Here is a 144,179-nt window from a genome sequence, read left to right on the forward strand (position 1 = left end):
GACTATCCCGCCGCACGTTCACTTGAAAATTTAATGAGCACTTGTTATTCTCTTTAGAAGGTTTGGATCCATAGGTCATTTGCATCTACAACATCTTTAAGGCATGCATATCCAAATTTAAAACATGTTAGGATCAATTATAAATCTTTTTCTTAAAAAATTCCAAGCTATTAGGGTTGAACTAGTGGAATTTCCCATACTTGGATAACAAAACTTTTTTGTTCATTTGTGTTGTGTGAACAAATTTTCTTTACTTACATTTGTTATTGTTTTTTATTTTTTTCAAACGTAAACTCTAAAATTTTCATTTTGTTGTGATCAATTTGCCTTATGTTTTTGGTTTACGATGTAAAGGGGAAGTGAAAACTCATGTTTTGATTTAAGAAAAAAGTACACATCATTAATGGAAATGTACAAATGGAGTGTGAGATAATTGCTTGTTTGACTTGGGTAAATATCCCGCCGCATGTTCACTTGAAAATTTAATGAGCACTTGTTATTCTCTTTAAAAGGTTTGGATCCGTAGGTCATTTGCATCTACATCATGTTTCAAGCACGCATAACCACATTTAAAACATGTTAGGATCAATTAGAAATCTATTTATCATAAAATTCCAAGCTATTAGGGTTGAACTATTGAAATTTCCTAAACTTGTAAAAAAAAAACTTTTGTGTTCATTTGTGGTATGTGAACAAATTTTCTTTACACACAGTTGTTATTGTTTTAAATTTTTTCCATACATAAACTCTAAAATTTTCATTTTATTGTGATCAATTTGCCTCATCTTTTTTGTTTACAATATAAAGGGAAAGTGAAAACTCAAGTTTTGGTTTAAGAAAAACTACACATCTAAAATAGAAATGCACAAAAGTAGAGAGAAATAATTCCAAAAAGTGTCTGTAATTTTTAGGGATTGGAAATTGTTTTTAGTTTTTATATATTATATTTTGCAATCGTCTGGTAAGGGGGGAGGCGTGGGATTTTTAGTCGAGTGTTGCATAAGTCATTTCTTAAAAAAACATTTAGCTTGTTACACATGATTGACCAATAAATCACTTTACAATCAAGCATGATTGTTAGGTCAACTTTTTCTAACTAGGGAAAATAATGGCTTGTTTTACTCGTGTAAATATCCTGCCACTCATTCACTTGAGAATTTAATAAGCACTTGTTATTCTCTTTAAAAGTGTGGATACATAGGTCATTTGAATCTTTAACATGTTTCAAGCATGGATATCCATATTTAAAACAAGTTAGGATCAATTAGAAATCTATTTGTTATAAAATTCCAAGCTATTAGGGTTGAACTAGTGGAATTTCCCAAACTTGGATAACAAAACCTCTGTGTTCATTTGCGGTGTGTGAAAATTTTTTCTTAACTTACATTCGTTATTTTTTTAAAAAATTTCCATATATAAACTCTAAAATTTTCATTTGTTGTGATCAATTTGCCTTTTCTTTTTAGTTTACGAGATAAAGGGAATGTGAAAACTCAAGTTTTTATTTAAGAAAAATGTATACATCTAAAATAGAAATGCTCAAATGTAGAGAGAGATAATTCCAAAAAGTCTCTGTAATTTTTAGGATTGTAAAATCTTTTTAAATTTTATATAATAGGTTTTGCAATCGTCGGGAAAGGGGGAGGCGGGGGATTTTTAACTGAGTGTTGGATAAGTCATTTCTTAAGAAGAAAATATAACCCGTTACACATGATTGACTGATAAATAACTTTACAATCAACTATTATTATTTGGTCAACTTTTTATAAAAGGACAAAGTAATGGCCCTATTGACTCGGGTTAATATCATGCCACACGTTCACTTGAGAATTTAACGAGCACTTGTTATTCTCTTTAAAAGGATTGGATCCATAGATCATTTGCATCTTCAACATGTTTCAAGCATGCATATCCATATTTAAAACATGTTAGGATAAATTAGAAATCTCTTTCTTATAAAATTCCAAGCTATAAGGGTTGAACTAGGGGAATTTCCCAAACTTGGATAACAAAACGTTTTTGTCAATTTGTGGTGTGGGAATAGATTTTCTTTACTTACATTTGCTATTGATTTTAATTTTTTCCATACATAAACTCTAAAATTTTCATTTTGTGTTGATCAATTTGCCTTATCTTTTTTGTTTACTAGATAAAGGGAAAGTGAAACCACAAGTTTTGATTTATGAAAAAAGTACACATCTAAAATGGAAATGCACATATGTAGAGAGAGATAGTTCTAAGAAGTCTATGTAATTTTTAGGAATTGTAAACTAGTTTTCGGTTTTATATATTAGGTTTTTTAATCGTCATGAAAAGGGGAGGTGGGGAATTTTTAACTGAGTGTTGCATAAGTCATTTCTTAAAAATAAAATGTTGCCAGTTACGCATGATAGACCGATAAATCAATTTACAATCATCTATGATTGGTAGGTCAGCTTTTTATAAATGGGTAAACTAATGGCTTGTTTGACTCAGGTAAATATACTAGTGCACGTTCACTTGAGTATTTAATGAGCACTTGTTATTCTCTTTAAAAAGTTTGGATCCATACATCATTTGCATCTTCAACAAGTATCAAGCATGCATCTCCATATTTAAAACATGTTAGGGTCACTTAGAAATCTCTTTCTTATAAAATTCCAAGTTATTAGGGTTGAACTAGTGGAATTTTACAAACTTGGCTCACAAAACTTTTGTGTTCATTTGTGGTGTGTGAAAAAAATTTCTCAACTTACATTTGTTACTATTTTTAATTTTTCCATACAAAAACTCTAAAATTTTCATTTTTTTGTGATCTATTTATCTTATCTTTTTTGTTTACGAGATAAAGTGAAAGTGAAATCACAAGTTTTGATTTTAAAAAAAAAGTACACATCTAAAATGGAAATGCACAAATGGAGAGAGAGATAATTCCAAAACGTCTGTGTAATTTTTAGGTTTTGTAAACTCTTTTTAGTTTTTATATATTAGGTTTTGCAATCGTCGGGAAAAGAGGGAGATGGGGATTTTTAACTGAGTGTTGCAAAAGTCATTTCTTACTAATAAAATGTTGCCCGTTACGCATGATTGACCCATAAATCACATTACAATCATCTATGATTTTTGGTATGCTTTTCATAAATGGGTAAAATAATAGCTTGTTTGACTCGAGTAAATATCCCGCTGCATATTCACTTGAGAATTTAATGAGCACTTGTTATTCTCTTTAAAAAGTTTGGTCCATCGGTGATTTGCATCTTTAACTTGTTTCTAGCATGCATATCCATATTTAAAACATGTTTGGATCAATTAGCAATCTATTTCTTATAAAATTCCTAGCTATTAGGGTTGAACTAGTGGAATTTCCCAAACTTGGATGACAAAACTTTTGTGTTCATTTGTGGTGTGTGAATTAATTTTCTTTACTTAAATTTGATATTGTTTTTAATTTTTTCCATACATAAAACTCTAAAATTTTCATTTTGTTGTGATCTATTTGATTTATCTTTTTTGTTTACGAGATAAAGGGAAAGTTAAAACACAAGTTTGGGTTGAAGAAAAAATTGCATATCTAAAATTGAGATTCACATATGTAGAGAGAGATAATTTCAAAAAGTGCTTGTAATTTTTAGGGATAGGAAATTCTTTTTTGTTTTTATATATTATGTTTTGTAATCGTCGGGAGAGGCGGGAGGCGTGGGATTTTTAACTTAGTGTTGCATAAGTCATTTCTTACAAAACATATTTAGCCCTTTGTGCATGATTGACCAATAAATCACTTTACAATCATCTATGATTGTTAGGTCAGCTTTTTTTAAAAGGGCAAAATAATTGCTTGTTTTAACCGGGTAAAGATCCCGCCGCATGTTCACTTGAGAATTTAATGAGCACTTATTATTCTCTTTAAAAGGATTGGATCCATAGGTCATTTGCATCTTTAACATGTTTCAAGAATGTATATCCATATTTAAAACATGTAAGGATCAATTAGAAATCTCTTTCTTATAAAATTCCAATCCATTAGGGTTGAACTAGTGGAATTTCCAAAACTTGGATAAAAAATTTTTTGTATTCGTTTGTGGTGTGTGAACAAATTTTCTATACTTACATTGGTTATAGTTTTAAATTTTTTTCATACATAAACTCTAAAATTTTTATTTGCTGTGATTAATTTTCCTTATCTTTTTAGTTTACGAGATAAAGGGAAAGTGAAAACTCAAGTTTTCATTTGAGAAAAAATACAAATCTAAAATGGAAACAAACAAATGTAGAGAGAGATCATTCTAAAAAGTCTGTAACTTTTAGAATTGTAAACTCTTTTCAGTTTTTATATATTAGGTTTTGCAATCGTCTGGAAAGGGGGGTGGCAGGGGATTTTTAACTCTGTGTTGCTTAAGTCATTTCTTACAAAGCAAATCTAACACCTTACGCATGATTGACCGATAAATAACCTTAAAATCATCTATGATTGTGAGGTCACCTTTTTCTAAATTGGTAAAATAATGGCTCTTTTGACTCGGGATAATATCATGTCACACGTTCACTTGCGAATTTAATGAGCACTTGTTATTCTCTTTAAAAGGTTTGGATCCATTGGTCATTTGCATCCTCAACATATTTCAAGCATGCATATCCTTATTTAAAACATGTTCGGATCAATTATAAATCCCTTTCTTATAAAATTCCAAGCTATTAGCGTTGAACTAGTGGAATTTTCAAAACTTGAATAACAAAACTTTTTTGTTCATTTGAGGTGTGTGAATAAATTGTTTTTACTTACATTTGTTTTTGTTCTTAATTTTTTCCATACATAAACTCTAAAATTTTTCTTTTTTTGTCATCTATTTGCCAAAACATTTTTTTATGAGATAAAGGGAAAGTGACAGTCGCGTTTTGATTTAAGAAAAAAGTACACATCTAAAAAGGAAATGGACAAATGTAGAGAGAGATAATTCAAAAATTTCTCTGCTATTTTTAGGGATTGTAAACTCTTTTTAGTTTTTATATATTAGGTTTTGCAATCGTCGGGGAAAGGGGGAGGCGAGGGGATTTTTAACTGAGTGTTGCATAAGTCAGTTCTTATGAAAAAAATGTTGCCCATTACGCATGATTGACCGATAAATCTCTTTACAATCATCTATGATTGTTAGGTCAGCTTTTTGTAAAAGGGCAAAATAATGGCTTGTTTGACTTGGGCAAATATACCGTCGCACGTTCACTTGATAATATAATGAGCACTTGTTATTCTCTTTAAAAGGTTTGGATCCATAGGTCATTAGCATCTACAACATGTTTCAAGCATGCATATCCATATTTAAAACATGTTAGGGTCCCTTGGAAAACTCTTTCTTATAAAATTCCAAGCTATTAGGGTTGAACTAGCGAAATTTCCCAAACTTGGATTACAAAACTTTTGTGTTCATTTGTAGTGTCTGAATAAATTTTCTTTACTTAAATATGTTAGTGTTTTTAATTTTTTCCATACATAAAACTCTAAAATTTTCATTTTGTCATAATCTATTTGACTTATCTTTTTTGTTTACGAGATAAAAGGAAAGTGAAAACACAAGTTTTGATTTAAGAAAAAAATTACACATCTAAAATAAAAATGCACTTATGTTGAGAGAGATAATTCCAAAAAGTATCTGTAATTTTTACGGAATGGAAATCCTTTTTAGTTTTTATATATTTTGTTTAGCAATCGTTGGGAAAGGGGGAGGCGTGGGATTTTTAACTGAGTGTTGCATAAGTCATTTCTTACAAAATAAATGTATCCCATTACGCATCATTGACTGATAAATCACTTTACAATCATCTGCACTTTACAATTATCTAAGATTGTTTGGTCAACTTTTTGTAAATGGGCAAAATAATGGTTTATTTAATTCGGGTAAATATCCTGCCGCACGTTCACTTGAGAATTTAATGAGCACTTGTTATTGTCTTTAAAAGGTTTGGATCCATAGGCCATTTGCTTCTACAACATGTTTAAAGTATGCATATCAAAATTTAAAACATGTTAGGATGAATTATAAATCTCTTTGTTATAAAATTTCAAGCTATTAGGGTTGAACTAATGGAATTTCCCAAACATGGATAACAAAATTTTTATGTTCATTTGTGGTGTGTGAACAAATTTTCTTCACTTAAATTTGTTATTTTTTTTAATTTTTTACAAACATAAACTCTAAAATTTTCATTTTTTTGTGATCAATTTGCCTTATCTTTTTGGTTTACGATATAAAGGGAAAGTGAGAACTCATGTTTTGATTTAAGAAAAAAGTACAAATCTATAATGGAAATGCACAAATTTAGGGAGTGATAATTCCTAAAATTCTCTATAATTTTTTAGGATTGTAAATTCTTTTTAGTTTTTATATACTAGATTTTTCTTTTGTCGGGAAAGTGGTGGGGGATTTTTAATTGAGTGTTGCATAAGTAATTTCTTTAAAAAAAAGTTGCCCATTACGCAACATTGACTGATAAATCATTTTACAATCATCCAAGATTGTTAGGCTAGCTTTTCGTAAATGGGCAAAATAATTGCTTATTTGACTCGGGTAAATATCCCGCCGCATGTTCACTTGAGAATTTAATGAGCACTTGTTATTCTCTTTAAAATGTTTGGATCCTTAGGTCATTTGCATCTACAACATGTTTCAAACATGCATATCCATATTTAAAACAAGTTAGGATCAATTAGAAATCTCTTTCTTATAAAATTATAAGCTATTAGTGTTGAACTATTGAAATTTCCCAAACCTATATAACAAAACTTTTGTGTTCATTTGTAGTGTCTGAAAATATTTTCTTTCCGTACATTTGTTATTTTTTTAAAAATTTTCAATACATAAACTCTAAAATTTTCACTTTATTGTGATTAATTCAGCTTATCTTTTTTGCTTACAATATAAAGGGAAAGTGAAAACCCAAGTTTTGGTTTAAGAAGAAACTAAACATCTAAAATGGAAATGCACAAATGTAGAGAAAGATAATTCCAAAATGTCTGTAATTTTTAGGGATTGGAAATTCCTTTTAGTTTTTATATATTATGTTTTGCAATCGTCGGCTAAGGGGGTAGACGTGGGATTTTTAATTGAGTGTTATATAAGTCATTTCTTACAAAAAAAAAAAAAATAGCCCGTTACGCTTGATTGATCGATAAATCACTTTAAAATCATCTATGATTGTTTGGTCAGCTTTTTGTAAATGGGCAAAATAAGGGCTTGTCTTACTCGGGTAAATATCCCACTGCACGTTCACTTAAGAATTTAATGAACTCTTTTTATTCTCTTTAAAAGGTTTGGATCCATTGGTCTTTGCATCTTTAACTTGTTTCAAGCATTCATATCCATATTTAAAACAAGTTTTGATCAATTAGAAATCTATTTCTTATAAAATTCCAAGCTATTAGGAACTAGTGGAATTTCCAAAACTTGGATAACAAAACTTTTGTGTTCATTTGTGGTGTGTGAACAAATTTACTTTACTTACATTTGTTATTATTTTTAATTTTTTCCATACATAAACTTTAAAATTTTCAATTGTTGTGATCAATTTGCCTTATCTTTTTTCCATACATAAACTCAAGTTTTCATTTAAGAAAAAAGTACACATCTAAAATATAAATGCTCAAATGTCAAGAGAGATAATTCCAAAAAATCTCTGTCATTTTTAGGATTTTAAACTCTTTCTAGTTTTTATATATTAGGTATTGCAATCGTAGGGAAAGAGGGGAGGTGGGGGATTTTTAACTGAGTGTTGCATAAGTCTTTTCTTACAAATAAAATGTAGCCCTTTACACATGATTGACTGATAAATAACTTTACAATCATCTACGGTTGTTAGGCCAACTTTTTTTAAATGGGAAAAATAATGGCTCTTTTGACAAGGTTAAATATCCCGTCACATGTTCATATGAGAATTTAATGAGCACTTGTTATTCTCTTTAAAATGTTTGGATCCATAGGTCATTTTCATCTTCAACATGTTTCAAGCAAGCTTATCCATATTTCAAACATGTTAGGATCAATTTGAAATCTCTTTCTTATAAAATTCCAATCTATAAGGGTTGAACTAGTGGAATTTCCCAAACTAGTATAACAAAACTTTTGTGTTCATTTGTGGTGTGTGAACAAATTTGCTTTACTTAATTTTTTTATTGTTTTTAATTTTTCCATACATAAACACTAAAATGCTCATTTTATTGTTATCTATTTATCTTATCTTTTTTTTTCACGATATAAAGGGGAAGTAAAAACTCAAGTTTAGTATTAAGAAAATAGTACACTTCGAAAATGGAAATGCACAAATGTAGAGGGAGATAATTTAAAAAATTCTCAGTAATTTTTAAGGATTGTAAACTCTTTTTTGTTTTTATATATTAGGTTTTGCTATCGTCGGGAAAGGGGGGAGGTGGGGGATTTTTAGCTGAGTGGTGCAAAAGTTATTTCGTACAAAACAATGTAGCCCATTATGCATCGTTGACCGATAAACCACTTTAATTTCATCTAAGATTATTAAGTCAGTTTTTAGTAAATGGGAAAAATAATTGCTTGTTTGACTCTTATAAAAATATCCCACCGCACTTTCACTTGAGAATTTAATGAGAAATTGTTATTCTCTTTAAAAGGTTTGGGTTCATATGTCATTTTCATCTTCAACATGTTTCAAGCATGCATATCCATATTTATAACATGTTAGTATCAATTAGAAATCTCTTTCTAATAAAATTCCAAGCTATTAGGGTTGAACTAGTGGAATTTCCCAAAGATGGATAACTAAAGTATTGTGTTCATTTGTGGTGTGTGAATAAATTTTCTTTACTTACATTTTTTATTGTTTTTAATTTTTTCCATACATAAACTCTAAATTTTTCATTTTGTTGTGATCTATTTGCCTTATCTTTTTTGTTTACGAGATAATGAAAAAGTGCAAACTCAGGTTTTGATTTAAGAAAAAAGTACACATCTAAAATGGAAATGCACAAATGTAGAGAGAGATAATTCCAAAAAGTCTGTGTAATTTTAAGGGATTGTAAACTCTTTTTAGTTTTTATATACTAGGTTTTTCAATCGTCAGGAAAAAAGGGAGGCGTGGGATTCTTAACTGAGTGTTGCATAAGTCATTTCTTACAAAAACAATTTAACACGTTACGCATGATTAATCGATAAATCACTTTATAATCATCTATGATGGTTAGGTCAGCTTTTTGTAAATGGGAAAAATAATGGCTTGTTTGACTCGGGTAAATCTTCCGCCACACGTTCACTTTAGAATTTAATGAGCACTAATTATTCTCTTTAAAACACTTGGATCCATAGGTCATTTGCATCTTTAACATGTTTCGAGCATGTATATCCATATTAAAAACATGTTAGGATCAATTAGGAAACTTTTTCATTTAAAATTCCATGCTATTAGGGTTGAACTAGTGGAATTTCCCAAACTTGGAAAGAAAAACTATTGTGTTCATTTGTGGTATGTGAATAAATTTTATTTACTTACATTTGTTATTGATTGTAATTTTTTCCATAGATAAACTCTAAAATTTTCATTTTTATGATGTATTTGCCATATCTTTTTTGTTTACAAGATAAAGGAAAGTGAAAACTCAAGTTTTGATTTAAGAAAAAAGTACACATCTAAAATGGAAAGGAACAAATGTAGAGAGAGATAATTCCAAAAATTCTCTATAATTTGTAGGGATTGTAAACTCTTTTAAGATGGCTGGGGGAGTTTTAACTGAGTGTTGCACAAGTCATTTCTTAAAAATAAAATGTAGCCCATTACGGATGATTGACTGATAAGTCACTTTACAAACATCCATGAGTACTAGGTCAGCTTTTTGTAAATGGAAAAAATAGGGGTTTTTTTTACTCAGGTAAATATCCCACCGCTCATTCACTTGAGAATTTAATGAGGACATGTCATTCTTTTTAAAAGGAATGGGTCCATAGCTCTTTTGCATCTTCAACATATTTCAAGCATGCATATCCTTATTTACCTTATTTAAACCATGTTAGGATCAATTAGAAATCTCTTTCTTATAAAATTCGAAGCTATTAGGGTTGAAATTGTGGAATTTCCTAAACTTGGATAACAAAACTTTTCTATTCATATGTGGTGTGTTAATAAATTTTCTTTACTTACATTTGTTATTTTTTTATTATTTCCATACATAAGCTCTAAAATTTTTATTTTGTTGTGATCTATTTACCTTATCATTTTTGTTTACGACATAAAGGGAAAGTGAAAACTCAAGTTTTTATTTAAGAAAAAATTACACATCTAAAATAGAAATGAACAAATGTAGAGAGAGATAATTCCTAAAAGTCTTAGTAATTTTCAGGGATTGTATACACTTTTTAATTTTTATACATTAGGTTTTGATATCGTCGGGAAAAGGGGAATTTTTAACTGAGTGTTGCATAAGTCATTTCTTAAAAAAAATGTAGCCCATTACGAATGTTTGATTGATAAATCACTTTACAATCATCTATGATTGTTAGGTCAGCTTTTTGTAAATGGGCAAAATAATGGCTTGTATGACTCAGGTGAATATCCCGCCGCACGTTCTCTTGAGAATTTAATTAGCACTTGGTATTCTCTTTAAACGGTTTGGGTCCATATTTCATTGGCATCTTCAACATGTTTCAAACATGCATATCCATATTTAAAACATGTTAGGATTAATTAGAAATTTCTTTTTTTATAAAATTCAAAGCTATTAGGGTTGAACTAGTGGAATTTCACAAACTTGGATAGAAAAACTTTTGTGTTCATTTGTGGTATGTGAATAAATTTTCTTTACTTATATTTGTTATTGTGTTTAATTTTTTCCATAGATAAACTCTAAAATTTTCATTTTTTCTGATCTATTTGCCTTATATTTTTTGTTAACAAGATGAAGGGAAAGTGAAAACTATGGTTTTTATTTAAGAATAAAGTACACATCTAAAATGGAAATGCACAAATGTTGAGAGTGATAATTCCAAAAAGTCTTTGTAATTTTCAAGGATTTTAAACTTTTTTTTGTTTTTATATATTAATTTTTGCAATCCTTGGGAAAAGGGGGAGGTGGGGGATTTTTAACTGAGTGTAGCATAATTCATTTCTTACAAAACAAAATTAGCCCATTTTGTATGATTGACCGATAAATCGCTTTACAATCATCTATGATTGTTAGGTCAACCTTTTTGTAAATGTGCAAAATAATGTCTTGTTTGACTCAGGTAAATATCCCACCGCACGTTCACTTGACAATTTAATGTGCATTTATTATTCTCTTTAAAAGGTTTGCATCCATAAGTCATTTGTATCTTAAACATGTTTGAAGCATGCAAATCCATATTTAAAACATGTTAGGATCAATAAGAAATCTCTTTCTTATAAAATTCAAAGCTATTATGGATGAACTAGTGGAATTTCCAAAACTAGGATAACAAAACCTTAGTTTTCATTTGTGGTGTGTGAATAAATTTTTTTACTTACATTTGTTATTGTTTTTTATTTTTTCCATACATAAACTCTAAAATTTTTATTTTGATGTTATCTATTTGCTTTATCTTTTTTGTTTACGAGATAAAGGGAAAGTAAAAGCTCAAGTTTTTATTTAAAAAAAATTTACACACCTAGAATAGAATTTCAAAAATGTAGAAAAAGATAATTCCAAAATATCTCTATAATTTTTAGGGATTCTGAACTCTTTTTAGTTTTTATATATTAGGTTTTGTAATCGTCGGTAAAAGGGGGAGGCAGGGGGAGTTTTCACTGAGTGTTGCATAAGACATTTCTTAGAAGTAAAATGTAGCGCAAATAATGGCTTGTTTTACTCTAGTAAATATCCCAGCGCACATTAACTTGAGAATTTAATGAGCACTTGTAATTTTCTTTAAAAGTTTGGCTCCATAGGTCATTTGCATCTTCATCATGTTTCAGGCATGTAAATCCATATTTAAAACAAGTTAGAATCAATTAGAAAAATCTTTCTTATAAAATTCCATGCTATTAGAGTTGAACTAGTGGAATTTCCCAAACTTGGATAACAAAACTTTTGTGTTGATTTGTGGTGTGCGAATAAATTTTATTTCCTTACTTTTTTATTGTTTTTAATTTTTTCCATACATAAACTCAAAAATTTTCTTTTTGCTGTGATTTTTTTGCCTTATCTTTTTTGTTTACAACATAAAGGGAAAGTGAAAACTCAAGTTTTTATTAAAGAAAAAAGTACACATCTATAATGGAAATACACAAAGGTATAAATAGATAATTCCAAAAAGTCTCTTTTTTTTTAGGGATTGTAAACTTCTTTTAGTTTTTATTTATTAGGTTTTGCAATTGTCGAGAAAAGGGGGAGGCAAGGGGATTTTTACTTGAGTGTTGCAGAAGTCATTTCTTAAAAAAAAAATTTAGCCCATTACACATCGTTTTCTGATAAATCACTATACAATCATCTAGGATTGTTAGGTCAGCTTTTTGTAAATGGCCAAAATAATGGCTTGTTCGACTCGGGTAAATATCCCGCCGCATGTTCACTTGAAAACTTAATGAGCACTTGTTATTCTATTTAAAAGGTTTGGGTCCATAGATTATTTGCAACTTCAATATGTTTCAAGCATGCATATCCGTATTTAAAACATGTTAGAATCAATTAGAAATCTCTTTCTTATAAAATTCTAAGCTATTAGGGTTGAACCAGTGGTATTTCCCAAACTTGGATGACAAAACTTTTATGTGAATTTTTAGTGTGTGAATAAACTTTATTTAGATACATTTGTTATTGTTTTTAATTTATTTCATACATAAATTCTAAAATTCTCATTTTGCTATGATCTTTTTGCCTTATCTTTTTTGTTTACGAGATAAAGGGAAAGTGAAAACTCAAGTATTGATTTAAGAAAAAAGTACACATCTAAAATAAAAATGCACAAATGTAGAGAGAGATAATTCCGAAAATACTATGTAATTTTTAGGGACTCTAAACTCTTTTTAGCTTTTATATATTAGGTTTTGCAATAATCAGGAAAAGGGGGGATTTTTATCTGAGTGTTGCATAAATCATTTCTTTGAAAAAAAATTTCCATTATGTTTGATTGACCGATAACTCACTTTACAATCATTTGAGATTGTTAGGTCAGCTTTTTTTAAATGGGCAAAATAATGGCTTGTTTGACACAGGTAAAGATCTCGCCACATGTTCACTTGAGAATTTAATGAGCACTAGTTATTCTCTTTAAAATGTTTGTATCCATAGGTCATTTGCATCTTCAACATGTTTCATGCATGCATATCTATGTTTAAAACATGTTCGTATCAATAAGAAATCTCTTTCTTATAAAATTCGAAGCTATTAGGGTTGAACTATTGGAGTTTCCCAAACTTGAATAACAAAACTTTTGTGTTCATTTCTGGTTTGTGAATAAATTTTCTTTACGTACATTTGTTAATTTTTTAAAATTTTGCCATACATAAATTCTAATTTTTTTATTTTGTTGTGATCTATTTTCCTTATCTTTTTTTTTACGAGATAAAGGGAAAGTGAAAAATCAAGTTTTGATTTAAGAAAAAAGTACACATCTAAAATGGAAATGAACAAATGTAGAGAGAGATAATTCCAAAAAATGTCGGTAATTTTTAGGGATTGTGAACTCTTTTTTTTTATATATTAGGTTTTGCAATCGTCAGGAAAAGGGGGAGGTGGGGGGATTTTTAACTAAGTGTTGCATAAGTCATTTCTTATAAAAAAAAATGTAGCCCATTATGCTTGATCGACTGATAAATCACTTTACTTTAGACTCTGATATATAGGTCTGCATTTTGTAAATGGGTAATATAATGGCTTATTAGACTCGAGTAAATATTCCGCCACACGTTCACTTTAGAATTTAATGAGCTCTTATTATTGTCTTAAAACATTTGGATCAATAGGTCATTTGCATCTTTAACATGTTTCAAGCATGCATATCCAGATTAAAAACATGTTAGGTTCAATTAGATATCTTTTTAGTATAAAATTCCAAGCTATTAAGGTTGAACTAGTGGAATTTCCCAAACTTGGATAACAAAACTATTATGTTCATTTGTGGTGTGTGAATTAATTTTATTTACTTACATTTGTTATTGTCTTTAATTTTTTCCACACATAAACTTTAAAATTTTCATTTTGTCGTGATCTATTTGCCTTATCTTTTTTTTTTACGAGATAAAGGAAAGTGAAAACTCAAGTTTTGATTTCTGAAAAAATTACACTTCTAAAATGGAAAGGCAGAAATCTAGAGAGATAATTCCAAAAAGTCTCTATAATTTTTAGGCATTATAAACTCTTTTTTGTTTTTATATATTAGGTTTTGTAATCTCGGGAAAAGGGAGAGGCGGGGAGTTTTAACTAAGTGTTGCAGAAGTCATTTCTTACAAATAAAATTTAGCCCGTTATGGATGATCGACCAATTAATCACTTTACAATCATGTATGATTGTTAGGTCAACTTTTTGTAAATGGATAACATAATGGCATTTTTTCTCGGGTAAATATCCCACCGAACGTTCACGTGAGAATTTAATGAGCACTGGTCATTTGCATCTTCAAAATGTTTCAAGCATGCATATCCATATTTAAAACATGTTATGATCAATTAGAAATCTCTTTCTTATAAAATTCAAAGCTATTAGGTTTGAACTAGTGAAATTTACCAAACATGGATAACAAAACTTTTGTATTCACATGTGGTGTGTGAATAAATTTTTTTTACTTACATTTGTTATTGTTTTTAATTTTTTCCATACATAAGCTCTGAAATTTTTATTTTTTTTGTGATCTATTTGCCTTATCTTTTTTGTTTACGACATCAAGGGAAAGTGAAAACTCAAGTTTTCATTTAAGAAAAAGTACACATCTAAAAACGAAATGCACAAATGTAGAAAGAGATAATTCCAAAAAGTCTCTATAATTTTTAGGGATTGTAAACTCTTTTTAGTTTTTATATATTAGGTTTTGCAATTGTCGGGAAAAGTGGGATTTTTAAATGAGTGTTGCCTAAGTCATTCTTACAAAAAAATGTAGCCCTTTACGTATGGTTTACCAATAAATCATTTTACAATCATCTATGATTTTTAGGTCAACTTTTGTAAAAGGGAAAAAAAATAGCTTGTTTGACTCGGGTAAATATCTCGCCGCACGTTCTTGTTCTTCTCTTTATAAGATTTTGGTGCGTACGTCATTTGCATCTTCAACATCTTTCAAGCATGCATATCCATATTTAAAACAAATTAGGATCAATTTGAAATCTCTTTCTAATAAAATTCAAAGCTATTAGGGTTGAACTTGTGGAATTTCCCAAACATGGATAACAAATCTTTTGTGTTCATTTGTGGTGTGTGAATAAATTTTCTATACTTAAATTTTTTATTGTTTTTAATTTTTTTTTATACATAAACTCTAACTTTTCATTTTGCTGTGATATATTTCCCTTCTATTTTTTGTTTACGTCATAAAGGGAAAGTGAAAACTATGGTTTGAATTTAATAAAAAAAATACACATCTAAATTGAAATGCACAAATGTCGAGAGTGATAATTCCAAAAAGACTCTGTAATTTTTAACAATTGTAAACTCTTTTTAGTTTTTATATATTAGGTTTTGCAATCGTTGGGAAAAGGGGTAGGCGAGGGATTTTTAACTGAGTGTAGCATAATTCATTTCTTACAAAATAAATTTAGCCAATTACCCTTGATTGTTAGGTCAACCTTTTTTAAATGTGGAAAATAATGGATTGTTTGACTCGGGTAAATATCCTACCACACGTTCGCCTGAGAATTTAATGAGCACTTATTATTCTCTATAAAAGGCTTGGATCCATAAGTCATTTGCATCTTAAACATGTTTCAAGCATGCAAATCCATATTTAAAACATATTAGGATCAATTAGAAATTTATTTCTTATAAAATTCAAATCTATTAGGGACAAACAAGTGGAATTTACCAAACTAGGATCAATAAACTTTAGTGTTCTTTGTGGTGTGTGAATAATCTTTTTTACTTACATTTGTTATTGTTTTAAAATTTTTCCTTACATAAACTCTAAAATTTTTATTTTTGTGGTTGTCTATTTGCTTTTTCTTTTTAGTCTACGAGTTAAAGGTAAAGTAAAAACTCAAGTTTTGATTTAAGAAAAAAGTACACTTCTAGAATGGAAATGCACAAATGTAGAGAGAGATAATTCCAAAAAGTCACTATAATTTTTAGGGATTGTAAACTTTTTTTAGTTTTTATATATTAGGTTTTGCAATCGTCGGGGAAAAGGGGGAGGTGGGGGGAATTTTAACTGAGTGTTTCATAAGTCGTTTCTTACGAATGTAGTGCGTTACTCATGATTGACCGATAAATCACCATATATGATTGTTTGGTCAGCTTTTTGTAAATGGAGAAAATAATGGCTTGTTTCCTTGGGTAAATATCCCGCCGCACGTTCACTTGAGAATTTAATGAGCACTTATCATACTCTTTAAAAGGTTTGGGTATATAGGTCATTTGCATCTTCAACATGTTTCAAGCATGCATATCCATATTTAAAACATGTTAGGATCAATTAGAAATCTCTTTCTTATAAAATTCCAAGCTATTAGGGTTGAACTAGTGGAATTTCCCATACTTGGATAAAAAAACATTTGTGTTCATATGTGGTGTGTGAATAAATTTTCTTTACTTACATTTGTTATTTTTTTAATTTTTTCCATACAAAAACTCTTAAATTTTCATTTTGCTGTGATCTATTTGCCTTATCTTTTTTGTTTACGACATAAAGGGAAAGTGAAAACTCAAGTTTTCATTAAATAAAAAGTACACTCCTAAATTGGAAATGCACAAATGTAGAGAGAGAAAATTCCAAAAAGTCTTTTTAACTTTTAGGGATTGTAAACTCTTTTTAGTTTTTATATATTAGGTTTTGCAATCATCGGGAAAAGGGGAATTTTTAACTGAGTGTTGCATAAGTCATTTCTTACAAAAAAAAATGTAGCCCGTTATGTATGAATGACTGAGAAAACACTTTACAATCATATATGATTGTTAGGTCAGCTTTTTGTAATTGGGCAAAAAAATGGCTTGTTTGACTTGGGTAAATATCCTGCCACACGTTCGCTTGAGAATTTAATTAGCACTTGTTATTCTCTTTAAAAAAAATAGGATCCATAGGTCATTTGCATCTTCAACATGTTTCAAGCATGCATATCCATATTTAAAACATGTTAGGATCAATTAGAAATCTCTTTCTTATCAAATACCAAGCAATTAGGGATGAACTATTGGAATTTCCCAACCATGGATAACAAAACTTTTGTGTTCATTTGTTGTGTGTGAATGAAGTTTCTTTACTTACATTTGTTATTGTTTTTAGACTTTTCCTTACATAAAGTCTAATTTTTTTATTTTATTTTTATCTATTTGCCTTATCTTTTTTGTTTAAGAGATATAGGAAAAGTGAAAACTCAAGTTTTTACTACATATAGGAAAAGTGAAAACTCAAGTTTTGATATAAGAAAAAAGTAAACATCGAAAATGGAAATTCACAAATGTAGAGAGAGATAATTTCAAAAAATCTCTATAATTTTTAGGGATTGTATACTCTTTTTTGTTTTTATAAATTAGGTTTTACAATCGTCGGGAAAAGGGGGAGGCGGGAGGATTTTTAACTATGTGTTGCCTAAGTAATTTCTGACAAAAAAATGTAGCCTGTTATGCATGATTGACCGATAAATCACATTACGATCATCTATGATTGTTAGGTGATCTTTTTGTAAATAGGCAAAATAATGGCTTGTTTGACTCGGGTAAATATCCCACCACACATTCAATTGAGAATTTAATGAGCAATTGTTATTCTCTTTAAAAGGTTTGGATCCATAGGTCATTTGCATCTTCAACATGTTTCAAGGATGCATATGCATATTTAAAACATGTTAGGATCAATTAGAAATCTATTTCTTATTAAATTCTAAGCTATTAGAGTTGAACTAGTGGAATTTTCAATACTTAGATAACAAAACTTTTGTGGTCATTTGTGGTGTGTGAATAAATTTTCATTACTTACATTTTTTATTGTTTTTATTTTTTTCCATAGATAAAATCTAAAATTTTCATTTTTTGTGATCTATTTGCCTTATCTTTTTTGTTTACAAGTTAAAGGAAAACTGAAAACTGAAAATTTTTATTTAAAAAAATAGTACACATAAAAAATTGAAATGCACAAATGTAGAGAGTTATAATTCCAAAAAGTCTTTGTAATTTTAAGGTATTGTAAACTCTTTTTAGTTTTTATATGTTAGCTTTTGCAATCGTCGGGAAATGGGGAAGGTGGGGAGATTTTTAACTGAGTGTTGAACAAGTCATTTATTTCCAAAAAAAAATATAGCCCATTACGCATGATTGACCGATCAATCACATTACAATCTTCTATGATTTTTCGGTCAGCTTTTTGTAAATAGGCAAAATAATGGCTTGTTTGTTTCGGGAATATGTCCCGCCGCACATTCACTTGATAATTTAATGAGCACTTGTTATTCTTTTTAAAAAGTTTGGTTCCATAGGTCATTTTCATCTTCAACATATTTCTAGCATGCATATGCATATTAAAAACATGTTAGGATCAATTACAAATCTCTATCTTATAAAATTCCTCGCTATTAGGGTTGAACTAGTCGAATTTCCAAAATTTGGATAAGTAAACTTTTTAATTCATTTGTGGTGTGTGAATAAAATTACTTACTTACTTACATTTGTTATTGTTTTTTATTTTTTCCATACTTAAACTCTAAAATTTTCTTTTTGTTGTGATCTATTTCCCTTATTTTTTCTTTATGAGATAAAGGAAGAGTGAAAACTCAAGTTTTGATTTAAGAAAAAGTACACATCTAAAATGGAAATGCACAAATGTAGAGAGAGATAATTCCAAAAAGTCTCTGTAATTTTTAGAAATTGTAAACTTTTTTACTTTTTTATATATCAAGTTTTGCAATCGTAAGGAACAGGGGGAGGCGGGGGGATTTTTAACTGAGTGTTGCATAATTCATTTCATATAAAAAAAGTAGCTCGTTACTCATGATTGACCGATAAATCACTTCACAATCATTTATGATTGTTAGGTCAACTATTGAAAATGGGCAAAATAATGGCCTGTTTGACTCAGGTAAATATCCCGCCGCACTTTCACTTGAGAATTTAATGAGCACTTCTTTTTCTCTTTAAAAGGTTTGGATCCATTTGCATTTTCAACATGTTTTAAGCATGCATAACCATATTTAAAACATGTTAGGATCAGTTAGAAATATTTTTCTTATAAAATTTCAAGCTATTAGGGTTGAACTAGTGGAATTTCTAGAACTTGGATAACAAAACTTTTGTGTTCATTTGTGGTGTGTGAAAAAATTTTATGTACTTACATTTTTTATTGTTTTTTGATTTTTTCCACACATAAACTCTAAAATTTTCATATTTTTTTATCTATTTACCTTATCTCTTTTTTTTACGAGATAAAGGGAAACTTAAAACTCAAGTTTTGATTTAAGAAAATAGTACACATCTAAAATGGAAATGAACAAATGTAGGGAGTGATAATTCCAAAAAATCTCTATAATTTTAAGGAATTGTAAACTCTTTTCAGTTTTTATATATTAGGTTTTGCAATCATTGGGAAAAGGGGGAGGCAAAGGGATTTTTAACTGAGTGTTGCAGAGTCATTTCTTACAAAAACAAATGTAGCCCTTTACGCATGAAAGACCGATAATTCGCCTGAAAATCTTCTATGATTGTTAGGTCAGCTTTTTGTAAATGGGCAAAATAATGGCTTGTTTGACTTGGGTAAATATCCCGCCGCACGTTCCCTAGTGATTTTAATAAGCACTTGTGATTCTCTTTAAAAGGTTTGGATCCATTGGTCATTTAAATCTTCAACATGATTCTAGCAAGCATATCCATATGTAGAACATGTTAGGATCAATTAGAAATGTCTATCTTATAAAATTTCAAGCTATTAGGGTTGAACTACTGGAATTTCCCAAACTTGGATAACAAAACTTTTGTGTTCAATTGTGGAGTGTAAATTAATTTTATTTACTAACATTTTTTATTATTTTAAATTTTTTCCATACATAAACTCTAAAATTTTCTTTGTATTGTGATCTAGTTGCCTTATCTTTTATGTATACGAGATAAAGGGAAAGGTTAAACTTAAGTTTTGATTTAAGAAAAAATTAATCGTCGAAAATGGAAATGAAAAAATGTAGAGAGAGATAATTCCAAAATGTCTCTATGATTTTTAGAGATTGTAAATTCTTTTTATTTTTATATATTTTGTTTTGCAATCGTCGGGAAGAGGGGGAGGCGGGGGTATTTTTAACTGAGTGTTTCATAACTCATTTCATACAAAAAATGTTGTTTGTTACACATGATTGACCGATAAATCACTTTACAATCTTCGATGATTGTTAGGTCATCATTTTGTAAATGACAAAATAACGGCTTGTTTGTCTTGGATAAACATTTACTTTAGAATTTAATGAGCACTTGTTAATTTCTTTAAAGGGTTTGGATCCATAGGTCATTTTAATCTTCAACATGTTTCAAGCATGCATATCCATATTTAAAACATGTTAGGATCAATTAGAAATATCTTTCTTAAAAAATTCCAAGCTATTGGGGTTGAACAAGTGGAATTTCTCAAACTAGGATAACAAAACTTTTCTGTTATTTTTTGGTGTGTGAAAAAAATTTCTTTACTTACATTATTTATTGTTTTTAATTTTATCCAAACATAAACTTTAAAACTTTCATTTTCTTGTGATCTTTTTGCCTTATCTTTTTTGTTTACTAGATAAAGAGAAAGTGAAAACTCAAGTTTTGATTTAAGAAAAAAAAACACAACTAAAATGAAAATGCACAAATGTATAGAGGGATATTTCACAAAAGTCTCTGTCATTTTTATAGATTGTAAACTCATTTTAGTTTTGATATCATAGGTTTTGCAATTTTTGTGAAAAGGGAGAAGCGGGAGAATTTTTAACTGAGTGGTGCATAAGTCATTTCTCACAAAACAATGTTGCCTATTACACAGATTAGCCGATAAATCACATTACAATTTTTTTATGAATTTTAGGTCATCTTTTTGGAAATGGTTAAAATAACCGACTTGTTTGACTCGGATAAATATGCCACCGCAAGTTCACCTTTGAATTTAATGAGCACTTGTTAATCTCTTTAAAAGGTTTGGATCCATAGGACATTTGCATCTTCAACATGTTTCAAGCATGCATATCCATATTTAAAACATGTTAGGATGAATGAGGAATCTCTTTCTTATAAAATTCCAAACTATTAGTGTTGAGCTTGTGGAATTTCCAAAAATTGTATAAAAACTTTAGTGTTCATTTGTGGTGCATGAATAAATTTTCTTTACTTACATTTGTTATTGTTTTTAATTTTTTCCATACATAAAGTCTAAAATTGTCATTTTGTTGTAATCTATTTGCCTTATCTTTTTGTTTACGAGATAAAGGGAAAGTGAAAACTCCAGTTTTGATTTATGAAAAAAATACACATCTAAAACTGAATTGAACAAATGTGGAGAGAGATAATTCAAAAAAGTCTTTGGAAGTTTTAGGGATTGTAAACTCTGTTTAGTTTTTATATATTAGGTTTTGCAATCGTAAGGAAAACAGGAAGGTGGGGGGATTTTTAATTCAGTGTTGGATAAGTCTTTTCATCAAAAAAAATGTAGCCCGTTATGCATGATTGATCGATAAATCACTCTACAATCATCTATGATAGTTAGGACAACTTTTTGTAAATGGGCAAAAAAATGACTTGTTTGACTAGGGTAATTATCCCTCCTCACGTTCACTTGCGATTTTAATAAGCACTTGTTATTCTCTTTAAAAGGTTTGGATCCATAGGTCATTTGCATCTTCAACATGTTTCAAGCATGCATATCAATATTTAAAATTGGTTAAGATCAATTAGTAATCTCTTTCATATAAAATTCCAAGCTACTGGGGTTGAACAACTGGAATTTCCCAAACTCGGATAACAAAACTTGTGTGTTCATTTGTGTTGTGTGAATAAATTTTCTTTGCTTACATTTTTTATGGTTTTTAAATTTTTTCCATACATAAACTCTAAAATTTTCATTTTGTTGGGATTTATTTGCCTTATCTTTTTTGTTTATGAGATAAAGGAAAAATGAAAACTCAAGTTTTGATTTAAAAAAAAAATGAACACATCTAAAATTGAAATGCACAAATGTAGAGAGATAATTCCAAAAAGTCTCTATAATTTTTAGGGATTGTAAAATCTTTTTAGTTTTTATATATTTTGTTTTGCAATCGTGGGGAAAACGGGGAGGTAGGGGGATTTTTAACTGAGTGTTGCATAACTCATTTCGTACGAAAAATTTTGTTTGTTACACATGATTGACCGATAAATCACTTTACAATCTTCGATGATTGTTAGGTCTTCTTTTATTAAATGGCAAAAAAACTGCTTGTTTGTCTTGGGTAAATATCCCATCGCACATTTACTTTAGAATTTAATGAGCACTTGTTAATTTCTTTAAAGGGTTTGGATCCATAGGTCATTTGAATCTTTGACATGTTTCAAGCTTGCATATCCATATTTAAAACATGTTAGGATTAATTAGAAATATCTTTCTTAAAAAATTCCAAGCTATTGGGGTTGAACTAGTGGAATTTCTCAAACTAGGATAACAAAACTTTTCTGTTATTTTGTGGTGTCTGAATAAATTTTCTTTACTCACATTTTTTATTTTTTTTAATTTTATCCATACATAAACTTTAAAATTTTCATTTTCTTGTGATCGTTTTGCCTTATCTTTTTTGTTTACGAGATAAAGGGAAAGTGAAAACTCAAGTTTTGATTGAAGAAAAAAAGATCACATCTAAATTGGAAATGCACAAATGTATAGAGGGATATTTCACAAAAGTCTCTTTCATTTTTATAGATTGTAAACTCATTTTAATTTTGATATCTTAGGTTTTGCAATTGTCGTGAAAAGGGAGAGGCGGGAGAATTTTTAACTGAGTGTTGCATAAGTCATTTCTCACAAAACAATGTTGCCTATTACACATGATTGGCCGATAAATCACATTAATATTTTCTTATAAATTTTAGGTCATCTTTTTGTAAATGGTCAAAAAAATCGGCTTATTTGACTCAGATAATTATGCAACCGCAAGTTCTCCTTAGAATTTGATGAGCACTTGTTAATCTCTTTAAAAGGTTTGGATCCATAGGACATTTGCATCTTCAACATGTTTCAAGCATGCATATCCATATTTAAAACATGTTAGGATGAATGAGGAATCTCTTTCTTATAAAATTCCAAACTATTAGTGTTGAGCAAGTGCAATTTCAAAAAATTGGATAAAAACTTTAGTGCTCATTTGATGTGCATGAATAAATTTTCTTTACTTACATTTGTTATTGTTTTTTATTTTTTCCTTACATAAACTCTAAAATTATCATTTTGTTGTGATCTATTTGCCTTATCCTTTTGTTTACGAGATAAAGGGAAAGTGAAAACTCAAGTTTTGATTTAAGAAAAAGTACACATCTAAAACTGAATTGAACAAATGTGGAGAGAGATAATTCAAAAAATTGTTTGCCATTTTTAGGGATTCTAAACTCTTTTTAGTTTTTATATATTAGGTTTTGCAATCGTAAGGAAGACAGGAAAGTGGGGGGATTTTTAATTCAGTGTTGGATAAGTCTTTTCATTGAAAAAAAATGTAGCCCGTTACGCATGATTGATCGATAAATCACTTTACAATCATCGATGATAGTTAGGACAACTTTTTGTAAATGGGCAAAATAATGACTTGTTTGACTAGGGTAATTATCCCTCCTCACGTTCACTTGCGATTTTAATAAGCACTTGTTATTCTCTTTAAAAGGTTTGGATCCATATGTCATTTGCATCTTCAACATGTTTCAAGCATGCATATCAATATTTAAAACTGGTTAAGATCAATTAGTAATCTCTTTCATATAAAATTCCAAGCTACTGGGGTTGAACAACTGGAATTTCCCAAACTCGGATAACAAAACTTGTGTGTTCATTTGTGTTGTGTGAATAAATTTTCTTTACTTACATTTTTTATTGTTTTTAAATTTTTTCCATACCTAAACTCTAAAATTTTCATTATGTTAGGATTTATTTGCCTGATCTTTTTTGTTTACGAGTTAAAGGGAAAGTGAAAACTCAAGTTTTAATTTAAGAAAAAAAGAACACATCTAATATTGAAATACACAAATGTATAGAGGGATATTTCCAAAAATTCTCTTTAATTTTTATAGATTGTAAACTCTTTTTAGTTTTGATATCTTAGGTTTTGCAGTTGTGGTGAAAAGGGGGAAGCGGGAGAATTTTTAACTGAGTGTTGCATAAGTCATTTCTAACAAAAAAATGTTGCCTGTTACACATCATTGGCCAATAAATCACTTCACAATCTTTTATGAAATTTAGGTCATCTTTTTGTAAATGAGCAAAATAACGGCTTGTTTGAATCGGATAAATATGCTACCACAAGTTCACGTTAGAATTTAATGAACACTTTTAATCTCTTTAAAAGGTTTGCATCCATAGGACATTTGCATCTTCAACATATTTCAAACATGCATATCCATATTTAAAACATATTAGGTTGAATGAGAAATCTGTTTCTTATAAAATTTAAAGCATTAGGGATGAACAAGTGGTGCTTGAATAAAAAAACTTTTGTGTTCATTTGTGGTGCTTGAATAAATTTTCTTTACTTACATTTGTTATTGTTTTTAATTTTTACCATACATAAACTCTAAAATTTTCATTTTGTTGTGATCTATTTGCCTTATCTTTTTTGTTTACGAGATAAAGGGAAAGTGAAAACTCAAGTTTTGGTTTAAGAAAAACGTACACATCTAAAATTGAAATGCACAAATGTGGAGAGAAATAATTCAAAAAAATATTTGTCATTTTTAGGGATTGTAAACTCTTTTTAGTTTTTATATATTAGGTTTCGTAATCGTCAGGAAAACGGGAAGGTGGTGGGATTTTTAACTGAGTGTTGGATAAGTCTTTTCATACAAAGAAAATGTAGCCCGTTCTGCATAATTGATCGATAAAACACTTTGCAAACATCTATGATAGTTATGACAGCTTTTTGTAAATGGGCAAAATAGTGACTTGTTTGACTGGGGTAATTGTCCCTCCTCACGTTCACTTGCGATTTTAATAAGCACTTGTTATTCTCTTTAAAAGGTTTGGATTCATAGGTCATTTGCATCTTCAACATGTTTCAAGCATGCATATCAATATTTAAAACTGGTTAGGATCAATTAGAAATTTCTTTCATATAAAATTCCAAACAACTGGGATTGAACAACTGGAATTTCCCTAACTAGGATAACAAAACTTGTGTGTTCATTTGTGGTGTGTGAATAAATTTTCTTTACTTAGATTTTTTATTATTTTTAAAATTTTTCCATACATCAACTCTAAAATTTTGATTTTGTTTTTTGTTTACGAGATAAAGGGAAAGTAAAAACTCAAGTTTTGAATTAATAAAAAGGTACATATCTAAAATGGAAATGTACAAATATAGAGAGAGATAATTCCAAAAACTATCTGAAATTTTTAGGGATTGTAGAGTTTTTTTAGTTTTTATATATTAGGTTATGCAATTGTCAGGAAAAGGAGGAGGCGGGGGATTTTTAACTGAGTGTTGCATAAGTCATTCCTTGCAACAGAAAAATGTACCATGTTTTGCATGATTGACCGTGAAATCACTTTAGAAACATCTATGATTGTTAGGTCAGCTTTTTGTAAATGGGCAAAATAATGGCTTGTTTGACTTAGGTAAATATCCCGTCCCACCTTCACTTGCGAATTTAATGTGCACTTGTCATTCTCTTTATAAGGTTTGGATCCATTGGTCATTTGCATCTTAAACATGTTCCAAGAATGTAGATCCATATTTACAATATATTAGGATCAATTAGAAATCTCTTTCTTATAAAATTCCAAACTATTAAGGTTGAACTAGTAGAATTTCCCAAACTTCGATAACAAAACTTTTGTGTTCGTTTGTGATGTGCGAAAGAATTTTATTTACTTACATTTGTTATTTTTATTAATTTTTTCCACACATCAACTCTAAAATTTTCATTTTTTTGTCTTCAATTTGCCTTTTCTTTTTCGTTTACGAGATAAATTGAAAGTAAAAACTCAAGTATTTATTTAAAACAAATACACATCTTAAATGGAAATGCGAAAATGTAAAGAGAGATAATTCTAAAAAGTGTATGTAATTTTAAGGGATGGTAAAATTATTTTGAATTTTTATATATTAGGTGTTGCAATTGTCGGGAAAAGGGGGAGGCGGGGGATTTTTAACTAAGTGTTGCATAAGTCATTCCTAAAAAAAAATGTAGCCCATTCCGCATGATTGACCGATAAATAACTTTAAAATCATGTATGATTGTTAGGTCTGCTTTTTGTAAATGGGCAAAATAATGACCTATTTGACTCAGATAAATATCCCGCCGCACGTTCACTTGAGAATTTAATGAGCACTTGTTATTCTCTTTAAAAGGTTTGGATCCATAGGTCATTTGCATCTTCAACATGTTTCAAGAATACATATGCATATTTAAAACACATTAGGATCAATTAAAAATCACTTTCTTATAAAATTCCAAGCTATTACGGTTGAACTAGTGAAATTCCCAAACTTCAATAACAAAAATTTTCTGGTCGTTTGTTGTGTGTGAATAAATTATCTTTATTTACATTTGTTACTGTTTTTAATTTTTTGCATACATAAACTCTAATATTTTCATTTTTTTATATCTATTTTCCATATCTTTTCTGTCTACGAGATAAAGGGAAAGTTAAAACTCTAGTTTTGATTTAAGAAAAAAGTACACATCTAAAATGGAAATGCACAAATGTAGAGAAAGATAATTAAAAAAATACTTTGTCATTTTTAGGGAATGTAAACTCGTTTTATTTTTTATTTATTAGGTTTGGCAATCGTCGGGAAGAGGGGGAGGTGGGGGATTTTTAATTGAGTGTTGAATAAGTCCTTTCTTACAAAAAAAAAAAATGTAGCCTGTTATGCATGATTATTAGGTCAGCTTTTTTAAAATGGGCAAAATGGTGGCTTGTTTTACTAGGGTAAATATCCTGCCGCACGTTCACTTGAGAATTTAATGAGCACTTGTTATTCTCATGAAAAGGTTTGGATCCATAGGTCATTTGTATCTTCAATAAGTTTCAAACAAGCATATCCATATTTAAAATAGGTTAGGACCAATAAGAAATCTCTTTCTTATAAAATTCCAAGCTATTAGGGTTGAACTAGTTCAATTTCCAAAACTTGGATGACAAAACTTTTTTGTTCATAATTTGTGTGTGTATAAATTTTCTTTACTTACATTTGTTATTTTTTAAAAACTTTTCCATACTTCAACTCTAAAATTTAAATTTTTTTGTGATTTATTTGCCTTTTCTTTTTTGTTGACAAGATAAACGCAAAGTGAAAACTCAAGTTTTGATTTAAGAAAACAGTACACATCTAAAATGGAAATGCACAAATATAGAGAGAGATAATTCCAAAAAGTCAATGTAATTTTTAGGGCTTGTAAACACTTTTTTGTTTTTATATATTAGGTTTTGCAATCGTCGGGAAAAGGGGGAGGAGTGGGGTTTTCAACTGAGTGTTGCATAAGTCATTCCTTACAAAAGAAAAGTAACATGTTACACATGATTGACCGAATGTTTTTCAATGGGCAAAATAATGGTTTGTTTGACTCAGGTAAATATCCCACCCCACATTCACTTACGAATTTAATGTGCACATGTTATTTTCTTTAAAATTTTAGGATCCACAGGTAATTTGCATCTTAAACATGTTTCAAGCCTACATATCCTTATTTAAAACATGTTAGGATCAATTAGAAAACTCTTTCTTATAAAATTCCAAGCTATTAGGGTTGAACTAATAGAATTTCCCAAACTTGGGAAACAAAACTTTTGCGTTCATTTGTAGTGTGTGAAAAAATTTTATTTATTTACATTTTTTATGGTTATTAATTTTTCCATACATCAAATCTAAATTTTTCATTTTGTAGTGATCAATTTGCCATATCTTTTTTGTTTACGAGATAAATGGAATGTGAAAAATCAAGTTTTGATTTAATAAAAAAATGCACATCTAAAGTGGAAGTGTACATATATAGAGAGAGATAATTCCAAAAACTATCTATAATTTTTAGGGATTGTAAACTCTTTTTAGTTTTTATATATTAGGTTATGCAATCGTCAGGAAATGGGGAAGGCGGGGGATTTTTAACTGAGTGTTGCATAAGTCATTCCTTACTAAAAAAAAAATGTAGCATGTTATGCATGATTGACAGAGAAATCACTTTACAATCATCTATGATTGTTAGGTCAGTTTTTTGTAAATGGGAAAAATAATGGATTGTTCGACTCAGGTATATATCCCATTCCACGTTCACTTGCGAATTTAATGAGCACTTGTTATTCTCTTTATTAGGTTTGGATCCATAGGTCAATTCCCACTTAAACAGGTTTCAAGCATGTAGATCCATATTTAAAATATGTTAGGATCAATTAGAAATATCTTTCTTATAATTTTCCAAGCTATTATGGTTGAACTAGTGGAATTTCCCAAACTTGGATAACAAAACTTTTGTGTTTGTTCGTGGTGTGTCAAAAAAAATTATTTACTTACATTTGTTATTGTTATTAATTTTTTCCATACATCAACTCTAAAATTTCAATTTTTGTGATCAATTTGCCTTATCTTTTTTGTTTACAAGATAAATTGAAAGTGAAAACACAAGTTTTTATTTAAGAAAAAAATACGCATCTAAAATGGAAATGTGAAAATGTAAATAGAGATAATTCTAAAAAGTCTCCATAATTTTAAAGGATAGTAAATTCTTTTTAGTTTTTATATATTACGTGTTGCAATCGTCTAGAAAAGAGGGAGGCGAGGGATTTTTAACTAAGTGTTGCATAAGTTATTCCTTAAAAAAAAACGTAGCCCGTTCCGCATGATTGACCAATAAATAAATTTTAAATTCATCTATGATTGTTAGGTCAGTTTTTGTAAATGGGCAAGATAATGGCATGTTTGAGTCAGGTAAATATCCCGCCGCACGTTCACTTGAGAATTTAATAAGCACTTATTATTCTCTTTAAAAGATTTGCATCCATAGGTCATTTGCATCTTCAACATGTTTCAAGAATGCATATTTATATTTAAAACATGTTAGGATCAATTAGAAATCTCTTTCTTATAAAATTCAAAGCTATTACGGTTGAACTAATGAATTTTCCAAACTTCGATAAAAAAACTTTCGTGTTCATTTGTTGTGTGGGAATAAATTTTCTTTACTTAAATTTGTTTTTATTTTTATTTTTTCCATACATAAACTCTAATATTTTCATTTTGTTGTGATCTATTTGCCTTATCTTTTTTTTTTATGAGATAAAGGGAAATTGAAAACTCAGGTTTTGATATAATAAAAAGAACTCATCAAAAATTGAAATGCACTAATGTATAGAGAGAAAATTCAAAAAATCCTTTGTCATTTTTTGGGATTTAAAAATATTTTTAGTTTTCATATATTAGGTTTTGTAATCGTCGGGAAAAGGGGGAGGTGGGGGGATTTTTAAGTAAGTGTTGCATAAGTCATTTCTTACAAAACTGATAAATCACTTTACAATAATTTATGATTCTTAGGTTTGCTTTTTGTAAATGGGCAAAATAATGGCTCGTTTGACTCGGGTAAATATCCCGCCGCAAGTTCATTTGAGAATTTAATGAGCACTTGTTAATTTCATTAAAAGGTTTGGATCCATAGGTCATTTACATCTTCAACATGTTTCCCAAGCTATTAGGGTTGAACTAGTGAAATTTCCCAAAACTGGATAACAAAACTTTTGTGTTCATTTCTGGTGTGTGAATAAATTTTCTTTACTTACATTTGTTATTGTTTTTAATTTTTTCCATACATAAACTCTAATATTTTCATGTTGTAGTGACCTATTTGCCTTATCTTTTTTGTTTACGAGATAAAGGGAAAGTGAAAACTAAAGTTTATATTTAAGAAAACAGTACACATCTAAAATGGAAATGCACAAATGTAGAGTGAGATAATTAAAAAAAAGTCTTTGTCAAATTTATAGATTGTAAACTCTTTTTAGTTTTTATTTATTAGATTTTGCAATTGTCTGGAAATGGGGGAGGTGGGGGATTTTTAACTAAGTGCTGCATAAGTCATTTCTTACAAAATAAATGTACCCCGTTACGCATGATTGACTGATATATCTCTTTATAATCATCTATGATTGTTACGTCAGCTTTTTGTAAATGGGCAAAATAATGGCTTGTGTTACTAGGGTAAATATCCCGCCTCACGTTCACTTGCGAATTTAATGAGCACTAGTTAGTCTTTTTAAAAGGTTTGGATCCATGGGTCATTTGCATCTTCTACAAGTTTCAAACATGTATATCCTTATTTAAAACAGGTTTGGATCAATTAGAAATCTCTTTCTTATAAAATTCCAAGCTATTACGGTTGAACTAGTTGAATTTCCCAAACTTGGATGACAAAACTTTTGTGTTCATTATAAGTGTGTGAATAAATTGCCTTTACTTACATTTGTTATTGTTTTAAATTTTTTCCATACATCAACTCTAAAATTTAAATATTTTTGTGATTTATTTGCCTTTTTTTTGTTTATGAGATAAAGGGAAAGTGAAAACTCAACTTTTGATTTAATAAAAAAGTACACATCTAGATTGGAAATGCACAAATATACAGAGAGATAATTCCAAAATGTCTCTGTAGCTTTTAGGGCTTGTAAATTCTTTTTAGTTTCTATATGTTAGGTTAAGCAATCGTTTGGAAAATGGGGAGGCATTGGATTTTTAACTGAGTGTTGCATAAGTCATTCCTTACCAAATAAATGTTGCATGTTACACATGATTGACCGATAAGTTACTTTAAAATCATCTACAATTGTTAGGTCAACTTTTTGTAAATGGGAAAAATAATGACTTGTTTGACTCAGGTATATATCCCACCCCACATTCACTTGTGAATTTAATGAGCACTTGTTACTCTCTTTAAAAGGTTTGGATCCATTGGTAATTTGAATCATAAACATGTTTCAAGGATACATATCCATATTTAAAACATGTTAGGATGAATTAGAAATCTCTTTTTTATAAAATTCCAATCAATTAGGTATGAACTAGTGGAATTTCCCAAACTTGGATAACAAAACTTTTGTGTTCATTTTTCGTGTGTGAAAAAAATTTATTTACTTACATCTGTTATTGTTATTAATTTTTTCCTTACGTCAATTCTAAAATTTTTATTTTTTTGTGATTAATTTGCCTTATCTTTTTTGTTTACAAGATAAATGGAAAGTGAAAACTCAAGTTTTTATTTAAGAAAAAAATACACATCTAAAATGGAAATACACAAATGTAAAGAGAGATAATTCCAAAAAGTCTCTTTAATTTTTTTGGATTATAAAAAAATTTTAGTTTTTAGTTATTTGGTTATGCAATTGTCGGGAAAAGGGGGAGGAGGGTGATTTTTAACTGAATGTTGCATAAGTAATTCCTTACCAAAAAAATGATGCATGTTACACATGATTGACCGATAAATCACTTTACAATCATCTATGATTGTTAGGTCAGCTTTTTGTAAATGGGAAAAATAATGGACTGTTTGACTCGGGTTAATATCCCTCTGCAAGTTCACTTGAGAATTTAATGAGCACTTGTTTTTCTCTTTAAAAGGTTTGGATGCATAGGTAATTTGCATCTTCAACATGTTTCAAGCATGCGTATCCATAATTAAAACATATTAGGATGAATTAGAAATCTCTTTCTAATAAAATTCCAAGCAATTAGGGTAGAACTATTGGAATTTCCCAAACTTGGATAACAAAACTTTTGTGTTCATTTTTGGTGTGTGAATAAATTTTCTTTACTTACATTTGTTATTGTTTTTAATTTTTTTCATACATAAACTCTAATATTTTTATTTTTTTGTGAGCTATTTGCCTAATCTTTTTTGTTTACAAGATAAAGGGAAAGTGAAAACTCAAGTTTTGATTTAAGAAAAAAGTACACATCTAAAATGGAAATGCACAAATTTAGAGAGAGATAATTAAAAAAGGTCTTTGTCATTTTTAGGGATTGTAAACTCTTTTTAGTTTTTAAGTATTAGGTTTTGCAATGGTCAGCAAAAGGTGGAGGTGGGGGATTTTTAACTGAGTGTTGCATAAGTAATTTCTGACAAAAAAAATGTAGCCTGTTATGCATGATTGACCGATAAATCACATTTCGATCATCTATGATTGTTAGGTGAGCTTTTTGTAAATGGGAAAAATAATGGCTTGTTTGACTCGGGTAAATATCCCGCCACACGTTCAATTGAGAATTTAATGAGCACTTGTTATTCTCTTTAAAAGGTTTGGATCCATAGGTCATTTGCATCTTCAACATGTTTCAAGGACGCATATGCATATTTAAAACATGTTAGGATCAATTAGAAATCTCTTTCTTATAAAATTTCAAGCTATTATGTTTGAACTAGTGGAATTTTACAAACTTGGATAACAAAACTTTGTGTTCATTTGTGGTGTGAGAATAAATTTTCTATACTAATATTTGTTATTGTTTTAAATTATTTCCTTACATAAACTCTAAAATTTTCATTTTGTTGTGATTTATTTGCCTTATCTTTTATTTTATTAGATAAATGGAAAGTCAAAATTAAAGTTTTGATTTAAGAAAAAAGTACGCATCTAAAAGGGAAATGCACAAATAAAGAAGGACATAATTCCAAAAAGTCTCTGTAATTTTTAGGGATTGTAAACTCTTTTTAGTTTTTATATATTAGGTTGTGCAATCGTCAGGAAAAGGGCGAGGCGGGGGATTTTTAACTGAGTGTTGCATAAGTCATTCCTTACAAAGAAATGTAGCATGTTACACATGATTGACCGATAAATTACTTTACAATCATCTATGATTGTTAGGTCAACTTTTTGTAACTTGGCAAAATAATAGCTGGTTCACTCAGGTTAATATTCTGCCCTACATTCACTTGTGAATTTAATGAGCACTTGTTATTCTCTTTAAAATGTTTTGATCATTAGGTCATTTGCATCTTCAACATATTTCAAGCATGCATATCCATATTTAAAACATGTTAGGATCAATTAGAAATCATTTTCTTATAAACTTTCATGCCATTTGGGTAGAACAAGTGGAATTTCTCTAACTGGGATAACAAAACTTTTGTGTTCATTTGTGGTGTGGGAATAAATTTCCTAAACTAACATTTTTTATTGTTTTTAATTTTTTCCATACATAAACTCTAAAATTTTCATTTTGTTGTGATTTATTTGCTTCATCTTTTATTTTACGATTTAAAGGGAAAGTCAAAACTCAAGTTTTGATTTAAGAAAAATTTACACATCCTAAATGGAAATGCACAAATATAGAGATAGATAATTCAAAAAATTCTCCAAAATTTTGAGGGATTGTAAACACTATTTAGTTTTTATATATTAGGTTATGCAGTTGTCGGGAAAAAGGGGAAGGGGGGGATTTTTAACTGAGTGTTGGAAAAGTCATTCCTTACAAAAAATAATGTAGCATGTTATGCATGATGTACCCTTAAATTACTTTACAATCATCTATGATTGTTAGGTCAGATATTTTTAAAGGGCAAAATAATGGCTTGTTTGACTCAAGTAAATATCCCGCCGCATGTTCACTTACGAATTTAATGAGCACATGTTATTCTCTTTAAAAGTTTAGGATCCATAGGTAATTTTCATCTTAAACATGTTTCAAACATGCATATCGATATATAAATCATGTTAGGGTCAATTAGAAATATCTTTCTTATAAAATTCCAAGCTATTAGGTTTGAACTAGTGGAATTTCCAAAACTTTTAAAACAAAACTTTTGTGTTCATTTTTGGTGTGTGAAAAAAATTTATTTACTTACATTAGTTATTGTCTTTAATTTTTTCCATACATCAACTCAAAAATTTTCATTTCGTTGTAATCAATTTGCCTTATCTTTTTTGTTTACGAGATAAATGGAAAGTGAAACTCAAGTTTTTATTTAATAAAAAATACATCTAAAATGGAAATGCACAAAAGTAGAAAGAGATAATTCATAAAAGTCTCTAGTATTTTAGGGGATTGAAAATTCTTTTTAGTTTTTATTTATTAGGTTTTGCAATCATCGGGAAAAGGGGGAGGCAGGGGATTTTTAACTGAGTCTTGCAAAAGTCATTCCTTACAAAAAAAATGTAGCCCTTTACCCTTGATTGACCGATAAATCACTTTACAAACATCTATGATTTTTAGGTCAGCTTTTTTTTAATGGCCAAAATAATGGCCAGTTTAACTTGGGAAAATATCCTGCCGCACATTCGCTTGAGAATTTAATGGGAACTTATTATTCTATTTAAAAGGTTTGGATCCATAGGTCATTTAAAAGGTTTTGTGTTCCTTTTTGGTGTGGGAATAAATTTTCTTTACTTATATTTTTTATTTTTTTTTTATTTTTTCCATACATCAACTCTATAATTTTCATTTTTTTGTGATTTATGTGCCTTACTTTTTTTTTTTTACGAGATAAAGGGAAAATGAAAACTCAAGTTTTGATTTAAGAAAAAAGTACACATCTAAAATGGGAATGAAAAAATATAGAGAGAGATAATTCCAAAAATTACGTAATTTTTAGGGATTGTAAACTCTTTTTAGTTTTTATATATTAGGTTACGCAATCGTCGGGAAAAGGTGGAGGTGGGGGATTTTTAACTAAGTGTTGCACAAGTCATTCCTTAAAAAAAAATGTAGTATGTTACACATGATTGACCAATAAATCACTTTACAATCATCTATGATTGTTAGGTTAGCTTTTTGTAAATGGGCAAAATAATGGCATGTTTGACTCGGGTAAATATCCCGCCACACGTTCACTTGAGAATTTAACGAGCACTTGTTATTCTCTTTAAAATGTTTGGATCATTAGGTTATTTGCATCTTAAACATGTTTCAAGCATGCATATCCATATTTAAAACATGTTAGGATCAATTAGAAATCTCTTTCTTATAAAATTCAAAGTTGTTTGGGTTGAACTAGTGGAATTTCCAAAACTTGGATAACAAAACTTTTGTGTTCATTTGTGGTGTAGGAATAAATTTTCTTTACTTAAATTTTTTATTATTTTTAATTTTTTTCATACATAAACTCTAAAATTTTTTAGTTTTATTTATTTATTTGCCTTATCTTTTTTGTTAACGAGATAGGGGGAAAGTGAAAACTCAAGTTTCGATTTAAGAAAAATGTACACATCCTAAATGGAAATGCAAAAATATAGAGATAGGTTATTCTAAAAATTCTACGTAATTTTTAGGTATTGTAAACACTATTTGGTTTTTATATATTAGGTTATGCAATTGTCGGGAAAAGGGGGAGGAGTGGGATTTTTAACTGAGTGTTGCAAAAGTTATTCATTACAGAAAAAAATGTGGCATGTTAGACATGATTGACTGATAAATTACTTTACAATCATCTATGATTGTTAGGTCAGCTTTTTGTAATTGGGCAAAATAATTGCATGATTGACTCAGGTAAATATCTCACCACACATTCAATTGAGAATTTAATGTGCACTTGTTATTCTCTTAAAAAGCCTTGGAGCTATAGGTCATTTGCATCTTCAACATGTTTCAAGCATGCATATCCATATTTAAAAACACGTTAGGATCAATTAGAAATCTTTTTCTTATAAAATTCCAAGCTATTAGGGTTGAACTAGTAGAATTTCCAAAACTTGGATAACAAAACTTTTTTGTTCACTTGTGGTGTGTGAATAAATTTTCTTTACTTACATTTTTTATTGTTAGTAATTTTTTCCATGCATAAACTCTAAAATTTTCATTTTGGTGTGATCTATTTGCCTTATCTTTTTTGTCAAAGTGATAAAGGGAAAGTGAAAACTCAAGTTTCGATTTTAGAAAAAAGTACACATCTAAAATGAAAATAATATAAAGAGATAATTCCAAAAATTCTTTGCAATTTTTAGGCATTGTAAACTGATGTTAGTTTTTATATATTAGGTTATGAAATCGTCGGGAAAAGGGGGACACAGTGGATTTTTAACTAAGTATTGTGTTGAATTTATGGAAAAGTCAAATACATCATTGACATCAATAACTTGTTGTAATTAGAGTACATGAACCTCTATTTATAATAGAGGAAGGTAGTAGAGTCCAATTACAATAATACTACCCTTGTCCCAATTACACCCAAACTCTAACACTTAAAGATAAGTCCTAACATAATTAAATAACTCAATATAGATAAAAGACAAACATAACTCAAACTAAAACTCTTCTTTGTCATGACCCTAAGATAAAGATACTTTTGTCAGTCCTTCTTGATCTTCCAACTGATGTGATAAGGATGACAACACATGGTAATCATTGTGGGGCCTACTTCTTATTGGCTTGGGCCCATCTTGTGAGCCTTCCTTAGTCATGTAGCCCATCTTATAATAATCTTAGATATGCGAGCCTTCCTTGGTTGCATGGGGCGTGAGCTTTTCTTCCAACATGTCGCATAAGCCATTCCTTACAAAAAAAGGTTGCCCGTCATGCATGATTGACTGATAAATCACATTACAATCATCTATGATTGTTAGGTTAGCTTTTTTGTAAATGGGCAAAATAATGGCTTGTTTGACTCAGGTAAATATCTCGCCGCACGTTCACTTGTGAATTTAATGAGCACTTGTTATTCTCTTTAAAAGGTTTGGATAAATAGGTCATTTGCATCTTCACCATGTTTAAAGCATGCATATTCATATTTAAAACATGTTAGGATCAATTAGAAATCTCTTTATTATAAAATTCCAAGCTATTAGGGTTGAACTAGTGGAATTTCCCAAACATCGATAAAAAAAACTTTTGTGTTCATTTGTGGCATGTGAAAAATTTTCTTTATTTACAATTGTTATAGCTATTAATTTTTTCCAAACATAAACTCTAAAATTTTCATTTTGTTGTGATCTATTTGCCTTATCTTTTTTGTCTACGAGATAAAGGGAAACTAAAAACTCAAGTTTTGATTTAAGAAAAAAGTACACATCTAAAATGGAAATGTAAAAATTTATAGAGAGGTAATTCAAAAAAGTCCCTGTAATTTTTAGGGATTTTAAACTCTTTTTAGTTTTTATATATTAGGTTTTGTAATCGTCGGGAAAAGGGGGAGGCGGGGGGATTTTTAACTGAGTGTTGCATAAGTCATTTCTTACAAAAAAAATTGTAGCCCGTTATGCATGATTGAATGATAAATCACTTTAAAATCACCTATGATTGTTAGGTCAAATTTTTGTAAATCAGCAAAATAATGGCTTGTTTGACTTTGGTAAATATCCCGCAATACGTTCACTTGAGAATTTAATGAGCACTTGTTATTCTCTTTAAAAGGTTTGGATCCATACATCAATTGTATCTTCAACATTTTTCCAACATGCATATCCATATTTAAAACATGTTGGGATCTAGTAGAAATCTCATTCTTATAAAATTCCAAGTTATTAGGGTTGAACTAGTGGAATTTCCCTAATTTGGATAACAAAACTTTTGTGTTCATTTCTGGTGTGTGAATAAATTTTATTTACTTAAATTTTTTATTGTTTTTAATTTTGTCCATCCATAAACTCTAAAATTATCATTTTGATGTGATCTACTTTTTTTTTTTGTTTACGAGATAAAGAAAAAGTGAAAACTGAAGTTTTGATTTCAAAAAAAAGTACACATCTAAAATGGACATGCACAATTCTAGAGAGAGATAATTCCAAAAAGTCTCTATAATTTTTAATGATATTAAACTCTTTTTTGTTTTTATTTTTATGTTTTTAATTGAATGTTGCATAAGTCATTTCCTACAACAAAAAAAAATGTAGACTGATAAATCACTTCAAAATCATCTATGATTGTTAGGTCAGCTTTTTGTAAATGTGCAAAATAATGGCTTGTTTTACTCGGGTAAATATCCCGCCGCACATTCACTTTAGAATTTAATGAGAACTTTTTATTTTCCTTAAAAGGAAATGCACAAATATACACATCTAAAAAGGAAATGCACAAATGTAGAGAGCGAAAATTCCAAAAAGTTTCTGTAGTTTTTAGGGATTGTAAACTCTTTTTAGTTTTTTTTATATTAGGTTTTCCAATCTTCAGGAAAAGGGGGAGGTAGGGGATTTTTAACCGAGTGTTGACTTCCAACCTATAAGTCATTTCTTACAAAAAAAAAATGTAACCCATTACGCATGATTGACCGATAAATCACTTTAAAATCATTTATCATTGTTGGGTCAACTTTTTTAAATGAGCAAAATAATGGCTTGTTTTAGTCGGGTAAATATCCCGCCGCACGTTCACTTGCGAATTTATTGAGTACTAGTTATTCTCTTTAAAAGGTTTGGATCCATAGGTCATTTGCATCTTCAACATATTTCAAGCATGCACATCCATATTTAAAACAAGTTAGGAGAAATCTCTTTCTTATAAAAAAATCAAGCTATTAGGGTTGAACTTGTGGAACTTCCCAAACTTGCATAACAAAACTTTTGTGTTCTTTTGTGGTGTGTGAATAAATTTTCTTTAGTTACATTGGTTATTTTTTTTCTTTTTTTCCATTCATAAACTCTAAAATTTTCATTTTGTGGTCATCTATTTGCTTTATCTTTTTGGCTTACGAGATAAAGGGAAAGTGAAAACTCAAGTTTTGATTTAAGAAAATAGTACAAATCTAAAATGGAAATGCACAAATATAGAGAGAGATAATTCCAAAAAGTCTCTGTAATTTTTAGGGATTGTAAACTCTTTTTAGTTTTTATATTTTAGGTTATGCAATCGTCGGGAAAAGGGGGAGTTGGGGGATTTTAACTGAGTGTTGCATAAGTCATTCCGTAAAAAAATGTAGCCCATTACGCATGATTGACCGATAAATCACTTTGCAATCATCTATGATTGTTAGGCCAGCTTTTGTAAATGGGCAAAATAATGGCTTGTTTCACACAGGTAAATATCCCGCCGCATGTTCACTTGTGAATTTAATGAGCACTTCTTATTCACGTTAAAAGGTTTGGATCTATACATCATTTTCATCTTCAACATGTTTAAAGCATGCTTATCCATATTTAATATTTGTTAAAATTAATTATAAATCTCTTTCCTATAAAATTCGAAGCTATTATGGTTGAACAAGTGGAGTTTCCCAAACTATGATCACAAAACTTTTTGGTTCATTTGTGGTGTGTGAATAAATTTTCTTTACTAACAAATTTTTTTGTTATTAATTTTTTCTGTATATAGACACTAAAATTTTCATTTTATTGTGATATATTTGCCTTATCTTTTTTGTCTACGAGATAAAGGAAATGTGAAAACTCAAGTTTTGATTAAATAAAAAAGTACATATCTAAAAGGGAAATGCACAAATGTAGAGAGAGATAATTCAAAAAAGTCTTTCTAATTTTTAGGGATTGTAAACTCTTTTTAGTATTTATATATTAGGTTTTGCAATCGTCGGGAAAAGGGGGAGGCAGGGGATTTGTAACTGAGTGTTGCATAAATCATTCCTGACAAAAACAATGTAGCCAGTTATGCTTGATTGACCGACAAATCACTTTACAATCATATGTAATTGTTAGGTTAGCTTTTTGTAAATGGGAAAAATAATGGCTTGTTAGAGTCGGGTAAATATCCCGCCGCACGTTCACCTGAGAATTTAATGAGCACTTGTTATTCTCTTTATAAAGTTTGGATCCATAGGTCATTTGCATCTTCAACATGTTTCAAGCATGCATATCCATTTTTAAAACATGTGAGGATCAATTAGAAATATCTTTCTTATAAAATTCCTAGCTATAAGGGTTGAACTACTGGAATTTTCCATACATGGGTAACAAAACTTTTGTATTCATTTGTGGTGTGTGAATAAATTTTCATTACTTACATTTGTGATCGTTATTAATTTTTTTCATACATAAACTCTAAAATTTTAATTTTGTTGTGATCTATTTGCTTTATCTTTTTAGTTTACGAGATAAAGGGAATGTGAAAACTCAAGTTTTGATTTAAGAAAAAAGTACACATCTAAAATGGAAATGCACAAATGTAGAGAGAGATAATTTAAAAAAGTCTCTGTAATTTTTAGGGGTAGTAAGCTCTTTTTAGTTTTTATATTTTAGGTTTTAAAATCATCGGGAAAAGCGGGAGAAGAAGGATTTTTAACTAAGTGTTTCCTAAGTTATTTTATACAAAATAAATGTAGCCTGTTACGCATGATAGACTGATAAATAAATTTAAAATAAACTATGATTATTAGGTCAGCGTTTTGTAAATGGGCAAAATAATGGCTTGATTGACTCAAGTAAATATCCTACCCCACGTTCAGTTGCGAATTTAATGAGCACTTGTTATTCTCTTTGAAAGGTTTGGATCCATAGGTCATTTGCATCTTCAACATGTTTCAAGCATATCCATATTAAAAACATGTTATGATCAATTAGAAATCTCTTTCTTATAAAATTCCAAGCTATTAGGGTTAACCAAGTGGAATTTCCCAAACATGGATACAAAACATTTGTGTTCATTTGTGGTGTGTGAAAAAAAATTATTTACTTAAATTTTTTATTTTTATTAATTTTTTCCATACATCAACTCTAAAATTTTCATTTTGTTGTGATAAATTTGCCTTATCTTTTTTGTTTACGAGATAAAGGGAAAGTGAAAACTCAAGTTTTTATTTTAGAAAAAAAAACATCTAAAATGAAAATGCACAAATGTAAGAGAGATAATTCCCACAAGTCTCTGTAATTTTAAACGGTTGTCAATTCTTTTTAGTTTTTATGTATTAGGTATTACAATCGTTGGGAAAAGGAGGAGGCGGGGGATTTTTAACTGTGTGTTACATAAGTCATTCTCTTAAAAAAATGCAACATGTTACGCAAGATTGATCGATAAATCACTTTTCAATCTTCTATGATCTATAGGTCAGCTTTTAGTAAATGGGCAAAATAATGGCCTGTTTGACTCGGGTAAATATCTCACCGTACGTTCACTTGATAATTTAATGTACACTTGTTATTTTCTTTAAATGGTTTAGATCCATAGGTCATTTGCATCTTCAACATGTTTCTAGTAGGCAAATCCATATTTAAAACTTGTTTGGATCAATTAGAAATATTTTTCTTATAAAATTGCTAGCTATTAGGGTTGAACTAGTGGAATTTCACAAAATTAGAAAACAAAACTTTTGTGTTCATTTGTGGTGAGTGAATAAATTTTCTTTACTTACATTTGTTATGGTTTTTAATTTTTTCCAAACATAAACACTAAAATTTTCTTTTTGTTGTGATCTATTTTCCTTATCTTTTTTGTTTACGAGATAAAGGGAAAATGTAAACTCAAGTTTTGATTTAAGAAAAAACTACACATATAAAATGGAAATGAACAAATGTAAAGAGAGATAATTCAAAAAAGCCTCTGTAATTTTTAAGGATAGTAAACTCTCTTTAGCTTTCATATTTTAGGTTTTGCAATCGTCGGGAAAAGCGGGAGGCGAGGGATTTTTAACTGAGTGTTGCATAAGTCATTTCTTAAAAAATAAATGTAACATGTTACGCATGATTGACCGATAAATCACTTTAAAATCATCTACGATTGTTAGGTCAGATTTTTTAAAATGGGCAAAATAATGGGTTGTTTAACTCAGGTAAATATCCTGCCCTACGTTCAGTTGCGAATTTAATTAGCACTTGTTATTCAATTTAAAAGGTTTGGATCCATAAGTCATTTTCATCTTCAACATGTTTCAAAGATATGTATCCATTTTTAAAACATGTTAAGATCTATTAGAAATCTCTTTCTTATAAAATTCCAAGCTATTAGGGTTGAACTAGTGGAATTTCCCAAACATGGATAACAAAACTTTTGTATTCATTTGTGGTGTGAAAAAAAATTATTTACTTACATTTGCTGTTGTTATTAATTTTTGCCATACATCAACTCTAAAATTTTCATTTTATTGTGATAAATTTGCATTAGCTTTTTTTTTTACGAGATAAAAGGAAAGTGAAAACTCAATTTTTTATTTAAGAAAAAAATAAACATCTAAAATAGAAATGCACTAATGTAGAGAGAGATAATACCAAAAAGTCTTTGTAATTTTAAAATATTTTAAATTATTTTTATTTTTTATATATTAGGTTTTGCAATCGTGGGGAAAAGGGGGAGGCGGGGGATTTTTAATAGTGTTATGCATTAATCATTCTCTACAAAAAAAAATGTAGTCTGTTACGCATGATTGATCGATAAATCACAGTACAATCATCTATGATTGTTAGGTCAGCTTTTTCTAAATGGGCAAAATAATGGGATGTTTGACTAGGTAAATATCCGGCCGCACGTTCACTTGAGAATTAATGAGCACTTGTTTATTCTCTTTAAAAGGTTTGGATCCATAGGTCATTTACTTCTTCAACTTGTTTCTAGCATGCATATCCATATTTAAAACATGTTGCGATCAATTATAAATCTCTTTCTTATAAAATTCCAAGCTATTAGGGTTGAACTAGTGGAAAATTCCAAACTTGGATAACAAAACTTTTATGTCCATCTGTGGTGTGTGAATAAATTTTCTTTACTTACATTTGTTATTTTTTTTAATTTTTCCATATATAAACTCTAAAGTTTTCATTTCTATTTGCCATTTCTTTTTTGTCAACGAGATAAACGGAAAGTAAAAACTTAAGTTTTGATTTAAGAAAAAAGTACACATCTAAAATGGAAAAGCACAAATGTAGAGAGAGATAATTCAAAAAAGCCTTTGTCATTTTTAGGGATTGTAAACTCTTTTTAGTTTTTATATATTAGGCTTTACAATCGTTGACAAAAGAGGGAGGCCGGGGATTTTTAACTGAGTGTTGCATAAGTCATTTCTTAGAAAAACAATGTAGCCTACATGATTGACCAATAAATCACTTTAAAATCATCTATGATTGTTAGGTCAGCTTTTTTTAAATGGGCAAAATAATAGCTTGTTTAACTCGGGTAAATATTCCGCCACACGTTCACTTGCGAATTTAATGAGCTCTTGTTATTATCGTTAAAAGGTTTGGAGCCATAGATCATTTGAGTCTTCAACATGTTTAAAGCATGCATATCTATATTTAAAACATGTTAGGATCAATTAGAAATCTCTTTCTTATAAAATTCCCACATACTAGGGTTGAACTAGTAGAATTTCCCAAACATGGATAACCAAACTTTTGTGTTCATTTGAAGTGTGTGAAAAAAAATTACTTTACTTACATTTGTTATTGTTATTAATTTTCCATAGATAAAATCTAAATTTTTTCTTTTGTTGTGATCTATTTTCCTTTTCTTTTTTTATTACGAGATAAAGGGAGGTGAAAACTCAAGTTTTTATTTAAGAAAAAAGTACACATCTAAAATGGAAATGCACAAATGCAAAGAGAGATAATTCCAAAAATTCTCTGTAATCTTTAAGGATAGTAAACTCTTTTGAGTTTTTATATTTTATGTTTTGCAATCATCGCGAAAAGGGGGAGGTTGGGATTTTTAATTGAGTGTTGCATAAGTCATTTCATGCAAAAAACAATGTAGCTCATTACGCATGATTGACCGACAAATCACTTTAAAATCATCTATGATTGGTAGGTAAGCTGTTTGTAAATGTGGAAAATAAAAGCTTGTCTGACTCGGGTATTTATCCCATCGCACGTTCACTTGAGAATGTTATTAGAACTTTTTATTCTCTTTAAAAGGTTTGGATCCATAGGTCATTTGAATTTTCATCATGTTTCAAACATACATATCCATATATGAAACATGTTAGGATCAATTAGAAATCTCTTTCTTATAAAATTTCAAGTTATTAGGGTTGAACTAGTGGAATTTCCCAAACTTGGATAACAAAACTTTTGTGTTCATTTGCGGTGTGTGAAAAAAATGTCTATACTTACATTTTTTATTTTTTTTTATTTTTTCCATACATAGAATCTAAAATTTTCATTTTGTTGTGATCTGTTTCCCTTATCTATTTTGTTTAAGAGATAAAGGAAAAGTGAAAAGTCAAGTTTGGATTTTAGAAAAAATTACACATTTAAAAAGGAAATGCACAAATGTAGAGAGAGAAAATTCATAAAAGTCTTCGTAATTTTTAGGAACTTTTTTTTGTTTTTATATATTACGTTTTGCAATCATCAGGAAAAGGGGGAGGCGGGGGATTTTTAATTGAGTGTTGCATAAGTCACTTCTTACAAAAAACAATGTAGCCCATTACACATGATTGACCGATAAATCACTTAAAATCATCTACGATTGTTAGGTCAGCTTTTTGTAAATGGGCAAAATAATGGCTTGCTTGACTCAGGTAAATATCCCGTCCCTAGTTCACTTGCGACTTTAATTAGCATTTGTTATTCTCTTTAAATGGTTTGGATCCATAGGTCATTTGCATCTTCAATATGTTTCAAACATGCATATCCATATTTAAAACATGTTAGGAGAAATCTCTTTCTTATAAAATTCCAAGCTATTAGTGTTGAACTAGTGGAATTTCCCAACCTTGGATAACAAAACTTATGTGTTCATTTGTTGTGTGTGAATAAATTTTCTTTACTTAAATTGGATATTGCTATTATTTTTTTCCATTCATAAACTCTAAAATTTTCATTTTGAGATATTCTATTTGCTTTACCTTTTTGTTTTACGAGATAAAGGGAAAGTGTTAACTCAAGTTTTGATTAAAGAAAAAAGTACACATCTAAAATGGAAATGCACAAATATAGAGAGAGATAATTCCAAAAATTCTCTGTAATTTTTAGTGATTGTAAACTCTTTTTAGTTTTTTCTATTTTAGGTTATGCAATCGTCGGGAAAAGGGGGGAGGTGGGGAATTTTTAACTGAGTGTTGCATAAGTCATTCCTTAAAAAAAATGTAGCCCATTATGCATAATTGACCGATAAATTACTTTACAATCATCTATGATTGTTAGGTCAGATGTTGTAAATGGGCAAAATAATATCTTGTTTGACTCATGTAAATATTCTGCCGCATATTCACTTGCGAATTTAATGAGCACTTGTTATTCTATTTAAAAGGTTTGGATCTATTGGTCATTTGTATCTTCAACATGTTTAAAGCATGCTTATCCATATTTAAAACATGTTAGGATCAATTATAAATCTCTTTCTTATAAAATTTCAAGCAATTACGGTTGAACTAGTGAAATTTCCCAAACTATGATCACAAAACTTTTGGGTTCATTTGTGGTGTGTGAAAAAAATTTCTTTACTTACATTTCTTATTGTTATTAATTTTTTCTATACATAAACTCTAAAATTTTTATTTTGTTGTGACTATTTGCCTTATCTTTTTTGTCTACGTGATAAAGGGAATGTGAAAACTCAAGTTTTGATTAAAGAAAAAAGTACACATCTAAAATGGAAATGCACAAATGTAGAAAGAGATAATTAAAAAAAGTCTCTATAATTTTTAGGGATAGTAAACTCTTTTTATTTTTTATATATTAGGTTTTGCAATCGTTGGGAAAATGGAGAGGCGGGGGATTTTTAACTGAGTGTTTCATAAGTCATTCCTAACCAAAAAAATGTAGCCCGTTATGCATGATTGACCGACAAATCACTTTACAATCATCTATGATTCTTAAGTCAGCTTTTAGTAAATGGGCAAAATAATGGCTTGTTTGTGTCGTGTAAATATCCCGCCACATGTTCACTTGAGAATTTAATGAGAACTTGTTATTCTCTTTATAAGCTTTGGATCCATAGGTCATTTGCATCTTCAACGTGTTTCAAGCATGCATATCCATATTTAAAACAAGTTAGGATCAATTAGAAACTCTTTCTTATAAAATTCCAAGCTATTAGGGTTGAACTATGGAATTTTCCATACATGGATAACAAAAAATTTTTGTTCATTTGTAGTCTGTGAATAAATTTTCATTACTTAAATTTTATATTGTTATTAATTTTTTCCATACATAAACTCTAAAATTTTCATTTGGTTGTTATCTAGCCTTATCTTTTTTGTTTACGAAATAAAAGTGAGAACTCAAGTTTTGATTCAAGAAAAAAGTACACATCTAAAATGGAAATGAACAAATGTATAGAGAGATAATTCAAAAAAGTGTCTGTAATTTTTAGGGATAGTAAACTCTTTTTAGTTTTCATATTTTAAGTTTTGCAATAGTCGGGAAAAGCGGAGGCGGGGGATTTTAACTGAGTGTTGCATAAGTCATTTCTTACAAAATAAATGTATCCCATTACGCATGATTGATCGATAAATCACTTTAAAATAATAAATGATTATTAGGTCAGCATTTTGTAAATGGGCAAAATAATGGCTTGTTTGACTGAGGTAAATATCCCGCCCCACGTTCAGTTGCGAATTTAGTTAGCACTTCTTATTCTCTTTAAAAGGTTTGGATCCATAGGTCATTTTCATCTTCAACATGTTTCAAGCACACATATCCATATTTAAAACATGTTAAGATCAATTAGAAATCTCTTTCTTATAAATTCCAAGCTATTAGGGTTGAACTACAGGAATTTCCCAAACATGGATAACAAAACCTGTGTTCATTTGTGGTGTGTGAAAAAAATTTATATACTTGCATTTGTTGTTGTTATTAATTTTTTTCGTACATCAACTCTAAAATATTAATTTTGTTGTGATAAATTCGCGTTATCTTTTTTGTTGACGAGATAAAGGAAATTGAAAACTCAAGTTTTTATTTCAGAAAAAATAAACCTATAAAATTGAAATGCACAAATGCAGAGAAAGATAATTCCAAAAAGTCTCTGTAATTTTAAAGGATTGTAAATTCTTTTTAGTTTTTACATATTAGGTTTTGCAATCGTTAAGAAAAGGGAGAGGCAGGGGATTTTTAACTGAGTTTTGCATAAGTCATTCTCTACAAAAAACAATGTAGCCCATTATTCACGATTGACCGATAAATCATTGTAAAATCACATATGATAGTTAGGTCAACTTTTTGTAAATGGGCAAAATAATGGCCTATTTGACTAGGGTAAATATACTACCGCACGTTCACTTGAGAATTTAATGAGAACTTGTTATTCTCTTTAAAAGGTTTGGATCCATAGGTCATTTGCTTCTTCAACATGTTTCAAGCATGCATATCAATATTTAAAACATCTTAGGATCTATTAGACTTCTCTTTCTTTTAAAATTCCAAGAGATTTGCGTTGAACTAGTGGAATTTCCCAAACTTGGATAACAAAACTTTTGTGTTCATCTGTGGTGTGTGAATAATTTTTTTTCTTACATTTGTTATTGTTTTTTTATTTTTTCCATACATCAACTCTAAAATTTTCATTTTGATGTCATTTATTTGCCTTAGCTTTTTTGTCAATGACATAAACAGAAAGTGAAAACTCAAGTTTTGATTAAAGAAAAAAGTACACATTTCAAATGGAAATACACAAATGTAGACAGAAATAATTCAACAAAGTCTTTTAATTTTTTAGGGATTGTAAAATCTTTTTAGTTTTTATATATTATGTTTTCCAATCGTCGGGAAAAGGGGGAGGTGGGGGATTTTTAACTGAGTGTTGCATTAGTCCTTTCTTACAAAAAAAAATGTAGCCCGTTACACATGATTGACCCATAAATCACTTTACAATCATCTATGATTGTTAGGTCGGCTTTTAGTTAATGGGCAAAATAAAGGCTTGCTTGAGTCGGGTAAATATCCCGCTGCACGTTCACTGACGAATTTAATGAGCACTTGTTATTTTCTTTATAAGGTTTGGATCCATAGGTTATTTGCATCTTCAACATGTTTCAAGCATGCATATCCATATTTAAAAAATGTTAGGATCAATTAGAAATCTCTTTCTAATAAAATTCCAAGCTATTAGGGTTGAACTAGTGGAATTTTCCATACAAGGATAATAAAACTTTTGTGTTCATTTTTGGTGTGTAAATAAATTTTCATTACTTACATTTGTTGTTGTTATTAATTTCTAATTAATACTATTACTTGACTCTGAATAGTAATCATGAACAGTAAAAATGATAGCATGTATGAAAAGTGATTGTAGGAATAGTATTGTGTGAGTTATAGTTGTTTTCAGCTGCCAACAACTTGTTTTTTGTTGACCATAGTCAGTGTGTATTTAAGGTGATATCAAAATAATTAGTGCTTTTAGTATCTGCCCACCCTATTTTCCGTTGTGTTTAGGCTGCTGAGTCTGTTTGTCTTTAAAATTGGTATCAGAGCCAAGTAATAAACTTGGTCTTTTATGAGTCGATAGAGTCAAAGAATCCAAAGCTTAACTTTGATTCTTTCTGTTTAGGTATACATACTCCCAAACAAATACGACCCAATTTTTTTGTTTACGAGATAAAGGAAAAGTGAAAACTCAAGTTTTTATTTTAGAGAAAAATAAACATCTAAAATGGAAATGCACAAATGTAGAGAGAGATAATTCCTAAAAGTCTCTGTAATTTTAAACGAGTGTAAATTCTTTTTTGTTTTTATCTTTTAGGTTTTCCAATCGTCGGGAAAAGAGGGAGGAGGGGGATTTTTAACTGAGTGTTACATAAGTCATTCTCTTTAAAAAAGATGTAGCCCGTTACGCAAGATTGACCGATAAATCAGTTTACAATCATATATGATTGTTAGGTAAACTTTTTGTAAATGGGCAAAATAATGACCTGTTTGACTCTGGTAAATATCCTGCCGCACATTCACTTGAGAATTTAATGAGCACTAGTTATTCTCTTTAAAAGGTTTGGATCCATAGGTCATTTGCATCTTCAACATGTTTCAAGCATGTATATTCATATTTAAAACTTGTTAGGGTCAATGAGAAATCTCTTTCTTATAAAATTGCAAGATATTAGGGTTGTACTAGTGGAATTTCACAAACTTGGATAACAAAACTTTTGTGTCCATTGGTGGTATGTGAATAAATTTTGTTGACATACATTTTTTATTGTTTTTAATTTTTTCCAAACATAAACTCTAAAATTTTCATTTTGTTGTGATCTATTTTCCTTATCTTTTTTGTTTTCGAGATAAGGGGAAAGTGGAAACTCAAGTTTTGATTTAAGAAAAAAGTACACATCTAAAATGGAAATGAACAAATGTAGAGAGTGATAATTCAAAAAAGTTTCTGTAATTTTTAGGGATAGAAAACTTTTTTTAGTTTTCATATTTTAGGTTTTGCAATTGTCGAGAAAAGCGGGAGGTGGGGGATTTATAACTGAGTGTTGCATAAGTAATTTCTTATAAAATAAATGTAGCCCATCACAAATGATTAATCGATAAATCACTTTAAAATCATCTATGATTGTTAGGTCAGATTTTTGTAAATGGGAAAAATAATTGGTTGTTTGGCTCAAGTAAATATCCTGCCCCACAATCAGTTGTGAATTTAATTAGCAAATTTTATTCTTTTTAAAAGTTTTGGATCCATAGGTCATTTTCATCTTCAACATGTTTCAAGCACGCATATCCATATTTAAAACATGTTAAGATCAATTAGAAATCACTTTGTTATAAAATTCCAAGCTATTAGGGTTGAACTAGTGGAATTTCCCAAACATGGATAATAAAACTTTTGTGTTCATTTGTGGTGTGTGAAAAAAATTTATTTACTTACATTTGTTGTTTTTATTAATTTTTTCCCATACATCAAATCTAAAATTTTCATTTTGTTGTGATAAATTTGCGTTATCTTTTTTGTTTACGAGATAAAGAGAAAGTAAAAACTCAAGTTGCACAAATGTAGAGAGAGATAATTCCAAAAAGTTTCGGTAATTTTAAAGGATTGTAAATTCTTTTTAGTTTTTATATATTAGGTTTTGTAATCGTTGGGAAACGGCGGACGCATGGGATTTCTAACTAAATTTTGCCTAATTCATTCTCTAAAAAAAAATGTAGCCAGTTACACTTTATTGAACGATAAATCACTATACAATCTTCTATGATTGTTAAGTCAGCTTTTTGTACATGGGCAAAATAATTGCCTGTTTGACTAGGGTAAATATCTCACCGCACGTTCACTTGAGAATTTAATGAGCACTTGTTATTCTCTTTGTAAGGTTTGGATCCATAGGTCATTTGCTTATTCAACATGTTTCAAGCATGCATATCCATATTTAAAACATGTTAGGATCAATTAGAAATATTTTTTTAATAAAATTCCAAGCTATTGGGTTGAACTAGTGGAATTTCCCAAAGTTGGATAACAAAACTTTTGTGTTCATTTGTGGTGTGTGAATAAATTTTCTTTACATACATTTGTTATTGTTTTAAATTTTTTCTATACCTAAACTCTAAATTTTTCATTTTTTATGATCTTTTTGCCTTATCTTTTTTTTTACGAGATAAAGGGAAAGTGAAAACTCAAGTTTTGATTTAAGAAAAAAGTACACATCTAAAATGGAAATGCACAAATGTAGAGAGAGATACTTACAAAATATCTCTGTAATTTTTACGGATTGTAAACACTTTTTAGTTTTTATATATTTGGTTTTTGTTGGAAGATAAGCTCAAGCCCACATAACCAAGGAAGACCCACATATCTAAGATTATTATAAGATGGGTCACACGACCAAGGAAGGCCCACAAGATGGGCCCCAACCCATAAGAAGTAGGACCCACAATGATTACCATGAGCTGGCATCCTTACCACATCAGTTGGAAGATCAAGAAGGACTCACAAAAGTATCTTTATCTTAGGGTCACGACCAACAAGAGTTTTAGTTTGAGTTATGTTTGTCTTTTATCTATATTGAGTTATTTAATTATTTTAGGACATATCTTTAAGTGTTAGAGTTTGGGTGTAATTGGGACAAGGGTAGTTTTATTGTAATTGGACTCTACTACCTTCCTCTATTATAAATAGAGGTTCATGTAATCTGATTACAATAAGTTATTGATGTCAATGAAGTATTTCAATTTTCCATAAATTCAACAGTTTTGTAATCAGCGGGAAAAGGGGAGAAGGGGTATTTTTAAATGAGTGTTGCATAAGTCATTTCTTACAAAAAAAATGTAGCCCCGCACATATGATAGACCGATAAATCACTTTACAATCACCTATGACTGTTATGTCAGCTTTTTGTAAATGGGCAAAATAATGACCTGTTTGACTCAGTTAAATATCCTGACGCATGTTCACTTGAGAAATTAATGTGCACTTGTTATTCTCTTTAAAAGGTTTGGATCCATGGGTCATTTTCATCTTCAACAAGTTTCAAGCATGCAAATCAATATTTAAAACATGTTAGGATCAATTAAAAATGTATTTCTTATAAAATTCCAAGATATGAGGGTTCAACTAGTGAAATTTCCCAAACTTGGATAACAAAACTTTTGTGTTCATTTGTGGTGTGTGGATAAATTTTCATTACTTAAATTTGTTGTTTTTTTTATTTTTTCCATACATAAACTCTAAAATTTTCATTTTGTTGTGAACTATTTGCCATATTTTTTTTCTTTACAATACAAATGGAAAGTGAAAACTCGAGTTTTGATTAAATAAAAAAGTACACATCTAAAATGCAAATGCAAAAAATATAGAGAGATAATTGATAAAAGTCTCTATATTTTTTAGATATTGTAAAGTCTTTTTAGTTTATATATATTAGGTTTTGCAATCGTCGGGAAAAGGGGGAGGCTGGGGATTTTTAATTTAGTGTTGCTTAAGTCATTTCTTTAAAAAAAAAAGTGTAGCCCGTTACGCATGATTGACCGATAAATCACTTTACAATCATTTTTGATAGTTAGGTCTGCTTTTTGTAAATGGACAAAATAATGGCTTGTTTGACTCGGGTAAATATCCCGCAGCACGTTCACTTGAGAATTTAATGAGCACCTGTTATTCTCTTTAAAAGGATTGGGTCCATTGGTCATTTGCATCTTCAACATGTTTCAAGCATGCATACCCATATTAAAACATGTTAGGATCAATTAGAAATCTCTTTCTTATAAAATTCCAAGATATTAAGGTTGAACTAGTGGAATTTCCCAAACTTGGATAACAAAACTTTTGTGTTCATTTGTGGTGTGTAAATAAATTTTCTTTACTTACATTTGTTTTTGTTTTAAATTTTTTCCATACATAAACTCTAAAATTTTCATTTTGTTGTGATCTATTTGCCTTATCTTTTTTATTTACGAGATAAAGCAATGTGAAAAGTCAAGTTCATATTTAAGAAAAAAGGACACATCTAAAATGGAAATACACAAATGTAGGAAGAGAGAATTCCAAAAAGTCTTTGCAATTTTTAGGGATTCTAAACTCTTTTTAGTTTTTACATATTAAGTTTTGCAATCGTCAGGAGAAGGGGAAGGCGGGAGGATTTTTATTTGAGTGTTGCATAAGTCATTTCTTAAAAAAAAAAAATGTAGCCCGTTATGCATGATTGACCGATAAATCACTTTACAATCAAGTATGAGTGTTAGGTCAGCCTTTTGTAAATGGGCAAAATAATGGCTTGTTTAACTCAGGAAAATATCCCGCCGCACGTTCACTTGAGAATTTAATGAGCACTTTTTATTCTATTTGGATGCATGGGTCATTTGCATCTCCAAAATGTTTCAAGCATGCATATTTATATTTAAAACATGTTAGGATCAATTAAAAATCTCTTTCTAATAAAATTCCAAGTTATTTGGGTTGAACTAGTGGAATTTCTTAAACTTGGATAAATTTGTGTTGTGTGAATAAATTTTCTTTACTTACATTTGTTATCGTTTTTAATTTTTTCCATACATAAACTCTATAATTTTCATTTTGTTATGTTGGAAGATAAGCTCAAGCCCACACGACCAAGGAAGGCCCTAAAGATGGGCCTAAGCCCGTAAGAAGTAGGACACACAAAAGTATCTGATCTTATGGTCACATGAAAAAAAGAGTTTTAGTTTGAGTTATGTTTGTCTTTTATCTATATTGAGTTATTTAATTATCTTAGGACTTATCTTTAACTGTTAGAGTTTGGGTGTAATTGGGACAAGGGTAGTTTTATTGTAATTGGACTCTAGTACCTTCCTCTATTACAAATAGAGGTTGATGTACTCTGATTACAACAAGTTATTGATGTCAATGAAGTATTTCACTTTTCCATAAATTCAACATGTTGTGATCTATTTGCCTTATCTTTTTTGCTTACAAGATAAAGGGAAAGTTAAAACTCAAGTTTTGATTTAAGAAATAAGTACACATCTAAAATAGAATTGCACAAATGTAGAGAGAGATAATTCAAAAAACTCACTATAGTTTTTAGGGCTAGTATACTCTTTTTAGTTTTTATAAATTAGGTTTTGCAATTGTCGGGAAAAGTGGGAGGCGGAGGGATTTTTAACTGAGAGTTGCATAAGTCATTTGTTACAAAAAAAATTTTCATTACTTAAATTTGTTGTTTTTTTTATTTTTTCCATACATAAACTCTAAAATTTTCATTTTGTTGTGAACTATTTGCCATATTTTTTTTCTTTACAATACAAATGGAAAGTGAAAACTCGAGTTTTGATTAAATAAAAAAGTACACATCTAAAATGCAAATGCAAAAAATATAGAGAGATAATTGATAAAAGTCTCTATATTTTTTAGATATTGTAAAGTCTTTTTAGTTTATATATATTAGGTTTTGCAATCGTCGGGAAAAGGGGGAGGCTGGGGATTTTTAATTTAGTGTTGCTTAAGTCATTTCTTTAAAAAAAAAAGTGTAGCCCGTTACGCATGATTGACCAATAAATCACTTTACAATCATCTATGATTGTTAGGTCTGCTTTTTGTAAATGGGCAAAATAAAGGCTTGTTTGACTCAGGTAAATATTCCACTATACGTTCACTTGCAAATTTAATGAGAACTTACTATTCTCTTAACAAGGTATGGATCCATAGGTCATTTGCATCTTCAACATGTTTAAAGCATGCATATCCATATTTAAAACAAGTTAGGATCAATTAGAAATCTCTATCTTATAAAATTCCAAACTATTATCGTTGAACTAGTAGAATTTCCCAAACTTGGATGACAAAACTTTTGAATTGATTTGTGGTGTATGAATAAATTTTCTTTTCATACATTTGTTATTGTTATTAATTTTTTCCATACATAAACTCTAAAATTTTCATTTTTGTTGTGATCTATTTTCCTTATCTTTTTGTATTACGAGATAAAGGGAAACTGAAAACTCAAGTTTTGATTATAGAAAAAAGTACACATCTAATATGGAATTACTCAAATATAGAGAGAGATAATTCCAAAAAGTCTCTGTAATTTTAAGGGATTGTAACCTTTTGTTTGTATTTATATATTTGGTTTTGCAATCATTGGGGAAGGGGGAAAAGCGGGGGATTTTTAGCTAAGTGTTGCATAAGTCATTCATTAAAAAAATATGTAGCCCATTAAGCATGATTGACCGACAAATCACTTTACAATCATCTATGATTGTTAGGTCAGCTTTTTGTCAATGGGAAAAATAATGGTTTGTTTGACTCAAGTAAATATCCCGCCGCACATTCACTTGTGAATTTAGTGAGTACTTGTTATTCACTTTAAAAGGTTTGGATCCATTGGTCATTTGCATCTTCAACATGTTTCAAGCAGGCATATCCATATTTAAAACATGATAGGATCAATTAGAAATCTCATTCTTATAAAATTCTAAGCTATTAGGGTTGAACTAGTGAAATTTCCAAAATTTGGATAACAAAACTTTTGTGTTCATTTCTGGTGTGTGAATAAATTTTCTTTACTTACTTTTGTTATATTTTTTAATTTTTTCCATACATAACCTCTAAAATTTTAATTTTGTTGTGATCTATTTTCCTTATCTTTTTTGTTTACGAATTAAAGGGAAAGTGAAAACTCAAGTTTTATTTTAAGAAAAAAGTACTCTTTTTATTTTTTACATTTTATGTTTTGCAATAGTCGGAAAAATGCGGAGGGGGGGGGGGGGGGGGGGGGATTTTTAACTAAGTGTTGCACAAGTTATTTCTTAAAAAAAAAAAATAGCCCATTGCGCATGGTTGACCGATAAATCACTTTACAATCATCTATGATTGTTAGATTAGCTTTTTGCATATTGGCAAAATAATGACTTGTTTGACTCAGGTAAATATCCCGCCCCACGTTCAGTTGCGAATTTAATTAGTACTTGTTATTCTCTATAAAAGTTTTGGATCCATAGGTTATTTGCATCTTAAACATGTTGCAAACATGCATATCCATATTTAAAACAAATTAAGATCAATTAGAAATCTTTCTTATAAAATTCCAAGCTATTAGGGTTGAACTAGTGGAATTTCCCAAACAAGGATAACAAAACTTTTGTGTTCATTTGTGGTGTATGAAAAAATTTTATTTACTTAGATTTGTTGTTGTTATTAATTTTTTCCACACATCAACATTAAAATTTTCTTTTTATTGTGATAAATTTGCGTCTTTTTTGTCTACGAGATAATGGGAAAGTGAAAACTCAAGTTTTGATTTAAGAAAAAATAAACATCTAAAATGAAAATGCAAAAAAATAGAGAGTGATAATTCCAAAAAGTCTATGTGAATTTTAGGGATAGTAAAATCTTTTTAGTTTTTATATATTAGGTTTTGCAATCGACGGGAAAAAGGGGGATGCAGGGGATTTTTAACTGAGTGTTGCAAAAGTATTCCATACATAAAAAATGTAGCCCGTTATGCATGATTGACCAAAAAATCATTGTACAGTCATCTATGATTGTTAGGTCAGCTATTTGTAAATGGGCAAAATAATGGGTTGTTTGAGTCGGTTAAATATCCCGCAGCACGTTCACTTGAGAATATAATGAGCACTTGTAATTCTCTTTATAAGGTTGGGATCCATAGGTCATTTGCATCTTCAACATGTTTCAAGCATGTATGTCCATATTTAAAACATGTTAGGATTAATTAGAAATATCTTTCTTAAAAAATTCCAAACTATTAGGTTTGAACTAGTGGAATTTTCCATACATGGATAACAAAACTTTTGTGTTCATTTGTGGTGTGTGAATAAATTTTCATTACTTACCATTTTTATTGTTATTAATTTTTTCCATACATAAACTCAAAAATTTTCATTTTATTGTGTTCTATTTGCCTTATCTTTTTGGTTTACGAGATAAAGGTAAAGTGAAAAAAAAGTACACATTTAAAATGGAAATTCACAAATGTTGAGAGAGATAATTCCAAAAAGTCTCAATAATTTTTAGGGATTGTAAAGTGTTTTAGTTTCTATATATTAGGTTTTACAATCGTTGAGAAAAAGGGGGAGGCGGTGGATTATTAACTGAGTGTCGCATAAGTCATTTCTTACAAAAATAAATGGATCCCGTTAGGCATGATTGACTGATAAATCACTTTACAATCATGTATGATTGTTAGGTCAGCTTTTCGTAAAAGAGAAAAATAATGGCTCGTTTGACTCGGTAAATATCCCGCGCACGTTCACTATAGAATTTAATGAGCACTTGTTATTCTCTTTAAAATGTTTGGATCCATAGGTCATTTTCATCTTCAACATGTTCCAAGCATGCATATCCATATTTAAAACATGTTAATATCAATTAGAAATCTCTTTCTTTTAAAATTCCAAGTTATTAGGCTTGAACAAGTGGAATTTCCCAAACATGGATACAAAAATTTTGTGGTCATTTGTGGTATGTGATAAAAAATTATTTACTAGCATTTGTTGATGTTATTAATATTTTCCATATATCAACTCTAAAATATTCATTTTCTTGTGATAAATTTGCATTATCTTTTTTGTTTACAAGATAAATGGAAAGTGAAAACTCAAGTTTTTATTTAAGAAAAAAATAAACATCTAAAATGGAAATGCACAAATGTAAAGAGAGGTAATTCCATAAAGTCTCTTTAATTTTAAATGAATGTAAATTCTTTTTAGTTTTTTTATATTAGGTTATGCAATCGTCTGGAAAAGGGGGAGGTGGGGGATTTTTAACTGAGTTTTTCATAAGTCATTCTCTACAAAAAAAAAAAAAAAAAAAAAAAAACTGTTACCTGTTACATATGATTGATCGATAAATCTTGATACAATCATCTATGATTGTTAGGTCAACTCTTTGGAAATGGGCAAAATAATGGCCTGTTTGACTAGGGTAAATATCCCACCGCATGTTCACTTGAGAATTTAATGAGCACTTGTTATTCTCTTTAAAAGGTTTGGATCCATAGGTCATTTGCTTCTTCAACATATTTTAGGCATGCATATCCATATTTAAAACATGTTAGGATCAATTAGAAATCTCTTTCTTATAAAATTTCAAGCTATTTGGGTTGAACTAGTGGAATTTCCCAAACTTGGATAACAAAACTTTTGTGTTCATCTTTGGTGTGTGAAAAAAATTTCTTTACTTACATTTTTTATTGTTTTTAATATTTTCCATACATAAACTCTAAAATTTTCATTTTGGTGTGATCTATTTTCCTTATCTTTTTTGTCAACGAGATAAACAGTAAGTGAAAACTCAAGTTTTGATTCTAAAAAAAGTACACATCTAAAATGGAAATACACAAATGTAGATAGAGATAATTCCAAAATGTCTTTTATATTTTTTAGCGATTGTAAACTCTATATAGTTTTTATATATTAGGTTTTACAATCATCGGGAAATGGGGGAGGCGGGCGATTTTTAACTGAGTGTTGCATAAGTCAATTCTTAAAAAAAATATGTAGCCCGTTACACATGATTGACTGATAAATCACTTTACAATCATCTATGATTGTTAGGTCAGCTTTTTTTAAATGGGAAAAATAATGGTTTGTTTGAGTCGGGTAAATATCCCATCGCACGTTCACTTGCGAATTTAATGAGCGCTTGTTATTCACATTATAAGGTTTGGATCCATAGGTTTTTTGCATCTTCAACGTGTTTCAACCATCCATGTCCATATTTAAAACATGTTAGGATCAATTAGAAATCTCTTTCTTACAAAATTCTAAGCTATTAGGGTTGAACTAGTGGAATTTTCCATACATGGATAACCAAACTTTTGTGTTCATTTGTGTTGTGTGAATAAATTTTCATTACATACATTTGTTATTGTTATTAATTTTTTCCATACATAAACTCTAAAATTTTCATTTTTTTGTGATCTATTTGCCTTATATTTTTTGTTTACGAGATAAACGAAAAAGTGAAAACTCATGTTTTGATTTAAGAAAATAGTACACATCTAAAATGGAAAAGATAAAATGTAGAGAGAGATAATTCCAAAAAGTCTCTGTAATTTTTAGGAATTGTAAAATTTTTTTAATTTTTATATATTAGGTTTTGCAATCGTTTGGAAAAAGGGGGGAGGCTGGGGATTTTTAATAGTGTTGCTTAAGTCATTTCTTAAAAAAAAAATGTAGCTTGTTAGGCATGATTGACCTATAAATCATTTTAAAATCATCTATGATTGTTAGGTCATATTTTTGTAAATGAGAAAAATAATGGCTTGTTTGACTCGGGTAAATATCTTGTCGTACGATCACTTGAGAATTTAATGAGCACTTGTTATTCTCTTTAAAAGGTTTGGATCCATAGGTCATTTACATCTTCAACATTTTTCAAGCATGCATATCCATATTTAAAACATGTTCAGATCATTTAGAAATTTCTTTCTTATAAAATTCCAAGCTATAAGGGTTGAACAAGTGAAATTTCCCAAACATGGATACAAAACATTTGTGTTCATTTGCGGTGTGTGAAAAAAATTTATTTACTTACATTTTTTATTGTTATTAATTTTTTCCTTACATCAACTCTAAAATTTTCATTTTGTTGATATCAATTTGCCTTATGTTTTTAGAAAATGAAAACTCAATTTTTTCTTTTAGAAAAAAATAAACATCTAAAATGGAAATGCACAAATGGAGAGAGAGATAATTCCCAAAAGTCTCTGTAATTTTAAATGATTTTAAATTTATTTTAGTTTTTATATATTAGGTTTTGCAATCGTGGGTAAAAGGGGGAGGTGGGGGATTTTTAACTGAGTGTTACATAAGTCATTCTCTTCACAAAGAAATGTAGCCCGTTACGCTAGATTGACTGATATATCATTTTACAATCATCTATGATTGTTAGGCCTGTTTGACTCGTGTATATATCCCGCCGCACATTCACTTGGAAATTTATTGAGCACTTGTTATTCTCTTTAGAAGGTTTGGATCCATAGGTGATTTTCATCTTCAACATGTTTCAAGCATACATATCCATATATAAAACATTTTAGGATCAATGTTAAGCACCAAGCCAATACGACCCAAAAGACCAACCTGTTAGGAGAGGAAGGCATATGTACTTAACCCAGGACCATAACAGTACACCCACCTTCACGAGCCGACGACCACGACAGCCACACTCTAGTGATGGCCTACTCTAGTTTCTGCTAGGTCGGCCCCTCCGTTAGGTCGCCCCCACCACTCTGGACTCTCGCCCCTCAGGACTCACGCCGCGGGGATTTGAACTCGCGATGTAGCGCCTACTCTGATACCAAATGTTGAATTTATGGAAAAGTGAAATACTGCATTGACATCAATACCTTGTTGTAATCAGAGTACATGAACCTCTATTTATAATAGAGGAAGGTAGTAGAGTCCAATTACAATAAAACTACCCTTGTCCCAATTACACCCAAACTCTAACACATAAGTCCTAGCATAATTAAATAACTCAATATTGATAAAAGACAAACATAACTCAAACTAAAATTATTCTTGGTCGTGACCCTAAGATAATGATATTTTTGTGAGTCCTTCTTGATCTTCCAACGGATGTGATAAGGATGACAGCTCATGCTAATCATTGTGAGTCCTACTTCATATGGGCTTGGGCCCATCTTGTGGGCCTTCCTTGGTCATGTGGCCCATCTTATAAAAATCTTAGATATGTGGGTCTTCCTTGGTTGTGTGGGCTTGAGCTTATCTTCCAACACCAAATGTTAAGCACCTAGCCAATACTACCCAAAAGACCGCCCTGGTAGGTAGCGAAAAGCTATGTACTTAACCCCAGGACAATAATAATCAATTAGAACTAGTGGAATTTCCAAAAATTGGATACCTAAAATTTTGGGTTCATTTGTGGTGTGTGAATAAATTTTCTTTATGTACATTTGTTATTGTTATTAATTTTTTCCCTTCATAAACTCTAAAATTTTCATTTTGATGTGATCTATTTGCATTAGCTTTTTTGTCTACGAGATAAAGGGAAAGTGAAAACTCAATTTTATATTTAAGAAAAAAGTACACATCTAAAATATAAATGTACAAATGTAGAGAGATATAATTCCAAAAAGCCTTTGTAATTTTTAGGGATTATAAACTCTTTTTAGTGTTTATATATTAGGTTTTGCATTCATCGTGGAAAGGGGGAGGTGGGGGGATTTGTAATTGAGTGTTTCATAAGTCATTTCTTTCAAAAGAAATGTAACATGTAACGCATGATTGACTGGAAAATCACTGTACAATCATCAATGATTGTTAGGTAAGTATTTTTTAAATGCACAAAATTATAGCTTGTTGGACACAGGTAAATATCCCACTGCATGTTCCCTTGAGAATTTAATGTGCACATGTTATTCTCTTTAAAAGTTTTGGATCCATAGGTCATTTGAATCGTCAACATGTTTCAAGCATACATATCCATATTTAAAACATGTTAGGATCAATTAGAAATATCTTTTTAATAAAATTCCAAGTTATTAGTGTTAAACTACTGGAATTTCCCAAACTTGGATAACAAAAGTTTTGCGTTCATTTGCGGTGTGTGAATAAATTTTCTTTACGTACATTTTTCAATGTTTTAAATTTTTTGCATACATAAACTCTAAAATTTTTATTTTGTTGTGATCTATTAGCCTTATCTTTTTTGTTTACGAGATAAAGGGAAAGTGAAAACTCAAGATTTGATTTAAGAAAAAAGTACACATCTAAAATGGAAAAGCACAAATGCAGAGAGAGATAATTCCAAAAAGTTAATGTAACTTTTAGGGATTGTAAACTCTTTTTAGTATTTATATATTAGGTTTTACAATCGACGGGAAAAGGGGGAGGCGGGGTATTTTTAAATGAGTGTTGCATAAATCATTTCTTAAAAAAATATGTTGCCCCGTACAAATGATAGATCGATAAATCACTTTACTATGACCTATGATTGTGATGTCAGCTTTTTGTAAATGGGCAAAATAATGGTCTATTTAACTTGGTTAAATATCCCGACGCATGTTCACTGGAAAATTTAATGAGCACTTGTTATTCTATTAAAAAATTTTGGATCCATGGGTCGTTTGCATCTTCAACATGTTTCAAGCATGCATATCCATATTTAAAACTTGTTAGGGTCAATTAAAAATCTCTTTCTTATAAAATTCCAAGATATTAGGGTTGAAATAGAGAAATTTCCACTACTTGGATAACAAAACTTTTGTGGTCATTTGTGGTGTGTGAATAAATTTTCATTACATACATTTGTTATTTTATTTTATTTTTTCCATACGTAAACTCTAAAATTTTCAATTTGTTGTGATCTATTTTCCATATCTTTTTTGTTTACAATACAAAGGGAAAGTGAAAACTCAAGTTTTGATTAAAGAAAAAAGTACACATTTAAAATGCAAAAGCACAAAATTAGAGAGAGATAATTGAAAATTGTCTCTAAACTTTTTAGGGATTGCAAAATTTTTTTACTTTTTATATATTTGGTTTTGCGATCGTTGGGAAAAAGGGGAGGCGGGGGATTTTTAATTGTGTGTTGCTTAAGTCATTTCTTACAAAAAAAATGTAGCTCTTTACTCATGAGTGACCGATAAATCAATTTACAATCACCTTTGATTGTTAGGTCTGCTTTTTGTAAATGAGAAAAATAATGGTTTGTTTGACTCGGATAAATATCCCGTCGCACGTTCACTTGAGAATTTAATGAGCACTTGTTATTCTCTTTAAAAGGTTTGGGTCCATTGGTCATTTCCATCTTCAACATGTTTAAAACATGCATATCCATATTTAAAAATAGTTAGGATCAATTAGGGTTATTGTAAAATTCCAACATATTAAGGTTGAACTAGTGGAATTTCCCAAACTTGGATAACAAAACTTTTGTGTTCATTTGTGGTGTGTGAATAAATTATCTTTACTTACATTTGTTATTTTTTTCAAAGTTTTCCATACATAAACACTAAAATTTTTATTTTGTTGTGATAAATTTGCCTTATCTTTTTTTTTTTTAACGCGATAAAGGGAAAGTGAAAACTCAAGTTCATATTTAAGAAAAAAGGACACATCTAAAATAGAAATGCAGAAATGTAGAAAGAGATATTTCCAAAAATTCTCTGTAAATTTTAGGGATTGTAAACTCTTTTTAGTATTTATATATTAGATTTTGCAATTTTTGGGAAAAAGGGGGAGGCTGAAGGATTTTTATCTAAGTGTTGCATAAGTCAATTCTTACAAAAAAAAGTAGCCCGTTACGCAAGATTGACCGATAAATCACTTTATAATCTTCTATGATTGTTAGGCCAACCTTTTGTAAATGGGAAAATTAATGGCTTGTTTGACTTGGGAAAATATTCCACCGCACGTTCACTTGAGAATTTAATGAACACTTTTTATTCTCTTGAAAATGTTTGGATCCATTCGTCATTTGCATTTTTAACATGTTTTAAGCATGCATATCGATATTTAAAACATGTTAGTATCAATTAGAAATCTCTTTCTGATAAAATTCCAAGTTATTAGGGTTGAACTAGTGGATTTTTTCCAAACTTGGATAAATAAACTTTTGTGTTCATTTGTGATGTGTGAATAAATTTTCTTTACTTACATTTGATATCGTTTTTAATTTTTTCCATACATAAACTCTATAAATTTCATTTTTTTGTGTTGGAAGATAAGCTCGAGCCCACACAACCAAGGAAGGCCCTCTAGATGGGCTCAATCCCATAAGAAGTAGGACCCACAATGATTATCATCAGCTGGCATCCATATCACATCAGTTAGAAGATCAAGGACTCACAAAAGTATCTTATCTTATGGTCACGTCGAAGAAGATTTTTAGTTTATGTTCGTCTTTTATCTATATTGAGTTATTTAATTATGTTAGGACTTATCTTTAAGTGTTAGAGTTTGGGTGTAATTGGGACGATGTTAATTTTATTGTAATTGGACTCTACTTCCTTCATCTATTATAAGTAGAGGTTCATGTAGTCTGATTACAACAAGTTATTGATGTCAATGAAGTATTTGACTTTTCCATAAATTCAACATAGTATCAGATCAGATTTTGTGAGTTGACTTGGTCAACTCACGGAGGTAATGTGTTTCTTTTCTCTAAACCCTAAACCCTAAATCTAGCTTCCTAGTTATTTTTTTTAGTCCCTATACCCATAGATTTTTTTACACTTTTTTACCTCCATACAGAGTTTTTAATATTTCAAAACATATATTGACAGAAAGATATTTGAGTCTACTTTCCAAAGAAAAACAATTTGTTCCAATCGGTGTTATCTACAGAGAAATGTCGATATTTTAATGAGCGAAGGTCAAATTGCAAAAAGGTTCGACCAACAGTAGAAATCTTCAGATTTTGAGGTATTTTGTGCTATAAATAACTAGACTTTATATGGATAAATTTATATCAAAAGAAATATATTTATGTCTATTCTTTTACCTATTCAAATAAATTTTTTATCTGATTTATCTACAAAGAGAAATCGATATTTGAAACAGAAAAGATCAGATTGGAAAAGAGGTTCGAGTGGCAACAGAAAGCCTCAACTTCCGAGGTATTTTATGTTATCAAGAAGGAGAGTTTATATGGAGTATTATATATCCAAAGAAAGATCTTCCGAGGTATTTTATGTTATCAAGAAGGAGAGTTTATATGGAGTATTATATATCCAAAGAAAGATCTGTAAGTCTATTTTCTTATATATTCTTGGTATGATTTTTTTATAACGAGATATTGATCTTTGAAAAAAATCAATGGTCATTCAGGAAAAAAAGGAGAAACTTGCTGCGTTTGACCAAATGACAGAGACCGAAATCTATCAGATTATTTATGTTGAAATGAGCTATAAATTATGTAATTTGTTATCGTAATTATAGGGTACAAGTTGTTTCCTTGATTTGTTTCTGATTTTAAGATCTAAATTGGATCTTAATTAGGTTGTAAATGTATTATAAAAAACCTCAATGAGGAGAAGAATAGAGATCATGAGAAAATTCTTTGTATGTGTTATTGCTTTGGTTACTCCGTTTGACATGGTATCAGAGCAGGAGAAGTCTGCTGTCATCGCCATGGATGAAGAAGTTGTCCTATAGCTGAAGACCAAAGCAACAACTATGTCACCGGAGGAGAAAAAACCAATAGGGATCTGCTCTGCCGTCACCATGAACGAAGAAGAGGTCTACATTTTATATCTTCACCTTCAGTCGTTGCATAAAACCACCAAATTCCGCCACCCGAACTCCGCTGGAACCCACCAAACCGCTGCCGAACTACCGCCGAACCACTGCTCGGTGCATCATCAACTCGGCAAAGAGGAAGAGCTTCCTTTGCCGTAGCCGTGAATAGAATCACCGTCACAGAAGATCGGAGGAAGCTCCAAAAGCTGCTGACACCAAGCTACCTCTCGACCTCCCAGCAAACCATGTCATCGTCGAAACCAGAAGGATCACTGTAGTCACCGAAGGAAGCCGATGACCTCTGTTTTTCTCTGCGACTACCAACTGTCCCGTTGAAACCTCATCGCCGACGATCACAGATGACCGCACCATCGGCCCCGTGGTTGTTGCCGACCATTGTGCGGAAGGAAGCCGATGTTGCCGCTGCCGAAGAAGAAGACGATGACTCCGATTAAATTTTAACTAACTTAGGAAAATTTCATCGAGCGTCGGCCCACTCCTATTCCGGACCCTGAACTAGACCATACTAAACCGAACCCGAACAGGACCAGACCGAACTGAACCGGACCTGAACTGGACCATAATCATACCGGACCAGCACCCAACTGGACCTGATAGAACTGAATCGGACCACAATCGGACTGGACCCAAATTGAACCAGACCAAACCAAACCAAACTGGATCAAACCGAATTTCTAGACCAGAACAAAACAAAATCCGAATAAACCCAGAGACAGACATTGAGGAACTATCGTCAAATATTTTTAAAATCTAACAACTGGGTATGCACTCATTGTGGGGAAAAAGGCCGTTCGTAATAGTGTTGTACGAGATTATTGATTATCCAGAGTGGTGGGACTTCTCAAAAAAACCTCAGAAAAAGATTGTTGGAGAAAAGGTGCTGCCTACAGCGAATGTTGCTGTTAGGATCCTCACGAGCCATGGATCTTGTCACCCTCCTCTCTTCTCTTCCTTCCATTACCTTGCTTGACATTGAGATGTAATGATGGAATGATGGAGATTGAGTTTCGGAAAGGATAATTTCGGAAAAGAATTGGGGAAAAACGGGAGAGAGCTTGAAGGAGCTCTTGACCTGTTTATCTAATTTACTCTAGCTAAAGTAGACTCAATTCATATCTCTCATTACCCTAGCCGTCCCCTTAAATAGGGTTGAGGACGTCCAAAACACTAAAAACCCCTTGGGTCAATGGTTCAAACCAATAAATGCTAAACCAACCCAAACCAAAGAAAAAACCAAACCAAAAATAATTACATGGAAATTGAAAAACACATTCATTAATTCCTATGCCTATTGGTAACTCGTGATGCTATAGAGTCCATAACATCACCCCCCTCCTGGAGAAAGAACTTGTCCTCAAGCTCGAAGGAAGGATATAAGAGTCAAAATGCTGATAACGGCTCCCATGTGGTGTCACTGGGGTCGACATCTGCCCACTGGATGAGAATTTCCCAATCACCTTGAATGTGGCGTGTTTTTACCACCTAAACTGGAATAGAAAGGACTCTGCCCTCATGTAGTGGTGGCAGTGGAGTGTGCAGTAGGGGCGAGTCACCCTGGAAGGGCTTCAATTGGGAGACGTGAAATACATTATGGATCTTTGATTCCAGTGGTAGCTGCAAGCGGTATGCCACGGGCCCAATTTTGTCCAATACCTGAAATGGACCATAATATTTTGGAGACAGCTTATGGCGCTTGGATGTAGTCAGAGATAGCTGGCGGTAGTGTTGAAGCTTTAACCACACATAGTCCCCATGGAAATAAGATACCTCCCAGTACTTCTTATCATAATAGAATTTCATAGAGTGTTGGGCTTCTTGTAGATGAGTATGTACCTCAGTGAGCATAGCATCTCTTTCAGCTAACGCTTGGTCCAAAGTGACGACTTTGGATGCCCCAGGTTCATATGGTAAAAAATGAGGTGGATCTCTGCCATAAACTACCGTGAAAGGTGTAGTTCCCAGTGCTGTGTGGTAAGATGTGTTATATCAAAATTCATCCCATGAAAGCCATTTCACCCACCATCTAGATGCGTCCCCCACAAAACAACGAAGATACATTTTAATCATGCGATTGACGACCTCTGTTTGTCCGTCCGTTTGTGGATGATATGCAGACGAAAATGCCAATTGGGTGCCCTGTAATTTGAATAATTCCTTCCAAAAGATACTGGTAAAAATGGCATCCCTGTCACTGATAATGGATGAGGGAATTCCGTGTAATCGGACAATGTTGTCCATAAATAATTGAGCGACCTGAGCAGCAGTATATGGATGCACCAAAGCAATGAAGTGACCATATTTTGAAAACCGATCAACGACGACGAATATCACAGATTTACCTGATGAAACGGGAAGGCCAGAAATGAAGTCCATGGAAATGTCGAACCAGATTTGAGACGGTAGTTGCAGAGGTTGCAGTAGGCCGGCCGGACTTAAAGATTCGGCCTTGTTTCATTGACAAATCTGACAAGCAGCTACATAATCAACAATTGTGCTCTTCATGCCCTTCCAGTAAAAGTCCCGACTGATTCGGAGATATGTTTTCTGTCAACCCTCATGTGTGCTATCATGGATAGAGGACAGGATGGTGTGAAGAAGTTAGGACGTGTGATGCATAAAGATCCAATTTTTGTATACTATGAGACGATCCTGAATCGTCCAATGAGGAGCTGTTGTCCCCTGTTGAATATCCTGATATAATGACATGAGATCCGGATATTGATGTACTTCCTCACGAATAGAATCTAATACCAGTGAACGTGGGTGACTGATAGCATAAACTTGTGTGGCTGAATTATCCCGACGTGATAAAGCATCAGCCCCCAAATTCGAACTACCTGGCTTATAGTGAACCGTAAAATCGAAGCCCATGAGTTTAGTTAACTAATGCTACTGTGGGGATTTGGTGAGGCACTGTTTAAGAAGATACTTGAGGCTGCAATGATCTGTACGAATGAGAAATGGTCGTCCCCAAAGATAAGGTCACCAATGTTGGACAGCCATGGCTAACCCAATCAATTCCCTCTCATATGCAGCTAACTTATGGTGGTGTTGTCCCAACTGGTGGCTGAAATAAGCAATGGGTGTCCCAATTGTTGTAACACTGCCCCTATACCTCCCCCGAATGCATCACATTCCACCACAAAGTCTCCCTCAAAATCTGGTAATTGTAGGACTGGCATTGAGGCTAAGGCCTCCTTTAATAGGTGAAAGGCCTGTTCCGCTGAAGAAGACCAGTGGAAGGCATGTTTTTTGAGAAGGTTGTTGAGTGGTGCTGCTATCTAGCCATAAGATTGGATAAATTTTCTGTAATATCCCACTAGGCCCAAAAATCCCCTTAATGCTGTAATGGAGGTGGGAATCGGCCAATCTGTTACTGCTTGTATCTTGCTCTGGTCAACTTTCACGCCCACAACTGATATGACGTGGCCCAAATATGCCACCTCAGATGTACCCATAGAACATTTTGATTTATTCAAAACCAAATGATGAGAGCGTAGAATGGTAAATACCTGGTGGAGGTGGTGGAGATGTTCTTCCCAATTTTTGCTATAGACTAGAATGTCATAAAAAAGACTAACACATAGTTGCGCAGAAGTGATGAAAATACCTCATTCATGAGGGCTTGAAAGGTGGAGGGTGCATTGGAGAGACCGAAGGGCATGACGAGGAACTCGAAATTACCGTGATGTGTGCGGAACGCAGTCTTCTCCACATCCGCCGGGTGAACTCTTATTTGATGATAGCCCGATTTCAAATCTAATTTGGTAAAAATTGTTGCACCATGTAATTCATCCAGCAACTCGTCCACGACTGGAATGGGAAACTTGTCTTTAATTGTCTGCAAGTTGAGTTGCCTATAGTAGACACAAAACCTCCATGATTTATCCTTTTTACGTACTAGTAACACTGGTGAGGAAAAAGGAGATCAACTGGGTTGGATCACGCCTTGAGCGAGCATATGCATGCACTGTCGTTCTATTTCATCTTTCTGTATATGCGGGTAATTATAAGGCCGCACCACTACTGGATCAGTTCCCAACTTTAAACGAATGCAGTGATCGTAGTGACGCACTGGTGGTAGACCCGTAGGGTCATTAAATAAATCCGCAAATGCTGTAAGTAAAGGAGCTAACTGACCATCACCATTGTGTTGAAGCTGTAAAGTGTGAAGTGCGTTAGGGACCTGTGCCACAATACCTTGTAATGTAATCTGACCCTGTGGTGCTGTAAATGTCATAGTCCGAGCCTGAAAGTCCCATAATATAGGTCCTAATAACTGAAGCCATTTGACCCCGAGCACCAAATCAAATCCAGCCAAGGGAATGACTAGTAAATCTGCTTGAAAGGAATGTCTCTCAATGGTGAAAGGGGTGTTTGCACATAACCCCACACTTGCAATTTTAGCCCCATTGGCCACTGAAACCGAGAGTCCCCTTTGCTGTTGAATTTTCAATCCCAATTGTTGCGCGGCTGGTTCACTGATAAAATTATGTGTGCTGCCAGAATCAACTAAAGCAAGTAGCATGAGATGATGTAACCTGGCCTTTACCTGCATGGTATTAGAACTACGTAGGCCATGCATGGCCTGGAGGGAGAGCTCTGGTTCTTGTTGTACCTCTTCAACAAATTCATTTTCAGGAAGCTCTTCTGAATCTTCTTCCAACAGTTCAATACTGAATAAGCGTTTACAGGTATGTCCTGGAAGGAATTGTTCGTCACAATTAAAACATAGGCCTTTCGCCTTTCTAGCTTCCATTTCCTGTTTAGTCAAAAATTTACGTGGCATAGTGTGTGGAGGCACACTGGTAGACTGATCTGCTCGGTTAGGGGCAGAGAACCCAAAACTTGGACCAAATGCAGTACCCTGTATTCTGTTGTTCCAAAATGGTTTTCGGTGTAAAGACTCTTTTAGAACTCTCTGTTTGTGTTCCACAGCTCTGGCATAATTCATTGCTGAGTCCAAATTTGTCGGACCAAGTAATTCCACTTCCAATCTAACCGCCTCTGTCAATCCAGCATTAAAAATCTGAACATGGAGGTGAGGAGGAACAAATTCACTGGCTCGGGCCATCCTTTATTGGAACGTTTTTTGGTAAACTTCTAAGGTGCCTGTCTGTTTATAGTAGATCAATTCCCCCACTGGGTTGCTGCTAGCTGGAGGTCCAAACCTCAACTGGAAAGCATGTTTAAAGTGCAGCCAATCTTGAGTGGAATGGACATTTCGGTAGTGATGGAACCACATGAGCGCTTCATCGAGCAGGTGGTAGGCAACCAAAGTAACCTTGTCAATTTCCACCGTTTGTTGATGATAGAAGAATTGTTCACATTTCGTGAACCACAGTAAAGGATCTTTAGAGCCATCATATATAGGAAAGTTAAGTTTAAAGTACCTTGGAACCGTGGATGGTCCTTGTGCGTGAGTAGCCATGGGAACCAGTGGTTGGCGCAGGGGTGGATTTTGTGGTGGCGTAAATTGTTGGTGATGTACTGGTTGTGGTTGAAAATTGGTGGTTGGTGGTAGCGTTGGTGCTTGAAGTGCAACAAGTTGTCGGATGACTGTTTGGAGAGATGATTCCAACGTATGCAATGTATTATTGATGTGAGAAATTTCAGTACCTTGAAGAGTGGATCGTTGTTGAAGTTCTGAAAGTACTTGACATATGTCCTCTAGAGAAGAGGAATCACCGAGGTGGACCTGTCTGATGCCATGTTGTTAGGATCCTCATGAGCCATGTATCTTGTCACCCTCCTCTCTTCTCTTCCTTCCATTACCTTGCTTGACTTTGAGATGTAATGATGGAATGATGGAGATTGAGTTTCGGAAAGGAGAATTTCGAAAAAGAATTGGGGAAAAACGGGAGAGAGCTTGAAGGAGCTCTTGACCTGTTTATCTAATTTACTCTAGCTAAAGTAGACTAAATTCATATCTCTCATTACCCTAGTCGTCCCCTTAAATAGGGTTGAGGACGTCCAAAACACTAAAGACCCCTTGGGTCAATGGTTCAAACCAATAAATGCTAAACCAACCCAAACCAAAGACAAAACCAAACCTAAAACAATTACATGGAAATTGAAAAACACATTCATTATTCCTACGCCTGTTGGTAACTCGTGATGCTATAGAGTTCATAACAGTTGCCCATCCAGGTATTATCGATAAAGCATCAGTATTCTCCACATATTCTAAGAAATAGAACTTGGATTATTGATATAGGTGCATCAGATCACATGACGAGGGATTCCAGTCAGTTAACATTTGTCCTACCTTCTCCTCAATCCGTTATTTCCACCGCCAATGGTAGTACCTATCCTATTGCTGGCGAAGGGCCAATTATCTTGTCGAATAATCTTACATTAGATATTGTCCTTGTTGTTCCATCTCTTGAATACAATTTGTTGTCTGTTAGCCAAATTACTTCAACTCTTGCTTGTACTATAACTTTCTGGCCCTCCTTTTGTCTTTCAGGACATTCTAACCCGGAAGATTGGTTATGGAGGTAGACTGGGTAAACTCTACTATTTGGAGTTAATAGAGAATGGGGGATAAAAAATCAGTCAGGCAAATCAAGCTAGTAGTGAAGAAAGGGCTCAAGTAAATATATGGTTATGGCACTGAAGACTCGACCATCTTTCCTTTGGTTATCTTAAGAAATTGCTACCACAACTTTTTTCAGGTTTGAATAATTTGGATTTTCATTGTGACACTTATGAACTGGCTAAGAGCCACCGTATCTCTTATTTACTGAGTTTGAATAAGATTTCTAAACCTTTTGAGGTTATTTATTCTGATGTTGGGGGTCCTATAAAGGTTCCCTCTATTTCTCGAGCTCGATATTTTGTGACATTTATTGATGAATGCACTAGAATGACTTGGGTATCCCTACTGGTAAAAAAGAGTTATGTGTGTCTAGCTTTTCAAAAATTTCCTCAAATGGTACACACTCAGTACCATAAGTAGATTCATGTTTTGCATTTTGACAATGGTACTGAGTTTGTTGATACTTCTCTTGGTAATTTTTTGAACAATCATGGAATTCATCATCAAACCTCATGCACCTATACTCTCCAACAAAATGGATTGGCAGAGAGGAAGAATAAAAAACTTTTGGAAGTAGTGTGTGCCTCTCTCTTTGGCATGAACATGCCTCAGTTTTATTGGGCTGAAGTTGTAAAATTTGCTGCCTACTTTATCAATCGAACACCTTCTCGAGTTATAGACTTTCAAACTCCTAAAAACAAATGCACTCCCTAATTTCCATTCCCCATCTTTCGAATCCTGAACCCCGTGTTTTTTGGTGTACTATATATGTTCATATCCCAAAAGTCTTGCGAAATAAACTTGATCCATGTGCCAAACGATGTGTTTTTGTTGGCTATTCTGATTTTCAAAAGGGATATTAGTGCTACGATCCACACACCCAAAATCTCCATGTAACTCTAGATGCCTCATTCCATGAATTACAACCTTATTACTCAGGAGGAGTCTCTCGGAATTCTCTTCACGGGAAGAACTCAAGTGAAGAGAATGTTCAACAAAAAAATAGCGGAGGGGCTGAGTTTACTGAGTTAGAAGCAAAGAATGAATTTCTTAAACAACTAGGTCATCATGATGTGCAACAAGACTATGCTCCCAACCATGACGGCGAGAGTGAATCATTAAATTCTCCTGAAGAATCCTCAGAGTTGCCTCCGTCTGCACCATCAACTGAAGAATCAACCCAGAATGTTCCTCCTCAAATAAATACGAATCTTATGTTTGATGAATCTATTGAAACATGTGTTCCTACAGAAAATATAACTCCTAGATATCCACAAAGATTGAATAGGGGAATTCCAAAGAAATAGTATGAACCTAATCTTGAAGCCAAGACAAAATACTCAATCAACAACTATGTGTCCTCCCATAGGTTGACTAAATCATCTGCATTTACTGTTGATTAATTATCCAAGGTTGCTATTCCTAGTAATGTACATGATGCATTAGTTGATCCAAAATGGAAAAAGGCGATGAACGAAGAGATGGAGGCTCTACAAAAGAATGCCACTTGGGAACTTGTTTCAAAGCCTAAAGAAGTGAAGACAATTGGATGTCGATGGGTGTTCACGGTGAAACTCAAACCGGATGGAAGTATTGAAAGATATAAAGCTCGGCCAGTTGCAAAGGGATATATGCAAAGGTATGGGATAGACTATCAGGATACTTTTGCACCAGTAGCTAAGATCAATACAATTCGCATTCTTATATCTGTAGCAGCAAATCGAGACTGGCCTCTACAACAATTTGATGCTAACAATGCCTTTCTCAAAGGAGACTTAGAAGAAGAAGTCTACATGGAGCTACCACTTAGAGTTAAAAGTAGTTCTTTATGTCAAGGTAAAGTCTATAAAATGAAGAAGTCATTGTACAGGTTGAAACAATCCCCTAGAACATGGTTTGGAAGATTCTCGGCTACAATAAAGGAGTTTGGCAATAAGCAAAGTAACTCAGATCATACTTTGTTTATAAAATGGAAAGAAGGAAAAGTAATGGCTTTAATTGTGTATGTTGATGATATGGTCTTGACAGGAGATGACCCATGTGAAATGCAAGCTTACAAGAGTATTTAACCACTAAATTCGAAATGAAGGATCTCAAACAACTTAAATATTTATTAGGAATTGAGGTGGCAAGATCGAAACATGGAGTCTTCCTTTCACAACGAAAATATGTGTTGGATCTTCTAGCCGAAACCAGAACGCTTGATTGTAAACTAGTAGAGACGCCCATAGAAATGAATCATAAGCTCGGAATTCTCTCAGATCAAATCCCAACAAGCAAAGGGCGTTATCAGAAATTAGTTGGAAGATTATTCTACCTATCACACACAAGACCAGACATAGCATATGCAATGAGCGTTGTGAGTCAGTTCATGCATCCACCAAGTGAAGAACATATGGAAGCAGTCTATCAGATCTTGAGATACTTAAAGAGTGCTCCAGGAAAAGGTTGGTTATTCATAAAAAAAGGGTGTCTCTAACATTGAAGAATACACAGATTCTGATTGGGTAGGAGATCAGCCAACCAGAAGATCTACGTCTGGTTACGTTACTTTTGTGGAAGGTAGTATCAAGATCAAGTGTTAAAGCTGAATTTCGAGGCATGGCTCATGGTGTATGCAAATTGTTATGGATAAGAAATATCATGAGGGACTTAGGGATTGAATATGCTGAGTCTATGAATCTTTACTGTGATAATAAGGCAGCCATCGAAATTGCAAAAAATACAGTTCAACACGATTGCACTGAACATGTTGAAGTTGATAGCCATTTCATCAAGGAAAATCTTGATGCAAAGGTTATACAATTTCTTGTTATTCCATCCGAGAGTCAGTTGGCTGATATGCTCACGAAAGGAGTATTAGGGAAAGTATTTCATGGTATAATTGACAAGTTGGGCATGATCAACATCTATGCACCAACTTGAGGGGGAGTGTTAAAATGAGTTGTAAATTATGTAATTTGTTACCGTAATTATAGGAAACGATTTGTTTCCTTGTTTATTCCTGATATTATGATCAAAATTGGATCATAATTAGGCTGTAAATGTATTATAAAAAGCCTCAATGAGGAGAAAAATAGAGATCATCGAAAAATTCTTTGTAGGTGTTATGCCTTTGGTTACTCCGTTTGACAATTTATCTTCTGATAACTATATTGTATGAAGAGAAGTTATACTTGGATGAAAGGTATTTAAGTCTAGTTTCAGAAGGAATTTTTTTTTATTTCAATTTGATCTATATTTAAAGCTATATTCGTATTGGAAGAGTCAAAGGTCATGCTAGTATTCTGTTGGATTGAAAAATAAGAATTTATGCCAATTTTTTGTGTCATTTTTTGAGTTGATATATCAGGAAAATATCTCACTTCTCCTTGGTTTGAGGGCTTATTTATACATCTTTATTATTTGGACCTATTGCTACATCTATGATATTTGGTTCAAGCTGGATCACTGCCATTACCTCACAGCTTGAGGGGAAGAAGTAGAAGAAGTACAAGAAAGAGGTATTTTATTGCTTATGTTGTGGATAAGTTTATGTGAAAAAAAATTCAAGAAAAGGGGAGCACAAAAGATGAAGCTTGTGCATCAATGAAGAAATTCTTTATATCGGATTATTTCATGGGTTCTTTTACAAAGTTTATTATTTGGTTCGTGTTATATGTGTTGGAAGATGGTCGTGTTATATACAACTATTGCTATTATGTCTCTTGGGGACATTATTATTGAAGAAGAGGTGGCCTCATACCATCATTTATTTGACCCCATAAAAAAAATATCATGGTGGAAACCATGACGGAGAAACTTATTATTACATATATGATATCCCCTCTCCCCCCCCCCCCCCCCCCCCCCCCGCTCCCTGTAATGGTTTTTATGACTCCTACCACTTGAGAGTCGTTGTCCTGTGGAGGGACACAGTGGTGGACACTTCAGAGCAATGCAATAGACACACTACTGATAGAAGACAGAGTGTGCCCTACATCCAACATTAGGACTGGAGTATGAAGCAATGGAGAGATGGCTAGGAGTGATTTTTACTATCACTTATTATATGCGAGCAGGGCCTCATGGAAGGACACAACAGCGTGAGAGGGAATGTTGGAAGATGAAGTCATATTGGAAGATGTGCCATTTTATACAAAAATATTTTATACATCATTTGCAACAAGCTGGGAGTTCATGTCATTCTCTCACCCCTAGCTTGAGGGTGAGTGTTGGAAGATAAGCTCAAGCACACACGACCACAGAAGGCCCACAAGATGGGCCCAAACCCATAAGAAGTAGGACCCACAATGATTACCTTGAGCTAGCATCCTTATCACATCAGTTGGAAGATAAAGAAGGACTCACAAAAGTATCTTATCTTATGGTCATGTCAAAGAAGAGTTTTAGTTTGAGTTATGTTTGTCTTTTATCTATATTGATTTATTTTATTATGTTAGGACTTATCTTTAAGTGTTAGAATTTGGGTGTAATTGGGACAATGGTAGTTTTATTATAATTGGACTCTACTACTTTCCTCTATTATAAATAGAGGTTCATTTACTCTGATTACAACAAGTTATTGATGTCAATGAAGTATTTCACTTTTCCATAAATTCAACATGTTGTGATCTATTTGGCTTATCTTTTTTGCTTACAAGATAAAGGGAAAGTTAAAACTCAAGTTTTGCTTTAATAAATAAGTACACATCTAAAATGGAATTGCACAAAAGTAGAGAGAGATACTTCCAAAAAGTCTCTGTAATTTCAAGGGATTGTAACCTCTTGTTTGTTTTTATATATTAGGTTTTGCAATCGTTGGGAAAAGGGGGAGGTGGGGGATTTTTAACTAAGTGTTGCATAAGTCATTTACAAAAAAATGTAGCCTATTATGCATGATTGACTAATAAATCACTTCAAAATCATCTACGAATGTAGGTCAGCTTTTTGTCAATGGAAAAAATAATGGATTGTTTGACTCAGGTAAATATCCCGCCACACATTCACTTGAGAATTTAATGAGCACTTGTTATTCTCTTTAAAAGGTTTGGATTCATTGGTCATTTGCATCTTCAACATGTTTCAAGCAGTCATATCCATATTTAAAACATGTTGGGATCAATTAGAAATCTCATTCTTCGAAAATTCCAAGCTATTAGGGTTGAACTAGTGGAAATTCCCAAATTTGGATAACAAAACTTTTGTGTTCATTTCTGTTGTGTGAATAAATTCCTTTACTTACTTTTGTTATTTTTTTAAAAAAATTTGATACATAAACTCTAAAATTTTAATTTTGTTGTGATCTATTTTCCTTCTCCTTTTTGCTTACGAATTAAAGGGAAAGTGAAAACTCAAGTTTTGATTTACAAAAAAAGTATATATATAGAATTGAAATGCACAAATGTAGAGAGAGATAATTCCAAAAAGTCTCTGTAATTTTTAGGGAAAGTAAACTCTTTTTATTTTTTATATTTTATGTTTTATAATCATCGGGAAAAGACGGAGAAGGGGGATATTTAACTAAGTGTTGCACAAGTCATTTCTTACAAAAACAAATAGCCTGTTACGCATGGTTGATCGATAAATCACTTTACAATCATCTATGATTGTTAGGTCAGCTTTTTGAAAATGTGCAAAATAATGGCATATATGACTCAAGTAAATATCCTGCCCCATGTTCAGTTGTGAATTTAATTAGCACTTGTTATTCTCTTTAAAAGGTTTGGATCCATAGGTCATTTGCATCTTCAAAATGTTTCAAGCACGCATATCCATATTTAAAATATGTTAAGATCAATTAGAAATTTCTTTCTTATGAAATTCCAACCTAATAAGGTTGAACAAGTGAAATCTCCCAAACATGGATAACAATACTATTGTGTTCATTTGTCGTGTGTGAAAAATTTTTATTTACTTACATTTGTTGTTCTTATTAATTTTTTTCATACATCTACACTAAAATTTTCATTTTGTTGTGATAAATTTGCATAATCTTTTTTGTTTACGAAATAAAGGGAAAGTGAAAACTCAAGTTTATATTTAAGAAAAAAGTACACATCTAAAATGTAAATGAACAAATGTAGGGAGAGATAATTCCAAACGGTCTCTGCAATTTACATTGATTGTAAACTCCTTTTTAGTATTTATATATTAGGTTTTGCATTCATCGTGAAAAGGTGGAGGTGGGGGGGGGGGGGGGGGGGGGGGGGGGGGAGGAGGGGGGTTTATTTGTGTGTTGCATAAGTCATTTATTTCAAAAGAAATGTAGCTCGTTACACATGATTGACAAAAAAATCACTTTAGAATAATCTATGATTGTTAGGTCAGCTTTTTGTAAATGCACAAAATTATGGCCTGTTGGACTCGGTTAAATATCCCGCCACATGTTCACTTGAGAATGTAATGAGCATTTGTAATTCTCTTTAAAAGGTTTGGATCCATGGGTCATTTGCATCTTCAACATGTTTCAAGCATGCATATCCATATTTAAAACATGTTAGGCTCAATTTAAAATCTATTTCTTATAAAATTCCAAGATATTAGGGTTGAACTAGTGAAATTTCTAAAATTTGGATAACAAAACTTTTGCGTTCATTGTGGTGTGTGGATAAATTTTCGTTACTTACATTTTTTCCATATATAAACTCTAAAATTTTTATTTTGTTGTGATCTATTTGCCTTATCTTTTTTGTTTACGAGATAAACGAAAAGTGAAAACTCTAGTTTTGATTAAAGAAAAAAGTACACATCTAAAATGCAAATGAACAAAATTCGAGAGAGAAAATTGCAAAAATTCTCTATAATTTTTAGGGATTGTAAACTCTTCTTGTTTTTATATATTAGGTTATGCAATCATCGGGAAAAGGAGGAGGTGGGGGATTTCTAACTAAGTATCACCTAAGTCATCCATTACAAAAAATAAATGTAGCCCATTACTCATGATTGACCGATAAATCACTTTACAATCATCTATGATTGTTTGGTCAGCTTTTTGTAAATGGGCAAAATCATGGCTTGTTTGACTTAGGTAAATATCCCGCCGCACGTTCACTTGTGAATTTAATGACTTGTTATTCTCTTTAAAAGGTTTGGATCCATAGGTCATTTGCATCTTCAACATGATTAAAACATGCATATCCATATTTAAAACATGTTTGGATGAATTAGAAGTCTTTTTCTTATAAAAATCCAAGCTATTAGGTTGAACTAGTGGAATTTCAAAAACATGGATAACAAAACTTTAGTGGTCATTTGTAGTGTGTGAATAAATTTTCTTTACTTACATTTTTATTGTTTTTAATTTTTTCCATACATAAATTCTAAAATTTTTAATTCGTTGTGATCTATTTGGTTTATCTTTTTTGTCTACGATATAAAGGGAAAGTTAAAACTCAAGTTTAATTTAGGAAAAAATAAATGAAAAAATGTAGAGAGATATAATTCCAAAAAGGCTCTGTAATTTTTAGGGATTGTAAATTCTTTTTAGTTTTTATATATATTAGGTTTTGCAATCGTCTAGAAAAGGTGGAGGGGGGATGTTTAATTGAGTGTTGCATATGTCATTTTTTACAAAAAAAAATGTAGCCCGTTACCCATGATTGATTGATAAATCACTTTAAAATCATTTATCATTTATAGGAGAACTTTTTGTAAATGGGCAAAATAATGGCTTGTTTGATTCGTGTAAATATCCTGCCGCACGTTCACTTGTGATTTTAAATAGAAAATTTGTATTCTCTTTAAAAGGTTTGGATCCATTGGTCATTTACATCTTCATCATGTTTCAAGCATGCATATCCATATCTAAAACATGTTAGGATCAATTAGATATCTCTTTCTTATAAAATTTCAAGTTATTAGGGTTGAAGTAGTGGAATTTCCCAAACATGGATAACAAAAATTTTGTGTTCATTTGTGGTAAGTGAATAAATTTTCCTTACTCACATTTGTTATTGTTTTTAATTTCTTCCGTACATAAACTCTTAAATTTTCATTTTGTTATAATCTATTTGCCTTATCTGTTTTGTTTACAAGATAAAGGGAAAGTGAAAACTCATTTTTTTATTTAAGAAAAAAGTACACATCTAAAATGGAAATACACAAATGTAAAGAGAGACAATTCCAAAAAGTCTCTGTAATTATTAGGGATTTTAAACTCTTTTTAGCTTTTATATATTAGGTTTTGCAATCATTGTGAAGAGGGGGAGGCTAGGTATTTTTAACTGTGTGTTGCATAAGTCATTTCTTAAAAAAAAGTTGTAGCCTCTTATGTACGATAGACTGATAAATCACTTTACAATCATCTATGATTGTTATGTCAGCTTTTTGCAAATGGGCAAACTAATGGCTTCTTTGACTAGGTTAAATATCCCGCCACATGTTCACTTGAGAATTTAATGAGCACTTGTTATTCTCTTTAAAAGGTTTGGATCCATGGGTCATTTGCATCTTCAACATGTTTCAAGCATGCATATCCATATTTAAAACAAGTTAGGATCAATTAAAAATCTCTATCTTATAAAATTCAAAGATATTAGGGTTGAACGAGTAAAATTTCAAAAACCTGGATAACAAAACTTTTGTGTTCATTTGTGGTATATGGATAAATTTTCTTTACTTAAATTTTTTATTATTTTTTAATTTTTTCCATACATAAACTCTAAAATTTTCATTTTGTTGTGAACTTTTTGCCTTTTCTTTTTTGTTTTCAAGAAAAAGGGAAAGTGCAAACTCAAGTTTTGATTAAACTATTTTTAGTTTTTATATAGTAGGTGATGCAATCGTCGAGAAAAGGGGGAGGCGGGGACTTTTTAACTAAGTATTGCATAAGTCATTCCTTAAAAAAAAATATAGCCCATTATGAATAATTGATTGATAAATCACTTTAAAATCATCTATGATTGTTAATCAGCTTTTTGTAAATGGGAAAATCATGGCTTGTTCGACTCAGGTAAATATCCCATGGCACGTTCACTTGCGAATTTAATGAGGACTTGTTATTCTCTTTAAAAGGTTTGGATCCATAGGTCATTTGCATCTTCAACATGTTTAAAGCATGCATATCCATATTTAAAACATGTTAGGATCAATTAGAAATCGCTTTCTTATAAAAAAAAACCAAGCAATTAGGGTTGAACTAGTGGAATTTTCCAAACATGGATAACAAAACTTTAGTGTTCATTTGTGGTGTGTGAATAAATTTTCTTTACTTACATTTGTTATTGTTTTTAATTTTTTCCATACATAAACTCTAAAATTTTCATTTTGTTGTGATCTATTTGCTTTATCTTTTTTTGTCTACGAGATAAAGGGAAAGTGAAAACTCAAGTTTTAATTTAAAAAAAAAGTAAATGCACAAATGTAGAGAGAGATAATTCCAAAAATGCTCTATAATTTTTAGGGATTGTAAACTCTTTTTAGTTTTAATATATTAGGTTTTGCAATCGTCTAGAAAAGGAAGAGGCGGGGGGATTTTTAACTATGTGTTGAATAAGTCAATTTTTACAAAAAAAACATGTCGTCCGTTACGCATGATTGACTGATAAATCACTTTAAAATCATTTATGATTGATAGAACATCCTTTTTTTAAATAGGCAAAATAATGGCTTGTTTGACCCGTGTAAATATCCCGACACCCGTTCACTTGATAATTTAATGAGCACTTTTTATTCTCTTTAAAAGGTTGGGATACCTAGGTCAATTAAATCTTCATAGTGTTTCAAGCATGCATATCCATATTTAAAAAATGTTAGGATCAATTAGAAATCTTTTTCTTATAAAATTCCAAGTTATTAGGGTTGAACTAGTGGAATTTCCAAAACATGGATAACAAAACTTTTGTGTTCATTTGTGGTAGGTGAATAAATTTTCTTCACTTACATTTGTTATTGTTTTTAATTTTTTTGTTACATAAACTCTAAAATTTTCATATTATTGTAATCTATTTGCCTTATCTGTTTTGTTTAAAAGATAAAAGGAAAGTGAAAACTCAAGTTTTGACTTAAGAAAAAAGTACACATCTAAAATGGAAATGCACAAATGTAGAGAGATATAATTCCATGAAGTCTCTGTAATTTTTAGGGATTGTAAACTCTTTTTAGTTTTTATATATTAGGTTTTGCAATCGTTGGGAAAAGAGGGAGCCGGGGTATTTTTAATTGAGTGCTGCATAAGTCATTTCTTACAAAAAAAAATGTAGCCCCTTACATATGATAGACCGATAAATCACTTTAAAATCACCTACGATTGTTAGGTCAGCTTTTTGTAAATGGGCAAAATAAAAGCCAGTTGGACTCGGTTAAATACCCCGCCTCATGTTTACTTGAGAATTTAATGAACACTTGTTATTCTCTTTAAAAAGTTTGGATCCATGGGTCATTTGCATCTTCAACATGTTTCATGCATGCATATCCATATTTAAAACATGTTATGATCAATTAAAAATCTCTTTCTTATAAAATTCCAAGATATTAGGGTTGAACTAGTGAAATTTCCCAAACATGGATAATAAAACTTTTGTGTTTATTTGTGGTGTGTGGAAAAAATTTTGTTACTTACATTTGTTATTGTTTTTAATCTTTTTCATACATAAACTCTAAAATTTTCAGTTTGTTGTGATCTATTTGTCTTATCTTTTTTGTTTACGAGACAAAGGAAAAGTGAAAACTCAAGTTTTTATTAAAGAAAAAATTCCACGTCTAAAATGAAAATGTACAAAATTAGAGAGAGATAATTGCAAAAAGTCTCTATAGTTTTTAGGGGTTGTAAACTCTTTTTAGTTTTTATATATTTGGTTTTGAAATCATTGGGAAAAGAGGGTGGTGGAGGATTTTTAATTGAGTGTTGCTTAAGTCATTTCTTACAAAACAAATGTAGTCTTTTACGCATGATTGACCGATAGATCACTTTACATTCATCTTTGATTGTTAGGTCTCCTATTTGTAAATGGGGAAGATAATGGCCTGTTTGACTCGGGTAAATATCCTACCGCACGTTCACTTGAGAATTTAATGAGCACTTGTTATTCTCTTTAAAAGGTTTGGATCCATAGGTCATCTGCATCATCAGCATGTTTCAAGCATGCTTATCCATATCTAAAACATATTAGGATCAATTAGAAATCTCTTTCTTATAAAATCCAAGCTATTAGGGTTGAACTAGTTGAATTTCCCAAACTTGGATAACCAAACTTTTCTGTTCATTTGTGGTGTGTGAAAAAAAATTATTTACATAAACTTGTTATTGTTTTAAAATTTTTCCATACAAAAACTCTAAAATTTTTGTTTCCTTGTCATTTGTTTGCCTTATCTTTTTTGTTTATGAGATAAAGGGAAAGTGAAAAGTCAAATCTTGATTTAAGAAAAAAGTACACATCTTAAATGGAAATGCACAAATATAAAGAGAGATAATTCCAAAAAATTTCTGTAATTTTTATGGATTGTAAACTCTTTTTAGTTTTTATATATTAGGTTATGCAATCGTTGGGAAAAAGGGGGAGGTGGGGGGATATTTAATTGAGTGTTTTTTAAGTCATCCTATACAAAAAAAATGGAGCATGTTACGCATGATTGACCGTTAAATCACTTTATGATCATGTATGAGTGTTAGGTCAGCTTTTTTTAAATGGGCAAATAATGGCTTGTTTGACTCAGGTAAATATCCTGCCCCACATTCACTTGCGAATTTAAGAGCACCTGTTATTCTCAATAAAAGGTTTGGATCCAAAGGTCATTTGCAACTAAAACATGTTTCAAGCATGCATATCCATATTTAAAACATGTTAGGATCAATTAGAAATATCTTTCTTATAAAATTCCAATCTATTAGGGTTGAACAAGTTGAATTTCCCAAACTTGGATTACAAAACTTTTGTGTTCATTTTTGGTATGTGAAAAATTTTTATTTACTTACATTTGTTATTGTCATTCAGTTTTTCCATACATCAACTGTAAAATTCTCTTTTTGTTGTGATCATCTTTTTTGTTTACGAGATAAATGAAAAGTGAAAACTCAAGTTTTTTTTTAAGAAAAAAATGCTCATCTAAAATGGAAATGCACAAATGTAGAGAGATATAATTCCAAAAAGTCTCTTTACTTTTAAGGGATTGTAAATTCTTTTTAGTTTTTATATATTAGGTTCAACAATCATCAGGAAAAGGGGGAGGTGGAAGATTTTTAACTGAGTGTTTCATAAGTCATTCTCTACAAAAAAAAAAAAAATGTAGCCTATTACGCATGATTGACCGATAAATCACTTTACAATCATCTATGATTATTAGGTCAGCTTTTTATAAATAGGAAAAATAATGGACTGTTTGATTCAGGTAAATACCCCGCTGCATGTTTAATTGAAAATTTAATGTGCACTTGTAATTCTCTTTAAAAGGTTTGGATCCATAGGTCATTTTCATCTTCAAAATGTTTCAAGAATGCATATCCATATCTAAAACATGTTAGGATCAATTAGAAATCTCTTTCTTATAAAATTCCAAACTATTAGGGAAGAACTAGTAGAATTTCCCAAACTTTGATAACAAAACTTTTTTGTTCACTTGTGGTGTGTGAATAAATTTTCTTTACTTACATTTTTTATTGTTAGTAATTTTTTCCATACATGAACTCTAAAATTTTCATTTTAGTGTGATCTATTTGCCTTATCTTTTTTGTCTACGAGATAAAGGGAAAGTGAAAACTCAAGTTTTGATTTAAGAAAAAGTACACATCTAAAATAGAAATGCACAAATATAGAGAGATAATTCCAAAAATTATTTGTAATTTTTAGGGATTGTAAACTCTTGTTAGTTTTTATATATTAGATTATGAAATTGTCGGGAAAAGGGGGACGGGGTGGTTTTTTAACTACGTGTTGCATAAGTCATTCCTTACAAAAAAAAGGTTGCCCCTTATGCATGATTGACTGATAAATCACATTACAATCGTCTATGATTGTTAGGTCAGGTTTTTGTGAATGGGCAAAATAATGGCTTGTTTGACTCAGGTAAATATCACGCCGCACGTTCACTTGAGAATTTAATGAGCACTTGTTATTCTCTTTAAAAGGTTTGGATGAATAGGTCCTTTGCATCTTCAACATGCTTAAAGCATGCATATTCATATTTAAACATGTTAGGATCAACTAGAAATCTCTTTATTATAAAATTACGAGCTATTAGGGTTGAAGTAGTGGAATTTTCCAAACATGGATAACGAAAATTTTGTGTTCATTTGTGGTGTGTGAATAAGTTTTCTTTACTTACATTTGTTATTGTTATTAATTTTTTCCAAACAAACTCTAAAATTATTATTTTGTTGTGATCGATTTGCCTTATCCTTTTTGTCTATGAGATAAAGGGAAACTGAAAACTCAAGTATTGATTTTTTTTTAAAAAAGTACACTTCTAGAATGGAAATGCACAAATATAGAAAGAGATAATTCCAAAAAGTCTTTGTAATTTTTAGGGATTGTAAACTCTTGTTAGTTTTTATATATTAGGTTATGCAATCGTCAGGAAAAGGGGACATGGGGGATTTTTAACTAAGTGTTGTATAAGTCATTCCTTACAAAAAAAAAGGTTGCCCGTTATGCATGATTGAGTGACAAATCACTTTACAATCATTTATGATTGTTAAGTCAGCTTTTTGTAAATGGATAATTTAATGGCTTGATTGACTCAGGTAAATATCCCGTCGTACATTCACTTGCGAATTTAATGAGCACTTGTCATTCTTTTTAAAAGGTTTGGATCCATAGGTCATTTTCATCTTCAACATGTTTAAAGCATGCATATCCATATTTAAAACATGTTAGTATCAGTTAGAAATCTATTTATAATAAAATTCTAAGCTATTAGGGTTGAACTAGTGGAATTTCCAAAACATGGATAACAAAAATTTTGTGTTCATTTGTGGTGTGTGAATAAATTTTCTTGACTTATATTTGCTGTTAATGTTTTCCAAACATAAACTTTAAAATTTTCATTTTGTTGTGATCTATTTACCTTATCTTTTTTGTTTACGAGATAAAGGGAAACTAAAAACTGAAGTTTTTATTTAAGAAAAAAGTACACATCTAAAATGGAAATGAACAAATGTAGAAGGAGATAACTTCAAAAAGTCTCTGTAATTTTTAGGGATTGTAAACTCCTTTTAGTTTTTATATATTAGGTTTCGCAATCACCAGGAAAAAGGGGAGGTAGAGGGATTTTTAACTGAGTGTTGAATATGTCATTTCTTACAAAAAATTGTAGCCCGTTACGCATGATTGACTGATAAATCACTTTCCAATCATCTATGATTGTTAGGTCAACTTTTTGTACATCAACAAAATAAAGGCTTGTTTTACTCGGGTAAATATCCCGCCTCACGTTCACTTGTGAATTTAATGAGCACTTGTTATTCTCTTTAAAAGGTTTGGATCCATAGGTCAATTGTATCTTCACTATTTTTCCAGCATGTATATCATAATTTAAAAATGTTGGGATCAATTAGAATTCTCATTCTTATAAAATTCCAAGCTATTAGGGTTGAACTAGTGGAATTTCCCCAATTTGGATAACAAAACTTTTGTGTTCATTTATGGTGTGTGAATAAATTTTCTTTACTTACATTTGTTATTGTTTTTAATTTTTCCATCCATAAACTCTAAAAATTCCATTTCGTCGTGAGCTACTTTCCTTTTCTTTTTTATTTACGAGAGAAAAGGAAACTGAAAACTCAAGTTTTGATTTAAGAAAAAAGTACACATCTAAAATGGAAATGCACAAGTGTAGAGAGAGATAATTCCAAAAAGTCTCTATAATTTTGAAGGATAGTAAACTCTTTGTATTTTATATTTTTATCTTTTTAATTGATTGTTGCATAAGTCCTTTCTTTCAAAAACAATGTAGCCTGTTACACATAATTCACCGATAAGTCACTCTAAAATCATCTATGATTGTTAGGTCAGCTTTTTGTAAATGTGCAAAATAATGGCTTGTTTGACTCGAGTAAATATCCTGTTGCACGTTCACTTGAAAATTTAATGAGAACTTTTTATTCTCCTTAAAATATTTGGATCCATAGGTCATTTGTATCTTCATCATGTTTCAAACATGCATATCCATATTTAAAACATGTTAGGATCAATTAGAAATCTCTTTCTTATAAAATTCCAAGTTATTAGGGTTGAACTAGTGGAATTTCCCAAACTTGGATAACAAAACTTTTATGTTCATTTGTGGAGTGTGAAAAAATTTTCTTTACATACATTTGTTATTGTTTTTAATTTTTTCCATACATAGACTCTAAAATTTTCTTTTTGTTGTGATCAATTTGCCTTATCTGTTTTGTTTAAGAGATAAAGGGAAAGTTAAAACGTAAATTTTTATTTAAGAAAAAATTACACATCTAAAAAGGAAATGCACAAATGTAGAGAGAGAAAATTCCAAAAAGTCTATGTAGATATTCGGGATTGTAAACTCTTTTTATTTTTTATATATTAGGTTGTGCAATCTTCGGGAAAAGGAGGAGGCGTGGGATTTTTAACTGAGTGTTGCATAAGTCATTTCTTACAAAAAAATGTTACCCATTAGGCATGATTCACCGATAAATCACTGTAAAATCATCTATGATTGTTAGGTCAGCTTATTGTAAATGGGCAAAATAATGGCTTGTTTGACAAGGATAAATATCCCGCCGCACGTTCACTTGAAAATTTAATGAGCACCTGTTATTCTCTTTAAAAGGTTTCGATCCATAGGTCATTTGCATCTTCAACATGTTTCAAGCATACACATCCATATTTAAAAAAAGTTAAGAGAAATCTCGTTTTTATAAAATATTAAGCTATTAGGGTTGAACTAGTGGAATTTCCCACACTTGGATAAGAAAACTTTTGTGTTCATTTGTGGTGTGTGAATAAATTTTCTTTAGTTAAATTGGTTATTGTTATAATTTTTTTCCATTCATAAACTCTAGAATTTTCATTTGGTGATCTATTTCTTTATCTTTTTCTTTTACGAGATAAAGGGAAAGTGTTAACTCAAGTATTGTTTTAAGAAAAAAGTACACATCTAAAATGGAAATGCACAAATATAGGGAGAGATAATTCCAAAAAGTCTATGTAATTTTTAGAGATTGTAAACTCTTTTTAGTTTTTATATTTTAGGTTATGCAATCATCGGGAAAAAGGGGAGGTGGGGGATTTTTAACTGAGTGTTGCATAAGTCATTCCATAAAAAAAATGTAGCCCATTACGCATGATTGATCGATAAATTACTTTACAATCATCTATGATTGTTAGGTCAACTGTTATAAATGGGCAAAATAATGTCTTGTTTGACTCAGGTAAATATCCTGTTGCATGTTCACTTGTGAATTTAATGAGCACTTGTTATTCTCTTTAAAAGGTTTAGATCTATTGGTCATTTGCATCTTCAACATGTTTAAAGCATGTTTATCCATATTTAAAACATGTTAGGATCAATTATAAATATCTTTCTTATAAAATTCCATGCTATTACGGTCAAACTAATGGAATTTCCCAAACTATGATCACAAAACTTGGGTTCATTTGTGGTGTATGAATAAAGTTTTGTTACTTACATTTTTTATTGTTATTAATTTTTTCTATACATATACTCTAAAATTTTCATTTTGTTGAGATCTATTTGCCTTATCTTTTTTGTCTATGACATAAAGGGAATGTGAAAACTCAAGTTTTGATTAAAGAAAAAAGTACATATCTAAAATGGGAATGCATAAATGTAGAGAGAGATAATTCCAAAAAGTCTTTGTAATTCTTAGGGATAGTAAACTCTTTTTAGTTTTTATATATTAGGTTTTGCAATAGTCGGGAAAAGGGGGAGGCATGGGATTTTTAGTTGAGTGTTGCTTAAGTCATTCCTTACAAAACAATGTAGCCCGTTATGCATGATTGACAGACAAATCACTTTACAATCATCTATGATTGTTAGGTCAACTTTTTGTAAATGGGCAAAATAATGGCTTGTTTGAGTCGGGAAAATAATGTCTTGTTTAATGAGCACTTGTTATTCTCTTTATAAGGTTTGGATCCATAGGTCATTTTCATTTTCAACATGTTTCATGCATGCATATCCATATTTAAAACATGTTAGGATCAATTAGAAATCTCTTTCTTAAAAAATTCCAAGCTATTAGGGATGAACTAGTGGAATTTCCCAAACATGGATACAAAACTTTTGTGTTCATTTGTGGTGTGTGAAAAAAAAAATTATTTACTAACATTTGTTATTGTTATTAATTTTTTCCTTACATCAACTCTAAAATTTTCATTTTGTTGTGATAAATTTGCCTTATCTTTTTTGTTTACGTGTTAAAAGGAAAGTAAAAACTCATGTTTTTTTTTAGAAAAAAAATAAACATCTAAAATGGAAATGCACAAATGTAGAGAGAGACAATTCCCAAAAGTCTCTGTAATTTTAAACGATTGTAAATTCTTTTTAGTTTTTATATATAAGGTGTTGCAATCGTCAGGAAAAGGGGGAAGCGGGGGATTTTTAACTGAGAGTTACATAAGTTATTCTCTTCAACAAAACATTTTGCCCATTATGAATGATTGACCGATAAATCACTTTACAATCATCTATGATTGTCAGGTCATCTTTTTGTAAGTGGGCAAAATAATGGCCTGTTTGACTCGCGTAATTATCCCGCTGCACGTTCACTTGAGAATTTAATGAGCACTTGTAATTTTCTTTAAAAGGTTTGGATCCTTAGGTCATTTGCATCTGCAACATGTTTCAAGCAAGCATATCTATATTTAAAACTTGTTAGAATCAATTAGAAATCTTTTTTCTTATAAAATTGCAAGCTATTGGAGTTGAACTAGTGAAATTTCACAAACTTGGTTAACAAAACTTTTTTTTTCATTTGTGGTGTGTGAATAAATTTTCTTTACTTACATTTGTTATTGTTTCTAAGTTTTTTCTAAACATAAACTCTAAATTTTTCATTTTTTTGTGAGCTATTTTCTTTATCTTTTTTGTTTTGGAGATTATGGGAAAGTGAAAAATGAAGTTTTGATTTATGAAAAAAGTACACATCTAAAATGGAAATTATCAAATGTAGAGAGAGATAATTCAAAAAAGTCTCTGTAATTTTTAATGTTTATAAACTCTTTTTAGTTTTCTTATTTTAGGTTTTGCAATCATCAGGAAAAGATGGAGGCGGGAAATTTTTAACTGAGTGTTGCGTAAGTAATTTCTTACAAAATAAATGTAGTTCGTTATGCATGATTGATTGATAAATTACTCTAAAATCATCTATGATTGTTAGGTCAACTTTTTGAAAACGGGCAAAATAATGGCTTGTTTGATTCAGGTAAATATCCCGCTACACATTCAGTTGTGAATTTAATTAGCACTTTTTATTCTCTTTAAAAGGTTTGGATCCATTGGTCATTTTCATCTTCAACATTTTTTTAGCACACATATCCATATTTAACTGAGTGTTGCATAAGTCATTTCTTGCAAAAAACATTTAGCACGTTACACATGATTGACCGATAAATCACTTTACAATCATTTATGATTTTTAGGTCAGTTTTTTGTAAATGGGAAAATAATAGCTTGTTTGACTCGGGTAAATATTCCGCCGCATGTTCACTTGCGAATTTAATGAGCTGTTGTTATTCTCTTTAAAAGGTTTGGAGCCATAGGTCATTTGCAACTTCAACTTGTTTAAAGCATGCCTATCCATAATTAAAACATGTTAGGATCGATTAGAAATCTCTTTCTTATAAAATTCAAAGCTATTAGGGTTGAACTAGTGGTATTTACCAAACATGGAAAACAAAACTTTAGTGTTCATTTGTGGTGTGTGAAAAAAATCTCTTTACTTACATTAGTTATGTTTATTAAATTTTTTTCATAACTAAGCTCTAAAATTTTCATTTTGTTGTGATTAATTTACTTATTTTTTTTGTTTACGAGATAAAGGGAAAGTGAAAACTCAAGTTTTGATTTAAGAAAAAGTACACATCTAAAATGGAAATGCACAAATATATAGAGACATAATTCCAAAAAGTCTCTGTAATTTTTAAGGATTTTAAATTCTTTTCAGTTTTTATATATTAGGTTACGCAATCGTCAGGAAAAGGGGGAGGCGGGGGATTTTTAACAAAGTGTGGCATAAGTCATTCCTTACAAAAAAATATTTAGCAAAATAATGGGTTGTTTGACTCGGGTAAATATCCCGACACATGTTCACTTGAGAATTTAATGAGCACTTGTTATTCTCTTTAAAAGGTTTGGTTCCTTGGGTCATTTGTATCTTCAACATGTTTCAAGCATTCATATCCATATTTGAAACATTTTAGGAACAATTAAAAATATTTTTCTTATAAAATTCCAAGATATTAGGGTTGAACTAGTGAAATTTCCCAAACTTGGATAAGAAAACTTTTGTGTTCATTTATGGTGTGTGAATAAAATTTAATTACTTACATTTTTTATTATTTTTAATTTTTTCCATTTATAAACTTTATAATTTTCATTATGTTGTGATCTATTTGCCATATCTTTGTTGTTTACGATACAAAAGGAAAGTGAAAACTCAAGTTTTGATTAAAGATAAAAGTACACATCTGTAATGCAAATGCAAAAAATTAGAGAGATAATTGCAAAAAGTTTTTTTAATTTTTCGGTGTTGTAAACACTTGTTAGATTTTATATATTAGGTTTTGCAATCGTCGGGAAAAGGGGGAGGTAAGGGATTTTTAATTGAGTGTCGCTTAAGTCATTTCTTACAAAAAAATGTAGCCCTTTACGCATGGTTGACCGATAAATCACTTTACAATCATCTTTGATTGATAGGAAGATTATTAAAAGATGGGCCATACGACCAAGGAAGGCCCACAAGATGGGCCCAAGCCCATAAGAAGTAGGACCCAATGGTTCCCATGAGTTGATATCCTTATCACACCAGTTGGAAGATCAAGAAGGACTCACAAAAGTATCTTATCTTATGGTCACATCAAAGAAGAGTTTTAGTTTGAGTTATGTTTGTCTTTTATCTATATTGAGTTATTTAATTATGTTAAGACTTATCTTTAAGTGTTATAGTTTAGGTGTAATTGGGACAAGGGCAGTTTTATTGTAATTGAACTCCACTACCTTCCTCTATTATAAATAGAGGTTCATGTGCTTTGATTACACAAGTTATTGATTTCAATGAAGTATTTCACTTTTCCATAAATTCAACATGGTATCAAGGAGGTAATGTGATCATTTTCTCTAAACCCTAAACCCTTAGTCTAGCTTCGTAGTTATTTATTTTCAGTCCCTATACCCGTAGTTTTCTTTTCATTTTTACCTCCATACAGAGTTTTAAATATTTCAAATCATATATTGACGAAAATATATTTGAGTCTACTTTCCAAAGAAAATGATTTGTTCCAATCGAAGTTATCTAAATAAAGATGTTGATATTTTAATGAGCGAAGGTCAGATTGCAAAAAGGTTCGAGCAACAGCAGCCATCTTCAGATTCTGAGAAATTTTGTGCTATCAAGAACAAGACTTTATAGGGAGAATATATATCAAAATAATTATCTTTAATTCTATTATTTTACCTATTCAACCAATGTTTTATTTGAATTATCTACAAAGAGAAATCGATATTTGAAGCTGCAAAGGTCAGATTGAAAAAGAGGTTTGAGCAGCAGCAGAAAGCCTCAAATTTCGAGGTATTTTATGTTATCAAGAAAGAGACTTTATATGGAGTACTATATATAAAAATAAATATCTATAAGTCTATTTTCTTACCTATTCAACCAATTCTCGGTATGATTTTTTTATAAGGAGATATTGATCTTTGAAGAATCAATGGTCATTCTGGAAAAAAAGGACAAACAGTGTTTCGTTCGGCCAGATGATAGAGACCAAAATTTATCAGATTATTTATCTTCTGATAAATATATTTTATAAAGAGAAGTTATTTAAGTCTAGTTTCATAAAGAAATTTTTTTATGTCAATCTGTTCTATATTTAAAGATATATTGGCATTGGAAGAATCAAAGGTCATGCTAGTATTCTGTTATATTAAAAACTTAGAATTTATGCCAATTGTTTTGCATCACTTTTTGAGTTGATATATCAGGAAAATATCTCACTTCTCCATGGTTTGAGGGCTTATTTATACATCTCTGTTATTTGGGCCTATTGCTACATCTATGATATTTGGTTCAAGCTGGGATCATTGCCATTACCTCCCATCTTGAGGGGGAGAAGTACAAGAAGTACAAGAAAGAGGTATTTTATTGCTTATGTTGTGGATAAGTTTATGTGACAAAAATATTCAAGAAAGGGGGAGCACAAAAGATGAAGCTTGAGCATCAATGAAGAAATTTTTATATCGGATTATTTCATGGGTTTTTTTACAAATTTTATCATTTGGTTCTTGTTATATGTGTTGGAAGATGGTCGTGTTATATACAATTACTACTATTATGTCACTTTGGGGACATTATTATTGAAGAAGAGGTGGCTTCATACCATCATTTATTTGACCCTGTCAAAAAAAATATCACAGTTGGAAAACCATGACGGAGGAACTTATTATCACATCAACGATATCCCCCCCCCCCCCCCCCCCCCCCCCTGTAATGGCTTTTATGACTCCTACCACTTGAGAGTCGTTGTCCTGTGGAGGGATACGGTGGTGGACACTTCAGATCAATTCCGATAGACACACTACTGATAGAAGACAGAGTGTGCCCTACATCCCGCATTAGGACTGGAGTATGAAGCAATGGCTTACCGACTAGTAGTGATTTTTACTCTCACTTATATTATGCCGGCAGGACCTCATGGAAGGACGCAACCGCGTGAGGGGAAATGTTGGAAGATGTGCCCTTTTATACAAAAATATTTTATACATCATTTACAGCAAGTTGGGAGTTCATGTCGTTCTCTCACCCCCAGCTTGAGGGGAAGTGTTGGAAGATAATCTCAAACACACACGACCAAGGAAGGCCCACAAGATGGGCCCAAACCCATAAGAAGTAGGAGCCACAATGATTACCATGAGCTGGCATCCTTATCACATCAGTTGGAAGATCAAAAATGACTCACAAAAGTATCTTTCTTATGGTCTCATCAAAGACGAGTTTTAGTTGGAGTTATGTTTGTCTTTTATCTATATTGAGTTATTTAATTATGTTAGGACTTGTCTTTAAGTGTTAGAGTTTGGGTGTAATTGGGACAAGGGTTATTTTATTTTAATTAGGCTCTACTACTGTTACAGTCCCGGATCTGACACATGGATTCGTAGGGAGGAAGAAGAGAAAACGAAGATCAAGCCAAAGGGAAGCCTGAAAACCCTAGAACTAGTGAAGGAGTGGTCCAAGCCTGTTTAACCTAAAATTAACCTAAAATCAATGCTTCTCTTTCTCATTACTCTTACCCCTTAAATAGGGTTCCCCCTGTTAGGGTTTAAGATAAAATATTACAAAAATACCCCTATAAATAAAATATTCCAAAAATACCGTTGTGGTCTAAAACTGAAATAAATAAAGTAAATTAAAGAAAAATAATTAAAATAATAATGTTATTGTGTGCATAACATTACACCCCCCTGGAAGAACGAGCTTGTCCTCAAGCTCGAAGGTAGGTCTGTTTGCCCATGTCGATGTCTCCATCCATTCTAAAGTGTCAACCACGGTATTTGTGTCAGCCCTCTGGGCTACAAAACTAGACCATCCACCCAGAGAAGCAAAAACAAATTTCTTTTTTAAAACGATGTAACCAACTCTCGTCAAAATTTCAGATCTCCCTCTTGTAGTTTTATGTTTCCCTTCTGGACCTCCTTGGTTGTGGAGCCGAAGCATCTTCCTTCTCAATTTCATCTTGAACTTATATGCTGTGAAGAAAGGAATATCTGCAATCCGGTAGATCACATCAAAGACCTTCGTAGGAACACCAGAAAGTCCTCCAAATGCTACAACTTCATCTTCCGGCTGTCTTTCCTTCTCCAATTCAAACTTAGGTTTCCATGCAGTCACCCTGACAGATTCTGCAGTCTCCTCATCCCTAGCTATCAAAATAATGGCAAAAAGTACCCCATCCTGCATCGTCCATATCTCCATTCCAATTGCTGCAATGGGCTCAAGGTCAGGTTTATCAAGCTCGAAGTACTCAGGGTTAGGAATCTGCCTTGGCTTCCAGATACCCTTATTATTAGGGTTATCAATTAATGGTGCATTCCATTTATCATTGTAAACTGGGTTTCTCATCATAGGTCTTTTCCACTCACAACGGCCAGGAGCAGACTCACACTTAGGATTATCAATCTTTGGTGCCTCCCATGCACCATCCTCATCAGCATCCCAATCTTCGGGCTTCTTAGCTTCAGTATCTAAAAATGGCTCATAGACTATTGAAGTGTGCCCACATTCCATACAGCAAACAGTACTAGAGATCTGACCACCAAAAACCAAGTCTACAGAAGTAGGACCCACTTTCGAATTAACCTCTTCATCATCAGATAAAGCCGAGGGAGAGATTGAGAGTGAGAGGTTGTGACCAGAAGTCAAATCCCACCGGAGTTGTTTTCGATGGCACCGATGGAGCCTCTTCAGTTTACGATGGCAAATAGCAGCCCTTTGGGGCTTCGCTGCTTGGAGATTTTTTGAGACAGAGGGCTCTCGAAAACACATCCTAATCGGAATAAACGCCGGAAATATTATCTTCTCCTGTCTGGCAAGGAGTTTTGCTTGTCGTGAGCCTCATTGGTGTGATTTCGGAATTCTTGGGTCCCCTTGCCATTCTTGGGATTGTTGCGCATGGCGTCCCTGTTTAGAGATTGCCATTGTCCCCAATTTTGGATTTTCCGTCTCCAACACCGACGAGGTTTTAGAATCATACCTCTCCGATTTCAGATTTCTTGGGTGCTTCTTGGAGATTTGCAAGGTCTCCGGAGTCGGATTTTGGGTCGCACCAATATCGTCCACTACTGACGATGTTTTGCTAGAAAACTCTGTTGATTTTCCCATATCATGGTCCCCGCTGTTCGGCTTTGGATCTCCCTGTGCAGAAATATTGATATTTTTTGAAGCATGGCCTTTCAGTCCGTCCGGATTTGAGGTCGCACCCAAATCTTCCGCAAGGACTTCAGCCAGTAAAGAAGATGAAATTTTTAATTTTTCTTGCTCGTGACTTGTTTTCCCCTCTGAGACAGCGTCTGCTGCCTCTCTTTCGATCCTTAATTTGTGCTTGGAGGTGGTGAAATTTTTTGTGGCAGCCAGTGCCTCCTTGCATAAATTTTTTTTATGTATGTTGCACGCCATTCACGTATTATTTCTGCTTCATCTCTCTGCATCACAATCCATTCTTTTAGGGATAATTCTTTGCACACGTCAGTCCATTCTTATGGGAAATGGCTCATTGTGCTCCTGTTCTAATACCAGTTGTTACGGTCCTGGATCGAACACTTGGATTTGTAGGGATTCGTAGGGAGGAAGAAGAGAAATGAAGATCAAGCCAAAGGGAAGATTGAAAACCCTAGAACTCGTGAAGGAGAGCTCCAAACCTGTTTAACCTAAAATTAACCTAAAATCAATGCTTCTCTTTCTCATTACTCTTACCCCTTAAATAGGGTTCACCCTGTTAGGGTTTAAGATAAAATATTAAAAAAATACTCCAATGGCCTAAAACAGAAATAAATAAAGTAAATTAAATAAAAAATTAAAATAATAATGTTATTGTGTGCATAACAACTGCCTTCCTCTATTATAAATAGAGGTTCATTTACTCTGATTACAACAAGTTATTGATGTCAATGAAGTATTTCAATTTTCCATAAATTCAACATTTTGTGATCTATTTGCCTTATCTTTTTTGCTTACAAGATAAAGGGAGAGATAATTCTAAAAAGTATCTATAATTTTTAGGGTTTGTATACTCTTTTTAGTTTTTATATATTAGGTTTTGCAATCGTCGGGAAAAAGGGGGAGGCGGGGGGATTTTTAATTGGGAGTTGCATAAGTCATTTTTTACAAAAACAAAATGTAGCCCATTACGCATGGTTGACCGATAAATCACTTTACAATCACCTATGATTGTTAAGTCAGCTTTTTTTAAATGGGCAAAATAATGGTTTCTTTGACTCAGGTAAATATCCCGTCGCACGTTCACTTGCGAATTTAATGAGAACTTATTATTCTCTTAAAAAGGTATGGATCCATAGGGCATTTGCATCTTCAACATGTTTCAAGCAAGCATATCCATATTTAAACCATTTTAGGATCCATTAGAAATCTCATTCTTATAAAAGTCCAAGCTATTAGGGTTGAACTAGTGGAATTTCCGAAATTTGGATAACAAAACTTTTGTGTTCATTTCTGGTGTGTGAATAATTTTTTTTTACTTACTTTTGTTATTTTTTAAAAAATTTTCCATACAAAAACTCTAAAATTTTAATTTTGTTGCGATCTATTTTCTTTATCTTTTTTGTTTACGAATTAAAGGGAAAGTAAAAACTCAAGATTTTATTTACAAAAAGAACACATATAAAAAAGAAATGCACAAATGTAGAGAAAGAAAAGGCGGAGGCGGGGGATTTTTAACTAAGTGTTGCAGAAGTCATTTCCTCAGGAAAAAAATATAGCCTACTATGCATGGTTGACCGATAAATCACTTTACAATCATCTATGATTGTTAGGTCATCTTTTTTGCAAATGGGCAAAATAATGGCTTGCTTGACACGGGTAAATATCCCGTCGTGCGTTCACTTCAAAATTTAATGAGCACTTGTTATTCTCTTTAAAAGGTTTGGATCCATAGGTCATTTTCATCTTCAACATGTTTCAAGCACGCATATTCATATTTAAAACATGTTAAGATCAATTAGAAATCTCTTTCTAATAAAATACCAAGCTATTAGGGTTAAACTAGTGGAATTTCCTAAACATGGATAACAATACTTTTGTGTTCATCTGTCGTGTGTGAAAAAAATTTATTTACTTACATTTGTTGTTGTTATTAATTTTTTCCATACATCAACACTAAAATTTTCTTGTTGTTGTGCTAAATTTGCGTTATCTTCTTTGTTTACGAGATAAAGGGAAAATAAAAATTCAAGTTATTTATTTAAGAAAAAAATCTAAAATGGAACTGCACAAATGTAGAGTGTGATAATTCCAAAAAGTTTCTGTAATTTTAAAGGATTTTAAATTCTTTTTTCTAATACATTAGGTTTTTTAATTGTTGGGAAAAAGGGGGAGCCGAGGGATTTTTAACTGAGTTTTGCATAAGTTGTTGTCTAGAAAAAAAATGTAGCCCGTTACCCATGATTGACTGATAAATGACTATACAATCATCTATGATTGTTAGGTCAGACTTTTGTAAATGGGCAAAATAATGGTTTGTTTGACTCGGGTAAATATCCTGCCACATGTTCACTTGAGAATTTAATGAGCACTTGTTATTCTCTTTAAAAGGTTTGGATCCATAGGTCATTTGCCTCTTCAACATGTTTTAACCACGTGTATCCATATTTAAAACATGTTAGGATCAATTAGAAATCTCTTTCATATAAAATTCCAAGCTATTTGGGTAGAACTAGTGGAATTTTCCATCATTGGATACCAAAAAAATTGTGTTCATTTGTGGTGTGTGAATAAATTTTCTTTACGTACATTTGTTATTGTTTTAAATTTTTTTTTCCTACATAAACTCTAAAATTTTCATTTTGATGTGATCAATTTGCCTTATCATTTTTGTTTATGAGATAAAGGCAAAGTGATAACTCAAGTCTATATTTAAGAAAAACGTACACATATAAAATGTAAATGCCCAAATGTAGAGAGAGATAATTCGAAAAAGTCTCAGTAATTTTAAGGGATTGTAAACTCCTTTTAGTGTTTATATATTAGGTTCTGCATTCATCGTGAAAAGGAGGAGACGGGGGGGGGGGGGGGGGGGATTTTAACTGAGTGTTGTATAAGTAGTTTCTTTCAAAATAAATGTATCCCATTACGTATGATTGACCGAAAAATCACTTTAAAATCATCTATGATTGTTATGCCAGCTTTTTGTAAATGCACAAATTTATGGCTTGTTGGACTCAAGTAAATATCCCGTCGCATGTTCACTTGAGAATTTAATATGCACTTGTTATTCTCTTCAAAAGGTTTGGATCCATAGGTCATTTGCATCTTCAACATGTTTCAACCATGCATATCCATATTTAAAACATGTTAGGATCAATAACAAATCTCTTTTTATTAAAATTCCAAGCTATTAGGGCTGAACAAGTGGAATTTCCCAAATTGGATAACAAAACTTTTGTGTTCATTTTTGGTGTGTGAATAAATTTTCAAATGGAACTGCACAACTATAGAGAGAGATAATTCCAAAAAGTCTCTATAATTAGTAGGGATTGTAAACTCTTTTAGTTTTTATTGATTAGGTTTTGCAATCATCGGGAAAAGAGGGAAGTGGGGGATTTTTTACGGAGTGTTGCATATACCCACCACACATTCAATTGAGAATTTAATTAATGAGTATTTTTTATTCTCTTTAAAAGGATTGGATCCATATGGCATTTGCATCTTTAACATTTTTCAAGCATGCATAGTCATATTTAAAACTTGTTAGTATCAATTAAAAATCTTATTGTTCTAAAATTCCAAGCTATTAGGGTTGAACTAGTGGAATTTTCCAAAATTTGATAGCAAAACTTTTGTGTTCATTTGTGGTGTGTGAATAAATTTTTTTTTACTTACATTTTTTATTGTTTTTAATTTTTTTCCCTACATAAACTCTAAATTCTTCATTTTGTTGTGATCTATTTGCCTTATTTTTTTTTTTTACGAGATAAAGGGAAAGAGAAAACTCAAGTTTTGATAAAAGAAAAAAGTACACATCTAAAATGGAAATGCACAAATATAGAGAGAGATAATTCCAAAAAGTCTCTGTAACTTTTAGGGATTGTAACCTCTTGTTTTTTTTTATATATTAGGTTTTGCAATCGTTGGGAAAGGAGGAGGCGGGGAATTTTTAACTAAGTGTTGCATAAGTCAATCCTTACAAAACAAATGTAACTCGTTACACATGATTGACCGATAAATCACTTTACAATCATCTATGATTGTTAGGTCAACTTTTTGTAAATGGGAAAAATAATGGCTTGTTTGACTCGGGTAAATATCCCGCCGCACATTCACTAGAGTATTTAATGAGCACTTGTTATTCTCTTTAAAAGGTTTGGATCCATTCATCATTCACATATTCAAAATGCTTTAAGTAGGCATATCCATATTTAAAACATGTTAGGATCAATGAGAAATATCATTCTTATAAAATTCCAAGCAATTAGGGTTGAACTAGTGGAATTTCCCAAATTTTGATAATAAAACTTTTGCGTTCATTTCTTGTGTGTGAATAAATTTTCTTTACTTACTTTTGTTTTACTTTTTTCCATACTTAAACTCTAAAATTTTAATTTTTTTGTGATCTATTTTCCTTCTCTTTTTTTTTTTTTACGAAATAAAGGGAAAGTGAAACCTCAAGTTTTGATTTAAGAAAAAAGTACACATATAAATTAGAAATGCACAAATGTAGAGAGAGAGATAATTCAAAAAAGTTTTTGTAATTTTTAGGGATAGTAAACTCTTTTAGTTTTTATATTTTAGGTTTTGCAATCGTCGGGAAAAGGCGGAGGCGGGGGATTTTTAACAGAGTGTTGCATCAGTCATTTCTTAAAAAAAGAAAATATAGACCGTTATGCATGGTTGACTGATAAATCACTTTAAAATCATCTATGATTGTTAGGTCATCTTTTTGCAAATGGGCAAAATAATGGCTTGTTTGACTCGGGTAAATATACCGTCGTGCGTTCACGTCAAAATTTAACGAGCACTCTTTGTTCTCTTTAAATGGTTTGGATACATAGGTCATATGCATCTTCAAGATGTTTCAAGCTTGTAGATCCATATTTTAAACATGTTAGGATCAATTAGAAATCTTTTTCTCATAAAATTCCAAGTTATTAGGGTTGAACTAGTGGAATTTCCCAAACTTGGATAACAAAACTTTTGTGTTCATTTGTGGTGTGTGAAAAAAATTTCTTCACTTACATTTGTTATTTTTTTAATTTTTTCCATACATAAACTCTAAAATTATCATTGTGTTGTGATCTATTTTTCTTATCTTTTTTTTTTTACAAGGCAAAGGGAAAATAAAAACTCAAGTTTTGATTAAGAAAAAAGTACACATCTAAAATGGAATTGCAAAAATATAGAGAGAGACAATTCCAAAAACTCTCTGTATTTTTTAGGGGTTGTAAACTCTATTCTGTTTTTCTATATTAGATTTTCCAATTGTCAGGAAAAGGGGGGTGGCGAGGGGATTTTTAACTTAGTGTTGCATAAGTTATTTCTTAAAAAGTTTTTTTTTGCCCATTATGAAAGATTGACCGATAAATCACTTTACAATCATCTATCATTGTTAGGTCAGCTTTTTCGTAATTGGGCAATATAATGGCTTGTTTGACTCAGGTAAATATCCCGCCGTTGCGAATTTAATGAGAACTTTTTAGTCTTTTTAAAAGGTTTGGATCCATTGGTCGTTTGCATCTTCAACATGTTTAAAGCACGCATATCCATATTTAAAACAAGTTAGGATTAATTAGAAATCTCTTTCTTATAAAATTCCAAGCTCTTAGGGTTAAAATAGAGGAATTTCCCAAACTTTTTTAACAAAACTTTTGAGTTCTTTTGTGGTGTGTGAATAAATATTCTTTACTTACATTTTTTATTGTAAATAATTTTTTCCATACATAAACTATAAAATTTTTATTTTGTTGTGATGTATTTGCTTTATCCTTTTGTTTTACGAGATAAAGGGAAAGTAAAAGTGAAGTTTTGATTAAAGAAAAAAGTACACATCTAAAATGGAAATGCAAAAATATAGTGAGAGGTAACGCCAAAAAGTTTATGTAATTTTTAGGGATTGTAAACTCTTTTTAGTTTTATTTATTAGGTTATGCTTACCAAAAAAACTAATTATTGAATAAGTCATTCCTTACAAAAAAAATGAAGCCCGTTACGCATGATTGACTGATAAATCACTTTACAATCATCTATGATTGTTAGGTCAGCTTATTGTAAATGGGCAAAATCATTGCTTGTTTGACTCAGGTAAATATCTCGCCGCACGTTCACTTGCGAATTTAATGAGGACTTGTTATTCTCTTTATAAGGTTTGGATCGACAGGTGATTTGCATCTTCAACATGCTTAAAGCAAGCATATCCATATTTAAAACATGTTAGGATCAATTAGAAATATCTTTCTTATAAAAATCCAAACCATTAGGGTTGAACTAGTGGAATTTCCCAAACATGGGTAACAAAACTTTTGTGTTCATTTGTGGTGTGTGAATAAATTTTCTTTACTTACATTTGTTATTGTTATTAATTTTTTCCATACATAAACTCTAAAATTTTCATTTTGTTGTGATCTATTTGCTTTATCTTTTTTGTCTACGAGATAAAGGTAAAGCGAAAACTCAAGTTTTGATTTGAGAAAAAATTAAATGCACAAATGTAGAGAGAGATAATTCTAAAAACTCTCTATAATTTTTAGGGATTGTAAACTCTTTTTATTTTTTATATATTAGGTTTTGCAATCGTCTAGAAAAGGGGGGGGGGGGGGGGGGGGGGGGGGGGTGTTAATTGAGTGTTGCATAAGTCATTTTTAACAAAAACATATAGCCCGTTACGCATGATTGACTAATAAATCACTTTAAAATCATTTATGTTTAATAGGACAATTTTTTGTAAATGGGCAAAATAATGGCTTGTTTGACTCGTGTAGATATCCTACTGCAGGTTCATTTCAGAATTTAATGAACACTTTTTATTCTGTTTAAAAGGTTTGGATCCATAGGTCATTTACATCTTCATCATGTTTCAAGCATTCATATCCATATTTAAAACATGTTAGGATCAATTAGAAATCCCTTTCTTATAAAATTCCAAGTTATTAGGGTTGAACTAGTGTAATTTCCCAAACAAGGATAACAAAAATTTTGTGTTCATTTGTGGTATGTGAATAGATTTTCTTTACTTATATTTTTATTGGTTTTAATTTTTTCCTTACATAAACTCTAAAATTTTCGTTTTGTTGTAATCTATTTGCCTGATCTATTTTGTTTACAAGATAAAGGGAAAGTGAAAACTCAATATTTTATTTAAGAAAAAAATACACATCTAAAATTGAAATGCAAAAATGTATGGAGAGATAATTCCAAAAAGTCTCTGTAATTTTTAGGGTTTGTAAACTCTTTTTAGTATTAATATATTAGGTTTTGCAATCATCAGGAAAAAGGGGAAGCGGGGGGATTTTGAACTGAGTATTGCCTAAGTCATTTCTTACAAAACAAATGTAGTTGTTGGAAGATAAGATTAAGCCCAAACGACCAAGGAAGGCCCACATATGTAAGATTATTATTAGATGGGCCACATGACCAAGGAAGGCACACAAGATGGGCCCAAGCCCATAAGAAGTAGGAGTCACAGTGATTACCAAGAGCTGACATCCTTATAACATCAGATGGAAGATCAAGGACTCAAAAAAGTATCTTTATCTTAGGGTCACGACCAAGAAGTGTTTTAGTTTAATTTATATTTTTCTTTTATCAATATCGAGTTACCTAATTATGTTAGGACTTACCTTAAGTGTTAGAGTTAGGGTCTAATTGGGATAAGTGCAGTTTTATTGTAATTGGACTCTACTACCTTCCTCTATTATAAATAGAGGTTCATGTACTCTGATTGCAACAAGTTATTTATGTCAATGAAGTATTTCAATTTTCCATAAATTCAACAAAAGCCAAATTACACATGAATTACTGATAAATCACTTTAAAATCATCTATGATTGTCAGGTTAGGTTTTTATAAATAAGCAAAATAATGACTTGTTTCACTTGCAAATTTAATGAGCACTTGTTATTCATTTTAAAAGGTTTGGATCCATAGGTCATTTGCATCTTAACCTTGTTTCAAACATGCATATCCATATTTCAAAAGAGTTAGGATTAATTGGAAATCTCTTTCTTATAAAATTCCAAGCTATTAGGGTTGATCTAGTGGAATTTCCCAAACTTGGATAACAAAACTTGTATGTTCATTTTTCGTGTGTGAATAAATTTTCTTTATTTACATTTGGTTATTGTTATAAATATTTTCCATACATGAACTCTAAAATTTTAATTTTGTTGTGATCTATTTGCCTTATCTTTTTGTTTTACGAAAAGGTACACATCTAAAATGGAAACGCACAAATATAGAGAGAGATAATTCCAAAAAGTCTCTGTAATTTTTAGGGATTGTAAACTCTTTTTAATTTTTATGAATTACGATATGCAATCGTCGAGAAAAGGGGGAGGAGGGGGATTTTTAACTGAGTGTTGCATAAGTAATTCCTTACACAAAAATGTAGCATGTTACACAAGATTGACCAATAAATCACTTCTGAAACATCTATGATTGTTAGGTTTGCTTTTGTAAATGGGCAAAATATTGGCTTGTTTGACTCAGGTAAATATCCCACCGCACGTTCACTTGCGAATTTAATGAGCACTTATTATTCTCTTTAAAATTTTTGGATCCATAGGTCATTTGCATCTTCAACAAGTTTAAAGCATGCATAGCCATATTTAAAACATGTTAGGATCAATTATAAATTTCTTTCTTATAAAATTCCAAGCTATTCTGGTTGAACTAGTGGAATTTCCCAAACTTAGATAACAAAACTTTTGTGTTCATTTGTGGTGTGTGAATACATTTTCTTTACTTATATTTTTTATTGTTATTAATTTTTTCTATACATAAAAACTTAAATTTTTATTTTGTTGTGATCTATTTATGTTATCTTTTTCATAATTTTTTGGGATAATTACACAAAAATTTAGAGGGAGATAATTCCAAAAAGTCTCTGTAATTTTTAGTGATTGTAAACTCTTTTTAGTTTTAGTATATAGGTTTTGCAATCGTCGGGAAAAGGGGGAGACAGAGAATTTTAACTGAGTGTTGCATAAGTCATTACATACAAAACAAATGTAGCCCATTATGCATGATTGACCGATGCATCACTTTACAATCATCTATGTTTGTTAGGTCAGCATTTTGTAAATGGGCAAAATAATGGTTTGTCTGACTCGGGTAAATAACCCACCGCACGTTCACTTGAGAATTTAATGAGAACTTGTTATTCTCTTTAAAAGGTTTTGATCCATATATCATTTGCATCTTCAACATGTTTCAAGCATCCATATCCTTATTTAAAACATGTTAGAATCAATAAGAAATCTCTTTCTTATAAAATTCCAATATATTAGGGTTGAACTAGTGGAATTTCCCGAACTTGGATAACAAAACTTTTGTGTTCATTTGTGGTGTGTGATTATATTTTCTTTATTTACATTTTTTATTGTTTTTTTTCCATACATAAAGTCTAAAATTTTCATTTTGTTGTGATCTATTTGCCTTATCTTTTTTTTTTTATGAGATAAAGGGAATGTTAAAACTTAAGTTCTTATTTAAAAAAAAGGACACATCTAAAATTGAAATGCACCAATGTAGAAAGAGATAATTCCAAAAATTTTGTATAATTTTTAGGGATTGTAAACTTTTTTTTGTTTTTATATTAGGTTTTGCAATCGTCAGGAAAAGGGGGAACCGGGAGTGTTTTTAACTGAGTGTTGCATAAGTCATTTCATAGATAAATCGCTTTACAATAATCTATGATTGTTAGGTCAGCCTTTTGTAAATGGGCAAAACAATGGCTTGTTTGAGTCGGGAAAGTATCCCGCTGCATGTTCACTTGAGAATTTTATGAGCACTTTTTATACTCATTAAAAGGTTTGGATGCAAAGGTCATTTGCATCTTCAAGATGTTTCAAGAATGCATATCTATTTTTAAAAAATAGTAGGATCAACTAGAAATCTCTTTCTTATAAATTTCAAAGTTATTAGGGTTGAACTAGTGGAATTTTAAAAACTTGGATAAAAAAACTTTTGTGTTCATTTGTTAAGTGTGAATAAATTTTCTTTACTTACATTTTTTATTGTTTTTAATTTTTTCCATACATAAACTCTATAATTTTCATTTTGTTGTCATCTTTTTGCCTTTTTTTTTTTTTTTGCTTACATGATCAAGGGAAAGTTAAAACTCAATTTTTTATTTAAGAAATAAGTACACGTCTAAAATGGAATTGCACAAATGAAGGGCGAGATAATTCAAAAAAGTCTCTATAATTTTTAGAGCTTGTATACTCTTTTTAGTTTTTATATATTAGGTTTTGCATCCGTCGGGAAAAGGGGGAGGCAGGGGGATTTTTAATTGAGAGTTGCATAAGTCATTTCTTACAAAACAATGTAGCCCATTATGCATGATTGACCTATAAATCACTTTACAATCATCTATGATTTTTAGGTTAGCTTTTTGTAAATGGGCAAAATAATGGCTTGTTTGACTCAGGTAAATATCCCGCCGCACGTTCAATTGTGAATTTAATGAGAACTTGTTATTCTCTTAAAAACGTTTCGATCCATAGGCCATCTGCATCTTCAACATGTTTAAAGCATGCATATCCATATTTAAAACAAGTTATGATCAATTAAAAATCTCTATTTTATAAAATTCCAAACTATTAGGGTTGAACTAGTGAAATTTCCCAAACTAGGATAACAAAACTTTTGAGTTGATTTGTGGTGTGTGAATAAATTTTATTTTCATACATTTGTTATTGTTATTAATTTTTTCCAAACATAAACTCTATAATTTTCACTTTGTTGTGATCTATTTGCCTTATCTTTTTGTTTTACGAGATAAATGGAAAGTGAAAACTCAAGTTTTGATTAAAGAAAAAAGTACACATAAAAAATGGAAATGCAAAAATATAGAGAGAGATAATTCCAAAAAATATCTTTAATTTTTAGGGATTGTAACCTCTTGTTTATTTTTTATATATTAGGTTTTGCAATCGTTGGGAAAAGAGGAGGCAGGGGATTATTAATTAATTGTTGCATAAGTCATTCCTTTCTAAAAAAATGTAGCTTGTTACGCATGATTGACCGATAAATCACTTTACAGTCATCTATGATTGTTAGGTCAGCTTTTGTTAATGGGAAAAATAATGGCTTGTTTGACTCGGGTAAATATCCTGCAGCACTATCACTCGAGAATTTAATGAGCACTTGGTATTCTCTTTAAAAGGTTTGGATCCATTGGTCATTTGCATCTTCAACATGTTTCAAGCAGTCATATCCACATTTAAAACATGTTAGGATCAATTAGAAATCTCATTCTTATAAAATTCCAAACAATTAGGGTTGAACTAGTGGAATTTCCTAAATTTGGATAAAAAACTTTTGTGTTCATTTCTAGTGTGTTATTTTTTAAATTTTTTTCCAAACTTCAACTCTAAAATTTTAATTTTTTTGTAATCTATTTTCTTTATCTTTTTTGTTTATGAAATAAAGGGAAAGTGAAAACTCAAGTTTTGATTTAAGAAAAAAGTACACATATAAAATAGAAATGCACAAATGTAGAGAGAGATAATTCCAAAAAGTCTCTTGAATTTTTGGGGATAGTAAATTCTTTTTAGTTTTTATATTTTAGGTTTTGGAAACGTCGGAAATGATGGAAGCGGGGGATTTTTAACTGAGTGTTGCATAAGTCATTTCATTAAAAAAATATAGCCCGTTAGGCATAGTTGACCGATAAATCACTTTACAATGATTTGTGGTTGTTAGGTCAGATTTTTACAAATGGGCAAAATAATTGCCTGTTGGACTCGGGTAAATATCCCGCCGTGTGTTCACTTCAGAATTTAACGAGCATTTTTTATTTTCTTTAAAAGGTTTGGATCCATAGGTCATTTGCATCTTCAACATGTTTCAAGTTTGCATATCCATATATAAAACATGTTAGGATCAATTAGAAATTTTTTTTGTATAAAATTCCAAGTTATTAGCGATGAACTAGTGGAATTTCCCAAACATGGATAATATAACTTTTGTGTTCATTTGTGGTGTGTCAATAAATTTTCTTTAATTATATTTTTTTATTGTTTTTTATTTTTTCCATAAATAAAATCTAAAATTTTCATTTTGTTGTGATCTATTTGCCTTAACTTTTTTGTTTACAAAGAAAAGGGAAAGTGAAAACTCAAGTTTTGATTTAAGAAAAAAGTACACATCTAAAATGGAATTTCAAAAATATAGACAAAGATAATTCCAATAAGACTCTGTAATTTTTAGGGGTTGTAAACTCTATTTAGTTTTTATATATTAGGTTTTCCAATCGTCGGCAAAAGTTGGTGGCGGGGAGATTTTTAACTGAGTGTTGCATAAGTCATTTCTTACAAAAACATTTTAGCCCAATATGCATGATTGACCGATAAATCACGTTACAATCATTTATGATTGTTAGGTCAGCTTCTTTTAAATGAGCAAAATATTGGCTTGTTTGACTATGGTAACTCGTTCACTTGGGAATTTAATGAGAACTTTTTAGTCTCTTTAAAAGGTTTGGATCCATAGGTCATTTGCATCTTCAACATGTTTATAGCATGCATATCCATATTTAAAACAAGTTAGGATCAATTAGAAATCTCTTTTTTATAAAATTCCAAATTATTACGGTTGAACTAGAGGAATTTCCAAAACTTGTTTAACAAAACTTTTGAGTTCATTTGTGGTGTGTGAATAAATTTTTTTTACTTTCATTTATTATTGTTAATAATGTTTACCATACATAAACTCTAAAATTTTCATTTTGTTGTGTTCTATTTCCCTTATCTTTTTGTTTTACAAGTTAAAGGGAAAGTGAAAACTGAAGTTTTGATTAAAGAAAAAAGTACACATCTAAAATGAAAATGCACAAATATAGAGAGAGATAATTCCAAAAAGTTTCTATAATTTTTAGGGATTGTAAACTCTTGTTATTTTTTATATATTAGGTTATGCAGTCGTCAAGAAAAGGGGGAGGCGGGGGATTTCTAACTAAGTATTGCATAAGTCATTCCTTAAAAAAAAATGTTGCCCGTTATGTATGATTGACTGATAAATCATTTTAAAATCATTTATTTTCGGTAGGACAACTTTTTGTAAATGGGGAAAATAATGGCTTGTTTAACTCGAGTAAATATCCTGCAGCATGTTCACTTCAGAATTTAATGAGCACTTTTTATTCTCTTTAAAAGGATTGGATCCATAGGTCATTTACATCTTCATCATGTTTCAAGCATGCATATCCATATTTAAAACATGTTAGGAACAATTAGGAAATTCCAAGCTATTAGGGTTGAACTTGTGAATTTCCCAAACAGGGATAACAAAACTTTTGTGTTCATTTGTGGTATGTGAATAAATTTTCTTTACTTATATTTGTTATTTTTTAAAAATTTTTCCTTACATAAACTTTAAAATTTTTCGTTTTGTTGTAATTTGTTTTCCTTATTTTTTTTGTTTACAAGATAAAGGGAAAGTGAAAACTCAAGTTTCTATTTAAGAAAAATGTACACATCTAAAATGGAAATGCAAAAATTTATATAGAGATAATTCCAAAAATGTCGCTATAATTTTTAGGGGTTGTAAAATCTTTTTGGTATTTATATATATAGGTTTTCCAGTCGTCGGAAAAAGGGGAGGCGGAGGGCTTTTGAACTGAGTGTTGCATAAGTCTTTTCTTACAAAAAAATGTAGCGCATTACACATGAATTAACGATAAATCACTTTACAATCAACTATGATTGTTAGGTTAGCTTTTTGTAAATTGGAAAAATAAAAGCTTGTTTGACTAGATAAATATCCCCCTACACGTTCACTTGAGAATTTAATGAGCACTTGTTATTCATTTTAAAAGGTTTGGATCCATGGGTCGTTTGCATCTTCAACTTGATTCAAGCATGCATATTCATATTTCAAACCAGTTAGGATTAATTAGAAATTATTTGGGGGTCACTAGTGGAATTTCCCATACTTGGATAACAAAACTTGTGTTCATTTGTTGTGTGTGAATAAATTTTCTTTACTTACATTCGTTATTGTTATAAATTATTTCCATACATAAACTCTAAAATTTTCATTTTTTGTGATCTATTTGTCTTATCTTTTGGTTTTACGAGAAAGTACACATCTAAAATGGAAATGCAAAAATATAGAGAGAGATAATTTCAAAAAGTCTTTGTAATTTTTAGAGATTGTAAATTCTTTTTAGTTTTTATAAATTAGATGATGCAATCGTCAGGAAAAGGGGGAGGCGGGGGATTTTCAACTGAGTGTTGCGTAAGTAATTCCTTACGAAACAAATGTAGCCCATTACTCAAGATTGAACAATAAATCACTTTTCAATCATATATGATTGTTAGGTCTGCTTCTTGTAAATGGGCAAAATAATGGCTTGTTTGACTCAAGTAAATATCCCTCTGCACGTTCACTTTCGAATTTAAATGAGCACTTGTTATTCTCTTTAAAAGGTTTGGATCCTTAGGTCATTTGCATCTTCAACAAGTTTAAAGCATGCATAGCCATATTTAAAACATGTAAGGATATTTTATAAATATCTTTCTAATAAAATTCCAAGCTATTAGGGTTGAACTAGTGGAATTTCCCAAACATGGATAACAAAACTTTTGTGTTCATTTGTGGTGTGTGATTAAATTTTCTTTACTTACATTTTTTATTTTTATTAATGTTTTCTATACATAAACTCTAAAATATTCATTTTGTTGTGATCTATTTGCCTTATCTTTTTCGTCTACGAGATAAAAGGAAAGCGAAAACACAAGTTTTAATTTAAGAAAAACGTACACATCTAAAATTGAAAATCACAAATGCAGAGAGAGATAATTCTAAAACATCACTTTCATTTTTGGGCATTGTAAACTCTTTTTTGTTTTTATATATTAGGTTTTTCAATCGTCGGGAAAAGGGGAATGCAGAGGGATTTTGAACTGAGTGTTGCATAAGTCATTTCTTACAAAAAAAAAATGTAGCCCAATACACATGAATTACCGATAAATCACTTTACAATCATATATGATTGTTAGGTTAGCTTTTTTTAAAAGGGAAAAATAAAGGCTTGTTTGACTTGGGTAAATACCCTGCCGCATGTTCACTTGAGAATTTAATGAGCACTTGTTATTCATTTTAAAAGGTTTGGATCCATAGGTCATTTGCATCTTCAACTTGTTTCAAGCATGCATATCCATATTTCAAATAAGTTAGGTTTAATTAGAAATCTCTTTCTTATAAAATTGCAAGCTATTAGGGTTGAACTAGTGGAATTTCCAAAACTTGGACTATAAAACTTTTGTGTTCCTTTTTCGTGTGTGAATAAAGTTTCTTTACTTACATTTGTTACTGTTACAAAAATTTTCCATTCATAAACTCTAAAATTTTCATTTTTTTTGATCTTTTTGCCTTATCTTTTGGTTTTACGAGAAAGTACACTTCTAAAATGGAAATGCACAAATATAGAGAGAGATAATTCCAAAAAGCCTTTGTAATTTTTAGGGATTGACTCAGGTAAATATCCCGTTGCACTCTCACTTATGAATTTAATTAGCACTTGTTATTTTCTTTAAAAGGTTTGGATCCATAGGTCATTTGTATCTTCAACAAGTTTAAAGCATGCATAGCCATATTTAAAACATGTTAGGATCAATTATAAATCTCTTTCTTATAAAATTACAAGCTATTAGGGTTGAACTAGTGGAATTTCCCAAACTTGGATAACAAAACTTTTGTGTTCATTTGTGGTGTGTGATTAAATTTTATTTACTTATATTTTTTATTGTTATTAATTTTTTCCATATATAAACTCTAAAATTTTTATTTTTTTGTGGACTATTTGGCTTATCTTTTTCGTCTACGAGATAAAGGGATAGTGAAAACACAAGTTTTAATTTAAGAAAAAAATACACATCTAAAATTGAAATGAACAAATGCAGAGAGAGATAATTCCAAAAAGTCTTATTCATTTTTGGGCATTGTAAACTCTTTTTTATTTTTATATATTAGGTTTTTCAATCATCGGGAAAAGGAGGAGGATGGGGTATTTTTATCTGAGTGTTGTAAAAGACATTCCTTACAAAAAAAAAGTAGCCCGTGACTCATGATTGATCGATAAATCACTTTCCAATCAATTATGATTGTTTGGTCAGCTTTTTGTTAATGACCAAAATAATAGCTTGTTTGACTCTGTGTAAATATCCCCATGCACGTTACTCGAGAATTTAAGGAGCACTTGTTATTCTCTTTATAAGTTTTGGATCTATAGGTCATTTGCATCTTCAACATGTTTCAAGCATGCATATCCATATTTAAAACATGTAAGGATCAATTAGAAATCACTTTCTAATAAAATTCCAAGCTATTAGAGTTAAAATAGTGGAATTTCTCAAACACGGATAACAAAACTTTTGTGTTCATTTGTGGTGTGTGAATAAATTTTCTTTACTTATATTTGTTATTGTTATTAATTTTTTCCATACATAAACTCTAAAATTTTCATTTTGTTGTGATCTATTTGCATTAACTTTTTTGTTTACAAAGAAAAGGGAAAGTGAAAACTCAAGTTTTGATTTAAGAAAAAAGTACACATCTAAAATGGAATTGCAAAAATATAGACAAAGATAATTCCAATAAGACTCTGTAATTTTTAGGGGTTGTAAAATCTATTTAGTTTTTACAGTTGAACTAGAGGAATTTCCAAAACTTGTTTAACAAAACTTTGGAGTTCATTTGTGGTGTGTGAATCAATTTTCTTTACTTACATTTGTTATTGTTTTTATTTTTTTCCATACAAAACTCTCAAATTTTCTTTTTGTTGTGATCTATTTGTCATATCTTTTTTGTTTACGAGATAAAGGGAAAGTAAAAACTAAAGTTTTGATTTAAGAAAAAAGTTCACAGCTAAAATAGAAATGCAAAAATTTAGAGAGAGATAATTCCAAAAAGTCTTATTAATTTTTAGGGATTTTAAACTCTTTTTAGTTTTTATATTTTAGGTTTTGCAATTGTCGGGTAAAGGGGGAGGCGAGGGGATTTTTAACTGAGACTGGCATAAATTATTTCTTACAAAAAAATGTAGCTCGTTACGCATTATTGACCTATAAATAACTTTAAAATCATCTTTGATTGTAACGTAAGCTTTTTGTAAATGAGAAAAATAATGGCTTGTTTGACTCGAGTAAATATCCCGCCACACGTTCACTTGTGAATTTAATGACCAGTTGTTATTCTCTTTATAAGGTTTTGATCCATAGGTCATTTGCATCTTCAACATGTTTGAAGCATGCATATCCATATTTAAAAAATGTCAGGATCAATTGTAAATCTCATTCTTATTAAATTCCAAGCTATTTGGGATGAACTAGTAAAATTTACCAAATTTGGATAACAAAACTTTTGTATTCATTTTTGGTGTGTGAATAATTTTTCTTTACTTACATTTTTTATTGCTTTTAATTTTTTCCTTAAATAAACTCGAAAATTTTCATTTTCCTGTGATCTATTTTCCTTATCTTTTTTGTTTACTGGATATGGGGAAAGTGTAAACTCAAGTTTTTATTTAAGAAAAAAGTACACATCTAAAATGGAAATGCACAAATATAGAGAGAGATAATTCCAAAAATCCTCTGTAATTTTTAGGGATAGTAAACTCTCTTTATTTTTTATATTTTAGTTTTTGCAATCGTTGGGAAATGGGGGAGGGGTGGAATTTTTAACAGAGTGTTGCAGAAGTCACTTTTTACAAAACAAATGTTGCCCGTTATGCTTGATTGACCGATAAAATACTTTACAATCATCTATGAATACTTGGTCAGCTTTTTGTAAATGGGCAAAATAATGGCATGTTAGAATTAGGTAAATATCCTGCCCCACGTTCTCTTGCAAATTTTTTGAGCACTTGTTATTATCTTTAAAAGGTTTGGATCCATAGGTCATTTGCATCTTCAACATGTTTAAAGCATGCATGTCCATATTTAAAACATAGTAGGATCAATTATAAATCTCTTTCTTATAAAATTCGAAGCTATAAGGGTTGAACTAGTGGAATTTCCAAAACTTGGAAAACAAAACTTTTGTGTTCATTTGTGGTGTGTGAATAAATTTTCTTTACTTATATTTGTAATTGTTGTTAATTTTTTCCACACATAAACTCTCAATTTTTTTTTTTGTTGTGATCTATTTGCCTTATCTTTTTAGTTTTCAAGATAAAGGGCAAGTGAAAAACTCGAGTTTTGATATCAGGAAAAAGTACACATATAAAATGGAAATGTACAAATGTAGAGAGGGATAATTCAAAAAAGTCTGTAATTTTTAGGGATTGTAAACTCTTTTTAGTTTCTATATTTTAGGTTTTACAATCGTCGAGAAAAGGAGGAGGCGGAGGGATTTTTAACATAGTGTTGCATAAGTCATTCCTTAAAAAAAAATGTTGCCCATTATGCATGATTGAGAGATAAATCACTTTAAAATCATCTATGATTGTTTGGTCAAATTTTTTTAAATAGGCAAAATAATGGCTTGTTTGATTCGGGTAAATATCCCGCCGCACGTTAACTTGGGAATTTAATGAGCACTTGTTATTCTCTTTATAAATTTTGGATCCATAGGTCATTTGCATCTTAAACATGTTTGAAGCATGCATAAGGATATTTAAAATATGCTAGGATCAATTAGAAATCTCTATCTTATAAAATTCCAAGCTATTTGGGTTGAACTAGTGGAATTTCCCAAACTTTGATACCAAATCTTTTGTGTTCATTTGTGGTGTGTGAATAAATTTTCTTTACTTACTTTGGTTATAGTATTTACTATTTTCCATACATAAACTCTAAAATTTTCATTTTGTTGTGATCTATTTGACTCATCTTTTTTTCTTACGAGATAAGGGGAAAGTAAAAAGAAACTTTTGATTTAAGAAAAAAATACATATCTAAAATGGAAAAGCGCAAATAGAGAGAAGGATAATTCAAAAAAGTGTCTATAAATTTTAGGGATTGTAAAATCTTTTAAGTTTTTATATATTAGGTTTTGCAATCGTCGGAAAATGGGGGAGGCAGGGTATTTTTATCTGAGTGTTACATAAGTCATTCCTTACAAAAAATATGTTGCCTACTACACATGATTGACCGATAAGTCACTTTACTATCATCTGTGATTGTTTGGTCAGCTTTTTGTAAATGGGCAATGTAATGGCTTGTCTGACTCGGGTAAATATTCCCATGCACGTTCACTTATGAATTTAATGAGCACTTGTTATTCTCTTTAAAAGGTTTGGATCCATAGGTCATTTGCATCTTCAAATTGTTTAAACCATGCATATCAATATTTAAAACATGTTAGAATAAATTAGAAATCTCTTTCTTACAAAATTCCAATCCATTAGGGTTGAACTAGTTGAATTTCCCAAACTTGGATAACAAAACTTTTGTGTTCAGTTGTGGTGTGTGAGTAAATTTTTTTTACTTACCTTAGTTATTGTTTTTAATTTTTTCAATACTTAAACTCGAAAATTTTTATTTTGTTGTGATCTATTTGCCTTATCTTTTTTTTTTTTTACGAGATAAAGGGAAAGTGAAAACTCAAGTTTACAACTTAGAAAAAAGTGCACATCTAAAATGGAAATGCACAAATGTAGACAGAGATAATTCCAAAATGTCTCTGGAATTTTTAGGGATGGTAAACTCTTTTTAGTTTTAGTATATTTGGTTTTGCAATGGTTGGGAAAAGGGGGAGGCGGAGAATTTTAATTGAGTGTTGCATAAGTCATTACATACAAAGAGAATGTAGCCCATTACACATGATTCACCGATAAATCACTTTCCAATCATCTACGATTGATAGGTCAGCTTTGTGTAAATGTGCAAAATAATGACTTGCTTGACTCAGGTAAATATCCCACCGCACGTTCACTTGTGAATTTAATGAGCACTTGTTATTCTCTTTAAAAGGTTTGGATCCATATATCATTTGCATCTTCAACATGTTTCAAGGATGCATATCCATATTTAAAACATGTTAGGATCAATTAGAAATCTTTTTATAATAAAATTCAAAGCTATTACATTGAGCTAGTGGAATTTCCCAAACTAGGATAACAAATCTTTTGTGTTCATTTGTGGTGTGTGAATCAATTTTCTTTACTTACATTTGTTATTTTTTTTAATTTTTCCATACATAAACTCTAAAATTTTCTTTTTGTTGTGATCTATTTGTCTTATCTTTTTTGTTTATGAGACAAAGGGAAAGTAAAAACTAAAGTTTTGATTTAAGAAAAAAGTTCATATCTAAAAAGGAAATGCACAAATGTAGAGAGAGTTAATTCCAAAAAGTCTTAGGGATTGTAAACTCTTTTTAGTTTTTATATTTTAGGTTTTGCAATTGTCGGGAAAAGGGGGAGGTGAGGGGGATTTTTAAATAAGAGTGGCATAAGTTATTTCTTACGAAAAAAATGTAGCCCGTTACGTATGATTGACCGATAAATAACTTTACAATCATCTATGATTGTTACGTAAGCTTTTTGTAAATGGGCAAAATAATGGCTTATTTGACTCGGGTAACTATCCCGTCACATGTTCACTTGTGAATTTAATGACCAATTGTTATTCTCTTTATAAGGTTTTGATCCATAGGTCATTTTCATCTTCAACATGTTTGAAGCATGAATCTCCATATTTAAAACATATCAGGATCAATTGTAAATCTCATTCTTATTAAATTCCACGCTATTAGGGTGGAAATAGTGAAATTTACCAAATTTGGATAACAAAACTCATGTGTTCATTTTTGGTGTGTGTATAATTTTTCTTTACTTACATTTGTTATTATTTTTAATTTTTTCCATATATAAAATCTTAAACTTTCTTTTTGTTGTGATCTATTTTCCTTATCTTTTTTGTTTACTGGATAAGGGAAAAGTGTAAACTCAAGTTTTATTTAAGAAAAAAGTACACATCTATAAAGAAAATGCACAAATATAGAGAGAGATAATTCTAAAAATCCTCTATAATTTTTAGGGATATTAAACTCTTTTTAGTTTTTACATTTTAGTTTTGCAATCGTCGAGAAAAGTGGGAGGCAGGGAATTTTTAACAGAGTGTTGCATAAGTAATTTTTTACAAAAAAAATCTTGCCTGTTATGCATGAATGACTGATAAAATACTTTACAATCATCTATGAATATTTGGTTAGCTTTTTGTAAATGTGCAAAATAATTGCATGTTTGAATTAGGTAAATATACTGCCCCATGTTCACTTGCAAATTTTATGAGTACTTGTTATTCTCTTTAAAATGTTTGGATCCGTAGGTCATTTGCATCTTCAACATGTTTAAAGCATGCATGTCCATATTTGAAACATAGTAGGATCAATTATACATCTCTTTCTTATAAAATTCGAAGCTATAAGGGTTGAACTATGGAATTTCCAAAACATGGATAACAAAACTTTTGTGTTCATTTGTGGTGTGTGAATAAATTTTCTTTACTTACATTTGTAATTGTTGTTAATTTTTTTCATATACAAACTCTAAAATTTTCATTTTGTTGCGATCTATTTGCCTTATAAAAAAATGTAGCCCATTATGCATGATTGACAGATAAATCACTTTACAATCATCTATGATTGTTTGGTCAACTTTTTCTAAATAGGGAAAATAATGGGTTGTTTGACTTGGGTAAATATCCCGCCGCATGTTAACTTGAGAATTTAATGAGCACTTGTTATTCTCTTTATAAGGTTTGGATCCATAGGTCATTTGCATCTTAAACATGTTTCAAGCATGCATAACCATTTTTAAAACATGTTAGGATCAATTAGAAATCTCTATCTTATAAAATTCCAAGCTATTTGGGTTGAACTAGTAGAATTTCCCAAACTTGGATATCAAATCTTTTGTGTTCATTTTTGTGTGTGAATAAATTATCTTTACTTACTTTGGTTACTATTATTAATTTTTTCCATACATAAACTCTAAAATTTTCACTTTCCTGTGAGCTATTTGACTCATATTTTTTGTTTATGAGATAAGAGAAAAGTAAAAACAAACTTTTGATTTAAGAAAAAAATACATATCTAAAATGGAAAAGTGCAAATATAGAGAGATAATTCCAAAAAGTGTCTGTAATTTGTAGGGATTGTAATCTCTTTTAAGTTTTTAAATATTAGGTTTTGCAATCGTCGGAAAATAGGAGAGGCAGGGGATTTTTAACTGAGTGTTGCATAAGACATTCCGTAAAAAAAAATATTGCCTGTTACACATGATTGACTGATAAATAACTTTACTATCATCTGTGATTGTTTGGTCAGCTTTTTGTAAATGGGCAATTTAATGGCTTGTCTAACTCAGCTAAATATCCCACTGCATGTTCACGTGAGAATTTAACGAGCACTTGTTATTCTCTTTAAAGGTATGGATCCATAGGTCATTTTCTTCTTCAACATGTTTCAAGCATGTATATCGATATTTAAAACATGTTAAGATCAATTAGAAATCTTCTTCTTATAAAATTTAAAGCTATTACATTGAACTAGTGGAATTTCCCAAACTTGGATAAAAAATCTTTTGTGTTCATTTGTGGGGTGTGAATAAATTTTCTTTACTTACATTTGTTTTTGTTTTTAATTTTTTCCTTACATAAACTCTAATATTTTCATTTTGTTGTGACCCATTTGCCTTATCTTTCTTATCTACGAGATAACGGGAAAGTGAAAACTCAAGTTTTGGTTTAATAAAAAAGTACACATCTAAAATGGAAATGGACATATGTAGAGAGAGATAATTCAAAAAAGTCTCTATAATTTTTAGTAAACTCGTTTTAGTTTTTATATATTAGGTTTTTCAATCATCGGGAAAAGAGGGGGGGGGGGGGGGGGGGGGGGGGGAGCGCAGGGGATTTTTTACTGAGTGTTGCATAAGTCATTCCTTACAAAACAATGTAGCTCGTTACGCATGATTGACGGATAAATAACTTTATAATCATCTATGATTGTTACGTCAGCTTTTTGTAAATGGGCAAAATAATGGCTTGTTTGACTTGGTAAATATCCCGCCGCATGTTCACTTGTGAATTTAATGAGCACTTATTATTCTCTATATAAGGTTTGGATCCATAGGTCATTTGCATCTTCAACTTACTTCAAGCATGCATGTCCATATTTAAAACATGTTAGGATCAATTAGAAATCTCTTTCTTATAAAATTTCACACTATTAAGGTTGAACTAGTGCAATTTCCAAAACATGGATAACAAAACTTGTGAGTTCATTTGTGGTGTGTGAATAAATTTTCTTTACTTACATTTGTTATTGTTATTAATTTTTTCTATATATAAACTCTAAAACTTTCATTTTCTTGTGATCTATTTGCCTTATCGTTTTTGTTTACAAGATAAAGGGAAAGTGAAAACTCAAGTTTTGATTGAAGAAAAAAGTAAACATCTAAAAAGGAAATGCACAAATGTAGAAAGAGATAATTTCTATAAGTCTCTGTAATTTTTAGGAATAGTAAAATCGTTTTAGTTTTTATATTTTAGGTTTTGCAATTGTCGGGAAAAGGGGGAGGCTTGGGATTTTTAGCTGAGTGTTGCATAAGTCATTTATTTAAAAAAAAATGTAGCTTGTTAAGAAAGATTGACCGATAAATCACTTTAAAACCATGAATGATTGTTAGATCAGCTATTTATAAAGGGGCAAGATAATGGATTGTTTAACTTGAGTAAATATCCCGCCGCTCGTTGACTTGAGAATTGAATGTGCACTTTTTATTCTCCTTAAAAGGTTTGGATCCATAGGTCATTTGCATATTTAACATGTTTCAAGCATGGATATCCATTTTAAAAACTTGTTAGGATAGATTAGAAATCTTTTTTCTTATAAAATTCCAAGTTATTAGGGTTGAACTAGTGGAATTTCTAGAACTATGATAACAAAACTTTTGTGTTCATTTGTGGTGTGTGAATAAATTTTCTTTACTTTCATTTTTTATTGTTATTAATTTTTTCCATACATAAGCTCTAAAATTTTCATTTGGTTGTGATCTATTTGCCTTATCTTTTTTGTCTATGAGATAAAAGGGAAAGTGAAAACTCAAGTTTTGATTTAATAAAAAAGTACACATCTAAAATGGAAATGCACAAATGTAGAGAGAGATAATTCCAAAAAGTCTCTATAATTTTTTGGGATTGTAAACTCTTTTTACTTTTTATATATTAGTTTTTAGAATCATTGGGAAAAGGGGGAGGCAGGGGATTTTTAACTGAGTGTTGCTTAAGTCATTCCTAACAGAAAAAATGTAGCCCATTCCACTTCATTGACCAATAAATCACTTTACAATCACCTATGATTGTTAGGTCAGCTTTTTGTAAATGGGGAAAATAATGGCTTGTTTGACTTTAGTAATTATCCCGCCGCACGTTGACTTGAGAATTTAATGAGCACAAGTTATTTTTTTTATAAGGTTTAGATCCATAGGTCATTTGCATCTTCAACATGTTTCAAAGCATGCATATCCATATTTAAAACAGGTTAGGATCAAATACAAATCTCTTTCTTATAAAATTTCAAGCTATTAGGGTTGAACTAGAGAAATTTCCCAAACTTGGATAACAAAGCTTTTGTGTTCATTTGTGGTGTGTGAATAACTTTTTTTTACTTACTTTGGTTATTGTTATTGATTTTTTGCATACATAAACTAAAAAACTTTCATTTATTTGCAATTTATTTGTATTATCGTTTTTGGTTACGAGATAAGGGGAAAGTGAAAACTCAAGTTTTTATTTAAGAAAAAAGTACATATCTAAAATGAAAAAGCACAAATATAGAGAGAGATAATTCCAAAATGTCTTTGTAATTTTTAGGGATTGCGAACTCTTTTTAGTTTTTATTTATTAGGTATGCAATTGTAGGGAAAAGGGGAAGGCATGGGATTTTTAACTGAGTGTTGCATAGGTCATTCTTTAAAAAAAATGTAGCCCGTTACGCATGATTGACCGATAAATCACTTTACAATAATCTATGATTTTTTGGCCAACTTTTTGTAAATGGCCAAAATAATGGCATGTTTGTCTCAGGTAAATATCCCCCAGCATGTTCACTTACAAATTTAATGAGTATTTGTTATTCTTTTTAAAAGGTTTGGATCCATAGGTCATTTGCATCTTCAACATCTTTAAAACATGCTTATTTATATTTAAAACATGTTAGGATAAATAAGAAATTTCTTTCTTACAAAATTCCAATCCATTAGGGTTGAACTAGTTGAATTTCCAAAACTTGGATAAAAAACTTTTGTGTTCAGTTGTGGTGTGTGAATAATTTTTTTTACTTACATTTGTTGTAATTTTTAATTTTTTCTATACATAAACTCTAAAATTTTCATTTCATTGTGATCTATTTACCTTATCATTTTTGTTTACGAGAAAAAGGGAAAGTGAAAACTCAAGTTTTCAACTTAGAAAAAAGTACACATCTAAAATGGAAACGCACAAATGTAGAGGGAGATAATTCCAAAAAGTCTCTGTAATTTGTATGGATTGTAATCTCTTTTAAGTTTTTGTATATTAGGTTTTGCAATCGTCTGGAAAAGGGGGAGGCGGGGGGATTTTTAACTGAGAGTTGCATAAGTCATTTCTTACAAAAAAAATGTAGTCTGTTACGCATGATTGATGATAAAAATATTTACAATCATCTATGATTGTTAGGTATGCTTTTTGTAAATGGGCAAAATAATGGCTTGTTTGACTCGGGTAAATATCCAACAACACGTTCAATTATGAATTTAATGAGCACTTGTTATTCTCTTTTAAAGGTTTGGATCCATAGGTCATTTGCATCTTTAACATGCTTCAAGCATGCATATTCATATTTTAAACATGTTAGGATCAATTATAAATTTCATTCTTATTAAATTCCAAGATATTAGGGTTGAACTAGTGAAATTTCCCAAATTTGGATAACAAAACTTTTGTTTTCATTTCTAGTGTGTGAATAATTTTTCTTTTCTTACATTTGTTTTTTTTTTAATTTTATCCATAAATAAACTCCAAATTTTTTTTTTGTTGTGATCTATTTTCCTTATCTTTTTCTTTTACAAGATAAGGGGAAAGTGAAATCTCAAGTTTTTATTTAAGTAAAAAGTACACATCTAAAATGGAAATGCACAAATATAGAGAGAGATAATTCTAAAAAGTCTATGTAATTTTTAGGGATAGTAAAATTTTTTTATTTTTTATATTTTAGTTTTTGCAATTGTCGGGAAAAGGGGGAGGCGAGGGATTTTTAACAGAGTGTTGCATAAGTCATTTCTTTCAAAAAACATGTTGCCTGTTACGCATGATTGACCGATAAATAACTTTACAATCATCTATGAATATTTGGTCAGCTTTTCGTAAAGGGCAAAATAATGGCTTGTTTGAATTATGTAAATATCCCACCGCACGTTCACTTGCTAATTTAATGAGCACTTGTTATTCTCGTTAAAAGGTTTGAATCCGTATGTCATTTGCATCTTCATCATGTTTAAAGCATGCATATCCTTATTTAAAACATGTTAGGATCAATTATAAATCTCTTTCTTATAAAATTCGAAGCTATTAGGGTTGAACTAGAGGAATTTCCAAAACTTGGATAACAAAACTTTTGTGTTCATTTGTGGTGTGTGAATAAATTTTCTTTAGTTACATTTGTTATTGTTGTTAATTTTTTTCCATACATAAACTCTAAAATTTTCGTTTTTTTTGTTATCAAGTTGGTAAGGGTAAAAATGCCCCTTCTTCATATTTTTATGGGTCTCTATGATCTATGATCATAGAGGGGCCCCTTTACCATTCTGTAGAAATGGGCTATTCTATTTATTATGGTGGAGGGGCAATCCTTCTTGGTCCATTAGTTCCTGGGTCTTTCGTGCGGGGTAGAACAGTTTGGTAGCTCGCAAGGCTCATAACCTTGAAGTCACGGGTTCAAATCCTGTCTCCGCTACATTTTTAGACATTAGGTGTAACTCCATTAATTGTTTTGGGATAGTAGGAAAGAAGAGGGAAGTTAGAACCACTACATCGTGGTCAACTATACCGAATCGCCTTATCTTTTTTGTTTACAAGATAAAGGGAAGGTGAAATATCAAGTTTTGATTTAAGAAAAAAGTACACATCTAAAATGGAAATGAACAAATGTAGAGAGAGATAATTCCAAAAAGTCTCAGTAATTTTTTGGGATAGTAAACTCTTTCTATTTTTTGTATAATAGGTTTTGAAATCATCGGGAAAAGGGGGAGGCGGGGAATTTTTAACTGAGTATTGCATAAGTAATTTCTTACAAAACAAATGTAGTCCATTATGCATGACTGATCAATAAATCACTTAACTATCATCAATGCTTGTTTGGTCAGCTTTTAGTAAATGGGCAAAATAATGGCAAGTTTGAAATGGGTAAATATCCCGTGGCTTGTTCACTTGAGAATTTAATGAGCACTTGTTATTCTCCTTATAAGGTTTAGATCCATAGGTCATTTTCATCTAAAATAGGTTTCAAGCATGCATAACCATATTTAAAACATGTTAGGATCAATTAGAAATCTCTATATTATAAAATTCCAAGCTATTAAGGTTGAACAAGTTGAATGTCCCAAACTTGGATAACAAAGCCTTTGTGTTCGTTTGTGGTGTGTGAATAAATTTCTTTACTTACTTTGGTTACTATTATTACTTTTTTCCATACATAAACTCTAAAATTTTCATTTTGTTTTGATCTATTTGCCTCATCTTTTTTGTTTAAGAGAAAAAGGGAAAGTAAAAACTCAAGTTTTGATTTTAGAAAAAAAATACACATCTTAATTGGAAAAGCACAAATAAAGAGAGAGATAATTCTAAAAAGTGTCTATAATTTTTAGGGATTGTAAACACTTTTTTGTTTTGGAATTTTTTTATCTGAGTGTTGCATAAGTCATTCCTTACAAAAAAAATGTTCTCTATTACGCAAGATTGACCGATAAATAACTTTACAATCATCTATGATTGCTTTGTCAACTTTTGTAAATGGGCAAAATAATTTTTGTGGTTGGGAGTCCATGATAGAGGAACTTCAACCCCATCAAAAATATCAAATTTTTGTGGTTGGAAGTAGATGACAGCGGAATCTATTGTTATATTTATGTTACCACCCCCCATTAATATCATATATTACTCTACCACTTGAGAGTCGTTGTCCTGTGGAGGGACACGGTGGTGGACGTGGACACGTCTAACCAATGTCTTAGCGGCTAGGAGTGATTTACTCTCACTGATATTATACCAGCTAAACCTCATGAACGAGAGCACCAGCGTGAGGGGGAGTGTTGGGAGATGAAGGCATATTATACAAGAAAGATTTTATACATCATTTGCAGCAAGCTGAGAGTTCATGTTGTTCTCTCACCCCCAGCTTGAGGGGGAGTGTTGGAAGACAGGGCCCAAGCCCACACGACCGAGGAAGACTCACATATCAAAGTGTATTAGAAGATGGGCCCAAGCCCATAAGACCAAGGAACGCCCATGCATCCAAGAGAGATTGAAGATGGGGTCAAGGCCTACATATCAAGGATAAGAACCATAGGCCTACATACATTGATGGCAGGATGGTAAATAAAGGGTCATCTCATAGAGATGGCAGTGATGTAATTATGTTAAAGTTCTAGGGTTAAACCCCTAAAACCTAAGTTCATGGGTATTATTGTAATATTATAGTTTCATAAATCTATAAATAGAGCTTCAGGGGGAGGGTAAGGAGAATCAATTCCATAACCTTTCTTCCTCCAGTTTTCTCCCAATGAGGTTCTGTCCCTTTTTCTCCATGAGCTAAATCCATGGAGTCCTGAAAATAAACACCCTATAATGGCACTAATCTATAGTGTGGCTAAAAAATTTACAATGAGTACATTGGGTATCATATGTTCTGCCAGCACCAGTCCTTCCACCTCTTCCTCTGGCCCCTCTATAACCTCTACCTCGGCCTCGGCCGTGGTCAGATGATGATCCTCTATGATCAGAATACATAGTGGATGATACATCAGTAATAGAGGAAGAAGTGTTTGGAATACGAAGTAGTGTTGCACACACATCATCAAACTTTGGGACATTAGAAGCACTCAAAAGTTGACTCTTGGCAATCTCAAGATGAGGTTTAACATTTGCAAGACAAATAAGTAATTCAGGCTTCCTTCTGTTTGTCTTGGATAGAAATATCAGTGGATGAGGGCTGAGCTAACTTCCACTCTTGAAGAAAGCCTCTAAAGCGGGCCAAGTACTCATGAATATTTTCTCCTTGTTTACTATTCAACATTCTTTGAAGAATATCATAGGGTCTATGCAGTGTATACGGGCATGAGTATAGTTTAGAACATGTCTCCCAAATTTGTTAAAAATATCAAGATGAATAACATTACTAAATACATGTTCTTACATGCTATTTATTAGCCAACCAATTACCAAAGTATCATTCTTCAGCCATTTCATATAAAAAATATAATCTTCATCAACAGGTGGTCCTCGGGTAGTGAGGTAACCAAGTAGGTCTTTTGTTATAAAAAACCTCCGAAACGATGTGAAACAGCTCATAAAATTTGATACCCCACGTACGGGTATGGTGGTGATTCTCAGTATATCACCTTTGATATTCATATTTTCGTCAACTATGATAGGTCATTCTTCAAAAACATTTCTCATAACAACACCAAGTAGCACTTCTTCAATCAACTCGATGTATGTGAAAATTTAGCATCAATGCTAAATTATTATTCTTATTATTTTTTTCAAAAACCACTCATAAGAGACTCAATAACATTCTTCTATATCAATGAACTCTTATCCCATGAAAAAAGAATTCCAATAATCTGATTATGGACTGGTCTCGGTAAACAAAATTTCCAAACCGATAAAACTGTTTTGATGGCTCCTTCTAGATAGAGAGGCATGAATATCCATAACATAATAAGATGAAAGAATTCACATATTCATCCTTGAATCATCTTCTAAATTTAAAAACCAGTAGCATAAAAAAATAACTTTTAACACTTATCTCTTGGCTTGTGTTCTTCCCTCATAGAAGAGCCTTCTTTGAGTGGTGTTGATCATCACTTCTCCAGAGCATTCCTTTGACGAGGGATCCTAAATATAATGCTCTGATATCAATTTGAATTTAGGATCACTTTCCCATAATGCCGAGCTAGATAAAGAAAAAAGAAAAAAGAGAAAAAGGAAGAAGAGCTCTCAGGTAGAGAGAAGAAAAAATAAAAGAGCAAAGAGAGGTTCCGCCATGCAAAGAGAGAGAGAGAGAGAGTAGCTCGAGAATGAGATGTGTAACTTGATTAATTCCAAATTAATACACCTCTATTTATAGTAGAGGAGGAGGTAGAGTCCTTATGCAATTAGCCTTTCAATCCTAATTACATTCCAACGCTAACTCTCTAAGACAATTCTATTTAAACCAAACTACTAGAAGCATAATATAAGTTGAACTAGAATTCTTTTATTCTTCACGTGACTATATGGGAGAAGGCCAGCTCATAGCCTTATCCTTGTGGGTCCCTCGTGATCCTCCAACTCAACTTGATAAGGTTGACAACACTTGATCTTCAAGTCTTCAAACTCAATTCTGCTTGTGCTTCTTGATTCCTTAACTCGTGCTAGCTTTGGGTGAGGACTCTTCTTGGTGTCCCACCTCTAGGACTCTTCTTGGTGTCCCACCAGCTCGAGTATCATGGTGGGTCCTACCATCTCGAGCACCATGGTGGGTCCCACATTGTAACAGATCCATAGGTCATTTTCATCTTCAACATATTTCAAGCATGCATATCCATATTTAAAACATGTTAGGATCAATTAGAAATATTTTCTTATAAAATTCAAAGCTATTACGGTGACCTAGTGGAATTTCCAAAACTTGGGTAACAAATCTTTTGTTCTCATTTGTGGTGTGTGAATAAATTTTCTTTACTTAAATTTGTTTTTTTTAATTTTCTTCCTTACATAAACTCTAAAATTTTCTTTTTGTTGTGATCTGTTTGAATTATCTTCTTTTGTCTACGAGATAACGGGAAAGTGAAAACTCAAGTTTTGATTTAATAAAAAAGTACACATATAAAATGGAAATGCACATCTGTAGAGAGAGATAATTCGAAAAAGTCTCTATAATTTTTAGGGATTGTAAACTCTTTTTAGTTTTTATATATTAAGTTTGGCAATCGTTGGGAAAAGGGGGAAATGAGTGTTGCATAAGTCATTCCATACAAAAAAATGTAGCTCGTTACGTTTGATTGACCAATAAATAACTTTAAAATCATCTATGATTGTTAGGTAAGCTTTTTTTAAATGGGCTAAATAATGGGTTGTTTGACTTGGGTAAATATCCCACCGCACGTTCACTTGAGAATTTAATGAGCACTTGTTATTCTCTTTATAAGGTTTGGATCCATAGGTCATTTGCATCTTCAACATGTTTCAAGCATGCATATCCATGTTTAAAACCTGTTAGGGTCAACTAAAAATCTCTTTCTTATAAATTTCGAAGCTTTTAGGGTTGAATTAGTGGAATTTCCTAAAAATGGATAACAAAACTTTTGAGTTTATTTCTGGTGTGTGAATAAATTTTCTTTACATACATTTGTTATTGTTATTAATTTTTTCTATACATAAACTCCAACATTTTTATTTTCTTGTCATCTATTTGCCTTATCTTTTTTGTTTACGAGTTAAAGGGAAAGTGAAAACTCAAGTTTTGATTGAAGAAAAAAGTACACATCTAAAATGGAAATGAAAAAATGTAGAGAGAGATAATTTCAAAGTCTCTGTAATTTTTAGGGATTGTAAACTCTTTTTAGTTTTTATATTTTTGGTTTTGCAATCGTCGGGAATAGGGGGAGGTGGGGAATTTTTACATGAGTGTTGCATAAGTCATTTAGTACAAAACAAATGTAGCCTGTTATGCAAGATTGACCGATAAATCACTTTAAAATTATCAATGATTGTTAGGTCAGCTGTTTATAAATGGGCAAAATTATGGATTGTTTGACTTGGGTAAATATCATGCCGCACGTTGATTTGAGAATTTAATGAGCACTTTTTATTCTCTTTAAAATGTTTGGATCCATAGGTCATTTACAACTTCAACATATTTCAAGCATGCATATCCATATTTAAAACATGTTAGGATAGATAAGAAATCACTTTCTTATAAAATTCCAAGTTATTAGGGTTGAACCAGTGGAATTTCAAAACTTGGATATCAAAACTCTTGTGTTCATTTGTGGTGTGTGAATAAATTTTCTTTACTTTCATTTGTTATTGTTATTAATTTTTTCCATACATAAACTCTCAAATTTTCATTTGGTTGTGATATATTTGCCTTATATTTTTTGTCTACGAGATAAAGGGAAAGCGAAAAGTCAAGTTTTGATTTAATGAAAAAGTACACATCTAAAATGGAAATGCACAGATGTAGAGAGAGATAATTCCAAAAAGTCTCTATGATTTTTAGGGATAGTAAAATCTTTTTATTTTTTATATATTAGGTTTTGCAATTGTCGGGAAAAGGGGGAGGCAAGGGATTTTTAATGGAGTGTAGCATAAGTCAATCCTTAAAAAAAAATGTAGACTGTTACGCATGATTGACCAATAAATCAGTTTACAATCATCTATGATTGTTAGGTCAGCTTTTTTTAAATGGGGAAAATAAATTCTTGTTCGACTCGGGTAAATATCCCATCGCATGTTCACTTGTGAATTTAATGAACACTTGTTATTGTCTTGTAAAGGTTTGGATCCGTAGGTCATTTGCATCTTCAAGATGTTTAAAGTATGCATATCCATATTTAAAACATGTTAGGATTAATTATAAATCTCTTTCTTAAAAAATTCCAAGTTATTATGGTTGAACTTGTGGAATTTTCTAAACTTGGATAACAAAACTTTTGTGTTCATTGTGGTGTGTGAATAAATTTTCTTTACTTACATTTTTTATTGTTGATAATTTTTTCCATACATAAAATCTAAAATTTTCATTTTGTTGTGATCTATTTTCCTTATCTTTCTTGTTTACAACATAATGGGAAAGTGAAAACTCAAGTTTTGATTTAAGAAAAAAGTACACATCTAAAATGGAAATGCACAAATGTAGAGAGAGGTAATTCCAAAAAGTCTCTGTAACTTTTAGGGATTGTAAACACTTGTTAGTTTTTATATATTGGGTTTTTCAATTGTCGAGAAAAGGAGAGGCAAGGGGATTTTTAACTGAGTGTTGCATAAGTCATTTCTTACAAAACAAATGTAGCCCATTACGTATGATTGACCGCTAAAACACTTGACAATCATCAATGATTGTTAGATCATCTTTTTCTAATTGGGAAAAATAATGGCTTGTTTGACTCTAGTAAATATCCCGCCACACATTCACCTAAGATTATAATGAGCACTTGTTATTCTATTTATAAGGTTTGGATCCATAGGTCATTTGCATCTTAAACATGTTTCAAGCATGCATATCCATATTTAAAACATGTTAGCATCAATTAGAAATCTCTATCTTATAAAATTCTAAGCAGTTAGGGTTATCACCCAAACTCTTGGAATCACCCAAATTTGGTTAACAAAACTTTTGTGTTCATTTGTGGTGTGTGAATAAATTTTCTTTCCTTACTTTGTTTACTATTATTAATTTTTTCCTTACATAAACTCTAAAATTTTCATTTTGTTGTGATCTATTTGCCATATCTTATATTTTTATGAGATAAGGGGAAAGTGAAAACTCAAGTTTTGATTTAAGAAATAAGTACACATCTAAAATGGAAAAGCAAAAATATTGAGAGAAATAATTCCAAAAGTCTCTGTAATTTTTAGGGATTGTAAACTCTTTTAATTTTAATATATTAGGTTTTGCAATCGTAGGGAAAAAGGGGAGGCAGGAGATTTTTAACAGAGTGTTGCATATGTCATTCCTTACTAAAAAATGTAGCCCGTTACGCATGATTGACTGATATTACAATTATCTATGATTGTTTGGTCTACTTTTAGTAAATGGGCAAAATAATGGCTTGTTAGACTCGGGTAAATATCCCACTGCACGTCCACTTGATAATATAATAAGCACTTGTTATTCTTTTTTAAAAGTATGGATCCATAGGTCATTTGCATCTTCAACATATTTCAAGTAGGCATATCCATATTTAAAACATGTTAGGATCAATTAGAAATATTTTTCTTATAAAATTCCAAGCTATTACTTTGAACTACTGGAATTTCCAAAACATGGATAACAAATCTTTTGTGTCCATTTGTGGTGTGTGAATAAATTTTCTTTACTTACATTTGTTATTGTTTTTAATTTTTTCTATACATAAACTCTAAAATTTTTATTTTATTGTGATCTATTTGCCTTATCTGTTTCGTCTACGAGATAAAGGGAAAATGAAAACTCAAGTTTTGATTTAAGAAAAAAGTACACATCTAAAATGGAAATGCAAAAATTTAAAGAGATATAATTCCAAAAAGTCTCTATAATTTGTAGGGATTTTAAACTCTTTTTATTTTTTTATATTAGGTTTTGCAATCGTCAGGAAAAGGGGGACGCAGGGGATTTTTCCTTGAATGTTGCATACGTCATTCCTTACAAAAAAAAATGAACCCCATTACGCATGATTGACCGATAAATCACTTTACAATCATCTATGATTGTTAGGTGAGATTTTTTTAAATGGGCGAAATAATGGCTTGTTTAACTTGGGTAAGTATCCCGCCGCACGTTCACTTGAGAATTTAATGAGCACTTGTCATTCTCTTTATAAGGGTTTGATACATAGGTCATTTGCATGTTCAACATGTTTCAAGCCTGCATATCCATATTTAAAGCATGTTAGGATCAATTAGAAATCTCTCTTTTATAAAATTCCAAGCTATTAGGGTTGTACTAGTGGAATTTCCCAAACATGGATAACAAAACTTTTGTGTTCATTTGCGATGTATGAATAAATTTTATTTACTTACATTTTTTATTGTTATTAATTTTTTCTATACATAAACTCTAAAATTTTCATTTTGTAGTGATCTATTTACCCTATCTTTTTTGTTTACGAGATAACGGGAAAGTGAAAACTCAAGTTTTGATTTAAGAAAAAAGTACATATCTAAAATGAAAATGCACAAATGTAGAAAGAGATAATTCAAAGAAGTCTCCGTAATTTTTAGGGATTTTAAACTCTTTTTAGTTTTTATATACTAGGTTTTGCAATTGTTGGGAAAAGGGGGAGGCGGGGGGATTTTTAACTGAGTGTTGCATAAGTCATTCCTTATAAAAAAATGTAGCCCTTTACATTTGATTGACCGATAAATCACTTTACAATCATCTATGATTGTAAGGTCAGCTTTTTGTTAATGGGCAAAATAATGGCTTGTTTAATTAGCGTAAATATCCCGCCACACGTTCACTTGAGAATTTATTGAGCACTTGTTATTCTCTTTATAAGGTTTGGATCCATAGGACATTTTCATCTTCTACATAAGCTTGCATATCCATATTTAAGACATGTTAGGATCAATTATAAATCTCATTCTTATACAACTTCAAGCAGTTAGGGTTGAACTAGTGAAATTTCCCAAATTTGGATAACAGAAGTTTAGTGTTCATTTATGGTGTGTGAAATTTTTTTATTTACTTACATTTATCATTTATTTTAATATTTTGCATAAATAAAATCTTAAATTTTCATTTTGTTGTGATCTATTTTCCTTATCTTTTTTGTTTATGAGGGCAAAGTGAAAACTCAAGTTTTGATTTAAGAAAATAGTACACATCTAAAATGGAAATGCATAAATGTAGAGAGAGATAATTCCAAAGAGTCTCTGTAATTTTTAGGGCTAGTATACTCTTTTTAGTTTTTATATATGAGATTTTGCGATCATTGGGAAAAAGGGGAGGCAGGGGATTTTTAATTGAGTGTTGCATAAGTTATTCCTTACAAAAAGAATGTAGCCCGTTCCACATGATTGACCGATAAATTACTGTACAATCATCTATGACTGTTTGGTCAACTTTTCGTAAATGGGCAAAATAATGGCTTGTCTGACTCGGGTAAATAACCCACCGAACGTTCACTTGAGAGTTTAATGAGCACTTGTTATTCTCTTTAAAAGGTATAGATCCATAGGCCATTTGCATCTTCAACGTGTTTCAAGCATGCATATCCATATTTAAAACATGTTAGGATTAATTGGAAATCTTTTTCTTATAAAATTCCAAACAATTACTTTGAACTAGTGGAATTTCCCTAACCTGGATAACAAATAATTTGTGTTCATTTGAGGTGTGTGAATAAATTTTGTTTTCATACATTTGTTATTGTTATTAATGTTTTCTATACATAAACTCTAAAATTTTCATTTTGTTGTGATCTATTTGCCTTATCTTATTTGTTTACGAGATAAAGGGAAAGTGAAAACTCAAGTTTTGATTTAAGAAAAAAGTAGACATCTAAAATGGAAATGCACAAATGTAGAAAGATATAATTCCAAAAAGTCTTTGTAATTTTTAGGGATTGTAAACTTTTTTTATTTTTAATATATTAGATTTTGCTATCGTCGGGAAAAGGGGGAGGAGGGGGATTTTTAACTGAATGTTTCATAAGTCATTTCTTATAAAGCAATGTAGCCCATTAGGCATGATTGACTGATAAATCACTGGACAATCATCTATGATTGTTAGGTCACCTTTTTGTAAATGGGCAAAAAAAAAACAGTTAGTTTGACTCGGGTAAATATCCCATTGCATGTTCACTTGAGAACTTAATGAGCACTTGTTATTCTCTTTAAAAGGTTTGGATCCTTAGGTCATTTTCATCTTCAACATGTTTCAAGCTTGCATATCCATATTTCAGACATGTTAGGATCAATTATGAATCTCATTCTTATAAAATTCCAAGCGGTTAAGGTTGAACTAGTGAAATTTCCCAAATTTGGACAACAAAACTTTAGTGTTCATTTATGGTGTCTGGATAATTTTTCTTTACTTACATTTGTGATTGATTTTAATTTTTTTCATAAATAAACTGTAAAATTTTCATTTTGTTGTGATCTATTTTCCTCATTTTTTTATTTACAAGATAAGGGGAAAGTGAAAACTCAAGTTTTGATTTAAGAAAAAAGTACACATCTAAAATGGAAATGCACAAATGTAGAGAGAGATAATTCCAAAAAGTCTCTGTAATTTTTAGGGATAGTAAAATCGTTTTAGTTTTTATATATTTGGTTTTGCAATCATCGGGAAAAAAAGGGAGGCAAGGGATTTTTAACTGTGTTGCATAAGTCATTCCTTCCAAAAATAACTTGGGTAAGTATCCCACCGCATGTTCACTTGAGAATTTAATGAGCACTAGTTATTCTCTTCATAAGGTATGGATCCATAGGTCATTTGCATCTTCAACATGTTTCAAGCATGCATATCCATATTTAAAACATGTTAGGATCAATTAGAAATCTCTCTTATAAAATTCCAAGCTATTTGGGTTTAATTAGTGGAATTTCCAAAACTTGGATAAAAAGACTTTCGTGTTCATTTGCGGTGTGTGAATAAATTTTATTTACAAACATTTATTTTTTTTATTAATTTTTTATATACATAAACTCTAAAATTTTCATTTTTAGTGATCTCTTTGCCTTATCTTTTTTGTTTACGAGATAAAGGGAAAGTGAAAACTCAATTTTTGATTTAAGAACAAAGTGCACATCTAAAATGGAAATGCACAAATTAAGAAAGAGATAATTCCAAAAAGTCTCTGTAACTTTTAGGGATTGTAAACTCTTTTTAATTTTGATATATTTTGTTTGCAATCGTCGGGAAAAAGGGAAGGCGGGGAGATTTTTAATAGAGTGTTGTATAAGTCATTTCTTAAAAAAAAAAATTGTAGCCCGTTACGCATTATGGACTGATAAATCACTTTACCATCTAAGATTTTTAGTTCAGCTTTTTGTAAATTGGCAAAATAAAGTCTTGTTTGACTCGGGTAAATCTCCCGCCGCTTGTTCACTTGAGAATGAGCACTTGTTATTCTCTTTAAAGGGTTTAGATCCACAGGTCATTTGCATCTTCAACATATTTCAAGCTTGCATATCAATATTCATTTTTATAAAATTTCAAGCTATTAGGGTTGAACTAGTGAAATTTCCAAAATTTGGATAACAAAACTTTTGTTTTCATTTATGGTGTGTGAATAATTTTTATTTACTTACATTTGTTATTGATTTTAATTTTTTGCATAAATAAACTCTAGAATTTTCATTTTGTTGAGATTTATTTTCCTTATCTTTTTTGTTTACGAGATCAGGGGAAAGTGAAAGCTCAAGTTTTGATTTAAGAAAAAAGTACACATCTAAAATGGAAATGCACAAATGTAGAGAGAGATAATTCCAAAAAGTCTCTGTAATTTTTTGGGATAATAAAATCCTTTTAGTTTTTATATATTAGGTTTTGCAATCATCGGGAAAAGGGGGAAGGGGGGGATTTTTAACTGACTCTTGCATAAGTACTTTCTTTCAAAAAAATTGTAGCCCATTATGCATGAATGATCGATAAATCACTTAACAATCATCGATGATCGTTTGGTCAGATTTTGCTAAATGGGCAAAATATAGGCTTGTTTGACTCAGGTAAATATCCTGCCACACATGCACTTGCAAATTTGATGAACACTTGTTATTCTCTTTAAAAGATTTGGATCTGTAGGTCATTTGCATCTTGAACATGTTTAAAGCATGCATATCCATATTTAAAACACGTTAGAATCAATTATAAATCTCTATCTTATAAAATTCCAAGCTATTAGGGTTGAACTAGTGAAAATTCCCAAACTTGGATAGCAAAGCTTTTGTGTTCATTTGAGGTGTGTGAAAAAAATTTCTTTACTTACTTTTGTTACTGTTATTGATTTTTCCATACATAAAGTCTAAAATTTTCATTTTTATGTGATCTATTTGCCTTAGTGGAAAGTGAAAGTTTTGATTTAAGAAAAAAGTACACATGTAAAATTGAAGAGCACAAATATAGAGAGAGATAATTCCATAAAATTTCACTAACGGTATGGGCCATAGCTCTGTATTCTAGCACCGAAGCAGAATACAGAGTTATGGCCCATACCGTTAGTGAACTTTGATGGGTTAGGACCCTTCTTACCGAATTAGGTTTTTATAAAAAAGGGTCATGGGTCTACATTGTGATAATCAAGCAACCATTCATATTACTTCAAATCTAGTTTTTCATGAAAGAACTAAACATATTGAGGTGGATTGTCATTTTATACGGGAGAAGTTTCAAGCAGGAATAATCTCTCTATAAAATGTGTCATCTCAAGAGCAAGTAGCTGATATTCTCACTAAACCCGTTACAAAAAAAATCCTATCGTTTATATGTGGCAAGCTGGGTATTTATAATGTCTTTTCTCCTCCATCATGAAGGGGAGTGTTGGAAGATGGGCTCAAGCCCACAAGCTCAAGGCAAGAAACCCACACGTCAAAGGAGTTTCACATGTGTAAAATATGATAATTCATTTAAATATGGCATAGAGGTGTAAATATGTGTTCTTTTTATGTCTTTTATTTCATCAAGTTGTAGCCCTAAGGGCATTTTAAAGACTATAAATAAAGGCATTGGCTAAGAGGTAGAGCATTGAAGCACTCTCCTCTCTTTCCACAAATTCGTCTAGCTATCATTTTCACTTTGATGCAAACCTCTTCTCCCTTAATCCAAACTCTCTCTTTCCACGTCCTTCTTCTTCTCCTCTCCATCTCTCTTCTTCTTATTTTTCGTCGTTGATCTAAAGTTCCTTTCATGAGATCCTAAATTCTACATGGTATCAGAGCAAGGAGTTTAGGATCCTTCTTGATGAAGTTATTATGAATCTGTTCAAGAAGTTTTAAAAGAAGGAGTTCAGTCATGAAGAGATAAGTTCATTCTCTTCTTATTTACATTTTGTTTCCTTTCCTTATTTACATACTCCTCTTTACTATTTTTCTACTTCTTGAACTTTGAATCACATCAAGTCAAGATAAATCTTTATATGTTGTGAAGATCTATTTTTATGACTAAATTGATTTTATAATCTTGATCTTCTTGTAAATAAATTACAAGCATGATCAAGATCATTTGCTATTTGCGACTTATTAAGATTGATGAGTGAGATTCAATTACCTTTATGTAACTTGAATCAATCTCATTTGAGGTAGAATTCCAACACATGTTGCTGTAACTTCTCCTACTTAATGTTGCTCATGGGCTTGTGTTATGTTGTTGGATGCCCATTATATGTTTGGTGAAATTCCAGTAGTCATTTACCCTTTGAAGTACTTTTTGAACTTCAACAATTGAATTTTTTTACGTTGAAGTATCCCATGAGCTGAAGATAAATACCTTCCTAGTATCTTGATTTGCCTTTAAATCTTCTCTAAATATTTTTTTCTATCTCTTAGTTTGTGTTAGAGTTTGGATTAAGGCTTAATCGGTTGCATCTACCTTCTTCTCATTGTTTTTAAGACTACAAGAAGAGTTGAGTGATGGCTGGATTTTATTCTCATTTTCTAAAGGCAAAAATTTGTTGATAATTTGGTGCATTCACTCGTAAAATAAGTTGGTTATTGTTGTCTGTTTTGGTGACTGATTTGGTCCACGGGTTTTTCAAATTAAATTGTATAATTGTTATTTGAAGAAGGCCCCTTCCCTTGACCTCCACATTTGACTTGCCTCATCATTGTGAGTGGACACAACAGTAATAAGAGTGATATACTCCATATTACTACGATTCCACTAAGAGGTCTCTCCAATTACATGAGCTGGTCACAATCGGTCCAGAGGGTTCTTATTACTCATGAGCTCTTAAGCCACGTTATTAAATTTCCTCCTCCGATTGATGAAGAAGATGAGACCTACCACAAGTGGGTTAAAAATGATAACATGGTGATAAGTTGGCTCATAAATAGCATGGAAGAGCATGTGGCCAACAATATGGTACACTTGAAAACCACCAAGGACATATGGGACACTTGTGCTAAGCTTTACTCTAGTACTGCCTCATTACAAAAAGTATATGATGTCTTACATAATATACTGCATACGAAACATGGAGATAATACTCACAAAATTTTGGCCCGGTTTTGAGGCATTCTCCAAGAATGGAAAATAGCTCAGCCATACTCCACTAATATTTCCATTGAATAACGACAACGAGAAGCTTTGGCAGCAGCCATTTTCTTATCGAATATTAAACCTTACCTTGAGGTTGCAAAAACTCAGCTTCTAAGTTCTTCCGCTCTTCCATCCTTCGATGACATTAGTGCTACGTTACTTCGAATACCTGATCCATACCCTCCTTCTCCTATTGATGCCCCATCAGCGATGATCTCTGGCAATCGGGGTACATCTTCATCACATCGAGAATGGTGCAGAAATATGAGAGGTGGTCGAACTATGAGAGGGACTGAAAAGAGAGGTGGTCGAACTGGTCTGAATAATTCCTGTACTGAGCCTCGACTTTGCACTTATTATGGTGGTCAGAACCACCTTGTGGCAACAGGCTGGAAACTTCATGCCAAGCCTGATTGGGCCCCGGTTAACCTAGTCTCTGTTAGTGTTGAGAAACACAAAGATAAGGCTGAATCATCCTCCGAAAATGTGACTCTTTCTGCAGAAGACTATGTTGCATTTCAGAAAATGAAGTCCTTCATAGAATCCTCTATTCTCTCATCATCTACTACCGCTACTACTATGGCCTCAGGTATGCTTTCTTCCTCTTCTTCCTCTTCCTCCTGGATCATCGATTCTGGGGCCTCCAAACATCTATCAAGTAACAAACACTTGTTGCAGTCCTTATCTCCTTGTTATCCTTAGAAATTTTTTATTATTGATAATGGTACCCAAACCAAGGTCCTTGGCAAAGGTTCCTCCTCTCTTACCTCATCTATTCCTCTTCACGATGTTTTGTTTCTCCCTCAATTTCCTTTGATTTTTCTCTCGGTTAGTCAATTAACCAAACATTTAAATTGCTCTATCACCTTCTCACCATCTTCTTGTGTATTTTAGGATCTCACTACGAAGCAAATGATTGGTGGTGGCAATGAAAAGGGGGGTTTGTACTACTTCACTCTTCCACCATTAGCTGCATTATCATCCACTACATCCGATGCCCAACTTTGGCAGAACCGACTTGGTCATCCATCTACCCCTTCACTTCGTTCTTTGCTTTCGTCCTTAAAAGAACTTTCTAATTTCAGTTGTGTATTTTGTCAATTAAGTAAACATATTAGGAGTACATATTCTTCTCATCTTCAACATATTAGGAGTACATATTCTCCTCGTCTTACAACTACAAGTACTGCTCCTTTTGAGTTAATACATTATGATGTACGGGGACCTTTATGTGTCTCAAATATTTCCCAAGTTAAATATTTTGTCATTTTTGTAGATGATTTTACTCAAGTGACTTGGTTATATTTATTTAAAGAGCGTTCAGAAATTCTTCCTTTGTTTAAAAATTTTCATGCTATGGTCTTGAGACAATTTGGGAAGAAAATTCAAAATCCTTAGATCTGATAATGCTAAGGAATACATGTCTAATGAATTCAAATCATTTTGTGAGAGTAATGGGCTTATTCATCAAACATCATGTGTCTATACTCCACAAAAAAATGGTGTTGTTGAAAGGAAGAGTCATCATCTTCTTGAAGTCGCTCGGGGCCTCCTCTACTCCATGAAAGTACCCTATTTCTATTGGCCTTATGCTATACTTACAACATGCTTTCTTATTAATAGGTTACCTTCATCAGTTCTTCATCATAAAACTCCTTACTCTGTGTCATTTAATGGTGAATATCCTTTTCTCTTCCTTTGAAAGTGTTTGGATGTACGTGTTTTGTTCATGTTAGATCCCACATAAAAAATAAACTTGATTCTCGGTCTATGAGGTGCATTTTTTTGGGGTACTCTCGCACCCAGAAAGGTTATGTATATTACAATCCTACCCTTCAGAGGATGCTTATCTCTAGGGATGTGACTTTCTTTGAGGACACCTCCTTCTACTCCTCCCATGATGCTCCTCCAGGATGGACTTCTCCTTCTACCACTCCTTGTCCGCTTGTGCCTTTCAATCTTGAAGTTAACCCAACCCCTGATGCACCGGTCGTACCTTCACATGTGGAGTTGTCGGATCCACCAGAGGTAAGTCCTTCTCCGCCTATGTATGGGCCTGAATTTGATACTCGGCCTATTGTTTTAAGAAAGGAACATCGTTCTTGTACTACTTCGCATCCTATCTCAAATTTTATGTCTCACCATCGCTTGTCTTTTGAGTATTTTCAGTTCCTTGTGTCTCTTTCTTCTACTTCCATTTCACAGTCGTATCAAGAGGCTCTGAGGCATCCAGGATGGAAGGTGGCTATGGATGAAGAAATGCACGCCCTATACAAAAAATCAAACCTGGTCCTTAAAATCACTCCCAAAAGGTAAAAGACCGGTTGGTTGTAGATGTGTTTTTTCGGTAAAACATAATCCAGATGGATTGGTTGCTCATCTTAAAGCTCAACTCATTGCTAAGGGTTGTACGCAGTGCTATGGGATAGATTATGAGAAGACCTTCTCTCCTATTGCAAAATTGAATTTGGTATGCATCATCTTATCTATTGTTGTTGACTCATCATGGCCTGTCTATCAATTGGATGTTAAAAATGCTTTTTTAAATGGTGATATAAGTGAGAAAATTTATATGGTTCAACCACCTGGTTATGTGGTTGAGGGGGAGTCAGTATGCCGGTTAAAAAAATCTTTATATGGGCTTAAGCAATCCCCTCAGGCTTGGTTTGATAAATTTAGTCAAACACTTATGCGGTTTAGTTTTCATCGTTACTCGGTTGATCATTCTGTATATTATAAAGATACTATCAAAGGGAAAATATTATTGGCGATATATGGGGATGATATTATCTTAACCGGTGATGATGCTCTTAGCATACAAGAGGTGAAAAAGATGATATGTCAGGAATTCAAGACTAAAGATCATGGTATGCTTAAATATTTTTTGGGTATAGAAGTTCTTCAATCCAAACATGGGATAATATTGTCTCAAAGGAAATATGTCTTAGATCTCCTTGAAGAAACATGAATGAAGGGTTGTAGACCAGTCAACACACCGATGGATACAAATGTAAAATTATGTGCCACAAATGAAGAAGATATTGATATTGGCAAATATCAAAGACTCATGGGAAAACTGATTTATCTCATGGTAACTAGGCCAGACATATCATATGTTGTAAGTATGGTGAGTCAATTCATGAACAAACCACAAATTACCCACTGGCCAGCTTTAGAGAGAATATTACGTTACCTAAAAGGAGATCCATGAAGAGGATTGCGGTATAAAAAACATGGGCACTTCAACATAAAAGGCTTCTCAGATGCAGATTGGGTTGGATCACCTGATGATAGAAAATCTACCTCATGATATTGTACTCTGGTTGGAGGAAACTTGGTTACAAGGAAAATTAAGAAGCAAAATGTGGTTGCAAGATCTAGCATCGAAGCAGAATACAGAGCTATGGCCCATACCGTTAGTGAACTTTTTATGGGTTAGGACCTTTCTTACCGAATTAGGTTTTTATAAAAAAGGGTCCATGGGTCTGCATTTTGATAAACAACCAGCCATTCATATTACTTCAAATCCAGTTTTTCATGAAAGAACTAAACATATTGAGGTGGATTGTCATTTTATACAGGAGAAGTTTGAAGCAGGAATAATCTCTCTCAAACATGTGTCATCTCAAGAGCAAGTAGCTGATATGCTCTCTAAACCCGTTACATCAAAAATCCTATCGTTTATATGTGGCAAGTTGGGTATTTATGATGTCTTTTCTCCTCCAGCTTGAGGGGAAGTGTTGGAAGATGGGCTCAAGCCCATAAGCTCAAGGCAAGAAACTCACACGTCAAAGGAGTTGCACATGTGTGAAATATGATACTTCACTTAAGTATGGCATAGAGGTGTAAATATGTATTCTTTTTATATCTTTTATTTCATCAAGTTGTAGCCCTAAGGGAATTGTAAAGACTATAAATAAAGGCATTGGCTAAGAGGTAGAGCATTGAAGCGCTCTCCTCTCTTTCCACAAATTCGTCCAGCCTTCATTTTTACTTTGACGCAAACCTCTTCTCCCTTAATCCAAACTCTCTCCTTCCACGTCCTTCTTCTTCTCCTCTCCTTCTCTCTTCTTCTTCTTCTTCTTCCTGGTTGATCTAAAGTTCATTTCTTGAGATCCTAAATTCTACATGGTATCAGAGCAAGGAGTTTAGGATCCCTCTTGATGAACTTATTATGAATCTGTTCAAGAAGTTGTAAAAGAAGGAGTTCAGTCATGAAGAGATAAGTTCATTCTCTTCTTGTTTACATTTTGTTTCCTTTCCTTGTTTACATACTCCTCTTTAATGTTTTTCTACTTCTTGAACTTTGAATCACATCAAGTTAAGATAAATCTTTATATGTTGTGAAGATTTATTTTTATGACTAAATTGATGTTATAATCTTGATCTTCTTGTAAATCAATTACAAGCATGATCAAGATCATTTGCTATTTGCGTCTTATTAAGATTGATGAGTGAGATTCAATTACCTTTATGTAACTTGAATCAATCTCATTTGAGGTATAATTCTAGCACATGTTGTTGTAACTTCTCCTACTTAATGTTGCTCATGGGTTTGTGTTATGTTGTTGGATGCCCATTATATGTTTGGTGAAATTCCTACAGTCATTTCCCCTTTGTAGTACCTTTTGAACTTCAACAATTCAATTATTTTACTTTGAAGTATCCCATGAGCTGAAAATAAATTTCTTCCAATTATCTTGATTTTCCTTTAAATCTTGTCTAAATATTTTTTTCTATCTCTCAGTTTGTGTCGGAGTTTGGATTAAGGCCTAATCGGTTGCTTCTACTTTCTTCACTTTGTTTTTTAAGAATACAAGAAGAGTTGAGTGATGGCTGGACTTTTTTTCTCACTTTCTAATGGCACAAATTTGTTGATAGTTTGGTGCTTGCTCTCGTGAAAGAAATTGGTTCTTGTTGTCTTTTTCGGTGACTGATTTGGTCCACAGGTTCTTCAAATCACATTGAATAATTGTTATTTGAAGAAGCCTCCTTCTCTTGACCTCCACATTTGACTTACCTCATCATGGAGAGTGGACACAACAGTAATAAGACTGATATACTCCGTATTACTACGATTCCACTAAGTGGTCTCTCCAATTACATGAGCTGCTCACAATCGGTCCGGAGGGTTCTTATTACTCGTGACCTCTTAAGCCACATTATTAAATTTCCTCCTCCAATTGATGAAGAAGATGAGACCTACCACAAGTGGGTTAAAAATGATAACATGGTGATAAGTTGGCTCATCAATAGCATGGAAGAGCATGTGGCAAACAATGTGGTACACTTGGAAACCACCAAGGACATATGAGACACTTGTGCTAACCTTTACTCAAGTACTGCCTCATTACAAAAAGTATATGATGTCTTACAAAATATGCTGCATATGAAACATGGAGATAATATTCACGAATTTTTGGCCCGGTTTTGAGGTATTCTCCAAGAATGGAAAATAGCTCAGCCGTACTCCACTGATATTGCCATTGAAGAACGACAACGAGAAGCTTGGGCAGCAACCATTTGCTTATCAAATATTAAACCTTACCTTGAGGTTGCAAAAACTCAGCTTCTAAGTTCTTCCGCTCTTCCATCCTTCGATGATATTAGTGCTACGTTACTTCGGATACTTGATCCATCCCATCCTTCTCCTATTGATGCCCCATCGGTGATGTTCTCCGGCAATCAGGGTACATCTTCATCATACCGAGGACAGGGCAGAAATATGAGAGGGGGTCGAACTATGAGAGGGGCTGAAAATAGTGGTGGTCGAACGGGTTTGAATAATTCCCGTACTGAGCCTCGACTTTTCACTTATTGTGGTGGTCAGAACCACCTTGTAACAACAGGCAAGAAACTTCATGGCAAGCCTGATTGGGCCCCGACTAACTTAGTCTCTGTTAATGTTGAGAAACAGGAAGAGAAGGCTGAATCATCCTCCAGAAATGTGACTCTTTTTGCTAAAGACTATGTTGCATTTCAGAAAATGAAGTCCTTCATGGAATCCTCTATTTCCTCATCATCTACTGCTGCTACTACTATGGCCTCAGGTATGCTTTCTTCCTCTTCTTCCTCTTCCTCTTGGATCATCAACTCCGCGGCCTCCGAACATCTATCAGGTAACAAACATTTGTTGCGGTTCTTATCTCCTTGTTATCCTAAAAAAATGGTACTATTGATAATGGTACCCAAACCAAGGTCCTTGGCAAAGGTTCCTCCTCTCTTACCTCATCTATTCCCCTTCATGATGTTTTGTTTGTCCTTCAATGTCCTTTAAATTTTCTCTCGGTTATTCAATTAACCAAACATTTAAATTAATCTATCACCTTTCCACCGTCTTCTTATGTATTTCAGGATCTCACTACGAAGCAGGTGATTGGTGGTGGCCATGAAAAGGGGGGTTTGTATTACTTCACTCTTCCACCATTTGCTGCATTATCATCCACTACATCCGAGGCCCAACTTTGGCACAACCGACACACGTTATTCTCTTTAAAAGATTTGGATCCAAAGGTCATTTGCATCTTTAATATGTTTCTAGCATGCATATGCATATTTAAAACATGTTAGGATCAATTATCAATCTCATTCATATTAAATTCCAAGCAATTAGGATTGAACTATTGAAATTTCCCAAATTTGGATAACAAAACATTTGTGTTCATTTCTGGTGTCGGAATAATTTTTCTTTACTTACATTTGTTATTGTTTTTAATTTTTTCTATAAATAAACTCTAAAATTTTCATTTTGTATGGATCTATTTTCCTTTTTTTTTTACTAGATAAGGGAAAGTGAAAACTCAAGTTTTTTTTTTAAGAAAAAAAGTACACATCTAAAATGGAAATGCACAAATGTAGAGAGATAATTCTATGAAGTCTTTGAATTTTTTAGGGATAGTGAACTCTTTTCAGTTTTTGTATTTTAGTTTTTGCAAACGTCAGGAAAAGGGGGAGGCGAGGGATTTTTAACAGAGTGTTCCATAAGTCATTTCTTACAAAAAAAAAATGTTGCCCGTTATGCATGAATGATTGATAAATCACTTTACAATCATCTATGAAAATTGGTCAGCTTTCTGTAAATGGGCAAAATAATGGCTTGTTTGAATCAGGTAAAATCCCGACCCATGTTCACTTTTGAATTTAATGAGCACTTGTTATTCTCTTTAAAAGGTTTGGATCTGTAGGTCATTTGCATCTTCAACATGTTTAAAGCATGCATATCCATATTTAAAACATGTTAGGATAAATTATAAATCTCTTTCTTATAAAATTCAAAGCTATTAGGGTTGAACAAGTGGAATTTCAAAAACTTGGATAACAAAATTTTTGTGTTCATTTGTGCTGTGTGAATAAATTTTATTTACTTACATTTGTTATAGTTGTTAATTTTTTCCATAAATAAAGTCTAAAATTTTCATTTTGTTTAGATCTATTTGCCTTATCTTTTTTGTTTACAAGATAAAGGGAAAGTGAAAAATCAAGTTTGGATTTAAGAAAAAAGTACACATCTAAAATGGAAATGCACAAACGTAGAGAGAGATAATTCCAAAAAGTCTCTTTAATTTTTTAGGATTGTATACTCTTTTTAATTTATAAATTTTAGGTTTTGCAATCGTCGGGAAAAGGGGGAGGCGGAGAGATTTTTAACTGAGTGTTGCATAAGTCATTCCTTACAAAAAAAATATACCCCATTATGCATGATTGACCGATAAATCACTTTACAATCATTTATGATTGTTTGGTCAGCTTTTTGTAAAAGGGGAAATTAATGGCTAGTTT

The sequence above is a fragment of the Aristolochia californica genome, unplaced genomic scaffold (assembly GCF_029961685.1).
Source record: "Aristolochia californica isolate CCGP_79_NKW_82.1479 unplaced genomic scaffold, dmAriCali1.0.hap1 SCAF_7, whole genome shotgun sequence".
Lineage (NCBI taxonomy): Eukaryota > Viridiplantae > Streptophyta > Magnoliopsida > Piperales > Aristolochiaceae > Aristolochia > Aristolochia californica.